A 142,532-nucleotide genomic window follows, 5' to 3' on the forward strand; every position below is an offset into this window, starting at 1 on the left:
TTTGATGAAGATTGGACCTGTGCCTTTTTTTACTTACAATTTGTAACTCAAACCTAAGGAGAAAACTGCTGTGTGATTAATTCAAACAGTACCTTCAATCCCTATGTTTGTTTTTGAATATAATATTTCAAGGAACACTCCTGAATTCTTTTGTTCTAAACCTGAAGCCAGCTAGCATTGTTTGAGGGTCTATAAATCATGGCTGTATATTTGCTTACAACAACAGTGGCAGTTTTGTTCTAGCTGGGTTGGGAGCTGCTGTGTACAGTAGCCCGCATGATGTGACATCATCAGCATGCTGGACTAGTAGTACAATGGTCTGCATAAGCAGAAGCCGGTGAGTTCATACAGATCAAACATAAATGAAAGAACACTCACCCTGTGGCAAAGGCTGGAGGTGTGACAGCTGTCTGCTTTCTTCTCCAACCTCAAGGCAGCTTTGAACAGAAAAGGACAGTGTCTTGGCTGTGGCCAAACTCGGGAAAAATCCATCAGCATACAGCAGTGTGTCTGTCTCACCTGGAGTCTGTCTCACCTGCGCTCGGAATCATGGGAAACGTGCATCTCATCCACAGCCTCAGAGCCACCGATTTCAGTTTCAAAGCTAAAATGTGAGAGAGGCTAATTGCCTAGCAGGAAAAACAACAGTAAATGGAGAAAGAAAATTATGAAGTGAGGCATTCTACTCCCCTGAAACCCCATCAGTACACAGAAGTGCCAAAGAATGGCAGAAACGTTTGTGGATAAATGGCACAAACTTTTGCCACTATGTTTAATTTAATACAAGCTTTTTTAATGAGTTCAACATAAACTGAACGAGCTGCAGAACTGACGTGGTCATGTTTGCAAATGATGATCATTTCTAGTTCAGTGTTTGTCAGAGCCTCTGGCTATATTCTTTTCAAAGCCCTTCTGAATTGCATAGGTGCCGGAGGTTGTTATCTGTCAATAAAAATGTTCATGTCTCTAAAGTACGCGTGTAGCTCAAATGTACTACCATGTTGGAATACCTAGCTGTTGTCTAGTAAAAGTTGTCACTGCATATTAACTATTATCTTGTCTTTGGCTGCATATGTGCTGAGGTTGTTCTACGATTGAGATTAGACGAGGGATGAGATTCAACAAATTATATTGAACATATTTCTCTCAGTCTCCATATATTACAGTATGGAGTCCAACCGGAACAAGGATAATAGCCTAAGTAAGGTGGACAAAGTTCACTAGGCAACCTTAAAGAACATTTAATTGAAAACTGAACGGTTTACTCAGTTCCAAATACACTGCACACCCAACCATCTTCAAACACAAACAGCCACAAAAGAGGAGGGGGTATACATCTTCCGTCAATTTGAACATCGCATCACTTCAACATGAGGACAACTCAACTGTTTCAGATATTACCTTTCCATTCAAGAAATGTTACATTTTCTCTTTGGTGCTGTGAAAATGAGTGGAAGGGGGGCAATGCACAAGAGAGAGAAACAGATTAAAAATTAAAGCCAAAACAAATGTGAAAAATATCACACACGAGACGTTGCGGAAATCATCTGGTTCCCATTTGCTGCTCCGGTTAAGTAAATCACAGTGTGGCATCTCGGTGCCCAGTGAAGGATCAAATCAAACCGCGTCTGAGCGTTTCGAAAAACCCACCAAATCAGCTGGCATTTGAGACTGGCGCGGTATCTAAGTTGGAGAAGGCTGTCTGTGTAAAGACAGTGTCCAAATTGATTATTTACAGAAAAGGAAGTTGTGTGAAATCTGGGCCCCGGTCTCATACGTTGCCTTTCTGCACCTGTTTCAATTCACGGCCATCCTTTTTGGCTGCGGTAAGTATGATTGAGACGTCCTCCGCGGCCTAATCCCAACCACCAGATCCGGGGCTGAATCCTGTTAGGTTAACAGGAGGCCCTGACTGGTGCTGCGCGGGTGCGAGGGAGAGATAGCAATAACGAGCCCCCCCTTCTTCAAGGACGTTCTTCCCCCCGGCCTGCGCTGCCCACCCCGGCCAGATGTTGGGCCACTGGCAGCCGGCCGCCGCGGGCGCCCCCCGTTCCAGAAAGAGGCTAGCGTCCAGATGCCGCTACCTGCGAGGCCCGCGAATCGGCTGTCTCCCGTCCCGAGCGTCGACCGACCGGCGCACGACCCACCGGGCTCTCTCTCTCTCTCTCTCACTCTCTGTCTCTGTCTCTCTCTTTCTCTCTCTCTCTTTCTCACTCTCTGTCTCTGTCTCTCTCTTTCTCTCTCTCTCTTTCTCACTCTCTGTCTCTGTCTCTCTCTCTCTCTCTCTCTCTCTCTCCTCAAAGACAGTAAATCCAGAAAGCGTATAAATCAGGGTCATCGTAAATCAAATGGCCACACTCAAAACTGCTATTATAAGGCTTTAATTCTTGGACAAAGGCAACCAGGAAGTAACGGAAACTTTTCAGAATAGCCTTTATCAACCCCAGGTGGAGCCGGTGAGACAAGAAGGTCTATGGTATTGGGTGACATGGTCCTTTCCTTTGTTTTAATATTTGTCCTGAAGTCAAATGACCAAAGCAGCAGACTGTATCCACAGAAAGCAGTGGTCATTTTCAATGATTTCCATGATTCTAATGTAATTATACGGTTAAGATATAATTGTTAAAATGTTAAAATTCAACCATTAATGTGGCGGCAACTAAACTGGCACCATTTACGGGGCTGGAAACATCGAGTTCAGAGGACTTTTCATCTTATTGAGAGATCTCAGTGGGTTTCATTGGACACCTTTTCATCCCACTGTTTCATTGGATACTTTTCAAAAAGTAGCATATTACCTGGCAGGCATTTTCTTCACCCTTTCAGTGCTTTTAGGCATATTATCTGAGCATCTGCATGTGGATGAATGGCATATGTCGTCTGATAGTTTCTCACTGATGTTTGTAATATAAAACATCATCAAATCACAAACATTTTTGTTGAAATTTATGAGAATTAAAGCAACCCAAATTGTGTGGGATTACATTGAATTACCTATGGTGTTTCTAAACAATATTTTATTGAGCCAGTTCTATTTTGGCAAAATATCGTACAGAGCAGGCAAAAAACATACACACTCAGACTAACAGTGTATGCCAAATTTGCAGTACATGGCGCAGCTTTTTTTAAATAAAAGAACAAACCGTGGATATACTGATGACGAATGGTGTCTGCTTTTGTATTATGTACAGAAGACACTCTTATCCACAGCTTACTGTCTTTACATGCTGTTCAATTCTGCCTTTGAATGATGGCTAATGCGGTTCAGGTTAAGCGCCTTGCTACAAGCACAGCTGTAGTGTTCCACAGGGAAAATGAGCCTGAAGCCTCTAAATCACCGGGCAACTTTACTGACCATCATACTACACTGCTACCACATTGTATGCTGCGGATTGATCAGAGAGCACAATATAGTCTCTGGCCTGACCCAACCAATCGTCCCAATCTTAAAAATTGCTGCAACCCAGCTAGACCAAATGATTTGTACCAAGCTGGGAGCTCCCTGTAATTATGGTATTTTTTCAACAAAATTCATTTTTTCATTTGCTTTGCACTTGGTAGTAGCATTCTAAAAAACGTTTTTCCATTTTATATTACAAATTAGCATGTATAATGAATATGTGCAAATGAAATCTATTTATCGGTGCCAAGTAGGCAAATCATATGGGGTAACATGTGAGAAGCTTGTGGTAGTGTCACACTTGAAATTATCCACAGTAAGTATATCTAAGGTGTGCAGTTTCTAAATCATGTTTCTTTTTACAGTTTTATTGTTTCACAATTGCTCAATCATTTCAAAATGTTTAAGGCAAATTTCTCTTTGAACAAAAAGAATTACACATTCGCACATTGTAAACATTCTAAAGAATACATTCAGGACTATATGCAATGCCAATTGCATGTTTTCAATGGTGTTCCTTATAATTTGTTTTGAATAACAATTTGCATGTTCTGAAAAAACAGGCAGATATTACTGGCCATTCTTTGTTCATCAACGTCATACACAATTATGTTTCAGTTTGGAGGATTTATAAAAAGCAACATCTTCATTTGTAATGTGTAGTTTAGTGGCCAATCTTTGTTTGTTTCCTTCTACCATGAATTAAACTGTTGTACATTTGGTTCGCCGTTGTCCATTTTGGTTCTCAGGATGTATACCTTCTAATGGAAGTATCCTTGGTGCACAGGGTAAGTCCTATAACCGTGGCACTGCATGATATACTGTGAAAATATCATTGCCATTGAAAAGTAAAAATCATTCTCTTGTAGGTGCGTTTATGTGCTGAAAATTGGGTATACATTTTGGCTTAAAAATTAAACATCAGTGGGATGTTTTGGTCAAAATAAAGTTAGTAACATAAAATTGAAGAAAAAAAAATCAAAGTGAAACAGAATGAACAAGAAGCTTCAAACTGAAAGTTTTAAAACCCTCCAGAAACTGGTTTTTTCTGGAATGCAGCTCATCCTGGAGACCTGTCTGGTGCCTCTTATGGAAGGTCTCTAGTCATTACGAATGGTGTGCAGGTTTTCCAAACACACAACGAAGATTAAAGCTTTTATTTTCTTTGAAGTTTCTGCGCAGCACTGTTTTTCCTCTTAGCAATATAGTTGTTTGTCTTCTGTCAGAAAAAGAATAACTGCCAAATTTAACTTGAGGTCATCTTCTCGTCTTTGAATCCACCACAATAACTAGGTGTAATAGCAAAATGGGGCTGCTTCCTTCTTATGTCTAAGGACAGCAAAACAGCTATTACTGAAAATCACACAAAAAAAAGGGACTCGGGCAGATTTCCCAGCTACATGATGTGTACACAGCTGATGATCACAGAAATATATTCCATAAATATTTATGGGAAAAAATTGTTAAATATGGCATTCCTCAGTTTCTCTCCTCCAGGTTTTAATCCACTCTTGACACATAAACCACATTAAGGAAAGCAGCCAGTGTAAGTGAAATCCATCAAAACTCGGCAGCAAATACAGCATATTTCTTCTGTATTATGCATCTATTTGCTATCACAATGAAATGAATTACACTTTACCGTATGTACTGTGTTTGTTACAAAACTGTCTTTTTCTTGCAAAGTTATAGCTAATCTTTTTTGGTCATATGGACACTTATTTTTCAATTTGTATGATTTTTTAAGCTGTATTTTTTTTTTCCTCCGTTACATGGGTACTAGTCTGTATTTTGGGTGACGTTCGAATTCTAGCTGCTTCCATTATTTTTCCAACATTCTCCAGAGAGACACATTGCCATCTAGTGGCCAATAGGATCACTGCGACTTGAGACGAGATTGATCATAGAAACAGTATGCTGACAATGCCTTGGTATGCTGCCAGCAGCACAATAGGAGATCCTTCACTCTGCATAAGATGTGAGACAATAGATTTCACTGATTGGAGTGCACTCCTTGCAGATCGACGGCAGCTCACTGCTTGGTATTGAGTGATTTTTTTTTCTCCCAGGGCATGAGCCCCTGATTAATTAAGCAGTAAATAATATTCATTTCTGCACAGCCATTCCTCTGGGTTGCAAAGTAAATTTAAAGGAGTTCTCCTCATAGGAGTGAGCTATGAATACACAGCTCTCAGGCAATCAGTAAAATATCTCCACCAGTATTATTATTTTATCATTACATTTTTAAATATAATTACCCGAATTGCTATCTCGGTATAATCTAGGACCCATTTGTGCGTAGACAGAATCTAACTATAACTCTTTATTACTCAAATGATCACGCATACATAAATCTCATGTGTTTAAGGTTCAAATCCCTGAAAATTTGAGCTATACAGTATATGAGTTATATTGTTTATCAGAGACACAAGACAGAAATGACAATACTCGATCTCTTTCGAAATAAGCTATGAAGTAATACCGTTCCATGTTTTAAAGTGGTTCTGAAATCACAAAGCCCGAAGAACAGACACGCAGTAAGAGAGATGAAAAGTAATGGACCCGGTGAGATTTTCGATAGATCACTCGGAGGCATTCTGAGCCACGGTAAATGTAAATTTATGCACAGCCACTTCATCATTCTCTACATTCCCCATGAGGTAACAGTAAAAGATTTTTCTCTGTGGGCAATATTCCTTCTCAGTAATTACATCAAAAACACACCGGCTAATTATCATACAGGATGCACGCGGGGAATTTACGAGAGCTTTTCGTCTTGGTCATTTACGGACGTCGTCTACTCCTTTGAAAAGAATTCTATAACACCATCAATATACATCAAACATGAGTCACCCGTATTCCAGCACATGCATTTGTTCCATACAAATTGGAGGGGTGCTTGGCGTGCCCACACATCACATGTAAAGCACACGAGCAGAGAGTGTCTCCTGTTTGTATCTGTGAAATGAGGTTAGGAATACAAAGAGGCTGGCGTGCTTGTGTTAACAAACCGGAGTCATTATGGAGAGACATTCACACAAGGGTGACACCAGACAGAGCCTGAGGGCTGCTTTGCTGCCCCCGGCCCCAACATCTGGTCCCTGGAATAATGTGCATTCGATGGTAATTTTTTTTTTCTTTTTTCGGTAGTACAAATGTGAAGTACTACCCCCCACTTTTCAAAGACAAAAGGTTATTTGATCAGATGCTCGGACATTTCCGATCTGTCCCAGAATCAGAATCGTTCAACCATACACGGACACACGATGAATTCCACGGGTGACTCAGTCTAACCGGTCAAACCCAGAAGTGTTTACCTGAAAAGGACTGACAACTTCACCAAAAACAATTAGGCCAGAATGTATGCTGTAATTCTGTTTTGTGCCATTGAGAGTGTTTTTCTCTCTCCCTTTATGAAAAATAGCTTCAAAGGCAAGCCAAATTGGTTTACAAAGGCAAATGAATTAGCAAGAAATAAAATACAATGCATTTCCCTTAGGCCCTCTCCTGCTTGAGTTTTTTGGAGACCATTATTTAAATGTAACATTATGTAATCCACTAGGATCACTAAAATATGGTTCTATGTTCTATGTATAACTGATTTTCCGTGTAATCCATCCCTAAATACCTGTAGATGGGAAAATAAGCCTAAGGAATGTGCCCACTCATTAAATGCCACAGAAGTTCTCTAAACATCTCAAAGCATATTGAAAGCAGTAACAACTCCATGTGTATAGCTACAAACCTCTGGAACAGAAATAGTTTAATCCCCCTCATGCGATAAATTTTTGAAATACATTTATGAAAACAAATCTATAGCACGCATGCATACACGCACGCACGCACGTACGCACGCACACACACACACACACACGCACACATACATCTGAGCTCCATAATGTTCGGAACATATTTTTCCTTTAATGGGCAATTTTAGATTAGTAAGCAGACTATTTAAATGTGGTCAAAGTAATGTTCTCTGATTTTAAGAGTATTTTTATACACTCTGATTTCCCTATGTAGAAATCACAGAAGTTTATTTTTAGATAGCAAGCTCCATAATGTTTGGGACAAAAACATAATTACACCATCTAGAAATTACAGCACTTTACATATGCACTGGCAACTGTAATCTCGCACAAGAAAAGACTTGGAATTCTATATCATAACTGCGTAACAGCAGAGATATTCAGTAATGAGTTCCTGTCACATGACAAACAGGCTGTGCCAGGAGAATAAACACATGCCTCATTTTTCCATTTAACTCATCACCAGACTGGGATTTCTCATATTGTGGACATGTATTGTTTGTTGTTGGCAGAGCATATGCTCATTCCATCTCAACTGAGATGAACAGTTGTACCTTTATGAAACATCAATTGGTTAATATAAGGTTCGTAACTGAGAAATTGTTACAGATTGCTTCCGAGTCCATTTTATTACAAATATTACAAGTTGTATCAGGTGTCATGAATTATATGGAAAAAGAAATGACTGAATAGAAATATTCTGCATGTTCTTTATGAATTCAATCAACGCTTATTTTCAAAACAAAGGGATTATCAAATTGGTATATCTTCCAGTTTAGAATGTTGACATACTGCATTAAAGATTTCCTGTAGAGGGGAAAAAATAAAACAGAATGTGGTAGAGCAAAGTAGATGGCAGATATACTGCAGTCTATTGAATACTTGATACAGTAAATGGGAGGGGCCCAGAGAGTTGAGGGGGTGACTCCCTGATGATCTCACTCTCTCATACTGTAATTAATGTATCTTAACTTTTTGAATATTGCTGTGTGGTATATTTGAGTTTGCAGTATTGTAGGTGTATGGAGGTGTTCTATACTCGTGATGGAATGGATCTGAAGCAAAAACTCAATTTTACTTCTCACTTATCCACATAAGTTACTTATCTTGCTTTGCTTCAGTGAGTTATCTTTGTTTTGTACGGATTGTGTGTGTGGGTGAACTGTAGTAACACAGAAACCGTTGAGCAGCTAGGCACAGCACATGGAAAATCACATTCCCCGGCTCAGCAATGCAGTAGCCATCCACAGCTGAACCTAGCGCAGTCCTGTGGGCTGTTTGTGGGCAGCCTACAGCCTGCAAGTCTCTAAGAAAATGTATAATAATGGATTGCATGGAGGTGGGGTACTGTGGCTAATGTATTCCTATTGATAACATGAGCACTGTAGAGCGGCATTATTACTATTATTATTGTAGCACACCCAAACATACAAACAAACAAATGCTTGCAGATTGTGGAAGACAATACCCACGAAAGCCAATGTTCACTGTTGGCTATAAGGCTGTGGCTGTATTCAGGGGACCTCACTATGCCACACTTTGTTCAAACCACTCAAATAAAGGCCCTGCTTTTACGTGAGGTTCTTTTTTGACTGGACTTCTCCACTGACATTAGTTTGCTAAGTGCACTTTCCTGGCACTCCTGGATTGATTGAAACAAAATGTCACAATTATGCCCCGTAGCGCAAGCTTTAATTATTCATCAATTAGCGTTTTTTTTTTCTTTTTTTTTTCTTTAAACTGATTTTTCATTCAGTTTGCAGAGATGTACGGTTCCCCCTGCTGTTAACCAGTCCAATGTCATTAGTTTCTGGGTTTGCAATTAAACCTAATGCATAATTCATCAACCCTGAGTCTTTAGACACTGCAATGAGCTCTTGAGGACTAGATGGGAAATTAATTCTGGGAAATGACGTACTTCTTGGGAGCGAGCAGATGCCATTGGTCTGGGCAGGAAAACGGGAAAAATTAACTGTCATATCATCTATTTAAGCCTAAGAGAGGCCAAGTCTCAGAATAAGGACAGTAGAACATCGTGAACTTTTCCATTTGCCTCCTGCCTCTTTGAAATTCTGATTTGGAAAAATATACTGTATACAGTAAACATAGTTTGAGACTCATGACCTTTAACTTGTGCCCCCTTTGCACAAATAAAATTCACAAAACACATCACATTGGATGTTTTATATACTGTTTTTATATGAAAAGAAATTAGCCAGAAGGCTAAGTACAGGACCAAGAAGAGCCGAATGACAAGTTCTCAGCATTATACAGACTTTTTCCCCAGCTACAGCAACCTTTCAATATTTAACAGAGTACGTTTTTCAGAACTCATTCTGGCTAGAACAGGGAGTATGGAAATGTGGTGATATGCCTAAATTAAGCTGAAGATAGCCAAATACTTCATGCATGTTCAAATGTACTAGAATTTATGTTTGACATTTATATAAAAACACAATTGCATATCTGCACAAAGACATCAGGCCATCATTCTGTACTACTGTTGTCACCTAGTGGAGGACTTGTGCCACAGCATTTAGCAAATACCAGTAAGACTCGGGATATAAAATGCAATTGCTTAGAGACTGAAAAATATTAAATTTTGAATAATATGTTCTTTTCTTTTGGTATATTTAATGTTGTAATGTAATTAATTTTTTTCTCAGATGTAAATTTGAGTGTATTTTAAATGATGTCATGGAGAAAAGCACAAGATGGACTGACTTTATTTGGAACATTAGATGTTTACAGCAGTAGAACACATCTATTTATAGCTGAAGAACTTTTGCATCTGCTTTTAGATGTGAATTAGCAAAGTAGTATTGAACATATGTGCAGGCTATTTTTTGTTTAAAAATGCGTGTATACATACACACACACACACACATACACACATACACACATATATATATATATATATATATATATATATATATATATACGTGTGTGTGTGTACATATATATATATATACCGTGTGTGTGTGTGTATATATATATATATAAATATAAATGTATCTTTTTTTTTTCTTGCCATGTAAAATGGAGCACATCACACCACAGACTTGTGTATAAAGATTTAGCCACAGTAGCTTTTAACCAAAGGTCATTCTAAAGAAAGCCATTCAGAGGCATATAAACAGACTTACACCTTTTTTTCTATACAGATGCAACTCCGTAGTACATGTGACCGCTCTGGTTGAAGCAGCTGTAGGAACAGAGCTGGACTCTCACTGGGACGGACTGCGAGCTTCTCAACTTCATGTCCTGAAGGCAGAAATGGGCAGGAGTCATCCTCCATGTCAATTATACCCGGTTTTCCCATTATATTCTAATAATTTATGCTTGTCATATTATTATTATTATTATTATTATTATTATTATTATTATTATTATTAATAACAATATTATTATTGTTCTAAATACAGCATTGCCAGTCGCACAAGGGTCATAGTACTGTATCCATTGAGAATAGGCAAACACAGCAGAACAACATTAGAATACACGGACATAAGAGATCATAAGAATATATTGATGGGAATATGGTCATGGTCCAGCTCCACTCCACAACCTGTGCTCTATGCTCTGCTGCCACCAGGTGGAATGACCTTCAGTCTGCTTCATTCAGGACACCAGAGCCCTTCCCTACCTTTCAGCATAATTTGAAGACCTTATCCTCTATTTCCCTACCAAAAAAACCCTCTCTACCTTCCCTTCCACATGTTAATTCCAGTGACAAATGATTCTCTATTACTGGTGTGTTACGGCCCAACGACTGCACCCTCATTAATTGCTACTTGGGATGCTGGTGATTTACAAATCTAGGCCTTTTCTTTGTGCACTAACTAAGTCGTTATGGATAAGACTCTCAACTAAATGCCTAAAATGTAAATGTAAAATGTCCTGCCCATCTAGGCTGACCAGTCACCTACAAATTAGAGTATTTAGCACTGTGTCAAGCCAGGATTTGAACACCCCTAGGGTCTCTGCCTCTACTACATGAATATTAGATGAAGATAAAGGATGTTAAGGATGTTAAAATGGATTTATCAAGCTCTGACTGGTTAGTCACTTCTTGTATCACCAGTATGCTAACAATACATCCATCCATTATCTATACCCGCTTATCCTGGGCAGGGTCGCGGGGGGTGCTGGTGCCTATCCCAGCGTGCATTGGACGAGAGGCAAGAACACACCCTGGACAGGCTGCCAATCTATCGCAGAGCACACACACCATTCACTCACTCATACCTATGGGCGATTTAGAGTCTCCAATTAGCCTACCTGCATGGACCATGGACCATGGGAGGAAACCGAAGGAAACCCGTGTCGACACGGGGAGAACATGCAAACTCCACAGAGAAAGGCCTGATTCGAACCCAGGACCTTCTTCTGTGAGGCGACAATGCTGCTCACTGCACCACCGTGCCACCCTCATATGCTAACGACCCTAATCAAAATCAAAAAGTATAGTGTATTGCATGACCCCTCTGACATATTGGACTTAATGTATCTGGTGACTGCACTGTACTGTGATTTTTTTCTCAAGTGTTAACCTGTTCTGATTCGCTCATTCATTATGAATATTCAAAATGAGAGTGGCTGAAGGCTGAACATCTATAGTTTGCAGTGCAGCAGACAGCATAGAAATCTCCCGTTAACCTTAATTTTTTCAAAAACAAGGAAGTAAGGGGTATTGGAAGGAATTTTAGAACTGTATATCCATTCTACATATCAAATATCAGTGTCCATACTTTGTGGTGCTGTGATCATATCTCTAGCAGGTGTAGTGCTTTGGCAAGATGAGCAGTTTGCCAGCCCTGGCATCATTCCTATAAATGTAGCTGTACGGACTATGACTGGGACAGGTGCTGCCATAAAGTGCAGAGCCATACCTTCCTGAGGTTAACAAACCGCACGCACTCCAGCCAGGTGGTGAGGAAGGCCTGGGAGCAGAGGGCACACCTGCCCGCCAGAGACAGCGCGTCCGCCACGGCCGGGTGGAGCGCCAGGGCCCGGCGCAGGACAGAGCGCTCCCTCCTGCACTCCATCAGGATCAGCCTGGCCGCCTGCTCCTGGCCAAGAAGAGACGGCAACAGGCATGACTAATTGAGCCCCGCACGTCAACCTGCTGCAGAGAGGCCGCCGCTCTCCTCCCGGGCAGTCTCGTCTTGAGTGGTTTTCATAAAAGCACAAATTATTCACACGTTCCCATGACCAGAGGGAATATAGTTGGTTTTTTAATTTACGAAGTGCGGGATACATGACCTGCTCAAAGGTGTTCAAACCATGAAAAAAAAAAGCCTGACAAGCTATCTTCTAGTCCTGCTTGTCCAAAGCAACAACTTGTTTAATATATGGTAATATAGATTAAGTCTGAGCTCCTTTACTTCAGGAATGCGTACATTTTTCTGTGAACAAAGAAAATCTCTCTTTCATTCAACATGGATGGCTTAGAGAGCACTTGGGTTGTATAGCTGTGTTTCCTTCCAATGGGTTGTTGGGCATACGGGTATGGTTTGTTAGTTCAGACATTTTTATCAACATTTAGTTATGTATGCGCTGAATCTGCCAAAGAAAACCTATGTCAGTTGCTGGATCTGGAGCAGTTTTCACAGATTATAAAGACAAGGCCATCTCCAAATGTATGTACAAAACATTGCAACATATGTTTCCATTTACATCTCTTTTCCAAATTATTTGACACTAATTGCAACATTAATATGTGGAATTGCAAGAAAAATGAATAAATACCGCACATGGATGGCACTTAACCTAATACAATGCATTCAGCAGTGCTCCCCAGCAATAAGAAAAGTACTAAGAGTAGTAAGAAAAGCACTCAAATCTAAACACATTACCTTTAAAGACAGCACCTCTGTCTCTTGAATGGATTCCACCAATTTGTGCTGGACGAAAGCATTTCCTTCGCAGTACAGCTCCTCCACCCTGACAAGGTGGAACTAGCATACCAGTATCATACAAACCACTTAACTGCTGAACGAAAGTAAATTCAGGAATTTACAACTGGTGAACAGTAAATAAGTATTTATGTAGCACAAACTGTATTTTACCACATCTTCTTCGTCTTGACAGTTATTTGCCTTTCCTCAGCATAGAATTGATTTGTTTTGAAGAACGAATAATAGATTCAGATCCAATATACTTATTGGATATTGGTATTATTTATTTCCTCAGTATGTTGTCTCATTAAAATAAGCCAGCACCTCTAGACATTTTAAAATGACATACATACATCCACTGGAAACATGGTCAGACAATTTCCTGCAACATCTAGGACTTTGAGCTTCGACAGTCTGAATATCCCCTGTGGAAAAGGATGAAGACTTGACTTAGTAAAGTAGGTATTTTATATAAAATTATAATTTGGAAAAAATATCGCATATTAAATTGAACAGCAGGCCTATGGACTGAATTTTGTGCTTTAGGTTTGTTAGTTCCTTTACCAAATCTTCAGTTTCAGGTCATGCCACAATAAGAGTCACATAAAAGTTTAACACTGTCATTCACAGATATTTTCTTCATACCTGCAGCAGCACAGACATGTATAGATACAGTATAAGCTGTCCTGACTGAGTAAGAATTAATTATTATTCAATAATATATTTGCAGAGCTTGCACTAGAATGAAAGGATCTTACCTCAGGTAGTTCTTTCAGACAGTTTCTTGCAATATAGAGCTTTGACAGTTGTGGCAAGAAGCAGAGTTGTGGTGGCAAAGTGACAAGGTTGTTGTTAGTTAAGTTGAGCTCAGTCAGCTTATTAAGCAAAGCTATTTCAGCAGGAATAACTTCCAGTTGGTTGTGAGTTAGACTCAAAATTTCCAAGTGAGTAAGACTGTGGATAAATGAGACCTTATGCTTTAGTTGGATCCTCCACCTTGCACTATTCGTTCAAAAAAATCTTGTTAGGCACTGAGATGTGAAGCATTCAGAAATATAACTGAAATCATGCACTGGAAGGCTAAACTTTGCAATGGTTATCTCAAATAGCCTTTTTATATACCAATGGCATACATGAACAAGTATATTCTTACAGCAATGACATGACTTTTGCACAAATAAAAACATGTTTTAAGTTACCCTTTTATCTCTGGTGGAAGGACTCTAATTTTGTTGTGATTCAAATTCAGAAGGACAAGTTTTGAGAGCGCACCTGCGGAGGACAGCTTTGGTAAGGTTCAGTACTCATTGTAATAGCTGATAAAACATTCCATTAGCAAATCGGGTGTATGTAATGTTTATCAGAATGGACGTACCAAAAATGTCTTCAGGCAAATTTTCGATTTGGTTTCCAAATACATACAGTTTTCTTAGCGATGGAAGATACTTCAGAACAGGTGGAATCTCTTCGAGAAGATTGTTTCCCAGGTTCAGCTCTGTCAACTTTCGATAGGTAAAACTGGTTTAATCGATCATGATTAATTCATTATATGTGGAAATTTAGCAAATGCTGCTGGTTGCGATAAAGTCGTTTTAAAATGATTACGTTATGTACTTACGTGGCACAAAGACTGCAATTCAATGGGCAGAGTTGAAAGGCAATTGTTATTTAACTGTAGTTTCAAAAGACTCGTAAGATTTGCAACTGTGCTAGGAATCTGGTTTATATTCTTAGAACTCAAACTAAACGATTTTGCATTTCCCCTTAAAGCTCTGATGACAAGATTGTTTGCCATTTGAAGTCACTCTCCTTGAACCTCCGCATTCAAGGTACAGCGTTTCTATGGAAATAAGACGCATCAAGAGAAAATGCTGTTGGCCACAGAACAACAGCGACCTCTACCGCTGTATCTGTATTCCGGTGTTAAAACTACTGCCATAATTTTGGTTATTGTATGAAAAAGCACCTTTTAAAATTATATTGCATTATGAAAATGATCACCATTTGAGCAGAATTATTGCCAGAACTACGTGAACCACTTGAAAATGTATACATCATACAGGTTGGTGGCAATTCATTCAGATCATGTTCATTGCTTTGTGGTAAGACTTGCATTCCGCCTGATCGACACATTGCTGATGTCTTCAGCAGAAACACTAACATAGCACCATATTTTGTCAACCAGAAAAGTTTTAACCCATTTCAAATTCCAGTTCCTGGTGACCAAACAAAACTTGTTTGGATACAAATGCTGTATTTTTCATCATTAAAAAATGAGTATTAAAAACAAGATGGAAAAACTGTGAAGGAGACAAAAAAATTCAAAAATATTTTGAAACTGTTATATTTCCTTTCGCCTTACACACCTTCCAAAGTACCAGCTTGAATTTTCCTATTGCTGTTATAATACATTTATTTATGACAAATTCCAGAGGAAAACCCCCACCCCCCAATGTTGCCAATAATAAAAAGGCAATATATTCAACAGTGGAGATTGTATTTTATTGAGCCAGAAAAGGTATGCCACTTAATCCAGTATTTTGAATGTTTGTGAGTATATGAAAAGTGCCAATACAGTTTGGTGTTCTATCCTGTAACATTGATATCGAAGAACTGCGTCTCCCAATCTAATCAGCTATAAAGTGAGATACCTGTGATTATAGCACTGTGCTTCCGCAGTAGACAGAATCACATTGGTTCTTAATGGTCACAGAAGCTACAAAGCAGCAGTCTAATTATAAATGGTACATGATGAAATTCCCTCAGGCACAGCCTCTGTCTTTGGGCATTGCCCATGTCCTGCAGTTTCTACACTCAGCTTTACGGTATAGGTTCTTCTTTCCCGCAGGAAGGTGCAATTAACTCAAGTAAAACTTAAATAAGCGGTGTCCTTTATGACTTTAATTGCAAGATGCAATGTTGTCATAAGCATACACACAGTCCACTACCCGTTTCAGAATATACCAGTCAAAGAATAAAATGGCACACAACTGAAACTACACTGAATTACACACTTCCACGACGTGACTATTCTCTGACAAGAACGGACACACTTAACCCACTACTGAACCCTCTCTATGGTTCATTTCAACAGCACACTGCTGTATTTGCCGTCTCTGACGTTTTAGGCTAAAGCATGATCCAACAGTCACTTCATTCCTCTCTCGCATCCCAAGAATGTCTTGAGAGACACGTCTAGTTACATCCTACAGAATCCTTAAAATGATATGGGGGGTTAGCATCCTTTGAATGATAATTTCAGCTCTCCTCTTCCTTAGGCGCTTCGTTCAAAGGCTCCACAGAGTTGTAGTGCTCTCCCAGTCCATACGCATGATGCATGTATCTGAAACAGAACACGTACAGTATAGGGTGTGAGGAAGGTATTCCTCAGAAGAGGGAAGACAGGCCTATTACCTGTGGACACATCTTATATCACTCATTTCTGCTAATTTGCCTAACAACAGCAACAATTAAGAGCACGTTTCACCATTCTACTTTCGTTTCTATTGTGAAATTACATTGTATTACAGGCATTCATACAGCCAGATATATACTGAAGCAATGTAGGTTAAATACCTTGCAGGGTACAATGGCAGTTTACTACCCGGGAATCGAACTGGATAAAGACCAGTTCCTTATACCTTATACTACACTGCCCTCACAAACTCATACCCAAACAAACAGACTGCTGTAAAAAGTACTAGACAATTGAAAACAAGAAAAACAGAATACAAGCAGACTCCACCGTGTACTATTTTACCGTTTAGTTAACGGTTTTACATTATTCTAATGTTTTTCATTGTATCAGATAATACAAGCCAATAAGAGTATTGCAAGAGTGTGGCATTTCAGAACTGAACTGAAAAACTGAAAATCTAAACAGGGCATCCTTTTAATAATAATAATCACTTTATTTATATAGTACTTTTCATACGATGGTTTGCAGCCCAAAGTGCTTCACAGAAGAGCATTTGCACAATTTTTACCCTTAAGTAGAGACTGCTTAACTGCATGCTAATTCATAACTTTCAAAACATGAGAACCAAATGGAACCCTACATCCAAACTTCAGAAAAACGGACACGTGTTACAGACAGGGGGGCAGGAAATGGAACCCCATAACCAAACTTGTGTAAAATGGACCACAGAGATCATGGGAGGTCTGTACTCACATAAGCGTGATTGGTGCGCTCTTGTACTCTTCCCCAATCACTATTGTGGGAGAGTCGGCCTGGATGACTTCAATGGGCATCTGGAGGACCTGAGTCAGAGCCCGCAACTGTAAAACAAATGACAACCATTATCAAAACAGGACATCCTTTGCTAATTTCATTAAGATAACTAGCTGCATTTTTACATTTCACCTGTATTATTTTGGATGAAATCCAGCTGAACAAATAGGAGATATTTGTAAATTCCAAAAGTTTCACCCAAAATATCATCAGAGAAGCCAGATAAACCACAGTGAGATCCGAACACAACTCCCAAAATCAGCATTACCAGAGAGAATCACAGGCTCATTACATACTTCAGCAGTGCAGGGGGCAGTGTGGTGAGCCAGTGAGAGTGTCCTTACCTCCAGCTGTCCACCCCAGGCAGCAGTACTCTCCACATCGCTGCAGTACTTCTCAAATTCACCTGAGAACACACATCACACACTCTTAATGACAGGGAACAAAACATGAGTCCAGCTTCACACCAGTGCAACTATTCTGCACAACTGTGTAAAATGTGGAGATCAATTGTTCCCTGTAATAAAACATCTATGTACAGTCCCGACTAAGCATGGGGGGGAAGCTTTTAAAAAGGGTCTGAGTATCAATATTTAGTGAGAGAATTATTCATTGTGATGGCTAATCTGTTCTTGGATATTGGGAGTGGGGGGTGGTGGATTCACTTTTAGCGAAACAGCCAGCCAGTGTATGAAGCGGATGGCTGCAGATATAATTACACATCACTGGACTGAAGTCATCCGGTGCAGCAATGCGATCTGAAAAAGTAATGCTGGTCCCATGGGACCTTACTTTGTTCCACAGAGCTGTTGGCTAGCACTACAGTTTAATGCATTTTTTTAAATGGTCATCAGTGTGCTTAATTACCTGAACAGGAAAACATGACCAATGCATTTCCCCAGTGTTCAATAGCCAATCGCTTACTCAGTGTCCGAAAAGAGGCTGGACCAAGCCCAGATACACACACTGGCCCTTCGCTGGGTCTAAACAACAGCCATCCTTGCAGGGTGTTTTAATGGCTGAGTATCACACATAAAATTTAATGGAAGGAACGCTCGGCAGATGGGTGCCACGCCGGATGGTCCGACAGCGAGTCCTGACGGCGCCAGAGCCAACAGTGGCTGCCAGGCGAACAGTGGGCAGCGCAATGGGCTAAAGCAGGAGCCCGATGAGACCGTTTCACAAGGCTACTTATCACACAGCAACAACTGCCCCGCTCAAACAGGTGACTGCAGGCCTCCTGCAGCAGCTGCGTTAAGACGCGCAGGCCTCTGCTGCAGTGACATCACAGCTCAGACGGACTACGGCGTGAAAGGAAGAAGCAGCGGCTGACGGCTTGTGCCTCAGAGCGTTTTGACAAAATTGACAAAGGCCGCAGTTGCGCCTACAAACACAAAGGGGCAGTCCAATGGGGGATAGAAAGAAAAACACGGGTATAAAATGAAATGAAAGCCGACTCAACTAAACAACTGTACCCTTTGTATGAATCTCACTTTACAGTACGAACACGCATTTATGTAGATTACCGGCAGGGAAAGGGGTCTTCTGACCAGAACGTCATGGGCTGCATACAGACGTCATCTTGGATAAGAGAGTTATTTATGTACTCAATAAAAGGCACTCTAATGAACCACTAAAATAGGTCGTTTCCCAGCTTTTATTCAACAGTATGGCCACGCTTCCAGCCCTCACCTGCGGTGTACATGTCCCCAGTGTTGGGGTTGGTGAGGAAGGGCAGGAAGTCGTCGGCGTGGCTCCTCATGTGCTGGGCGGTCAGGGTGCGGAGCTGCGCCAGGTCCAGGGCGTGCCCGCGCGCCCCCAGCTGGTCCTCCACGGCGCGGTACATGCAGTGCCCGTCCGAGGAGATCTCCCTGATTTGCAGCTGCCGCTCGGCCAACTTCTCAGACACCTTCAGCTTCTCCTGGTGCCTGAAGCCCGACAGGTTCATGACCTCAGCCTCAGCAATCCTGCTCTCCCTCTCCTTCTCAAGGGCTGCCTTCTTATCCTGGGAGGGGGGAGAGGGGGGTTATCCATTTTATATATATACATACACACAAATATACAGTGCCCTCCATAATGACTGGGACTGAGACGTGTTTCTTTCCTTGATTTGGCTCTGTATACACTATTTTAGTCTTGTAATTAAACAATTCAGAAGTTGTTTAAGTGCAAATTCTCCGCCTTTATTGAAGGGTATTTTCATACTTTTTAGTTTCACCATGTAGAACTCACAGCACTCTTTTATACATAGCAGCCCCTCTCGCCTATTTCAGGGCACCATGATATTTGGGACACATTCATGTCATGAAAGTAGTCATGTTTAGTCATTTGTAACATTTCCTTTGCATGGAATGGCTGCTTGAAGTCTGAGGCCCATAAACATAGTCAGGTGCGGAGTATCTTGTCTAATGGTGCTCTGCTAGGCCTGTACTGCAGCCCTCTTCAGCTCCTGCTTGTTTCAGGGACTCCTTGCCTTTTTTTCTTTTTCTTCAGCATATAAACACATGTTCAATTGGATTCATACCAGGTGACTGATGTGTTAAGTCAAGAATTTTCCAGTTTTTGGCTTTGTAAAACTCCTTTGTTGCCACAGCAGAATGTTTGGGATCATTGTCTTACTGAAGTGATGAAGTGCCATCCAATGGGCATGCAGGCATTTGCTTGAACTTGAGCAGATGTTTCTGTACACTTCGAAATTCATTCTGCTGCTGCTATCAGCAGTTACATCATCATGTTACACAGATGAGGCAGTATTCTTTGGATGTTGGGCAGTCGCTTTTGGCCTCCACATTTTGCTCCACATCTCTGATACAAATCAACCTTGGTCTCATCTGTCCACAAGACATTTTTCCAGAACTCCGCAGGCTCTTTTAGGTACATCTTAGCAAACTGTAACCTGGCCATCCTGTGCTTGCAGCTAAGTAGTGTTCTGGCTGTTGTAGTGTCACCACTGTAGTTCTGTATGTGAACTCTTGTGTGGACAGTAGACACTAACATAGGCCTGAAGAGTGTTCCTGATCGGTCAGACAGGGGTTTGGGGGTTTGTCTTCATTATGGAGCAAATTATTCGGTCATAAACTTGTAGAGGTCCTCCTTGGCCTACTAAGCCCTTTGTGAATACTGAGCTCTCTTTCTTCTTAATGATGTTCCAAACAGTTGATTTTGGTAAGACTAAAGTCTGGCCTATGTCTATGGCAGTTTTTTCTTATTTGTCAACCTCATATTGGCTGCCTTGGCTTTCATTGGCACAACTCTTGTCCTCATATAGACAAACACCAATAACAGACTTTGAAGGAAATCAAAAGCCTAGAATCAAGACTAGATACTGAAAGCTCTCTTATAGCAGCACTAAGGAAGCAACTGAAACACCTGGCTAATCAGAAACACCTGTGAAGCCATTCGTCCCAAACATTTTGGCACCCTTGAAGTGTATATAAAGTGCTGTAATGCAATGGTGAAACAGAAATACAAAAATATACCTTGAATTTATTTGTTTGATACTAATCTAATATTGTACAGTACAGAGCCAAATCAAGAAAAAAATGTTTTAGTCCCAAATTTATTATGGAGAGCACTGTGTGTGTGTGTGTGAGAGAGAGAGAGAAAGTGTGAGTGTGAGTGCATATATATATATATATATACAGACAGACAGACAGACAAAACTAATATGCACAAGCCCGACAGAGGTCCAAAGGCAAATGATATGGAACTTAGTGGCTCTTGCACAGACTCATTCGCTATGAGAGAAACAGGAATGTGAAGTTTTATGATCAGAAAACACTGAAGTTCTATCAGATCCCTGAGAGGCTTTTCTCACCCGCCTCTTCTGAGCCTTGGAAGTACGACTTTGCTTGGTTTCTTTCGGTTCTTCAACGTCCAAATCCAGTTTCTCTACCCCATTTGCAATGGTGTCAACCTTAAAAAACAATTTTTTTTAAAGAGTTAACCACAAATTAAAGAAACACTTCAGATGTGAAACCAATTAATACCAAATATAGCCTTTCATGAGAATACCTTTTAATTTATGCAATGCACACACATATATATATATATATATATATATATATATATACTCAAACAAATACATTGTAAAAACTGCATACCTTATCTCCATCTTGGTTATCGTTTAGCTGCTTAAGTTCTTCCTCATGTTTTTGATTGAGTTCAGCCTCCAGCTTGGCAATGTCTTCTACAAGTTGCTTTCTCCTCTTTTTATCGTTTTTGGGGACAGCATTTTTCATGCTTTGAATTTTGGCTGCAAAATATCGAATATATATTTAGGTATGTGTTGTTTGAAATGAACTGGTTTGTTACCGCTATTCTCTTTTGCTTTCATCCAGTTAGTTGCCGTGTCATCATATGAGAGATAAACTACCAAGATACAATGACAATACATAACATCAATACTAGCAATTATTTCATTGTTGTTAGTTAGCGTTAGTGGTTAGAGCAGGTTCACTAATAGCAGACATGAAATCGGTATTTTAAATATTCTTACGACACGTTCAAGTCCATATTAGGCTGAATGGCGTGCCAGTCTTGTTGATTCACTTAAGATTTTTGGCAAGCTAGCTAGCAACAACACATTTGTCCCCATTCAAAGGATTTGCTGTGCAAGCGAGCTGGTGTTAATGTTCATGCAGAAAATGACAATGGTAACAATCACTGCATTTCGCTTGTGAACCCCCCGGCTAAGATGAAATCGTCTGGTTTGTATGGGCGTGCTAGGCTAGTTGCTAGTCAGCTAGCACTAGCAAGCTGGTTCACTATCCCGAGCCCACACATACCCTGCAAATCCTTTTTCTCTTTCCGATGTTGTTTGCTTACGAGTTCCTCCGGTGTCTCAGCTACTTCCATTGTTGTTGATAGGGTGTTAAATATAAGTGAATATCTAATCAGAAAAATATCAAACACAGTAGCATGCTTCTCCCTGCCATGACCAGCAGACAGAAGGGCCGAGTGATCTACATGGCGCACTGTCAATGACGTTTGGTTTCCGGATGCTTGCATTTTATTGGCCACTCGAAAGCATAGCTGCCGTCGACGCGAGTGGGGTTGCCAGATCACAGAAAACACAGTATTTCAACAGGATTTAGAGAAAAAGAAATCGAGAATATTGGGAGAAATGTTTGTGTGGAGAAATTGATTGGGAGCGTACAGCGTAGTGTTCGTTTAATTAGATTCGGATACTTAGTTCTGCAAGTCCCTGCTTCTTCTTTTGAACAGGAGAAAAAATAAAAATGTAAAATATGTGAAAATACCTTCAAATTAGTATTTTTGACTTTACTGTATTTTTGTATTACAATGGAAATTTGCAGCACTTCAGATGACCACAGTGACTGCAGTGAATAACTACATTGAGATATTATCTGTGGTTTGACATACTCCAGCACACCCACAGAGCTGATATAATGTAATGTGACCATAAAGGAAAAGAGGCAGTCTGGCCCAGAGGAAAAAGAGAAATGGCAGAAGTAGACAAACAGAACAATTAAATCAAAGCAACTGACACTGATAGATGTAGCACTGCCTGTCTCGCCCAGTGAAAATACGGTGTCCCAAAGACAAAGAAAGAAAATGACCTCATAAGCAAAGAGCAACTGGTTTCCCACTGTTTTCTAACGTTAGTGAGCATCATTTTAATTATGTGTTTTTATTATTAACAGGTTAAACATGTGGGCAGGATTTGGCATGACCTTGGGAGCCATGGACCTCATCCTTCAGTAAACAACAGAGCATTTAGCCCAAGACTTGAGACATCCTAGCCAGCAAAGAAAGCTAGCTATTGATTGGTTTTTTTTTTTTTTTTTTTTTTTTTTTTTTTTTTGCAGTATGTCATAATATGCCCATAAGGAACAAAGGGAGTCATATTTCCTTTTGTTCATTTCATAATTTGGCATTATGGCTGACAAGTCAACAGCTCATCTACAGGATTAGCAGGCAATACAACAACATTTGACCTTCAATAGTATTAACCCACAATATAAAGTAAACTGATTGTTAAGAGAGGTTTTAGATCACCAATATGTTTTATAGTAACCTCAAGGGAAACTACTGTATCAAAACTCTTCCTTTCTTATATCTGCATTTAGTTTTCTGAATAACTATAGCATAGAGTGCATGTTGTTGTCTGAGAAAGTGCAGTATATGCATCTAGTGAGTGAAGTACTGAACTCACTGCCAATGACTGTGTGCAGCCCATTGTTTAAATTATATTATGCAGTATGGAATGACTGTGTCCAGTTAAGAGTCTGAGTTGTGACATTGTGCTTCACACTTGAAAATTAAATTATAACATTAAACCTCTCATGTAAAACAAAGCATGTGTATTTAAAAACCAGGTTCCCCTGGTCTGAATCTTGGAAACCTGAAAAAGGCGGAAGAAATCACAGAACATTAATTTATAAAATGTATTCAATTTATTAAATGACTTAATAGATATCATGCCCAGCACCTGGAAACAACTGAGATAACATGACCCACTGTAGCAATAGTAACAAGCGCTTGAAGCTTAAAAAAAAAAAAAAACTGGCAGTTGCTGGCTGTTTTGCAATTACTTGCTTAATTTGGTCCATCACAGAATGAAAGAGCAAGCTTTTTGCCTTTAATTTAACAAAACGTTGTTAGAAATAAAGCATTGTAAAATTGCATTATTAAAGTAAACATGGATACCGTGTGTCAGGTTTTATATCTTTAAATATGTTGGACATTGCAAGGTTTGAGTCTTCGACTGATGGGCTTCAACACTGTTGACAGGGGCCATCAATCATCTGATTGCAACAACTGACAAGGACAAGAATCTTGATCCCAGTGCATTCCAGAATGTGCATAGTAGCATATGCATTGTTTTGCTATGTTTCTCCCAGCATTTGGCAATAGGCTATTGTTAAAATACATGGGTCTATAGTAACAACACCAGAGGCTACCTTAAGATTGACAGTTACCATCCTGAACTGGCAACAAAAAAAATCACAGAAAGCACAAAAAACAGAGGGAATGGCAAAATATATGGAAAGTCATAGAATCTGTGGCACTAGTGACTCCCATAACAAAAAATGGATATGATCCAGCAGCAAATGTTAAAACCAAGCCAGAAACAACCAAAATGCTTCCGTTTAATACCACCAAGTTCCGCTATGCCGAATGCTTAATGTTACTGTTGCGCTCAGTGTTTTCGTATTGCATTCCCTTGCTCTGCCCTCCCCGTTTACGTTTTTAGCCCCGCCTCCAGAAGGCTGCCCTCTCCGAAGCCGGAGGAGCATTTCTCACGAGTCACTGGTCTTTTCCCAAAGAACAGACCGAGGGAACCCGACGGAGCTGTTGTTGTTTTGCTGTCGCTGCCAACCGCTGCAAACGCCGGTGTTACCGCTGCAGACATGGCCTCCGATGGCATGGATGAACGATCCCCTCTGTTGTCAGCACCAAACTCTGGGAATGTCACACCCACGGCACCACCGTACCTGCAGGACACCAGTCCAAGAGGTAGGCTTATACGTAAGACGGCGATATGACAGACTGAGCGTGCTGATTCATTTTGGGCGTATCTTCTTGTGCAATGTTTTGTGTTGTGGTGCAAGTGAATTCATAGAACGGACAAGGGCATCTGCAACGGATCACTGGACCAGTGTAAATGAAAAAGGTGGAGCTTTGGACAGTAATGGCAGTAAACGTAGGCCTTCGGTCTTGCACAGTACTGAACAATTCTACCAATGCAGCAATTTCGTTTTCACTACGGTCTCAAATTTTTTTTTAATTTTTTTTTTTAATGGTTTTGAAAATCTGCTCAAATGAACAGCCGTTGCTTTTATTTATTTATTTTACCAGAAATAGTGTGCCATATGTGACCCGATGGATGTATAATTTCTTGAGTCGAGATGTGTTGTGATAACCTAGCTTATAAAATTTTATAGGGTGGGGTGTCTTAGTATGGGTTGTAACAAGTACTTAATTACTAAAGTACACAGTAAATTGTAGCCTACTAATGTATAATAATGCTATTGTATAAATTTCGAAAATGTAAAACATTTGCACTATTATATAAATATATGGAGGTTTGAATTCCGTAGTTAGCTAGCTTAAAAGTATGATCTTTTATCATTTTAAGATAGCTAACATGAGAATATTTCATTAATAATTTATAGCTTAATGTATGCTGATGCCGTGAAATGTGTTAGAGACAAAAACATCAAATTCTGAAAGAATTGTACACCATTCAATTTTATTTGAATTGACTTTGTAATTGATGAGCCTGGACATCCCCTAGAATTTCAGTGGTGACTGTAATCTCAGCTCATATCTGTCGAAGCAAGCAAGCACTTTTCTGAAAGTGAAGAGCTTTGTTTTGTCCTCAGAAGTCTGAAATAAACTGTAGTAGGCTTGAACGTGTTGTTGTTTGTCAATTTATCAGTGCACCATTTGTATTTTAAAATGCAATACTTTCAAATGTGCGAATGTTTGTTGTTCGGTATCTGTCTAATCATGGCCAGACAAGTATGGGATGGGACAATGTGCTGTCTTTATTTAGCCAACAGGCGAGCTGTCTTTAAAGTATCTATAGGTGATAGTGTATATACAGTGAGATCCATAAATGTTTGGGACATTAGTATTGCTTGGTTTGACTCTGTACTCCACAATTTTAGATTTGTAATCAATTAATAATTCACATATGGTTATAGTACAGATTCTAAGCTCCCCCCACCCCTCAAGACATAATAATAATATTTGGTACACATTAATGTCATGAAAATACTAGTCAAGTCATGTTTAGTATTTTGTTGCATTTCCTTGTCATGCAATGACTGCTTGAAGTCTGTGACTCATAAACATTGACTGATGCTGAGTATCTTCTCTGGCGATGCTCTGCCAGGCCTGAGCTGCAGCAGTCTTCAGCTCCTGCTTGTTTCAGGGGCGAGTTGCCTTACATTTTCTCTTCAGCATATGACACGCGTGTTCATTTGGATTCAGATCGGGTGACTGACTTTGGCAGTCAAGAATTTTCCAGTTTTTGGCTTTGAAAATCTCATGGGTTACTTTAGCTGTGTGTTTGGGATCATTGTCCTGCTGCATGTTGCAGCACCGTCTAATGAGTTTGGAGGCATTTGGTGGAACTTGAGCACATAAGATGCTTCTGTACACTTCAGAATTCATACTGCTGCTGCTATCAGCAGTTGTCTCATCAATGAATACAAGTAAACCAGTACCTGTGGCAACCATACATGCCAAAACCATAACACCGCCACCACCGTATTTCACAGATGGGGGGTGGGGGGAGGTGCTTTGGATCCAGGGCAGGCCCTTTTGGCTTCCACACTTAGCTCTCACTCTGATGTAAGTAAATCGTGGTGTCATCTGTCCACAAGGCCTTTTTCCAGAACTCCGCAGGCTCTTTTGGGTACTTCTTAGCAAACTGTAACCTGGCCATCCTGTTCTTGCAGTGAAGTAGTGTTCTGGATGTTGTAGTGTTGCCACTGTAGTTCTGTATGTGAACTCTTGTGCTGACAATAAGTAGTCACTAACACATGCCTCCTGAAGAGTGTTTCTCATCTGTCAGACAGAACTAACCAGATAGCCTAAACAAATGAGCCCTATAGCGTCGACACCAATAGTGTTTGGGCTTTGTTACTAGTCAACTGTGATGAAGGGTCTGTGGTGGTTGTCCTGTTGTCTCCTCTTTTTATAAGGTGGCCTTATATCGGCATGCATGCCTTAGGTCGCTACTGCTGAAGGGCCTTCTAGATTCTCATCATCTAGCACCTATGTATACTATGGACCAATGATTGGTCATGGTATTTGTTTTGCACCAATAATTGGTTGTGTTATTATTTTTGCGTGTGCTAAAAGGTTTTGCATATGCTAAAGGTCCTATGTGGCTTGTATGTGTGTGTTTTGGAAAAGTGCATGAGGTTCAGGTGCAGTGCTCACTGTGTGGCTGTGGGTGGCATAATGGTCACAGCGGAGCATACTGCAACAGGAGATTCCAAAAGTGTGTTAAAAGAAGGAACCCCCTCCCCCAATAAAAAGAAAATAGATATGGACAACCCCCTTCACATGAACATAAATATCCGACATGGCTACTGCATGAGAACTTGGAGACACTCCCAAGAGTCTTCAGCACAAGCAGCATGCCTTTGGCAGCCCTTTCTTACAGATCCTACACATAAGATGGCCAGATTGAATCTCTAAGTACAAGTAAAAAGCAAAGGGAAAGTTACTGTGATGTACACCCTGCAGAAAATCCTACTTTACAATGCTGTGGGTTATCAATGTTATACCTCCAAAATATTATCATATTTTATTGGGTGGGGGTAGCTGGGTAGCTCATTCCATAAAAGCACCACTTGTGGCATAGGAGTGAGCACCGCTATCTCAGATCAAATCTGGCTCATGCCAGCAGAGACTGTGGTCGGCAGCCTAGCAGAGGCGGCACACAATTGGCTTTTGTGTCACCCAAAGGATATTTTGGAGGGATACAGTCATCAGGATAGTTGTGCTCATTGCTTGAGCGACCCCTGTTGGCCATCTGGGTGCCCATGGCTTCCTCTCTGCGCACAGGTATGATTTGGTCTCCTCTGCCCCAGCTCTGCATGTGCATGGCTTGTGGCTGCTTTGTGAAAAGAAGCAGCTGACTAACATGGCATGTTTTGGAGGAGAACCGCGAGGTGTCATACGCTGTGCTGGTGGGAATGTATTGTATCAATTCCTTACCACACAGGAGCATGCTCACTCAACCACAATCTGAGTTTATTTTCTGAGAGATCATCTCATTGAAGTGCTTTAATGAAAAAGAATGAGATGGGCAAGCCCTCAAGCCTTGGCACAGACAGTGGATGTTGAGCTCAAGGTCATCCACATGACCAGCAGGGTTTGAGCTAAACAACCCATCCTAGTTGGAAACAAATACAGGACCATTGTGTTCAATCGTGGAGACTCTCATGTCATGCAGTTTGCTTTACGGCAATAGGAAAACTAGATTTATGGGGAAAGCAGATTTACTGACAAACTAAGGCCTTTAGAAATGTTACTTTTGACAGATAGAAGTTATGTCTTTTGTGGGTAATCCATCAGTCATTTCACTGTTATATTTGTATCACAATTAAGTCTATATTGTAAGGGACATCTGTCGGTTTGTTTTGCTACCATTCAAAGAATCTGAGGCACTGTAGCAGTATGTATATTAAACATCATTTTGGAATAGTTTGTTGAGCCTTAGATTATTACTGGTTCTTTTCCTTTTGGAATATCTGATTACAAGTCTTAGATTCTTTGTGTATGAAGGGGATTAGCTGTGAGCAGTGACCACAGCACAAATCTGCTGAGTTGGGCTGCAGAGTTCTGTGAACTGGGAGTACAGTTCTAGGATGTGTGGCCACTGCGCTCTGGAGAGCGCCATGAAACTTTAAACCGCTCTGACAGGCCCGTGGATCAGGGCCACAGGAGGCCTAAGAATAAACTGGCCCAGCGCCCTTAATTTGTCCAGGGTTTGTCAGTGAGGAGCATCCAGTGGGACGCTGTAACTCAGCTAAACTCAGCGAAACTCGGCGCAGTAAACATGAGCAAAATATTTACCGAGTTTCTTGGGTCATGTCTGACGCAGACATGGAACTAACAGCCACTATTCTGCATTTTGACCTGTTGAGATTACTGAGCCTTTATCTTAGACCTTATCCAGACCAGATCAGCACCATACAGAGAAAAGTGTTGTGAAAATAGAGCTTTATTTCACAAACTGACTCAATCAGCAATATGTGTATTTCAAGATCAGCTCTAGTTTGCCTATTGCAATAGAGGTTTGCTTTCTGAAAAGGAATACTGACTGACACAGTACTCATCCTCGGTGAATGGCTTATCTGCAAATTCTTAGTTGTCTTATAGTAGTTCCCAGGTATATCATTTCAGGTATATCCTCAGAATGAAAAAAAATCTAATTAGTAAAGGTAATAACCAAAATGGCTGTGGGCGTGACGGACGCTATTAGGGCTTTTCAGCTTCTCATTTGTGGCTGGAGCAGTGAGTTTGAAAACAGACGGATGCCACAGTTTGGGGGAAATGGTTCCTGTAATGATCTGGCATTCTGTGTCCTTTCAAGCAAATACATCCTCTCCATCATCTAAGGAAGCCACAGTCTTTATGGGTCTCAGTGGGATCCTATCACTGTATTATTGAGTCAAAGTAGTTTTTACCTTCAGTGATACACTCAAATCAGCAGATAATAGATTTAGAGAAGATGCAATCAGGAGGATGACTAGAAAGAGTCCTTTTTTTCCATTTTTCTCCCCAATTTAGTCGTTATACCAATTTCCCATGTGTATCACGGTCCTGGTTGATGCGCTATCCTTCTGTTGGTCTGGGGAGGGTGTAGACTACCACATGCCTCCTTCGATACTTGTGGAGTCGCCAGCCGCTTCTTTTCACCTGACAGCGAGGAGATTCACTGGGAGAGTCTAACGCGTGCGGAGGTTAACGCTATCTCCCCCAGATCCCCTCCCTGCTGAACAGGCACCCCGACCAACCAATAGAAGTCGCTAATGCAACGATCAGGACTCATACCCTCACCGGCTTCCCACCCGCGAACAATGTTAACGAGTGCTTTTACCTCTACACTACCCAGACGGCCCAGAAAAAGTCCTTTTAACGCTGAGACACTACATATTTTTTTGTGTGTGTGTTTTGTTGTTGCCACTAGTAACTGTGTGCCATTTAAAGTTCTTGTGTGCTTCCTCGTGTGTGGTGCCTGTATGGTTTGTTAGTAACTTATACTTTCACTTTGAACTTTTTCCTACAAAGACAACATGTGCATTTCCAGATCCTAAAAAATCTGAAATCAGGTTAGGTTTTAGTGTGGGAAAATAAGAAATTAATTTATATGGCAGTTGAATGGCCATACATAGGAGATGCAGAGGTATCTATGTCTTTTTCTCATTGTTCAGCTCACCCAAGCATACACACTGTATATGGCTGTTCAACTGGGATGTGAGAAATGAGCAGGGCAGTGCTACACAATTACAGATGGCTGTGTGCAGTGTTCTGTGCAAGAATGTCTGTTCTGTCTGAATTTCTGCCCATTTCCCCAAATCCTCTGCTCAACGAGGAGCTGGTTATATAGAAATCTTGCGCAACTCTTTCAAGAAAACATTCTGAAGGGAAAGTCAATTTGTTACCGTTAATTAACTGCATTAATTGGCCCAAAATATGGATGTACGTGATGTCTGGACCTGTGATGAAAGCCACTGTTTAAAGCAACATGGCTTCCACAACCTAATGAGCTCATTGTAATTTTAGCACCGACAACGGCTATAAACACTGAACAACCATACATTCTCACAAACATTTGATAGGATTTCTGAAGCATATACAGCATGTAGTATTATCTATGTAAAAATAGTGTTATGAGTGCCTCAGTTTCAGTGTTTCAGAATTGATTTGAGTCTTTTTAACATTTTTTCTGTACTTTTTTGTACAATACTGGACATTATGTTTTTGGGGAGCTCCAGAAATATCAGTCCTCTTGTCAGATTAAAAATAATAATTGCATGATGTGTAACGAGTAGAGACCGTTGATTGATATGCAGTCTTTTCCTCATTTCTGTGATGTTTTGCAGAAGCATTTTACATTGTCCTTGGCTTGACCTTTGCGAAAGGAAACCAAAGTGGTCGTCATGAGTTGTAGCAAGAAACGGAACCGCGATATTTCAAGAACGTCGGAAGCACGTGAATTGCGTCACAATTTGGCAGAGTCACATGGTTGGCAGGTTCAGCGTCTTGAATTAAGGCTCACAATAGTAGTAGACTGTTGCAGTAAAAAAAAAGCCGTCTGTATTTTAACACTGCCGTCACTGTTGCTGCTTCTACAGCCAAAATGTCTTGCCTTTCGGTTTCCCCGGTTACTGATTCAGAAACAATCGGCTCTCTGTGTCACAGATTTCCCTGTGTTAATGCTGAGGTCTGCACGCGCGCATAGACACTTTCTGAACCCAAACAATAAGCTGGTGATTTGGATGTTTAAACCTGCAGAAATATTGGTGGGGATTTACAGTCAGAGTTTTAGGATTCAGAGGGGCTGTACGCAAGCAAAGAAGCACAGTCAGTGTTCTGTATGGACTGCAGCTTTTGCAATGGCAAAGAGCGAGCCTTTCCCCCATAGCCCAGCTCCCCATGTTATCTTCTTAACCACTGTCACTCTCCAAGGGCGAATAGTGGGCCACAAAGACATCGTTGTTTTGACTCGAGCACCCTGAGCAATGGCCAGTGAAATTAAGACCCCTGTATCCATTTACTGCAACAGCTGTGATGGCTTAATGCAGTTGCAGAAGAAGAACATACACCCATCCATAGGACTGCACAGGTGCAGGGCATTGCATTTGAAAATCATCCCAGAAAGGAATGCAACCCAGCATACTGCTGCTTTGAAAAGTGTATTCAACTCAGGCCTACATTTTGACAATTGTCTTCAGCTTCCCAATTAACTGAATAGCCCTTGAAGTGTTTTCTTGTCTGTTGTTTTTTCTATTACTATATTGGCACAATTGACAAATGCCACTCTCACAATCAACATTTAAAGCCAGTGAAAATACCTCCTCACAGTAGTATTTGGCAAAAATTATCATTCAAGCTTTCATCCACAAGTAGAAATTAATATTCAATCAATGTAGCCTACCCTTTTCCCTTCACATACCCCAGTTATTATGCAAAATTAATTTGAGAATCTTTACATCTGAGCTGGAAGAAGGGAATCATTGCGAATCATTTTCAATTGTGAATATTCATATCCCAGAATGCACCTGATTGTGGGTGCTGAAAAGCAAATAAATAAGACAGTGAAGAATGAAAGAAAATCCAGTATTAATAATCAGTGTTATTGTCAGCGTCATCAATGAAATGCTGCCTCTGTCTGTGCTTACCCAGCAAGCCAGTCTCTCACTCGGTAGGCTGAACACCAAATCCCAGGAGACCCTCTAATGGCAGAACAGCGGTATCAAGTGAAGCCGCCTCCAGACTGTAGGTCTGTTGTTTCCGAAGGCCTCTCCTCTTTCAGTCACCTCTGTGCAATGTTGAGGAAACCAGAGCACGCCAGCATTTCGGTGGTACATCAGGAGAGACCGATATCCGATTGGCGTGGCGGGTATGAAGCAAATGTAAATGTCAGCCTGTGCAGCCTGAGGTGTAACACCCTTCCTGTTAACTGCATTATAAATGGGCCTTTTGTGCCTACTTACTAAGTATATGTATACTTCAACTGATTAAGTAGCCTATTTGTACAAGTATTAATCAGTTGAAGTCACGTATACTTAACAATATTGTATGCAAACGCTCCGTAATTTTAAATAAATCCAGCAATTCATTTTTTTGAGCGTGTAAAATGTATGGCACGCCCAGATTTGATTTTATCTGGACAGGACATTTTACATAGTTCACATGTAGATATTATCCATTTATACACCAGATATTTATGTGATCAATGCAGGATACTGGCCTTGCACATGGTTACAAAATGGCAAATGAACCTCTCATGTAGCAGCTTAATTTTGGCAGCTGCTACAAGTTACAGTTTTTAATATTTTGCAGGTAGTTAATTTCTCAAGAATAGTGGATAACACAGTAGCATTGAAAGTGGGCCATAGTTTCACTTCATAGTGTTTTAGTGTGACATGCTGTGGCACAATGGGATGTACTGTAAGCCTTTGGCCTCTTCCTTCCTGGAAAGCCACTGACGATGCACTGTATCACAACAGATTACAGCTCCATCTGTCACCACTAGGTTGAAAAGGCTTACCTGCCATCACGGTCACTCACCCATTGTGACCCATGTTATTACTGTTTTGTACCTACTGTAAGCTCCTGAGGCTGGCTCCAGTGCTCAAATGCAAGAGTGATCAAGACCCTGATTCAATCTAACCACAAAGACCATTGTGCTTAACTTTGCATTCCTCATCTGGAGATAAAAAAAATATACACATGTATCACCTGAACAAAGGAATGGTATTATATAGGAGACTGAATCTCATTTGAGTTCATGTGATTGCCAGCTATGGCTAAGTAGACATTGTATTCATGTCTATTCTCACTGGCCTGGTTTCAGTCTAAAGTCCAACCAACCTTCAGTTGTTGAGCTTTATATTTAATATCATTCATGGCATTCAGTAGCCATGTGTTGTGTAAGTGTATACAAATGACAAGAAGTGATTGCTTCTAATGATATTGCAAAACTGAACTGAATAAGCACAAAACCGTCCAGACCCATGGCGCAGCTGTACTAACTATATAGCTAGCTAGCTATGGCATGTCCTCACCTTTGTAACATTATTTGTTGTCCTCCGTGTGTCCATACATCTGTATCAGTGGTTGTAACTGTGTGTCCTTAGCTCCTACTCGTGCGTGCAGGATAGCATCTGTACACGCTAACTAGGTTAACTAAAGTAGGTGAAACGCTAACATGTTAGGGTTAGCGAAAGTAACGTTCAGCGATAAAGCTGTGCTTAAACATCTCGTGCCGTACCACCTGCGCATGCGTCCTACTAAACGAAGCACCACCTACGCATGTGTCCTACAAAACGACCCTCTCAGGTCGCCCATGAGTGAGTGAGTGACTACAATTTGCCACGCATAGCCCACGGCGACAGTCCTGCCTGTGCGCCGTGGGGAAAAAGATCAAATCAAATTGTATTAAGTGAACAAAAGCACATCTACACCAGCACATTGAACCCAGCATATATCGTTGAATGTTTGAATAGCCTACAAATGCAGTTGTGCATGATGGGGGATGAGGTCCAGCATTGGGTACTGAGTCTGTGCATGTGATGTTGCTCAGCAGCTTGTAAGGTCACGCTACTGTCACCGTTTTTCTCATCAGCATTAAAATATTTCCCTTTCTTAGTCACTTAATCACTGCTGACTTCTATTTACTGTAGACGTCATTCTTAAGAGAAAGAAGGAAGTGGCAACGTGGGGGGTAGAGGTTGTGCACTTTTCAAATGCTGCGGTTGCAGTTTTTGGAGAGAGAGAGAGAAATGATATCATGATTGGACAGTTGTCCAAAGGCATAAAAGTATATTATGAAAGCATAAGAGCCGTAATCATCTGTGGAGCCACAGTACGTGTTTCTGAATGAGTTTTGCTTTAACTGCAAATCAGTATAAGTCAATTATAGTCTTGTAAATTGCAGGGAGTCCAATTTGCTTACCCTTCCCTACTGCCCCCTTTTTATGCTTGTTACTGCATATTTTTATTTACATCTTTACAGGTCTCTCGGTTGCTTCTAATGTGCTGCGCTTTGATTGGTGCTTTTCTCTGCGCAGCTGAGCTACCTCCTCCGTACACGGCCATCGCCAGTCCGGACGCCGGGGGAGTGCCTGTGATAAACTGCCGCGTGTGCCAGTCTCTCATCAACTTGGACGGCAAGCTCCACCAGCATGTGGTCAAATGCACCGTCTGCAACGAGGCCACGGTGAGGCCGCCGCCCCCTCATCTCCCCAGCGCACTGGGTCACTCCCATGTCTTCAGAGTGGAAAGCCACCATTTTGGCCTTCATTTCATATCTTTTTTTTTTCTTGACAGAAGTCACTGGACAGCTGGTTTTCCTGAGGGGAAATTGAGTCTTTTCTGCACATTAACTCGCATTTCCCAGCATTTTAGAGTAATAAATATATAGTTTTCATGGTAGTTTCTGGTTAGCTTTGAAAATAAAAATGAATAGTGACTTGTATACAAATGGCCTGAGGTTGCTCTTAACTGTCAAGCTGTTCACTGAGCTTTGCTGCTATACAGGCTCCTGCAAGGCTGTCCTTTCTGTCTCAGTTCATTATCTTCACTATTTTTAGCAGTTCTTTCTGTCAGTGACCCATCAAACCTCTCCCTATCACTGACCTCACAGTGCTGTCCAAAGGCTTGTCACATTCAAGTCCGTTTTAACCAGCTGGAGCAGTTCATTTTGCAGAGGGCTGTCTGTGGTGCTGTCAGCTTGGTGGCATGATTCAGCTGTTGAGCACACCCCCATCTTGTGTCACGAGAACCGTCTTAAATGCACAAAAAGCAAGCATGACCCATGTCGGCCATCAGTGTTTTTGTGACTTGTGGCCTCTATAGCCGCGTTTCCACCAAAATTACCCGGAACTTTCAGTCCCAGGAACTACTTTACCAGGAACTAAAAGGTTCCTTCAGCCAATGGTTGTCTGCGTTTCCACCGGGATCTAAAGTACCGCGAAGATTAGGCAAATTAGCCCACTGACGTTGTCGTCAGTCCATCTGTCATATGATTTCTTCTGTAACCCCATACTACCACCGAAGTAGCCTACATTATTTTCTAATAACCGGGACAGCCCGGAGGGGTTTATTCCACTTATATACAACGGGTTACCAACAATGACTATATATGGTTACTTTTGTATTTATTGATTTTCATATATCCTCTCAAACACATTCATTAACAGCAGAAAACATGCACACGTTGTAAACAATTTGCTGTTTTATTACTTTCTCGTCGTCAATTCCATATAGGCTAATCGCAAAATGACAAGAATAGAACGAAAACTCGGACTTGCGTGAAAATGTAAATTAGTAGTGGTACAGCCACCGTTTGCTTTCCTTCGAAGTTACTGCTAGCCGAGCAGCGAAGTGTGCCCTCCAGATGCGAACCATGCACCATAAATGAGTCCATAGTCTTCCTGGTCTTTTCGTGGAATTGAAAAATGGCAGTAAAATTGAGTAAAATTACGGCAGTCTGAAAAAGCTAAAGGGAAGATTACTAGAATTAACCTGTTATTTTACCCGGATAAAAAGTGCGGAAGGTGATTTCCAGTTTGCTTGTACTGTATCACCAATGTTAATTATGCAGAACTACCGCATACCTCACATAACTGTATCAAACGTTTTGAGTCAATTACAACGGGCTAACAAAGAAAATCTGGAAGAAAATATTCAGCAACCGAATTAATCCGTTTCAATGTTTTGGTAGCCTACGTAATATGCTGTCCCAGCACGAATGCTTAGCATTTTATAAAACGAATACTAAAGCAAGAAAAGAACAGAAGAGCACACGTTATAATTCCAAGACGTTGACAGGCTATAACCAAAAGTAGGCTACTGCGCCGCATAACATACAAGTTTGATTTGAAGTTATTATGAAAATAAATTGGTTTGCCGCTGCATATTTTCAAACATGGCGGGTAATGGCGGAAAATAAATACAACACAAATGCTACGAGTACTCGACCAATCAGAAATGTTCAGCGCTGCAAGCTCCACCCAAAAGGTTCCTGTACTTTCGGAAAGTACTACCCCCCGAGCAGGAACGTTTTGGGGGTAAAACAAAGCCCCCAGAACTAAATTTAGACCCTAGTTCCTGCGGTGGAAACGCACTGAGTTCCTCAAAAGGTTCCTAGTTCCGGGGTATAGTTCCTGCGGTGGAAACGCGGCTTATGAGGCTCTTGCCCATTGACTGGTGGGGGTATAACGAGCAGGGCAGTAAGCAGTGTAAGGGGTAGACAGCACTGTCTATGTCAGTGTGGACCTGGATGAGCTATGGCCCATCAAACACTGGGAAATATTGCAGTGTGGTCCTTCTTCAGTACGGGAGGCTATGTAAATCCATTACCCTAAAACTCTAGGCCTGCCAAGGTATGGTTATGAAGGGGTGTTCTGCTAGTCAGAGGTCCTCTTAGCAGCTTTTGATGCTCCAAGAATCTGCCAAGCCATAGATCTCCCAAGTGCTGAAGTGCCCATAATGCTAATCCTGAGTCAGGGCACACAGCAGTATTTCAAACCAGCCCACGAATATAAGTGTAGGGTGCTATCCGTTTATGATCAGACTAGGCACACCTGCATTAAGGAGGCAAAATAAATCCTAGCTGACAAGCCTGCTATCTTAATGGCGTACCGTTCCCTTCTCTCTCAGCCTATCAAAAACCCGCCGGCCGGTAAGAAGTATGTGCGCTGTCCGTGCAACTGCCTTTTAATCTGCAAAGACACGTCTCGGAGGATAGGATGCCCAAGGCCCAACTGGTAAGTGTAAAATACTGGGGTGATGGCATCTGCCCTTTTAGATGTCGAGACTGCATGTCCAATGATATGGCAGTTGTGGTGGGATCATAAGACGGGTCTCCTTGAGCATGTTAAGGCATGTATAGTACCCAGTATGGGGGATTTTGTGCTCTGGAGTGAAAGAGTGAAGATAAAAGGATGTGGCATCTGTGTTTTGACTATACAGAAAAAGGGATGAGTGGTTTCTTTTCATATTTTCTGAACAATTTCTAATCACATTATTCTGCAAATACTAACTGACAGGGGAAAAGCTCAATGAGGCTGTTGACATAATGCATAGTGACACCGAATCTGTTGTTTATTTGGGGATACAAAAGTTAGCTTTGGCAGACTACATTCTATAAAATCATTGAGTGATGAATTGAGAGAATTTTATCAAAGCATTTCAATGTCCTCCAGCTGCAATGCCCAACAATGTTTTTTTTTTTTGTGCTATGTTTTTCTAAATTAACTGGCACCCATTGTGACATCATCATGCCATCATGTCTCCTCCCACAGCAGACGCATCATCAACCTGAGCCCAGTGATGGTCATTCCTGAGGAACAGCCCAGTCAGCCGGCCCTGCCCGTCCAGCCCGAGGGTATGCGTGTGGTGTGTGGGCACTGCGGCAACACATTCCTCGTATGTACCCATTACAGCGCCCATCTCCACGCAGCCATGCACTGCACGCCACGTAAAATATGTACAGTAGGCTTGCTGAGTCTTTTTTTAGTCACTTGCGTGTACATGTAATGGTGTAATGGTAGCTTTTTTTTTTACATGTATGTCTATGTCATGCAGAATAGTTGTGTTGGCAGTAGACGTAGCTTTCATGTTTACCGTCTGCCCGTTATGCCTCTGGCATCTAGGGCGGCGAAGACGCCTTGCCACCCCAGCCTGTGTCTGGCCTTCCTCTTGATGGAGTCTCAGCTGTATTCAAGGTCCACAAGCTCGGCATCTTGTCCCTGAGCCTTGCACTTTTAGTGACTGATAGAATTAACACCAGCATAACACTACCTCAGAAACTGAAATTAACTTTACTTGAATACTAAACTCAATGCAGAATGAGTGTTGAAGCTGCAACTCTGTAACTCCTTTCAAATCATTATAATGCCCCCTCCCCAAATAATACAGGCCTTTTCCACTGTATTATAGTAGAACAGAGAGATATGTAACTCTAAGGAGTAAATTTGTTTTCCTTGTTTAACACTGAAGGAAAGCCTCTCCATCACCCCTGCCCTCCCAAAACAAGTGTGATTCATTCAAGATTTTCTTCCTTCCAGGGACTTAGCAGAGCCCGTGGTGCAAAGCAGGGTTTATGGAGCCCCAGGACTCTGTGATCACTAAGCTTTGCTCTAGATTTTTGGGTTCCCTCTCCTGAAACCCTTTCATTCAGAGAGGGAACGCATTGACCTGTCTTCAGTGCGTCCCATCAAAAGAGCAGGCGTGTGTTGTTACTGTATTTCAGTCTGAACGTCAGTGAACTGAAAGTAAAATGTCCCTCTGTTTGTGTTCACAGTGGATGGAACTGCGGTTTAACACACTGGCCAAGTGCCCACACTGCAAAAAAATGTAAGTTTGTGTTGCTGCTGTAAGTTCTGAGAGGTGCACTTACACCAGACTTGCTTCACAGAAGATTCTGGATGCTTCAGAGGTTTTGTTGGCCACCCCATTAATGATGCATAGATTTTGTGTCATCGTCTGATTTGTAAACCTCTCTAGGCCATAGTGGTTAACAGGAGCGTGTGACAGGCATTATGACCAGAGGCAAGCTGTAGTTTTAAATAGATAATCCTGGTGCTGGGAAAAAAAACAAACAATTGGGCAGCCAGTGTGGTCAGAGCAGTGAGGAGGATTCGTAAGAAAGCTTCAGTGACGCAAGTACTGGGACCTTCCCCTGATATGTGGACAGTCAGGGCACAGCCAGGGAAACAGACACTGCCCCACTGCAGGAGACCGGGAATAAATCACTCTCTGATGTAACAGAGACTCTGCGCATGCAGCAAAAGTTATGGAAGTCAAACTGCTACAGGACTTGTTTTCCTTTTCAGTTCTGTTCAGAACCAGACAGACCTGTTCTGTAGTTGGAGCTTCTAATGCTGTTTTTTTTTTTTTTTTAAAGAAGCTGTTGGTTCAGTTTTTTTTTCCATCTAACCCGTATACTCTTGCTTTGTGGACTATAACAGTGATTATCCTAATGTGCGTAACTGTTTTTAAGTTCTGACTGCATGGCTCAGACTCAGCCTCCCTAGTGAAAAGGAGAAGTATGTCATTGGGGTAAATAGGGAATAGCCCCAGTAACTGCAATGAGTGAGATTAGGTTGTCTTAAGCCAGCTGATTTGCTACAAGCTCAAAAGCACGTTTCCCAATCCGGTCACATGAGAAACGCATGGGTAGTAACTGTGAGGCCTAATGAGATGTCACCGGGAGCCGGGCAGGTCATGTGATCCACACTAGGCACTGTAAGACCGCTATGCGTTTGATGCTATCAAATTGTCTTCATTGCTTGACTAATTGTCCAATGAACTATGGCTTTTTAATAAGGGCTCTTACACAAAGCCATTGTCATCTTGCCGCATTAATTCAAAGCATGCTTGAAAGCTAGCCTGTCTGTGAACTCCTGGTGATGTTTGTAGGGGATAGGAGTAGTTGGTAAAAGTTGGATTTTGCTTCCTTTTTTTTCTAACTAATTTTTAACCCATGATTTTTCTTTCTTTTAGACAGCAGCTCTCAGGACTAATGCTAGGAGTTATCCCATGGGAAATTGAACTTATTTTCATAGTTATTTCCATTTTGGAACAATCTGGGATGATGCATACATATGATAAATGCCACAGTAGTTTCTTTTACTACTTTGTAAAGATAAAAAAACAGTTAATTATCAGGACACTGCAGGAAACTGTTTCTAAATCTACTGACAAAATTGGCAATACTGCTATTGGGACACAGGAAAAATGAGAAGGTAAAAGAAGTTTGACACCATTGAAAACTGCCTGATTAGCAAGTACAGTTTTCTGTATAGCATTTTCACAAGCGTTAAGCATGATCATGGACAAAAAACACTTAGTTTCTCAAAAAATCTTTTTACCAGTTTATTCCCCATTTTAGAACTGTGGACACTGCAGTGTTCTCCTCTGAGGAGTATGCAGTCAGCCATCACTTCTTTCCCTCCCTCCCTGCACAACACTATGTACAATAATGCCCCACGGAAGTTTCCAGGCTACTCAGTAATCACACAGCTTAGATTTCATCAGCACTGCAGGACCTATCACTGTAATGAACATTGAACACACCATCGAAGCCATGGTCCACTTTAACCATTTTAAATGTTTGTTCCTCATTTGAAAAAAAATATTATTGAAATCGAGTTTGATATGGGAAGACCAGTTTTTAGTAGTAATACTCTACTGTAACTTCCAAATTGTTTCCGCAGTATGTACACCATTTATCCTAAGTGGCTTATGACTGAGCAAGTTTTCTGGCTCTCAGCCATTGTGCTTCATGCCTGGCTGGGTCATAGCCACAAAAAGCACAAAAAATCTAAATGGGTATAATAAAATCAATGTCTAATTGGATGTGAATATTGGCTTGCTGCCAAATGCTGTCCTGTTATCTCCATTCTCTATTTTTACAGTTCTGTATCAGTAATCCTTTAAAACATTCAAAGTTTTAAATCATGGAATAGTTTTCTTTGCTAGCCTCCCATGAATACTTTCCCCTTTCGAGATGATATTCAAAGTAACTGATACTCATTAATATTCAGATGCGTGTTCATTATTGGAACAGAGAAATCTAAAGCTATTAAAAACCCACTTTCTATGAAGCCCACACATGTAATACATTATAAATGCCCTCAGGCATTATTCATAATAAACATTTTGGATAATGAGCTACACAGCAATTATAAGGCAATATAATCTTTGTTATGATATCAGATTATAAACCACTATGAGTGATTGGCCTTTGATTGCTTGAAGTGATGAAATGCCTGTGGCACAGACAGATATTACTCTTAACGACTATAAAGTACTGTAAATTGTAATTATCTGCTTTACGTAAAGAAAAACCTTTTTTACTTTAATCTATGCGAGAAAAACGCACAACTTGGGACTGCATTGTTAGTTCTGCGGCTCTGGAGGATAATACACAGGCTTCTCTTACACAGCCGTTGGCAGTATCTGCTGCGTGGAATGAGCTCGGATGGCACGGTCAGGGACTCTTTCCCAGCAGACGGCCATGTGTTGATTAGTGTCAGGCATGGCCCTGACTGTGTGTTGAGTAGTGGTGGGTGTGGCCTGACCGTTGTTGAAGGTGTACGTGTGTTGAGTATGTCGTTGTAGGCCTGGACGTGTGTTGAGTAGTGTCGGGCATGGCCTGACCGTGTGTTGAGTAGTGGTGGGCGTGGCCTGACCGTGTGTTGAGTAGTGCTGGGCGTGGCTTGACCGTGTGTTGAGTAGTGCTGGGCGTGGCCTGGCTGTGTGTTGAGTAGTGTCGGTTGTGGCCTGACCGTGTGTTGAGTAGTGTCGGTTGTGGCCTGACCGTGTGTTGAGTAGTGTCGGTTGTGGCCTGGATGTGTGTTGAGTAGTGTCGAGCGTGGCCTGACCGTGTGTTGAGTAGTGTCGAGCGTGGCCTGACCGTGTGTTGAGTAGTGTTGGGCGTGGCCCTGACTGTGTGTTGAGTAGTGTCGGGCGTGGCCCTGACTGTGTGTTGAGTAGTGTCCGTTCTGGCCTGACCGTGTGTTGAGTAGTGTCCGTTCTGGCCTGACCGTGTGTTGAGTAGTGTCAGTTCTGGCCTTACTATGTGTTGAGTAGTATCGGGCGTGGCCCTGACTGTGTGTTGAGTAGTGTCAGTTCTGGCCTGACTTTGTGTTGAGTAGTGTCGGTTGTGGCCCTGACTGTGTGTTGAGTAGTGTCGGTTCTGGCCTGACCGTGTGTTGAGTAGTGTCGGTTCTGGCCTGACCGTGTGTTGAGTAGTGTCGGTTCTGCTGACCGGTGTTGAATGTCGGGCGTGGCCGACTGTGTGTGAGTGTGTCGGTTTGGCCTGACCGGTTTGATAGTGTCGTTCTGCCTGACCGTGTTGAGTAGCGGTTCTGGCTGACCGTGTGTGAGTAGTGTCGTTCGGCCTGACCGTGTGTATATGTCGTTTGGCTGACCGTGTGTTGAGTAGTGTCGGTTGTGGCCTGACCTCGCTGCCGCCCTTTTCCCCAGATCCTCCGTGGGCAGCGCTCTCCCGCGAAGGCGCTGCTGCGCCTACATCACCGTGGGAATGATCTGCATCTTCATCGGGGTCGGGCTGACTGTGAGTACACGCCCCCCGGCAGTCCTGTCACACATCACCCCCACGTGCTGAACGGCCATCTTTATTATTATTAGACTATTAGTAGTAGTAGTAGTATCATTATTATTAATATTATTATTTTTGTTGTTATTGTTGTTGTTGCTAGTAGTAGCAGTAGTATTGTGGGAGGGTACATGCTTGGTTGGCTTATTTTAATTTTTCTAGTTTTTTAAGTTTTGAACATATTGCTTTGTGTTCTTGTTATAACTTTCAAGACACGGTTCTGTATGAGTATTTCATTGTTATAGCAACTACGCATAACTTCAAAGGCACCCTTTTGATTGGCGCTCTGTTGCTTCCCTCCAGGTGGGGACCCAGGACTTCGCTAGCCGCTATCATGCCACGTACGTGTCCTGGGCTTTGGCGTACCTGCTGGGCCTGATATGCCTGGTGCGGGCGTGCTACTGGGGAGCCATTAAAGTGAGCTATCCAGAGAACAGCTTTGCGTAGGCCTGTGCCCGCTGAATAAAGAGCCCGTCTACTGTTTGTTTCGTTTGGACGCAGCCAGTTCCCGGCCAGCCATCCCTTGTCCTCGAGAACCCAGATCTAGTCCAGGTAATATGGAGTTCACCCCTCAAATCCTGCAATCGGCCACCTGTGTTATCGCAAATGATTCATTTTATTTATTTTATTCTTTCGAATGTCTGATTGGACCTACAAGGAAAAGTTACACGTATTTTAATGAAGTTGCTTGGTCTTAATAAATGTGATGTATCTGAACACCTTATTGGATATTTGGGCTATTCAGGACCAATGTTGGCCACCACTGGTTGGGCACTGTACATGTTTAATTACTGAACTTGCTACCAACTAGACCAAATGAGGTTACCTTTTAAGAAATACTGCCCATTGCACTACATTTTTATGCAATTATTCTGTTGTGTTGCTGCTAGATTATCCAGCCATTGACAGCTGGGATGCCGTATTTCATGTGTCAGAATCCTGCCTGTACACAACGTCTATTTATGTTTTTTTTTTTTTTTCATATACTGAACAAATTTACATTTGAAATAAATCGTTGTTAAATCCGTCTGTGCCATTATCAACAAAGTTGCCGTGTAAGTATGTGTTGACAAAATGCCTTTCAAAAAAAATTTGGCTGTTCTGGTGTTTTGAAGTTACGCTTGCATTCAGTTTGAGCAATAAACATTTTGTTTGTCACTTTCCTTATGCACTGTATATTTTCTCTTAAATGGCCTTCTCATTAGCCGATTGAAAGCGAAATGTAACGACAGACTCATGCATGCTTTCCATTTTCACTGCGCTCTTTTGTCCAGTCAGCCTCAGCAGGCCAAGCATTCAGCTTCACACTCTGTTGTGGCTTGTGCGTAAATCCTTCCTGCTTACAGCCTGTTGCCTGGATTGGCTAACTTTGATAGCATTACCATAGTTGAGCATTCTGTTGAGAAAATGGGCACAGCTAATCTCGTTCTGAATGTGAGGAAACAGAAACCCTTTGTACAGAATGAATTCAGCGAGCTGAAATGGTAGCTTGAGTTCGAATACGGCTTGGATCTTTTTAAGGATAATTTATCAATAAAACCGTAAAACATTTATTGCAATCTTGTATGCTTTTTCATTGTTATTATTCTCTGAAAAACGTCAATTGTGTACTTTCTGTGTATTATTTGAACATGGCATATTTTGTTGTTGCTAGAAATAAATATGCTTTCTGTACATGCACATGCTGTGCAGAATCTCAGTGGTGAATCACCTGAGTATATCTAACTTATCACTATATCTAACAATAGGGATGAGATGTAATAGATATTATCCCTATTGGACTCATAAACTGATAAATTAACTATCTGATTGACATGACACTGAACATTTTGCTATGGTTGAAACTATATCATTGGAAGTGTTTTGTTGGGCTAATTAATGTAAGGTGTTTTTCCACACATACACTGGGTTTAATTTCATATCAGAGCTATAAAATATGCCTTTTAACTGAGAACACTTTAAAATGTTACACTGCAACCACAATATTCAGGCAGAAGCCTTTCATTTTTAAAAACTGAGTGAAAAATAGGATGGAAATTTTGTAGAGCTGTGAATCTCCAGAGGAAGTCAAAAAACTATGCTAGCGTTCTTATTGGGATTTCTAGCTGTGCCTCTTGAGCTGGGCCACACACATCCACACCAAGAGTGCTGCAGCTGAAGCACATGCACTCCAACCCCCTCACCCATGAGCCAGTGATTATTTACAATACAGGTCATGCAGAGCAGAGCCACTACCATAGAGCTCAGATCTGAATCATAACTGGTGGCTTGTGGTCACCAGCTGCATTTTTGCGATGACCTAATGTAGACAGCTTTTTCAGTTTGTAGTTTTGTTCATAACCTTTTAGAACTTTTAATTCTCATTATTTAAAAGACAAAGACATTTTGTGCAAAAGAATAATTTCAAAAGTATGTCCAAATGAACAAAGCATTTTTCCCATTTTGCTCTTGAGTTTTCGAGTGAGTGGCTACATCTTATTTTCAAAAAATTTTAAGACCACATCTTAAATGGGTGGATATACAGTTGCTTATTTTAATAATTATATTTATGTAACTAGGAACTGTGGGAATTAAAACACCAGGAAAAAATAAAGCATGGTGCAATACAAACTTTTGTCCTTTTGGTGGCACTGTTGATCTAATACTGAATTATATAGCAAATCTAGATGGGATGTTAGCGACCAAGCTGAACATCTGTAATACCTTGCCTGTGACCAGGGGCGTCGTAGTGGGGGGAAAAGTGGGACTGACTACCCAGGGCCCGAATGGGGGGGAGGGCCCTCGAAAAGCCTGGAATGATGCGCGAGAGACATGGATCAAGAGAGGAAGGGGGCCCACAGAGACTGCTCGTGTATAGGGCCCAGTATTTTGTGCTACACCCCTGCCTGTGACTATATATTCTACTGATGCTGGGCACACTGTCAACATCACCCGATAACATATTTTTGGCACTAAGACTGTCATACAGATTCAGTGAACCACCTTTAAGAACATGTGCTGCTTTGAGGATAATTGTTGGTGCTTTGATGGTTCAGACTAGGCATTAACCAAGCCTAGACCAACACAAAGATCTAGTCTGCAGCCAAGAAATGACAGCAGAGTGGTGTGGCTTCAGGCCAACCTCAGCAAGGTTGCCAATCAACAATGATACAAAGCCAGCTTTCAGAGTGTAAGTAAATAGCAATTCATATGTAGCACCAGTTCAAATGAACATACCCAGCTACAGCTATCAGGTTAAATGATTTAGCATTCTGAAATCATTTTGAAGACTGAAATGTAAATGCTTATTTTGCTATTCTGGACCTACAGTAACCAACTGCACATCCAAAAATCCAAAAATGAATGTGTTGTATCCTCAGACACGAATCAGAATTAAAACCATCTTGCAACAGATGTATGTTGCAGTATTGGCGTACCAAAAGTAAAGATTCCGTGGGGGTGGGAAAAAAAACAACTACAGAATCCTTCATAAATTATATCTTTAACAGATTTCAATAAAGTTTCCAGCTACTTGTATATATTCTATTCTTGTGTACTGATGACCATTTCAACAAGCACAAATATGTAACTGGAGGACCATGTCTTATTGTTTTAAAATGGGGAACAGCAGATTGCCTCTCATTGATCTCCTGCTGAGGGACAGACAGAATCCCCCAATTCTCTTTCCCCAGCACCTCAGGCATCTGCAAATCCTTTTCCAAAATGCTATCAGCGATCATCGCCTTGCACCTTTTGGTACTTCAGCGTCTGAGTCGCATTGCGCCTTAACAGCAGTAATGTCCACACACTGGCCTGCTTCTCACTTATAGGAGATGGATGTAGCCGCCATCTTGTATCTTTCCCCCTGTTCATTCATTAAAGTGGCTCTTGGGTTATGTATTACAGGCACTTCCCCTTTCTCAATTACTGCTGCTTCGGCTCCGTCCCTCACAGATTATTCTTTCTCCATTAAGGCTGCCTCCTCTTCATCTATAACCGTTGCTTCCACTGTGTCCATTACAGCCACTTTCAATTTGTCCATTGTAAGTGCTTGTTCTTTATCCATTATAGCTGCCTCCTTTTCATCTTCAGCTACACCCTGCTCATAGTTCACTGCGGCCGTTTGTTCCTTTGTAGTCCTCGTCTCTTCAGCAGCCACAGTTTCTTCAGTCTCTAGGTTTCTCAGAACTCCCTCTTTTCAAACTCGTATGCCGATTTGGTCTTTTGGGAATCCACAGATCAGACCTCTCTCCATTTCTTCCACTGTCGACATCTCTGGCTGGTACTGTTGCCTCTTCATCAGTGACAGCAGCTGCCATTGGTTCTTCTGCGCAAATACTGTAGTTTTCCATTCCTCAATAGCTGCACATGTGAAGCAGCTCTCGCCAGGTTCAGTACAGTGCTATCAGGCCTCCTGTTGTGCTGCAGATTGTCAGTGTTCTCCAACATATTCATTAATATTGTCATTTTAGAAATATAATTACAATTTTATCATTTAATAGCCACTTTTAGACAAAACAACTTACGTAAGTGTCTTTTACGTGGTACGAAAACACCACTACAGCAAGAAATATAAATTTGCCTAGTTATAAATTGACTGGTTTTGAGTTGCCTAACTTTCTTATCAATCTGGAGCATTAGTCCACGCACATGTTTGTTAAGGTAATCTTATCCACTTCTGAAAACATGAAGCGTTTTCTCAGGTAACTGTATTGTATAAGTTTGTTAAAGATGACTATATTAACAATTTCCCCATCTTTTTCTAGGAATTTTCTATGGTGTAATAAAGATGGCCACTGTTTGAAAAAGATAATGTCACATAGGTCTCATCAGTTCAGCAACAGTATGCAACAGTTAGACAGCTGTGTTCACTACTGTCCTATAGCTAAGCACACGTCAGCTGTGTCTATTCAGCCTGACCAGATCATAAGAAAGCTGAATGAAAAAAATAATGAATTATACATCTAATGTGTCTATTGTGCTAGCTGTTGCTGTTTTCACTCCCTATTTTTATAGCACCAACATGACCCATGCCACAACGTGCGTTGGACCTGAAGTGCACAAAACATGAACTTATAGATAAATCAGAAAAACATATGCAAACTGAAAAAAAATCTAAGTTACAAGAAAACCTCATTGGAACACGCCATACTTCTGTAAGGCACCTCCTGGACTCCCTTTATGCATATGTGGCAGTATAGTTAGCTAACATGGGAAATATGCCGCTAGGCTAGTATGCCTAGGACAAATTGTTCAGTGGCATTCTATATAAATTAAGCTTATTATTTTTAAGATACCAAATTTAATTATAATTTACCATTCACATGAGCAAAACATCAAATTGTAAGGTAGTTTTTCTTGTTGAAGGTAAAGACCAAATCCAAAAACAATGGATATTAGATTTGAGAAGTCCATTAGATGGCAGTAATGTGTAAATACCTTTTCCTCTCCCTCAACTGCCATGGCTCCACTGTCACAATTAATGAACAATTTTCTTAATCATCTCCCACGACAACCATCAAATGAGGATTTTGCTGATTTATGAAGTCCTCACAACTAAAAGAGTTCTGTGTTTGTCCAAGTTAATGTTTGAAACAAAATTAATTTCCAGCAGAACCAGCTCAAGGGATAAATAAAATTCTTACGAAGATTACCAGGAGCGTGATGCACAAATTAAGGCACAGCATCAACATCTAAACCAAACTGGGGAGGTGGGAACACCACAGATTACATGAACACAGGTTAAAGTACAGGAGGAGCTCTGAAACTGTGTTTACCTTACAGACAAAGAACATACAGTGTGGAGCTTAGCAGAGACTGCTAAAAAATACATGACTGAAACATAGGGTGGTTAAATGGTAAGCTACTGGCATATTCCATAGTGATATTATGCAATACAATGCAATGAATGTGTATAATTTAAAGAAGAGTATTTATACTGTGATGCAATTTACAATGCATATATCCGATGTGTTGACAATATGTTGTAAGTACATGCCCATTGGTTTGGGTCAACAGTTATTACCTGGAGGTATACAATATAAAGTACAGTATTATATCTGATCATTCCTAATCACAATGGATCTTGTGAATGTCTGTGCTAATGTACTTGTATAGTAGAATAGGTTCAGAGAAGGCAATACACAAAAAAACATATTATTGTTGTTACTGGATTATTTTCACAGGATATTGTTATAACAGTTAATATTATGTCTGTCTATGGCCATCCTCACCTTGAATAGAACTACCTGGGAATGGCCTGATGTCTCAGGTTCCCTCCAGCAGAACTCATCAAAGCACTCCTTTTCCGTTATCTCATCACAACCGAGAAACACACTTCTGACTGACAGCTTATTGCAATGGTGTTCAGATAATTAGTGCACCTATTCATGACCATTTCAACCTTATTGGCTCATTATACTCATTTCCATTGAGCCCATGTTTAAGGAGGTCAAAACCATCAAGTATTCAGTCACTCAACATGAAGAAGTTGACAATAAAATATTTTTTTATTTATGATAAAATTCATCTACAAACTTAAAAGACTGAAGACTATGACTATACTAACTGTACACAGTAACTTGTATGGTTTGCTACAAAGTACAAATCCATGTTATGGTGGGCAGATGATATTTAGGTAGTTTATCTCAAAAGCACCGCCACAAATGGTTTCAACAAGTACTGTTACATATACATCCAACACAATGTGTACTATATCAGACCATATGATGAGAATTTCAGATCTTCAACTGATAACAAAAGGTCATTCCTCAAAACACCCCTGCTTGAGCAGAGCCTTTATCTGAATGTAACATCTAGTGGTACAAGTGATCTCAAGGAAACAAAAGATGAGACATGTCCGATGTGTCCACCATGTTTCACAGTAAACATCAGGTGCAGTTCCAAGAGCCTAATCGTTTCTGACAGAAAACTACAACTATGACTACAGGCCCCTGACTAACTCTGGCATCCCAAAGCACCCACATCTAGTTATTGTTCAGCACCCACCATGAAGCTGCAAAAAAAGAAACCTGTGTTAAAATCACATGGTAACATTTCACTTAGGGGGGAGGGTTTTGTGAATATGCATACATTTTCTTATTAAGTGCCTCACAGTACTGCATGAAACCATTTATAATGCTCTTAACACCACTCAGTGTCATTAAAGGCAGTTCAAGAACATTGGCAGGCACAGATATCCAAGGTCAGGAAGCACGACATTATTCAAAGCAACCTGTCATATTGTAAGACAGCTGCAATCAAAAGTTCTGAAAGATCACAAGCCATTATGAAATCATTATCGTGGGATGATTATTCTCAGAAGTATTTATACAGATGCTACTTCTACAGTACATTCATTTTGAAATCAATCCTCTTTGAAATCAAAGTTAATAGCTTGATACTTCTTGATACTTCTGTTAGAGTGCCAGGGGGCTATTTTTAAATGTGCACTGCTGTGAAAAAGTGCTTTGCACTCTGATGCAATAGAAAACTAAGCTTTGTATTCAATTATGAAAAATTCACATAAAATCAAATTATACACTTTGGTTTCATTGTGCATCTATTTAGAAAATGTATAATGTCTAGGTTTCCATAGCAGTGTATAATGTAATAAATAGACTGCAAAACATACATTTAAAATTAATTGAGTTGTAGGGGTATTCACAATGGAATAGGTTTTCACAACTCAATTAAACATAAGAAAAACTAGTTTCACTCCAAAGTTAAAGACCAGTAAATGCTTGAATAGAGTAAGCTTCCCTGGTTGAAGACCATTGGTTTTCTCAAACCATCTGAGTAGACTGAACTTTAACAGTGTGGGTTCCCCTTGATTCAGATATGGATTTGAGTGTCACACTGTACCTGGAACCAGCATTGTGGTCATGATCTCTGGTGTCTCCAGAAAATCAACATTGCCTCTCTGGAAGGTTTTGCTGTAGTTTGTCTGAAGATGACTGCAAAGACAAACCAGACACCAAAAAAGATTCTATTCATGTTCTGCTTTATTATTTATGCTTCCTGGTAATACAAGACAGATACAGTATGTATATACACACACATAGGCGGGTGACAAATTAAAGGAAAAACTTGAATAAATGAGTAGATAACGAATGCAGATTTATAAGTGGTATTAAAATGTATTTGAAATCTATCACTTATTCTGATCATAACTGATGCAAGCAGTTGTCATGAGTAGGTGTAATTGGCAAACATACGTACTTCTTCCATACATTGCTGTGCTCCCAGAACTCATACAGCATGAAGCGGGATTCGTTGGAGAGCTTCTGGACAGCAACACTGCCAAAGGAAAAGCAATTTGTTACGTTTTTTATTAACAACACATAAACTGGCTAGGGGGCAGGGGGGGGGGGGGGGGCGGTGTTCAAGCCAACTGCTATCTAGTTTCCTGAATATATAACAACTATAGAAATAAGCAATATTTTTTTATTTATTCAAGAAATGGAACAATGGAACATATGACATGTAAGAATAAAATAGTTAAGTGTCCGTTGCTTATTTGAATGTAAGGACACAACCGCACAGTAACTAGAATTAAATACTTCACTCAGTGTAAAGCATTTTTTCATCAATGTAAAGACCTTTCCTTTAAAATGAACCAGTTCTGCAGAAGCACAAATTCTCAGAATAAAATCCTTATTAGCAGGAAATTCTAATGCTTCAACATACTACACTCATTCATGGAAAACAAAATGAATTTCCAAAAGCCATTTGAGCAAAAGAAAAAGGATTATTAAGATTATGCAAACACATTTTTAGAATGCCAGACAGGACTTCAGCGACCCCACACTGCAGGGACCCCAGGCCTGAGCAAACGTGCATGTCTGAGATTGGGGTCAGTGCAGACAGGGCAGTACGCTTCTCTGGTGCCACTGTGCACAACGCATTCAGTCAGGAAAAAGGCGGGCACTGTGGAGCTGAATGGCCTGTTCTTGTCATTATGTAATGTTATGCTACGTTATGTAACGCTCCAAACACACTGCTTTGCAGATTCCCACAGCGGAAGGGGAGAGTTTAACAAGAGACTATTATCAAGATATGATATTACCCAAGAAACCGTAGTAAAACATTCTTCAAACTAATGGCAGAAACATCACAGCTTATTTTTTCACCCTTAGCTCTCAGGACGTGTCACTTTCATCTCTCCAACTGGAGTTTGTGCCTGTGGTGTATCTCAAGGTGTCAAAGCTAATTTGTTAGTCATATTCTGCTAATATTATATCTTCTTGTACCCCATAAAAGTAAAACAGATTTTACAACAAAAATTTGAACGGATTCTTTACACTGCATGCTTTCTGTGCTCACTTCATCGCAAGATTATAATTAAAATGTCCTTCATTTTTTAGTTCAAGATCTAGGCACAGTCTAAAAAATATTACACAAACTTTTTAATGAAGTGCCAAGGCCAACACTATAAACCCTGTACACAGACTCACACCTTGTCAAAAGAAATCTACCCAATGAACAGGAGCGGTTTCCTCCCTAGGCAGAACAGGAAGGAACTCTGGGGCACTAAACACCAGAACAGACAAGGTCAACGGTGCAAATAATGAAAGCCCATCACATGCTACACAGTCTGCCTTCGCCAGGCCCTTTGTGCGGCTGCAGCGCGCGATCAGAAAGGCACACGGGAGCTGAGCTGAGGAGGCGCGCTCCCACACAGGAGCTGAGGAGGCGCGCTCCCACACAGGAGCTGAGCTGAGGAGGCGCGCTCCCACACAGGAGCTGAGGAGGCGCGCTCGCACACAGGAGCTGAGGAGGCGCGCTCCCGCGTGTGAACTCACTGCAGGCAGCCGGTCTGGGTGCTGGAGCACTCGATGTACTGGCGGAGCGCCAGGCGGAACTCCTCCAGCTCCTCCTCCAGCACGGAGAGCTGCCGCTGCACTATCAGGATGTGCTGCTCGGGGACAGGCAAACAAAGCACAGGGCAAACGGGCTTCAGGTCAGGCTGGGGATTCACACACAGCGCCTCAGAGCAGCAGCGCTGATCTAGGATCAGTTCCGCCCGTGAGCCCATGGTGGAAAATGCCAGCATTTCGTCAGGGGGAAAACTGATCAGAGATCGCTCTTGCTTTGAGACGAGCAAACCGAGCACGCGAGCACAGGCGCTTCCTCCACTCTAAAAGTCTAAAACCCCAGTCGTTTAAACGGGGCTGTACGAGCTGTCAGTCTGTGTAAGCGGTGACATAACGATAGTTGATACATATCACAGCGCGACACTGAGCACAGTGACAGAGACGCCCGAGTGTCAAAGCATGGGAAGTGAAAGCTCTGTCCCCAGGGACACCACTGACCTCTCCACAAGCTAGCGCACATGTGATGTAAGCGTGATGTAAGCGCTCAAAGTAGCTCTGTCATGTGATCCCGATAAAATCGTGATTTGCGACTGCAAAGCAGTTTTTTCGGCTTTGCTGAAACCGCAGTGCAATTTGTCCTCTATACTGAGTAAAGAACTGACAGGTTTTATTAATTAATTACAGTAGCCGTCATATGATAATTCTGCATCAGTAATAAATTAAATTATTTATTTAGGCTTGCCAGTTTATTGCCTCTGTGCCAGTGCGCTGGAGTATTCATAATGAACCATAATGACATGTCAATCAGGCTCACCTTGCCCTGCTTATTTGTGGTGAGCTGCTGTTACAGTAACAGTGTGTTTCTGATGAAGCGATCGCGTCTGTGCGTCGTTGCTCAGCTGTAGAGTTTATGAAGAGCTGTCATTCACTTGATGATGGGTTCGTGATGCAGCGACTGGCGCTTGCAATAAGCCATTTGTTACGGTGAGTTTGCGATGCAGCGTCTGCGATAATGAGTTTCTCACTCCGCGCTGTCCTGACTGTCAATCAAAGGCAATCTCTGCCTTTCATTTGTTTCTTCAACCATGAAATAAAGTAATATATTACTGGGCTTGTTAAAGTATGCCTGCCTTTTCTCTTTCTTGCTCTCCATCCCTTCTCCCCCACCCGCAAAACGCATGTCTATTACTAACGATATCATTCCCTTTTTTTTAAGAAAAAGCCAGACATTGTTCATTATTCTTGCTCTGATACATTATGCTCTCATACAAAATTACATGGACTTGAGGTTTGAATACTAGCCTTCTAGAATCTTCTCAACAAGTGACAATTTATCACCCTTAATGACAGTCCTTCATACGTCCTGGAGTTCTTTGCAGGCTGACAGGACTAGTTGAAGAAACCAGACAGCCATTTCTGTGGCCAGTGTACTACAGCAGAATGGACAGGACACTGAGCTACCATAGAATGAACAGTGAGCTACATAAGCTCTGTAAAAACAACCAGTCAAATGACTTTGCTGGGAGAAGTCATCTCCAGGTCTTTTGACTGTCATCCCCGTATTAGGAGTCCATATGTTCTTTGACACAGACCCCCTAATTCACCACAGCTGTCATAAAATTCAATACAGTCTTTCAGTTTCATTTCAGTCACTTGAGTTATTTTCTCTATCAACATCAAAACACATTTAAAAATGGAGCATTTGATATAATGAACATACAGTCATCATTTGGTGACTCCTCCCTGTATTAGTCCAGCCATTTTGTGTCCTCCTAACTCTCCTGTCTTTGTACACAATTTATCTTCTATTCTCTGCATCCTGTTCTTCAGCTTCTTGAGTTATCATTCATCATTCATCCTCATTTGACACACAATCACACAGTAAAATGTTCAGCGTAAAATCAACTCCGATATCAACTCTGAGTATTTTTAATTGCAATAGGAGTAATGAGCTGATTTAACACCAGTAATGTTTTCTGCGTACAGTAGGACATTGATGTTTTTTAAATGAAGACATCTACTCAATATATGAAGATCAGGAGATAAAACTGATAAAATTTCTGTGTTTATTTATCCTCCTGAGACTCAGCAGAAATTAAAATTAATGAACTGTCTTGGATGACAAAAAAAATGAAATAATTTTATTTTTATTGAATGTTCCTAGTAGTGTGAATTTCAACGTAGCAAAATATATGGCTCTTGAGATGAAGACCAGATACTTTTGTCCCTTACAGGGGACAAAAATAAATTGCAGTCCTAGGAGGTTATAGCATTCTCCACTGTGGTTAATTATAAACTGAGCTAGGGTGAATACTGTAGTAAATATTTGTCTGGAATAGTTACCGCTTTTGTGGTGCCCTCCAAGACCTCTTCTTCAACAGGTTCAATTCGAAGCTCCTGTGAAAATTTAGTATTCAGGTCATGACAAATGAATGGCTCGGAAATATACAGCAATGTATGCTTTCAGATCCATCAGTAGGAAGAACAGGACACTCTATGCACCTTGTATACCTATGTATCTGAGAGAGAGAAAGTGGGAAAGAGAGACAGAGAGAGTGAAAGAGAGAAAGAGTGAGTTAGAGAGAGAGAGACAGAGAGAGGGGTGGGTAGGATAACTGGCAAGAAATTGACAAATAGCATAACTTTTACAATGTCTTCTGCCCACACACTGGTCTACAACTCAAGTAGTTCGGGCAACTGAAGAAAAACTGCATTTTCTTTTCTTTCCCTGCTGTATTTGAAACAACTAATGGAGTTTCCCCCAATGGTCAATTACAGCAATCATTACCCAGTGAGAGTGTGAGATGGAGGAGGGGGGAGAAACAGAGAGAGAGGGATAGAGATGGGTAGGGTAACTGGCAGGGAAAAGGAAATCTAGTACACATTTAAAAATCTGCTCTGCCCAGACACTGGTCTGCAATCACAAGTAGACTGGACAACTCAACAAATCAAAATATTTAATTTTAAATTTGATTACACATGCACTACATGAAAAAAGGTATCTGGACACCCCTTAGTCTGGGGCTGTTTTTCATGGTTTGGGCTAAGCCCCTTAGTTCCAGTGAAGGCAAATTTTAATGCTACAGCATAAAATCACATTCTAGATGATTCTGCACTTCTACAAGTTTGGGGAAGGCACTTTCCTGTTTCAGCATGACAATGCCCCCGGGCACACAGCGAGGTCCATATATAAATAGTTTTGTCGAGAACAGTGTGGAAGAACTTGACAGGCCTCCATAGAGCCCGGACCTCAGCCCCATCCAAAGCATTTGGGATCAGGTGGAAAGCCAACTGCAAGCCAGGCCTCATAGCCCAATTAGTGCCCAACTAATGCTCTTCTGTCTAAATGGAAGCAAATCCCTGCAGCAATGCTTCAAAATATAGTATAAAGCCTTCCCAGAACAGCCATATTAATGCCCATAATTTTGGATGAGATGTTGGATGTCAGGTGTCCACATACATTTGGCCATGTGCTGTAAATTTGATTAAATATGTAATCAATGCACTGGACCACACAGTTAATTCAACCTCCACTGTTAATTAATCTCTAAATATTTCACTATGCATCAGTCACTCATTAATATAATTTAAAATAAATATGGATATAATCCCTTTAAATTAAAAAAAAACTATATAGGTCTGTATACCTTCTTTTCTAAGCGGTCAATCAGTTTCTGGAGTCTGTTGATCTGGGTCATCCATTGATTGTCTTCGTCATAAAGACCTGGCAAAATAAATATGTCAGAGGAAAAAAAAAAACATCTGCACACAAACAACTATGCCAGATGAGGACTGAGTCATTTTTGGTTCCAATAGCACAGTGGTTCTCAAACTCGGTCCTGGGGGACCCCTGTGTATGCTGGTTTTCATTCCAACCCCATCAGCGATTCCAGAATTTTAACAAGCTGTTATTTTTTCTTAATTAGGTGATTTTCATGTTTTAGAGCTGGGGTTCCAGAAAGGGCCAGTGTGGGTGCACACACCTGATTCTACTAATCAATCACTAGAGTCATTGCTAAGCCCCTTGATTAGTAGAATCAGGATCAGGTGTGTGAACCCACACTGGCCCTTTCTGGATAAAACTGTGGACCCCAGCTCTAAAACACGAAAAGCACCTAATTAAGAAAAATTAACAGCTTGTTAAAATTCTGGGATTGCTGTTGAGGTTGGAATGAGAACCAGCATACACAGGGGTACCCCAGGACCGAGTTTGAGAACCACTGCAATAGCACACCCCAAACACACTGCTGCTTGTCTTCTGTTTCAGTGAGATTGAATATGTGTGAACCAATCAGAGAAGCAAGATGTATTTGATATAAGGGCCATACGACACTGACGTTCTGCTGACCCTGTCTTTCCTTCTCAAACATTTTCAGAAACCAAACACCTAGGTCTAGACATTAAAGTGTAATGAGAACATTACAGACTCTTCTGTAAAACTAAAAATGGCTGCTGGGACTGCCTCCAGTGTAATTATAGCGTGGTCGGGGAGACAGGTAAAGTTACAGCAGCAGCGTGACTGGGTGAAATATTTTATAGGTCCTACCTAAAAATATATCAACAAAAGAACTGCACATCCATGTTAATGAAAAACCGTTCAGGGGAGGCAGTGCAACTTAATGGCTGAGGAACTGGGCCTGCAAGGCCAACGTAGGTTCAGTTGCCAAGTGGAGCACTGCCATTGTACCCCTGAGCAAGGCACTTAACTTGAATTGCTTCGGTATACGCAATGTGTAAATATATTTATATATGGATCGTATCGAACGATTAAGAATCTAAGTTTGCATAAGGGCATTTTCTAAATGCCCCTAAAGTGCACAAAAATATATTCAGGGAAAGGAAAAAAGAGGTATGTATAGCATATACATGGCAAGAAGAGGCAGTCTACAGGCTCTGCTGTATTACAGATACTGTATTTTCCGGGGCCTAAGCAGAGAACTGGCCCTTTTGAGGCAGGCAGGGAAGCCGAAGGACCAGCCGACCTGAATTGGTGAGGCTGAGGAGCGGGTTGTTAGGAGACAGGCTGTTATTCCTCTGAAGCCTCCGATTCGACCGCCTTCCTGGCCACTGAACCGGCAGCATCTCAGGCTTCACCGGCCCTTGTCTGCAAGTGAAATACAGCAGGCGGCTAGACATGCGTAAATTACACCCCTTATTTCTTCCAGCCCGTATACCGCCCCCCCCCCCCCGCCACCCCCACCCCCCGCTCCCCACACACACACAGCCATCAGAGAAATGAAAGGGCTTTGCATGCTGTACCCTACGGCTGCTCCAATTTAAGCTGGAGGAATGACTCACCAGGAAAGAAAAAGGCAGGAGTGCGGTGCTAAGTACATTCTTACGGAAAAATGAGGCAGTACTTTGAGCTGGGTCTCTTTTTTGGTATATATAAAGGCGAGAAAAAAAAGATGGGAGTGCTGATATGGGTGGATATTCAATCACTGAAAATATGAGCACAAAAATAACTGCTCGGTATGGTATCTGAGGTCTAACAGCTCATTGCAAAAGTAGCTCATTTTTCACGTATTTAATGGGTCCTTTTGATGGATTCCTGTTCGGGTCTGCAATATCACAATTTTAAGAGAGACGCCTTCAGATTGAGGACGCCTTTAGGTTGTCTTTTAAGTTGTTTTCTCAAATATTTCTCAGTTTTACAGAACATCACTTCGATACTACTTCAGTTAGTGTGAGAACATCTGCTTCAGGATTCAGAAAACAACACAAGTTCCGTTGCTTGGCAAGTGCTATACATAGTCACAGCCTCCAGAAAAGAGTGTGATCTTTCAAATACACCAACAACTGTTGTCATTTTATAGGCATCATATTGGATCCCCTTAGGGTTTGCAGCCTTCTTTCGAAGTGAGGTGATAACTACAGCCGATATTCAGCACTGCACAACAAGCAACTACAGGTCAACTTGCGGTCCATTACAGGCAGAAATCTCCAGTGACATTTCCCCATGGCAACGCACCCTCTGTCACAGGCACTCATATTAACTAATGTTAATATTTTAAAAAATTTAAATAATAAATTGATTTACTTTCAAGTGCGCAAAAGGTTTACATAGTGCTCAGCCTGAGTAGTACTTTTCTTTACATTTAATATGGCTATATTGTATAATGAAATGGCACCAATAGCTGATATATGTACGTTGGCAATATCCCCCTCACCACTATACAGATTAGATTATTCATGAGTTTCTTGCGTAATCCTGTCTCACTGGCATAAATCGGACTGAGCTATTCAATAAAAAAAGAATTCCGCAGTGGCTTCTTAACATAGACTTCTTAAGATAAAAGGAAGCTGGCTCAGCCTCACCCCAGGCTTATTCTCTACCTGTGTGGCGTATGCTCCCCTCTCTATCAGCAGTGTAAACCTCAGGCTTCACCACCATAGGATTCCATACGATTTCTACTCTTCAGGCAATGGTTCCTTATTTAATTTGGCTGCAATATGATCCAAAATGATCTGATATCATTTGAAACAATCAATATATTTGATCCAGCAAACACAGTACTATTACATAGTACGCATGCAATAAAAATAAGGTGTCATTAAGATCTTGCACTCTCTGCAAAATCTTATCGACATCACGTGTATCGGAAGGAAAGACAGCACTTGTACGAGCGATGATGAGCTTCAGTCGGAAACGTTAACAGTAATGTTGGCCGTGTTGGTAGAGACCGCCACAAGATTATGGACATTTAAATGAATATTTTGCTATGATTTTGAAACGGTTGGATCCTATTGTTGCCCTTTGAACTGGTATGTCGATCTGGACCGATGTGTCGCTATACTCCTACTTTCTATTTTGTGGTCTTTGGGTGGTCTCATAACAAAATAAAACCCAGTGGAGGTGTTTGGTTGGGCATACCATGTGCTAATTGTTAAGCCCTGCAGGGGTCAACGATTTGGCGTTTACATGGCATGTTCCATCTGAATATTTTCCCTGGGGTCCATTATCAAAAAAGCAGATATTTCTGAAAACGTTTCTTATATATTCTTAATTCTCAGAATGACAGAGTTTGTAGGTCTGTTGACATGTTTAAAAAGAGATTGCTTCCAAGGTGAGGAGCTTATATTTCAAAAAACAATGCTCTTCCATTAAGGAGTCCAGGGGCATGAGTCTTAATCCGGAAGGGTGAGTTGCGTTCCGCGTATCGCATCGTGAATGTAAAATGTCACTATAGGGCAGGCTTCGCCATGGATACCGGAAACACGCAGCTTCAGAAAGAGCTAAATGCATCAGACAGAATAGAGAATGGATTCCACCGTTTCAGTCTGTTCTGGGCTCAACTTTAGACCCATCGGATGCAGAGCATATACCAAGAGCGGACCACGAGACTGAAAAAATGAGCACTACTGTTTAGTGTTGTTTTGCCCAAAATTGCCTCTTTTTTTCAAAACACACATCTGAGATGGAATTGCACAATATTTCTCCTGTAGACCTTCCAATTTGCAGTTGGTCACTTTTAATACCATCAGAAAGGCAGAAACCTAAAACCTAACCATAAAAATGAAAACTAAATTTTTTTTTAAACATTATATTTTGTGGTATAAATATACACTTTATTAATATTATTATTATTGAATGTAAAGCAGTGATCATTTGTTGAATTCATATAACTTCAATGTATCTAAATGATTTTTAACAAATACATTCTGTGGAACAACAAGCGGAAGTTGGTTCATTGTCCAGATTCTCCAGACAATATCTGTTATGTAATGAACACAGTATGAATGATACACCAGTACAAACACAATGAGAGTCCTGAAGGTCCTGATCCAGACTGGCCACCATGACTATGTCTTAAAAACTTTGGGCAATGAATTTAACAGGGTATTACATGGGCATGCAAACAATAGCTTTCAATGAACAATAGTTTTTTAGTGAAAGCATAACTCATATAACACATTGTATTGTGCTGACACTGCAAAAAATGCAACACTGGCATAAATCCATGACTGTACGTTGAGAGGCATGGTGCATCAGGATTGTGACATATTTTAAAAAGCGTTCTGATCCCAGAGAGAGCTGGAATGAAAGCTTCGGGGGCTGACCCCTGAGGGGAGCCCATAAACAAGCTGCAGAGCTCAAATGACTTGTGAAAGTGGGAAAACGAGTCATTTAAAGTGCTTTACGGTTGAGAAGTCAGACGCGCTAACGTCGCTGCTCTCTGGACCTTACAGGATGACTTCAGACAAGTCCCAAAGCACAGGCTCTCCCTTTTTTCATTACTCATGTTGCTGTTTCACACATTCTTTGTAAATTTATGCTTCATGCAGATGCACACAAATCTGTTGTTGCGTCAAATACCATACCCCTATTTATGCCGTTTTATATGCTAAATTTGACAACCAATTCTAGATACTGCACGTACAGCATATTGGATACTTAATGAATACGGCTGTAGATAGTGAACACTTTATGCAGTCTGGGATTTGCCGCCCACAAAAAAATAAATTGCGCGAGCTTCATTCATGGTGGAAAATAACGATGAGGGCTGTGGGCCTCAGCTGTGCCAGATGGCCAGGCAGCCCACAGGCGCTGCGAGCCGATTCGTCCGCTCCTTGCCCCGAAACGCGATCCTCCAGGTGCCAGAAGAAACGCCCCGTTCCTCAGCCGCAGCCGCCGATGCTAATTTCCAGACCCGGGAACAGGCGCCGCGCGGTACGGCGGCTCGCGCGCGCGCGTCTCATCCTGCGCCCGGTGAGTCACAGCTAACGTTGGCGGCTCGGCCGCCGTCGCGGAAGAGAGGGCCCGCATCAACCCGCGGGAACGGCGCCCACTGTAACAGCTTGTTTTCCCGCGAGGGGATTCGGAAATTCAGATGCTCGGCATCAGGATTCGCGAGTGGGCGAAGTAAACAGCTACAGTTGACTCATTACACGCGGAGCGGCGGTGGGGACGTTCGGTAATTACACATTTTCTAAATGCTCATTAGCGAATAATGCGCGCGTATCGCGGACCTCCTCGTGTGTGCGCGCCACGTGCGCGCCCGCTTCCCGAAACGAGTGTTGGCGGCTGATGCTAATGCCATATTTAGCGGCTAGAAAGCACTGCCAGTTCCCTCGAGGCTATGTGCTTCGCCTCGCTTCCTCCATGTCATTTGCTAACTGTATAAAAACAGAGGTACACCTCGTATGGCGGTCCTTAATCAGGTCTTCAGTGTCACGTACAGGCTTAATCCTGAGCCATTACGCGATTAGATGCAGCCATTTTGATCGGCAGGGTTGCACAGGCACATCGCAATGAAATGAAAGGCACGTGGATCAGCCTTTGGAGGCAGCACATTTGATTGACAGATAAATGATGGGCCTTTCTATAACCTGAGTCAACAGTCTGTTATTGTGGGCACACACAAAAAACTGGCCTCTATCCCATATGGCTTCCAAGCTAGTGTACATTCATCAATCGCTAAAGTAAGCAGCATTCTCGTAATTGCGTAACTACGGGTCACTTGCCTGTCCTGGCGGGTCTGCTCAGCAGTGGTCTCTATAGCACAGTCCAGAGAACTCTGGAGGGACTGAAGCTGATTGGTTGTCTCCTTCAGCAGGAAGCGAGTCACAAACTGCTCAAGATGGGTCGACTCCTCGTAATCCTGTGGAGGAGACATTGGCATAGCGCAGCATTAACAGACACCATCTTGCAACGGGTGTTGAGGTTTCTGTCGCTCAGAAGCCACAGGCTACATCAACAAAAAACTTTGCTCTTTATATTAATTCACAAAGTCACAAGATCACAAAATGTACATAAAATCAAATTAAATATATCCCCTAAAGAGCTACCCACAGTACCTCCCTCCCACCCCAGGTTCAACACCCTTGAATGAAATCACATAGTATCAACAGAGCATACATAGAGCAACTAAACTTACTTTAGACTATCAATAGTGAATAATGTGAAAAATGTGGGGGGAAAAAAACATTTCACCATAACGTTTTTTATTTTTTTCGAGAAGGGATGAACATAACATCCAGGCAATTTGAGAAAGCACCACCTTGAATTTTATCCACTTTGTTAAAGCTTTATACCTTTTATTAAGAATTTCTGAGAAAAGCAGTCGTAACATCCAGAGGCCACAAATAATATTTGCATCCCTTATGAAAGCCACTGTAACTTCACTGAAGGACACACAAGATTCGATTCCATGCCGTTACAGAGGACAGAAGTGTAGCATTAGCAAACTCACCTGCTGACTTTCCTTAAAGCACATATGTCATTATATGGTATATACTCTTAATAAGGCCTCTGCTGACAGAGCCAGTAGAATTCAGTGTGGATATTAGAATGTCAAAAAAAACAATGAAGAAGATGACAGCATTACCAAGCTACTTGCTGCATATTTGTGCATGGACAAAAAATTACTTTTGTACAGATTTCTCACCTTTAATAAGTATATCATTCTTGTTTTACTGCACTCCCCAAGCAAAGATCAAGCCATGCATTTGTTATCGGCAGCTTTTCCTGCAGTCATTATTTCTCAATGCACAGGCGTGGAGCATCCAATTAAATCCTAAAGTGTAGAGGAGTATACGAAGGAAGTGTCGAGGAATACGGCTCTCATGCCTAAAACTGTCACAGGCGATGACCATCATTAGAACGATGCAAATCCACCACCTCACAGAATGAATTCCGAGTAAAAGTGCACTGAATAATTTCCAGTAAATCCATGTGAGAGCTGCACCTAGTGATTAATTCCTTTTTAGCACAATGGAGATGGGCCAGTTTTGAGTAGAGGCTGTTATTCATGTGTTTTTTTAAATACAAATATCTTTTGTTTGTTTTTTTTTCAAAAGGGATTTGAAATAAATTTCAGAATGGATGTGAATACATAAAAAAAGATTAAAGGAGGTCACATGTGTTTGATGAGTTATAACTCATGACCCTCCAGATCAAATAGGCATGTTGTCAAGCAACAATCATAACGTCCTGAGGCACACCAGAATCAGATTGGCATTCACATTCGTGCAACCACACCACCCAGGCAATACAGTCCATACCCATCGAACCCTATATGCAACGAGCAGGTGCGTAACTTTATACAGAATCGAAACCTCATCTTTCCTGGCAGGAGTAGGGAATCAAGATCTGGATTAAACCAAACCTTTCACCACACAGACATTAATCTTTCAGTGTCTCACCAGCGAGTCTCTTCAAGCAACAGATCAGTGGCAGAGAGAACTTCTGACTAAGACCTATGGGAAACCTATAGAAGACCTATGGGAGACCTATGGAGACCGAAGGGCATGTGTGTTGTGAAGAAAGGAGAAAGGACCTCAGAATGCTGGAAGCAAGGACCCCAGTATGCTGGAAGCAAAGGACCCCAGTATGCTGGTGAGACGTGGTCTGAGGCACTGAGCATGCTCCACACGCTCCAGCAGCATCCGCCGCTCCCACACACACACACAAAACGCCACGACCGCGACACGGAACAGTCCGCACCGCGATTCCCCCGGCTGTGGGGTTATGGCACACGATCAACGTCCGATTCCTTTTAGCGCACACTGAAAATCATTCAGAAAAATATTACCCTCAGAACTGAATACCCCACCCCCCACCCCTCCCTCACCTTCCCACTCCCCAACACCCATTTAACAATCTTCCGGTTCCCTGGATTTTACACAGCGCATGTCTGGGTCACTGAGAAGGCGACATTTTAAACAACAAACTGAAAAGAAAAATAGTCTGAGCCTGACGGAAAAAGTATGTACACTGGTTAACAGTTTTCTTTATTATCCTATGAATTTGTATGTTTGGGTTATTGCTTTCATTTGCTATTCTAATCTCATCCCATCTCCCTTTTGCAAAGTGCTCTTATTATTCTGCTTTTATCATTCTATTTGCACTTTTCAGACTGATGTCTTTTTTATCTCTTTGTTTTATGGATTTTATGCAAAACATTTTCCCACGCAGCCACACATCCACAACCCCTTACTCCCTAAAACACCCCCCGCCCCCACCACCACCCACAAATCAGCTATCCACCACCAACTGACACCTCCTACCTCCCAGTCCCTCCTCTTCAGGGGGAACATTTTTCAAATAAAGTTAACCAATATAAGATATAATGGTAAAAAGTAAATGAGAGAACAAAAAAGAAAAAAGAAGGACTCTTAAGAAGCAACAAGCACTGTGCCGTTGATACAAATGCTCTTAGCTGTGTCAGCAGACCATGTCGAGGAGTATTGGATTCTGTTTAATTTAAGATACCGCATTAAGTCTTTTATCAAATGGTAAAGAAAGGGTGACGCAGCTCTCCTCCAGTTCAATAGCACTCGGCAACAGACCAACGATAAGGCAATAGCCAGAGAGTGCTTTTTTTATTATTCTACAGTATGCTCCACAAAACCGAACTACGCAGATCATACTGTAGCATCGGCAATAGAAAAACTTGCTCCAGTTGGGAAAATCCCCCAAAAAAAATCAAATAGTTTTGAGCTGAATGTAGACAAGGAGCTACCTTGTTCCAATGCCAGTTGTGAAATACATATACATATTTTTAATATACATAGAACAGGGTGGTGATAAAACAGTTTACTGTGCAAACTTTCTCTAGTCTGAAATGCACTACTCAGCAAAATGTCCAGTGTTAATTCAACTCTAAAAGATTACATATGAGTCCAACAGGGACCTGTAAGAGTTGATTTAACACTGTACATTTTGTAGTGCAGTCATCATGTTAGTGACTTGTTTCAGAAGCAATTTCGGCATTACTTTTGCATTTGCGGTGTTTGGGTTGTTCACCCCACTCCTGAGATGAGGGCTTTGGAGAATTTCATTTACTCCACGTCACTCTATCCAAAATGGGTGCCACGTAAGTAATTTATTTTTGAAGTACATGTAAGTCAGGTCACTTCACACAGGGCTTCCATCCACAGCTCTGAATTACTGGTTACCCAATATTTCACATATCAAGAGGCCTCTTTTAGGTGCCACCTAAATTTCACATTCACTTAAAATACGGTTCATTTGATTGTTATAACATTTATGATTACTGTAGGTGAGTATTTGAAGTATCCTTTCACATAGATTGAATAAATATTTTATAAGAATGTTACCTATTTCTGCACATAAAACTCTTTTCATCATTTCTCTTCACTGAATTCATCCCAGCCAAAAAAAAAATGATAAAATATGCAGATTTTCTGTTCCCTGCATTGATTTCATGCAATCTGTCAGTTGAATGAACGAATAAATGAATTTATTTGACAATTTAAAAATGAGATTTCATAAGACTGCCTAGCAGACAGTAAACCTTTCAAAACTGCTGAGGATAGAAACACAAGAAAGCCAGCAGGCTTATTTCCATTGTGGTCCTCTAACATTCAAACATAGACATGACAAAACATCCATTACACTACAGTTAATGCAATACAAACAGATGTGACCGAACAATACATTCACCACAGGACAGACAGCATACTGGCAGATTGGCAGATTATATTATAAAAACAATGATGGTTACACAGTATTTAACAGCCATTTTATTAGCTTAAAATTATTCTCTAATGCACATTATTTCAGTTCAAAGGGAAGTCTATTCCACTGAACCACAGCCACAGTGAACCACAGTGAAATGCACTTTTGTACGTCGCTTTGGATAAAAGCGTCTGCCAAATAGTAATGTATGTAATGTTATACAAAAAGGCATTTTTCCCCATTAGGCTCTTGAATGTACAGGAGACAAAATCAGTGGGATTGCCGCCGGCTCCATAATTACGGATGTCTCTGATGCGAGTAAAATAATTTACCAAATAGCTTGGTACGGAGTTATTTACAATTTTGTATGTAAGCCTCATAGTAATCTCCATGGCCCTTTTGTCTACTGTAAGCCATTTAAGTTCCTTAAAATGAGAAGCAACTAGATTAAGTACAAGGATGGAGCTTTAAAATAACTCTGATCAATTTACTTCGTGCTGTTTGAAATTTATGTTTGATGTGCTGAGGTAGACCATAATACCACGAGCAAGCAGCATAATCAAATTGGCTTTGTATCAAAGCTCCTACTCACATTTGTAGTGTTGCGTTATCCAAAAATGAAGCTTTTTTGAGCAAGAAATTTAGTCTTCTAGTTTATTTTAGTAATGGCTTTTAAAGTCATACTTTCCCCAAAAAGGTGATTGTCTAAGACACATCCCAGATAATTGACAGATGTTTTAGCAACAATCTGAGAGTCCCCCACTTTGACACTGAATCCTGGTGATTTCCCAAGCTTCATTTTGGAACCAGATAATATGATTTCCGTTTTTCCGACATCACGATTCCATCTACCTACATTTTGCAATTCCACACTTAGCGCTTTTTCGATCAGCTTTAGTTATGGTCATAATTAAAACAATGGCTGCCAAGCTCCATTAGCAAAGTCAAGAGCTTTCAGTTCCTGTCGAGCTAAAACATTAATTGCTTAATATTAAACATAATTTACAAAGTAGGGACGCATCTACGGACACCCAGGCTTTTATGCATACACGTGTATGGGCCCTTAAAAGTCACCGTCAGACAGGGCCACGGCCAACAAACCCCAAACAGCAGCTCTGATTACGCACCTCCCAATAGCACCTCATCTCTCACAATTTCTATTATGAATAATTCAAGTACACTACGTCTGATGAAACAAACTCCAATTTAACTGATTGATAGTCTTCAGAGCTTTACATTTCCAAGCTAACAGCAGCTGAATGTTAATGCATTTTGACACAAACATGTGAGCTGGGAATCAATCCAAAATGGTGTCATATGAATTCAAATTGAATAGTGATAGTAACCATAGTGTCCTGGACAGCTTCCTCAACTGGCCTTCCACAGGTGGCCACTCTCTCCCCTTAAAGATAACTAATTAATAATCTTGAATTGGTATATGGGTCTATGTCATTATTGTACAAATGTAAAAAGCACAAAGCACACTCATTATAAATCTGTAAAAAATAAAAATAAAAAGAACTCAAGAAATATGTAAGAAAAGTTAAAAATATGCCTGTGTGCCAAATTAATGATATCAAAATGACAGTTACAATTATGTTACCCATAGAAAACATATAGCAGGATTACACTTGAATGTTTATGATGCTATAAATGGTTGTTGTGTACGTAATGACATTCCTGTAGCACCACTAAATGTGTTCAGTGTTCCAGTTCAAAATTTCCATTCAGTAGCCTGAAGCTGTCCATGAAATATATCACTGCGTGAGGTTTTACGGTCGTTGTCAGCTGGAAAAATGTTTCCTTACGAATAATTAATAAAGACCCATCAAGGCAGGGCTGAACATTTTTTCTTAGGGTACTTTCACTGTCAGATCATTATTCGTGTGCTTGTTTAAACGTCACAATTCACTGCACCAGTGCAGATCACTGTCGTCATCACTTGATGTCGGCAGCATTTAACTTAAAATGGAGGACAAGAGTAGTGACGGTATTCTGTGGTGAGACAAGTCGATTATTCAATAGATATTTGGGGAGATGCTTCCATTCAAGCTGTACTCGAGAGAACGTATCGCAATGTTTTTTTGTTGTTAACGCACGCATACGGGTTCTTTCAGGACAGAGGCCCGTTCACACACGTCAGATACGCGTCACTCACAATCACAAACACGAATGCGGACAGTCAATGCAAAAAGAACGGATCCGAGCAAACAATCTGAATTGAGCGTTAAGGCCTGTAATGTGAACTTAGCCTTAAAAATATCTGAACGATCCGCAAATTGGCTGTTCTCAGGGCCTTCATGTGTGACCAGTGGCCAGGCAGGCACACATGGCTGAACCGCTCCTCTGCAATCACACTCCCGCTCACGCGGCGCAGAAAATGCCGGGGGCGGAAAAATCATTCTCATTTTCGCAGCGCTCTCATAAATCCAAAAGTCCCGGGCCTCAGAAATCAGCGGCAGCGCACGCTCTCAGCACGGAGCAAAAGTCCGCGCGGTTTTCAGTCTCGCACCTCACTGTGTCGCTCTGCAATTCTGAAGATTCGGTCAGGTCGGGCTACTCTTTCGTGGAAAAAACGCCGTGCCCAGACTATCTATATCATTTTCAACAACCACTGTAATCAGTCCGCCAGACAGAGATATTATGCACATTGGGTGTGTAATTAAATTCCTGGAGAGCCGTGCGGCCTGTATTTCATCTGAAGGACTTAGGTTACGAATTAAAAATTAATTTAAATTATTATCTGTGTTAGCGGGTCTATCCCTTCCCCTTGTACATTGGATATATCTGGGAAATCATTAGTGCTGGGACAAAGAGGATTCATGAACCCCCAAACGGGAGGTAGTTATTATGTGTTTTTAATGATTCACTCACTCGATCCAGACCCACTGCTTGAGTAGCTATTTTGGGGTTCAAATTCAAATCTCCTGTTGCTGGGAATTATGAGTAGGCCGTAGCCACTGGAGGCAGGAGCTGTGCACCCCAGGTTAATCCACAATATACGGGGTAAGACACTCTGTGTAGCCAATACAGGCTATATTTGTAGTTGCATAGAGTCTACAGAAATTCTGTAGGAGTACTACCCCAATCTTCCAAAAGAAACTCCATGAACTCACACTTAGCTGAGGAAGTGGAAACATTGTCTGGATCGTCATTCCAGGGTATTCTTAAAACTTTTGCTTGGGTTCAGATCAGGTGACTGAGAAACCCATGAAAATTTGATAACTTCAATGCCTTTACCCCACAAGCCACTGGGCAGCCTCACAGTTTGCGGACGTGTGTCTGTAGAAAAGTTGCCTGAGTGCCTAATCGACTACAGCACAATAAAGGTGATGAAATGATAACAGAAAATAGGAAAAGATTACTCTTGACTTGACCATTCAGCCTAAATACGGCTGAACAGCAAGACAGTAAGCGCCTCATCGCTGATTGCCCATGCAGAGTGAGCCTAACATATGCAAATCCACCCAATGGCAATCATATTTCATTGTAAATTCCTTGGCAATGCTGAAGAGAGCTGTTACGGTAACATAGTCTCTCGAATTCTCCCAATGTGTCTCCATCTTTGACGTGTTCCCAATGCTGTAACGTAAATATGTCAATTCCACTGGATGAGATTGATCCTTTACTTCAAGGTCCAGGAAACTGAAACCTGGGAATTATTTGCCAATGTACTTTTTTGCAATCGGCTCAGAAATATTTTTAAATGATTCTTGCGAAAAACTGTAGAAAAGCCTGTGCCGAAATGGGCTTGCTTTCCCCCTTCTCTGGATGCAGAGAAAGCAATATGCCTTCTTTTTTCCCAAAAATTAAGAGACCCTCAAGAAACAGGTTTTTTTTGGAGCCCACAGGCACTGAAATATTGCAACAACCCTTACAGTTAGTATTTGCAGAGTCCACTTTCATCGAGAACAGATGACTGGTGGATTGGTAAATAGGCCTACCATAATCTTGCTAGCTAATTTAATAGCTTTCAAACTTAGACATGCAGAATCAAAGCCTTTCTTAGTTAAGGTGTTCAGGCTGCTGTAGAGTCTAATGTACAGTAGTTCAGTGATAACCTCATTACACATTGAATGATCTTCAGGTTTAACTCTACAATGTTAAAGCTTATGTTGCTGTCTTTCGTTATGTCTAGTATTGCAATGTTACTGCAAGGGACAATCTTCTCTAACCGGCTCTAATCTAGCAACGAGAAATAGTTTACATATGATGGTGTCTTACGGATATGAATGTTAATGAGCAAAGGACACACGCCAACCCTGTCCTTGTCTGCCAAACGGATCACGATAATCTAATAGTGTTTATTCCAAATCAATGGTTATAACTGGGTTAAAAACTTTAAGTAAATATTAAGAAGACAATCAATTTCACTTCTGGGGAATATAATCACAATTTGAATCCAGTGTCCTGGACCAGTAAAAATTTCCTGGGGAAAAAAATTGAGAACACAATAGGTTGTCCGACAGAAAAAGTCAAGTTAATTGGCATTTAAGGCATCACCTCAAGCATTCATCTCTCGCTTCTCCCATAAGGAGAAGGAAAACCATCAAATTTGGCTGAAAGGTCACTGGACACATGAAGCTTGCTATCAGACAGACTCCACCCAGCAATAAAACAAAGATTGTTTCTCCCTACTGCTGAACCCTCCCCCATTGCACATACACACACTCTCTCTCAGATTGTTTCTCCATACTGCTGAACCCTCCCGCATTGCACACACGCACTCTCTCTCTCTCACTCTCTCTCTCTCTGTATGCGAGAGTGGCATTTTAATATGACTGTCTGCAAATTGCACATCTCACGCGTACACTGGGGACAAGGGAACGGCAGAGGGAGATTAGGAAATACTGCCACCAGACTGAGGGTGGGATCGGAATACCAATATCTCATATCTCAAATCTCATCCACATCCTACAAACACGACAGTGACCACAGGAGAGCTCGCCTTTAATGGTGTCGCGCCTCACAGATCTGTGCTCTCAATCCCGCGCCACACAGCTAACTACCTGTACACCCGAATCCCACCTCTTCCCACAGAGCACATCTAATGGACATCGATCAATGACAGCGCTAATGTACTGTTCCACTAACGCTAGGCTAAGCTATAACAAAGCTAAATCAGACAGGCCATTAGACATGTGCATACGCAATGCGGCTTACTCAGTTACGTGCTCAAAGTTGATTATTATGCTCCAGGATCTAACGCCGTATTATATCTTCACGGTAATGGAGGCAACATGCAAAAATTTTGTCCCACTCTCAAAGCTCAGATAAATGAACAGTTTTAACATATTTTAACATAACAAGCGACAGCTGCGTGAGCAGAGATATACCCTTTTGGTTTTGTCCATGGCCTTCAGTATTGAGGTGTTCAGGTCCTCCAAGGCTGCAAGGACATTTTCATATTCACCAAGGTGCTGAGAGAAGTACTCTTTAAAAAGAAGAGGGAAAGCAATGTTTTGTTAGGGAAAGAACAGTTTACAGATTTAAGATAAAGGATGCAATCTCACATTGAGGCAGAAAATCTGTAATGTGATAGAAAATATAGGACGACAACCAACAAGAAAATGTTGACTTACCACACAATTCGTCAGTGTCCACATTACTGTAAAAGAACATCAAAAAAAGGTTAGATTTAAAAATACAGCATGCATCTAATAACCTTTGGAATTATTTAGATTTTCCATGCTGCAGTACAGTTCAGACAGCACAACACCAAACAAAGTTTGGAAACGCATCGACGAAGTAAACGCTGTATTTGATATCAACCAGATCTGACAACGCACGATTTTTAGCTGCGGCTTCAGGGCATGGGGTCCGCAGAATGGACTGCAGGGAGGCCGTCCGGAACGAGCAGGCACTCGAACCCACTGACTGACAGACCAAGTGTTGACAAGGAAACGTACAGATCTTCGTTTGTGGTGAACTCAGGGACAAGCGGGCCGCACGCCGCCCTTCCCGCGAGAGAGGAGGACGGTCTCCGCGCGAGTCCGCATACGTCCACCTGCACGCGCGTGTGCTTCCCAGGCCCGACACTCTCCATCTGCGACAGGCTTTCATTACGAATACCCAGCTGACCGAGCTCCTCATTTAGGGCCTTCACATGAGAGGAGCGACGGGCTTTGAGGACGGCAACGTCATTCAGCTCCGCATCTCACATCTGCGGAGACATTCGCTTCAGGGGAGACAGTAAAGCTGCCTTTAATCCTCCGATCAACATTGGCGAGAAGAGAAATCCACCCAGTCTGACAGCCGGCAATATTCTCCTCAGCCGCTCCATCTCCAGAGCACCTGCCGCCCCGGCCTGCTCCGCTGACATTTTAAACACATGTTCTGATGCGAGGAGCAAACCCCGGAGTGTTCGCTCCTTGTATTTATCGAGCGTCGCATCGCTAATAGTGTCTTTTCAGGTTATATCCTGCAAAAGCAAGTTACCTCAGTGGGTAGCAGGATATCGCATTACTGTTGCGATAATGAATGTACAATTTTTTTCAGACACCCGAGGCAGTGGTTGTCATGAATAATACAACGATAAATCAAACGTGTTATTAAAAAAAACATTCTCTACTTTCGGATAAAAATGAATTATTAACATCTGATAGGTGTGTGTGGTTATGGTGTGTGTGTGTGTGTGTGTGTGTGTGCGTGTGTCCTCTGGGCAAAAAGTGTCAAAAGCAAGACACCTAACTCTCAATTGCTCCCAACAAACTGGTCGGCACCTTGCATGGCTGCCTTTCACCGCTGGTGTGTGTGAGTGTGTGAACGGTTCAATGAGAGCTATTCATTGTAAAGCCGTATCTATAGCTTCTGAAAGTGCTATATAAATGCAGTCATTGTATCATGTGTTTCTGTACATGCAGTTTATGTGAGTGTAATAATTTCTAAGAAAAAAAGCATTGATTAATACTAGTTCACAACTATGCCTCCAAACTTGGACTTGTAGAATTTCCAGTCCTCACTAATTGACATGCAAATTCCACTGTCTGTGCATGCAGATTGCACTGGCTTCATTTCAGTTTGGATAAAGGCCAAACAGGCTTGAAAAGAACTTCTGGTCATTCCCACAGGCACCCTGCTCCTCACTTCTTCACAAATGTCATAGCACACATTTAATCAAGGCACAATCTTCACGGAAGCTACATAATTAAAGGTGGGTTAGGAAAAATGGCACTGAAGCTTGGAATTCTCAAATGATACTGTGTCCATATTTATTTCCTGCTGAGACTTGAGTCTGTAAAAAGACAGCACAGAAATTTTTTTATTGATTGTGATGTTTGGTTTCACAGTCTCCTTCAAGAACCTTACAGTTTCAATGTATATTTTTTACAAGCCTTATATAAAAAATTAAATAGAAGTACCTAGTCAGGTGCAATTAATCATGTGCACTTAGCTTGACACACAGAATAACAATCACCACTCTAAAGTTATAAAATAGGACATATGTGCAATCAGGTTGCTCTTTTCAAAACACAGATCCCCACATTAGATCCCTGTTCAGAACACTCAAATGACAATAAACTTCCACAGTGAACCGCACATAAAAATCCATAATACAGTCTGCACCCATTCTTTTTCAGGTTTAAGACCGATTCCATCTCCTCAAGGCAGCTCAGTGTCTGTCCCTTTCTTGTTAATACCAGAAACAGACTGTTGCCAAACAACACTGATTGAGATACCTTTCCTACAAGAGGTGGAGTTAATTGGGTCAATAAGAGTGGTGTTTATGAGCCATGGCTGCGTGGATCTCCACAGCGGAGCTCAATATTGCAATTTCAGGAACACAGTCACACCGGGATGATTCTCCCAGCAGCAAAGACAAATTCAACAAAAGACAGACAACAAAGAAAAACACCACCCAGCGCTAACAAATTAAGGCCCTGTCAATTGCATGTTTTTGTAAAATCATTTAAGATGTGTAAAAATAAATGTAATGGAGAGATGTTTCTGATGACGTGTCTAGATGTGCTCAAGTTGATGACTGAACACAAGCCTTTTTTTGTGGGAAGAGATTTTGGTACCTTTTCACAAACTCTGTCTTTCAAGCCACATCTTTCAAGTGTGTACAGAAAACCTTTTTCATGAGCCAATCTTTCATCCATCTTTCATTGTCCATCTGCTTTCCAGAGACTGGGTTTCACTTTCATTTCTGAGTTCAGAGAAAATGCTCCTTCGACATATAGGCCTCTCCTGCAGGTCGTACAGTATTAAAAAGATGAGAAGCTATTATTAGATTTCCGAGCCACATGAAACACACGAGAACATCAGCACATACTACAAAGGGCCCAGAGTATCTGCTTGGGAAACCTGCTGCCATGGAAACCGGGATGACTTGAGTGACTTCGTATCATCGGCCTACACTTAAGTAAGATATTCGCCGAAATGTGCAGCACATGGTAAGTGCGTGCTTAGGATTCCCCAGTGTGCATCAAGACATCTTTGAAGCGTGACATTCTTTTACACTGAGCTCAAAGGCAAAGTTTTTCTTGATTTGGCTCTGTACTTCACTATTTTAGATTTGTAATCGAACAATTCACATTTAGTTAAAGTGCACATTCTCTGCTTTTTTAAATGGTATTTTTATACACTTTGGTCTCACCATGTAGAAATTAGAGCACTTTTTTAGTCCCCCCATTTCAGGGCACCATAACGTTTGGGACATATTAATATTATGTAAATTAACTTAGTCATGTTTAGTACTTTGTCACATATCCTTTGCATGCAATGACTGCTTGTCTGCGACCCATAGACATCACCAGGTGCTGAGCATCTTCCCTGGGGACAGCTGTACAGCAGGAATCTTCAGCTCCTGCTCGTTTTGGGGGCTAGTTGCCTTACGTTTTCTCTGAAGCATAAAACACATGTTCAATTGGATTCAGTTTAGGTGAATGACTTGGCCAGTCAGAACTTTCCAGTTTGAGGCCCTGAAAAACTCCTTTGTTGCTTTAGCAGGATGTTTGGGATCAGAGTCTTGTTGTAGAATGAAGTGCTGCCCAATGAATTTGGAGGCCTTTGGTTTAACATGGGCAGATAAGATGCTCCTGTACACTTCAGAATTCATTCTGCTGCTATCAGCAGTTACATCATCAATGAAAACAAAAGAGCCAGTACCTGTGGCAGCCATACATGCCCAAACCATAACACCCCCATCACCATGTTTCACAGATGACAGTGGATCTTGGGCAGTTCCTTTTGGCCTCCACACTTTGCTCTTGTCATCACTCTGATACAAGTGAATATTGGTCTCGTTTGTCCACAATACCTTTTTCCCGAACTCCGCAGGGTCTTTTTGGTACTTTTTAGCCGACCGTAGCCAGACCATCCTGTTTTTGCAGCTAACTAGTGGTTTGCATCTTGCAGTGCAGCCTCCGTTCATGAAGTCTTCTGCAGACAGTCACTGACACATCCACGTCTGTGTCCTGAAGAGTGTTTTCTTCACGTCTGCCCCCTGAAGAGTGTCGGACAGGTGTTTGAGGGTTTTTCTTCATTATGGTGAGAATTCTTCAGTCATCAACTGTAGAGACTTCCTTGGCCTACCAGGCCCTTTGCGATAAAGTGAATTCACCAGTACTCTCTCTCTCTTCTTAATGATATTCCCATTTTATTGTCCAATGTTTCTCAGCCTCATAATGGCTTCCTTGAGCCATTGGCACAATTCTCATCTTTCTATTTATAAACACCAATAACAGACAAAAGAAATCAAAAGGCTAGAATCAAGACTAAATACAGAAACCTCTCTTACACAAGCACTAAGGAAGCAATTTAACACAACTGACTCATCAAAAACACCTATGAAGCCATCTATGCCAAATATTATGGTGTCCTGAAATAGGGGGACTATGTATAAAATGTACTTTATTTTCTACATAGTGAAACCAAACCAAAATGTAAAAAATGCCCTGTAATAAAAGCTGAGAACCTGTACAACCATAATTGTTAAACTACAAACCTAAAAAATTTGGGGTAGAGAGCCAAATGAAGAAAAATACATGTTTGTCCCAAATATTATGGAGCTCACTGAATATCAAACTTCAGTAGCTTAAGTGTTCAAGACAAGCAAGAAGAAAAAAAAACATTTGTTTGTCCCTTTTCTTCATCAGTGCCAGTTTACATCAGTGAAATTGCTATTTTAAGTTTTTATATTTCTGCAAGCAATATTGCCACCTTCAATTTATGTTAAATTCCTATTGGTAAGGGAGGGAGTGAAGTTCCTAATTACACCCTTTCACAGAAATACAGAGTTTTTTTTTTTGTTTTGTCCCACATGCTATTATGCTCTCGTAATATATAAAACTCCTCAAAATAATAACACTTGTCTGGTATATTTTAAGCATTTTTCAGTGCTAGGCAGGGACCCTTCTCCTCCTACGCACTACCAATTTCCATTTCAGCCATCTTGGCAGGTAATAAAGACAGGCTCTACTGTTTATAGTAGTCCACCAGGCATCTCTTACTGGGGCTACTTCACGAACTGAATAACCATTTGAACTTTAGCAGAAGAATCAATCACTTTCTTTTCTTTGATCATCTCCGAGTTAAAATGGAAATCCTCTGATCTTGGAAGACATAAACTATTTATGAGCTCCCATACACTGTGGCAGTACTGTAGTGCTCAGTAGGTAACGTAAGTCTCCTGTAGGTCTTTCTTTGATACGTGGCCTAATTTCTGAAATAAAATTATCAGCGATGTATTCCCTCCCACAATTGATGGTATCATATTGAAGTTGAAGATATCGACACTGATTTAGCTGTAAATGATTTTAATATTCACGATGATCCTGACAAGGTTATGGTGCTGATGATGTAGATGTGAACGTTTTAACAAACGACAATGATGTTTATAACGAAATTGATAAAAATTATGACGGGATGTTTATGATGATATTAATGAAGACGTTGATGATGGCGAAGGTATTTATGAATATATTAATTCATTAAGATGATGAGGATGATGGTGGTGGTGATGATGATGATGGTGATGCTGTTCATGATGATATCAATTTGGTGAGGATGAGGGTGATGACACTGCTGCAGATGAAGACAATGATTGAATAAAAAGAGGACAGACAAGGAGGAGACTGCTGGAATCCGCACACTCCCCTGTCGGCTGTGTGGGCCGCATGTCCTCGTTTGTACCTGTCCCAGTGTTCTAAGGTGAAAGCTCGCTGTGGACCTGACTCACTCAGAGCAGAGCCTGTTGTCATGACATTATTTCTATGACTGGGCGATAATTTGTGAAGCAGCTCAATGCAAAGTCCACCAGCCATGAAACCAAACAGCTCGAGCCTGCAGTGCAAACAAGAAAAACCCATTCCAGCTCTACAGAGAATGATCAAATGGTTAGAGATAATTAAAAATTCTACACTATAAAACCATCTTTGTTTTGAAATTCTTCAGATTTATTCAAAATGGTTTCCATACAAACCCAATTCATACTTATTTATATATAATGTACAAATATGAAATAATAATGTTCCATGCAATAACCTGGCTAAGAGCAAAATACATCAGCAAAGACAAATAACCTCCTACCACACAGTTTCCCCATCACTATAGTACTCCATTCATTTCTACATGGATCAGTGAGGAAATACTGCCATCCAGCCCACCTTAACTTACTGCTGAATAACATGAATATTGTGGAAGGTCACATATCCTACAATGAACCAAATACAGCTATGTTAACTTTAGCCATTTGTTGTGAAAAGGCTATGGACTGGTACAAATCCAACAACATTTATGACCACAAAAACTTTTTCTCATCAGTCAGTGATTTCTCACCACTGTACTATTCAATCTGCCAGATTGTTTTCAAAAATACAGTGACTGGTAGGGTTCCTTAGGACATTATTTTAAAATGTGCCACATACATACTGTGCAATGACCCTGTCGTTAAACCACCAAAAGCTGTTAGCAGCTTACAGTACATTGCATGGCTTGTCTGTAGAGGTCAGAAATCATTAGCACTGAAAATTGTGACTGGGTTGGAAATCATGGGAAAGCGGGACAATAAGGAGTCGTCATTTAAGTAGAGAGAGATGCAGAAGCATACAGTGTAAAAAGAGGCTCACATTTAAGTTGAAAAGTACTGTACATAATGACCACAGAAGTATTTTTGTACTTGTAAATAATTTTGAAGTACAAACGCATATAATGTGAAGTATACAATGTACTCATATATGTTTTTGCAATTTAGTAATTATTCATGCAGACAATTACTATACTGGTTGCCAATTAAGATATATATAATCTTAATTTACATAATTAACAGTATTAACAAGGTGACAGTATAGAATTATTCACAGCCACCCACTTTGCTTTGACAAACATAAAAAAACGTTGCAGAATTCTAAACTGTGTACCTTGTTTGGAAGGCTCAGCATGGTGTGTGAACTATTATTAAAAAGTGTCCCCGCTGCCCTCTATTGTAACTCTGTTTCATTCAACCGAGCTGTTTGAAACGCCTTGAAATGAGACAACAATCTATATGTCTTGTTTTGAAAAGCACAGCTGTTCAATTTTTCTGTGAAAGGAAAACACACTGGGTTTAAAAACAGTCTAAAAATGGTCTGTAAAGCCATTTGTACAATGTGTCCGTGTTTAATTGAATGTACCGTAGTTTAAGGTTACTTCAGTGCAGTGGATAAAGTCACCATAGGAGAGCAACACATTTATAAACAATTCAGTAAAAAGCAAGGTGTTGTGACCTTCTCAACTGCATTCATATGATGAGATGGAAGAGCTCATTTAGAACTGTATTTTCTAGAAGGTAGTGAACCATGTAATATAGTTGTTAGTATTGCATTTTTATTTCAAAACCATCTTTTCTTCCACTAAATGAGTGAGGTACAATGAAAACTGTGATGTTTCCCAAGTTATGCAAATAGACAATCACTACAAAATGGTAGTTGTATTGTGACATGCAAGGCACATTAAGAAAAAAAGGGAGGTATCCTGTCACATACATTACTTCCAAAACAGGCAACCAAACAGAATAATAGCGTTAACTGGTCTTACTCTGTGTTGTGAGTGTCAATGGTGTGGAAGAGCTCCTGCAGTTCATCTCCACTCAGCACTCCGTCCGAGAAGTAGGCCTTGAACTCATCAAAGGACAACTTACCATCATCTGAAAAGAGCACAGAGCTTTTGATGGCATCAAAAGAGAAACGGAGGGAAAAACTCATCTCCTTCAATAAGGGACCCAAACTACCACAATAATACCACATTTTGCAATCTGACATGTACATCCCAAAGAAAACAAAAACAGATGGGGAGAGAGAGAGAGCAAGAGAGTGAAAGAGGCCTGTTATGTTTCATACTTTGTTGGGGCAGCGCTGTCCAGACCTTCCGCGGTGTTTGGCTTCAGGCGGTGTAGAGAAGCAGCTCATGCTTATGTATGCGAGAGAGCCGGAGCAAGGCTGTGCCCTGTTGCCATATTCTAGCCTCAGGCTCCCCGCGATGACATCACCAAGTCTGGGTGAGTCATGCATGAGGTTCAAAATGTGACTGCAGTGGAAACCGACATTTTGAACAATCCGCCGATATGAGAACCTGCGTCACTGATGCACTAACGAGGTGGCTCACACCCCAGCGCCTCCGCTGTTCACAAATATCTCTGAACATGTGGGTACGCATATGTGATGTACTGAACGTGTTGGGCATAAATGCGTGAGCGGTGTCCTTAAACTGCACACTGGGCATTTAAAAAAACTGACACTGACTGATACTCTGGCGAAGCACACCTAAGGAATCAGGGAGGAAAAATCCGCCATGTTTTGGCTGGGAAACAGCATGTGTAGAGATGAAAGGCAAAATGGCTAAAGATGACTTTGATCTGAATATGGAGAGGTCAGCTGAATGGCCACTCACATGCGGACTGAGCCGAAAGACATCTGCCTCAAGCTTTGATGCCTGCGTACGTAGGATCTTTCTAATTACAGCATTCAGACAATGCTCTTCCAAGGCGGGGGAATAATTCACACTTGTGCAAGTTAGGGAAATAGTGAAGAAATGTGTTATGGCAAAGCTAGCCACGGGATGCTCTAAAATAGAATCCCAGCTTTGCAATGTTACTTTCTGAAGCCAAGCTGGGGAAGACATACTAAATATTATCCTGCCGGATTTAATGTGAAACATCCATTTCACTCTTATTATTTGCCTACTGCACAGTACTTCATTTTGCAGCACAATTTCTGCTCTTCCTTTAATACTAAACGTGTCATCAAGTTAGCCGAGTATGTTCACACTAAACATGAACACATCCTAAAAGTACAGTCGAGTCTGGCACCCTTGATACACTGTTATGGCTAGGAGCTTTAATTATAATTTTTTGTAGTGCTGCTACCCTCGTTAATATTTTCACAACACTTGTGTATGTCCTTTATAAGTGGCTTGGGAAAAGAGAGTCTCAATAATGATTGCACAGCTTAAAGACATGTGTGGATCACCACCAGGAGAAGCATGAATTAAAATGGATGCATCGGTTGGCATGCCATCAACACACAGTGTCAACGTTACACGTTTAGGCTAAAATGTATCTTTTCTCCTAATAAGGAGAAAATTGGTTATTTCATGATAATGAGTGAATAAATAGTTTGGTAATGATGTCTTCTTTTCTGTCAAAGACAAAATAACTATTAACTGTATTTCGTAATATTAAACTTATTTAACTATAAGATATTCTCATAAGGTAAAAATATCGACATAGCAGCATTGTGCTTCCATACTATTAATACACAAAGGTAAGAAATTAGCAGAAAGACAGTGATCACCAAATATTGAGTCCAATGTTAAACTATTTTAACATTTATTATCACAATGTTAGGGATAATAAAATATGGATAAAACAGCTACTTTGTCTAGTTATCTTAACATGTTATCTTACTTGTGGAAAACATAGAGGAGCTCCACCCATCTGGGGCTACATTGATAAAAACCAATAGAATAACATTGAAGGTAAACGAAGAAAAAAAAAAACTTTTTGGCTACATGCTAGTAATTCTCACAAGAATTTCAGAAGTATAGTGTACACAGTCAGCCTTATTACTAATATACTCTATGATTGATGGTGCTCCTCTTTCATGTCTATGAGTAAGTTGGCATCACATCCCTGTCTCTATTACATATTTTCTGAACAATGTGAGGAAGTAACATGGGAAAATCAGGCAGAATACTGACAAAATATGTTCAGTATATAGAATTGCTGTAGTATATGAATACCTCATCAATATTACTTATTTTCCTTGCTATGAAAAATTCCATGAATTTGCACACAAATAAAAAATGTGAACCATGACCGTCACAAGCACTGTGAAATATTATTCTGCAAACTAACGAATGGTAACCAATAACCTGAAATCAGTCACACTTTCTGCAAGCTACAGTTTAAAATGTACATTTGCTTGGCTTTACCTTTGTCTATCATTTGCATTTCACAAAGGGAAATGTGTTTGTGGAAACAAAGGGTGTTTCAACTTGTCGCTATACCTGCCAGTCTAACAATATTAACGTATCAATCATCTGTCATTGCAGCACAGAGGTATAGCCAATCCAGAGTTTCCATGACAACAGTGAAACAGCGTTCATTATTTTTAACCGTGGTTAATTGAGAGGTCGTGTCTGCCCAAGGAATCCTTTCACTCCAGCCGGCCCTATGGTCTTGGTGGCCCTAAAAAAGAATGTTGTTGTGGCCCCAAAGTGCTTTAACAGAAATCATACCCACCACTGAAAACTTGAATTGTGTGGCACAGGGATGGTTGCGGTCCTAAATGTCACCACAGAGTGTTTATGCCAGTGGCCAGCTCAACCTTTCGCCCCAGGAAACGTCACAGCAAGCTAAGCTAGCGTAGCGCACAGTGGTGGCAAGAATCAGACCAGTTAGCACCTAGCATGATGCTGTGCGGCGGTGACCTTACCGTTTTTATCAGCTCTTCTTAATATCTGAAAAAGACAGGAGAAAAAGGGCTGTCATGGAATTTGCACATCTTCAAAGAACAAAACACCACCTTGGTTACATTCAAAGGCACTACAGAGCTGAGTTATTTATATCGGACAACAGAGATGAAAGAGAGAACGATGGCCTCAGCGCCTTTGAAAACCCTGGTCCTTCGGGCCACCAGCTCTGTGTCACCCTCCTGAAAGGGAATCGATTACTCTTGCCAGGGTTAATGCTCAATAATTAAAGACAACATGTTTAGACGGACAACACTTTAAGCTGCTCTTCACGTCACAGGACGGTACGATGTAATCACACGGTGTAATTTCGGCAGCAAGGTGAAAAAAAGTGCCGGATTTTTGGACGACTTGTTAGGATGGCCCTGATAATTTCTAAGGATGGAATCAGAGCCACTTATGTGTTTCCGGAACAATCCGTTCATCTCACACGTCTGCTGTTGGCCACCGGGTGAAAAAAAGCAGGGCTTTTTGTGCGCAGCGCTTGGGGGCGAGGAAGCGTGATTGACTTGCGTGTTCCTGCGGCAGCGGCTGATCGATGCCGCTCTTTCAGACCGCCCCTGCTCTTTACAGACATGACCCCGCGGTGCCGGGCGCGAGAAGAAAGGGACGGCCGAGGAAGAGGCTCGGGCACCTCCTCCCGCCAATGGGATTATCAGCTTTCCATCAAACTGGCACCGCTGGCCAATCCCCTCACCCGCGAGGACAGCGACAGCTGGACTGAAACGTCCCGCGCTGCGTCCGCTCTGCAGCGCCGCCCGTTTCGGAGGCCGTACCGCGGCTCGGCCGCTGCACTTCAGCGGTCGTCGTCTACAGACAGACGCCGTCCTCCGGCGCTCTGACGTCTGTGACATGAAAGATTCCCAGCTGTGATACATCGACCACACATGCCGTGGCGAACCGGGCCCAAAAGACGACGCGCGAGCTACGGCCAGGGCTTCGGTAAAAACTAAAACACGACACCCTCCGCAGTCACCACGTCAGGACCGGGGTTCGATTTTCGCAGCCACTTTACAAGTCATTGTATGCAACGACGACAACAAAAAAAAATATCATATTTTGCCTGGCTGTGATGGTTCCAGTGCTTCCCACAAAATGACATGTTTCTCATCACCAGCAGCTGTCTGCACTCAGTAGACAAAAAAAGCTTCCAGGCTATGAATACCAGAGGACCCACAGCTCATATTCTGTATGCAAATAGAAGCAGGAGATGGGCGGCGTACGCTGACGTACGTTCTTGCTATAACTGAACCCTCCCGGTTGGAGTGTAGCGCTCTTCCTTTCAGTCTGAGGCTTTCCATCCCTCCGTACGCACGACGAAGCATGCAGGTGCTTTCCCTATAGGGAACGACAGCAGCAGAGAGGACGCGCTGACTGCAAATTCACCACGCAGGTCAGTGGAGCGGGAAAACAGGTGACGGTCGAGGAAAACAGCAATGTCTCATTTATCTGCCATCCAAACACAGTCTGTATACAAATTCACCCGTTGGAAGGGGTCACTCCGTTTACAGTTAGTCAAATACCGAGGTGTTTTTCACAGCACACAATCATCTGTTCTCGCTTGACCAACAGAAGCCCAATGTGCACACATGATAAACCACAATTGTGGGCACACTTCACCGCTCCCGTTCCCCACAAGAACAAAGGCCTGGGCTACATCCACAGATGAAAAGTTGTCAATGATTAGATAGTGGCAGGGGGCATCCGATGAGGTCATCCTAAACACTGCCAGGTGTGCTGAGAAAACATGAGAAAGCACATACACCGAAGCGCCATGACTAAGGTCCAAACATTATAATTATGATAGGATTGCCATTCTCAAACCAGTGGCTATCCAACTATTAGACTAATATAGGGGAGCGATAGTGCCAGCATGCATTAAATCTCATTAAAAAAAATACCCCTATTCCCAAAGAAGAGAGAACACAGCAACTACATTTCCATATCAGCAGTGCATTTTGATATTTTTAAAAGGCTGAAAATAGCCAATAATGTAACCCACATTGGCCTGATATTCACACATTTGCTGGTAATAAATATAATTTGGATGTTTATGTTGGACAGGGGTTAAGATATGAATAGGGGATTTGAGATGTACGACAATCAATGAAGATTTCTCTCGAGAATGCTGGTTTATTGCATTCATATATCATAGTAATGTCAGAAGACCAATATTTGCGCGTAACTGGTTCAGCAAATAGGCTACACATGTTAAAAGTGCAATCTACATTGAATTCCATATCAGCGATCAAAGCAACTAAAACATTAAAAGCACTATTAACCAAAATGTTCACAAAGTAATACCTGACGCACAATTGTAAGTGTTGCCATTATATTATTATTCTAGTTAACAACATTATCATAGAGTATTCGCTGTTTATATGCAATCGTACATGTGTATAGGCGGGAAATGACTGCGTTAAGTTCGAAGTATCATTTCCGAGGAGGTGAAACGGATAGTATTCAGAGTAGTCAAATAGCAGGCAGAAATGAAAGGTCAGTACTGTCAAATTAAGTCAGCATTCCAAGAGCGTGAATGATTGAGCGGAATCGCCTCATTTCTTAATTTCACGTTTTCCAAAATTTTCACCAGCCAGAAGGCTACATTCTCAGATTTTTAACTAGATTGAATCTATTTCGCGGTTTGTTTGTTTGCGTCTTGCATATTCATGTCAATTGCAGATATCCATGAAAATCAAATCGACGGTCCGTTTCTTATAAATAATATCACGGTCTCGCGCAGCCCATCTGTTGCTCTCTGTGCTTCAGTAAAAGCCCGTTTGCAATGAAATTTGCGACATTAGCGATAAAGCTGAAACAGTTACGCATTTCCGAAATAGTAAAGCCAATCACAACTACTACAATTATAGGTAGTCTACATACCCTATACTAAAACGGAATTTAGACTACACTTAAGTTATTACTTAATCCTCCCCAATGTCTATCGAAATTAATAGATAATGCGGTAGCCTACTATAACGTGTTTCGTTAATTAAATACAACAATTTTCTAAAGTAGGCAACGGTATGTATTGTAATGCCTCAAAGTTCCTGAAACTGAATTCGCTACAGCAATTGTGTACAAGTTCTATTTAATTTATTTGAAAACATAATGTTACTTCCATGCGAGCGCAACCCATCAGAAACAGTTAAATATGTAATTTTACACAGCATTCGTGTATTAACCGAATTTTCCATAAATTTCACTTACATCCAGAAATATTGACATTCCTTTCTTTAACTCCATTGGGGATCTTGCTTCGTCTGAGGGAGATTGTACTTCTTCCGAGCAATCCATGTCTTCCTCGAACAAACTAATGCGAATGTGTTTAATCTTAATTCCGTGCACTGAGCTAAAAGGGCTATTTAATAAAATGGCATAAAACGTGAGTGCTGCGCAGTGGGGCGCGTCTTAACTCGTTCGATACAACTATATGCGAAGCGCGCCCCTTGTGACAAAAACGGGTAGGACACTTGTTTAAAACAAGTCGTCAAACGGTCCTGCAATTTTTTGTCTGAACCTCACCAGCATGGTTGTCTTTTTCACCACATGTTATGGTCACTCAGGCCGCGAAACGAAGTCTTAAGTCTTGGACCAAGCGATGTCCTTGGCATTAAGATAAGGGAAATTAAATATCGAAAGCAGCACAGTTATTTCCACGGAGACCAATTAGTGAAACAAGGGAAAAGAAACTTGTTTCATAAAACGTATGTCGTGTGTGAGTCAGTAGGCAACATGTTTCCATGCTAGTCTTACTCAGAGAGGGAATTCTAATCAGGGAATATATTATCACAAACATATGGTGGCGATCAAGAACAGACATGAAAAGAAATTGCAGTTTTTTCAAATTTACAGATCACACGATTAATTTGACTAATTGAATCTAACGGAATTATTATAACAATTTGTATAAATGTGTATTATTATGCAGCACTGAGGCAGTAATTAATGTCGCAGAGCGCTATTAATAAGTTTCGATTGATCTGTTTCTGCATGGCAAATGATTATCTTTGGAGTTGGGCCCAAAGGGTTCTTTGATGATAAGGAGTGATATTGTTTCACAATGCACGGCAGTGAAATTGCAGTGGTGTAGTATTAGAGAACTGGCATCGCAACTGAATAGTAGCAGGTTTGATTCCCTGTTAGCTGCCATTGCAGACCCTCTGGATACGAGCAATTGCTGGATATCAAAATGCAAATTGATGGATTTGTTACAGATCAAACGTAATTCAAAGTGACTTTAGCCATCACTTCATGTTATGAAAATGCTCAATGACTTGCTTTATTATGTCAGTTATTTAGTTATTTATAAGATTGTCCCAGTGGGTTCATACACAGTAAAATGTTGTTTGTTAAATAAACTCTTACAGAGTGCATATGGTCCCAATTGGACTCATATGCACTCTGTTAGAGTTGAATTAACACTGGGCATTTTGCAGTGTGTGTTTAGATAATATAGATCTATAAATTAGATTTTCATTATTAAAATTATATCAAATGAATGTAATTTATGAGCCATTCATTAACACCTTTTTATATGTATATACATAATTTTCAATTTATGTCATCTCAGACATAAAGCTGTTTCTGGGTATGTATTTTAACATTATCCTTGCTATTTTTTTATTTTGTTTTATATGCTTGTTTGGGGAAAGATTACAAATTAAAGTTAAACACTGACGTAATACATCAGACACACAACGGACAATAAATGAATGAATAAATAAGTAAATAAATAATAAATAAAATCTACAATCTAAAGGTAAATTTAAAGAGATACACTTATTAATTAAATCATTACTGTGCAATTAAATTAATAACGGTATAAATCAATCAGTTGTTGGATAATTCATACTATTTTATTGTTGGGAAATCCAGACACCTTACTTGTCTTTTCAGAGAAATAAATTGAGATGTTGCGCCATCTAGTGGAGACAAGGGGCAATAGCAAAACCAAGCATCAATCAATCACGCATGCGAACGCGATAACAAGGTACAGACTGGTGACAAATCAAAGGAAACCCTGAATAAATTAGTGGAAAAACATAATACATGATACAATTCAGCAATTAACTTCCTATCATGCTCTGTGGCATATACAGAAATGTTGAGCAGGGCAACAGGCCCAGATGACCTTGATTTTGGATTGAAATGGCAAGAGGAAAATATTTAAGTGACTTTGAAACAGGGTTTCAATAGGAACAGTGCCTAAGTGACATCTGCATTTAGATCTACGGGAAAGACATCAGTAAATGTTGTAAATTGTGTAGCGTGCATTTAATGACTGTGATGCTCAAGCGTTAGTGCAATATGTAAGGAAAAACAGAAGGAAATTGAGAATTTCAATGCAGGACCTGATCACACTGTCAGCAAGAACAGTCCATTGACAACTACATAGTAAGAAATGTTATAGTGGGGCTGCAGTGCATAAAACTCTCATTACATGTGAGAGTTCAGTGGTGCAAAAAGCATAGGCACTGATCTACAGAGATGTGGAAAATACTGATATGGTCAGAGAAGTCATCCTACACCATATTCTCGACAAGTGGGCGAATGCATGTGTGGCATACACCAAGAGAACGGTACAAGCCTGAATACTTGCCCCTACAGTGAGGGAGTCCGGTGGCTCTGTTATGTTGTGGGGGGGATTCTCCTGACATGGTTTGGGTCCACCTAGAGCAGTGGTCTCCAACCCTGGTCACTGGAGAGCTACAGGGTCTGCTGGTTTTTGTTTTCACCTGAAAATCAGCACCCAATTGAGACCCAAGACACCAGGTGAGTTGAGTGAACTGTGTAATCAACTGCTCTAATTGATTCATGAAGTGCAGAGTCACTATGAAAACCAACAGACCCTGTAGCTCTCCAGGACCAGGGTTGGAGACCACTGACTTAGAGGGAAGGGTCCCTGCAAATCAATACAAAATTATTGTGATCACCTTTATCCTATGATTAAACATTTCTATCCTGATGGGACTGGTCTCTTCCAGGATGACAATGCCCCCATCCACGGGGCACGAGGGGTCACTGAACAGTTTGATGAGTATGAAAATGATGTGAATCATATGCTATGGCCTTCAGTCACCAGATCTCAACCCAATTGAGCACCTATGGGAGATTTTGAACCAACGTTTTAGACAGTGCTCTCCACCACCATCATCAAACCACCAAATGAGGGAATATCTTTTGTAAGAATGGTGTTCCATCCTTTCAGTAGAGTTCCAACTTGTAGAATCTATGCCAAGGTGCATTGTTCTGGCAGCTCGTGGTGGCCCAACACCGTACTAAGACACTTTATGTTGGTTTTTCCTTTAATTTGTCACCTGTCTGTATATAATATAACATTAAATTACAGGCATTTGGCAGACACTCTTATCCAGAGTGACGTACAACAAAGTGTATAACCATAACCAGGAACGAAGTGTGTTGAAAACCCTAGAGGGAAGTACAGTTCCAAGTGTGGGGAACGACCGCGTAGTTTAACTTGGACCCTATAGGTTCATCTGATTAACACAAACAAAAAACAAAAACAGCAACAAAGGTATATAAGGTATATTTAGAGTAAATTATTTAAAATTTAGAACTAATATAAACACGTATTGATTCATTTATTTAATGTTACATGCAATTATTTCATTTTACTTTAAAAGACTGAATGGCAGTGACTGAATTTATTCTGTGTACCCTTTCCATCAATCTTACTTTAGTCTGATAGGCAATAAATAGCAATTTCTCAACTTTATTTCACATAGTAAGCTCTGATAACATGCATTGCATGATTAGAAAGTGTAATCTTGTCCATTTTCTTCTGATTTGTCAGAGAACAATCTGATAATGTGTGACACATGATAAACTTTCATGTAATCAGTTGTGAAGATTGGCATGTAGGAACACAAAGTGTTTGCGTGATCAGAGTAGAATGAGTGGGATAGTAAGCTAACTCAAGGACGCGTGCTCCATGCTCCCAGAATGGTCACGTATGATCTGACTACAGTTCCACATGTCACTATGGATTAAACTGAGTGACACATCTGACTTAATGCTCAAGGAAAGCAGGCCACCTTACTAGCAGTGTAAAAACTGGAAGATACCCTTTTCTTTTCTTTTTTTAGTCTAAATGTAACGTCTCACAGTTTAATAGTTACCCTGCATCCAAGGAGGAGTAATGCTTTATCAAGTAATGAGGGGGTCCCCACTTACCCACCAGCCCAGATCCTGACTTAGGGGTATTAGCAGATTTCCCTGTTTTCTACATTAAAGGAAAAGGCTCCATTGTCCAGCCCTGGTATTGTTTTCACAGTTACATAGTTCTTCCTTTTTTTTTTACATGGGACCCTGTTCATTCACCAGAGAGATGACACAGCATTCAAGATAAGAACATGTGAAGACCACATGTGCAAGGTGCATCACGTCCAGTGCTCTAACCTGCAGACTGGACTTTCTGACACCCCCATCGCCCAGATGGAGGTGATTAAGCTGAGGTACACCAGCTGCAAGGGACTCCGGAACATTCCCCCCCCAAGAAAGGGTAAGCAATGAGCAACTGGTCCCATGCGGATAGTAAATATCTTGTGATGACTTTCCCCGCCCTGGCTGGCTTAGACACATGACTCATTCCCCATTTTCCCTCAGCAGCTGTGCTTCAAACAGAAGGCAGCAGCAGGAAGCATGTCCGCTGAAGGTGTGTGTTTAATAAGAGCAAGCGCACAAATACATTCCATATCGTGCTCCTAAACGCCATCTCTTCACACACTCATTATTGATTACTCCCAGGCATTATCATCATCATCTAATTACCTCATCATTAGGTGGTGACCTCTATTTGATGGATGTCAGTGTGCACTACAGTATACAACATCATTCCAGTGCTGATCAGGGAAACTGAGAGTGAATTTACTATACTACATACAGGGCTCTCCCAGGACAGTAATGCCAAAGAACACCATGTACTCTTTGCAAGCCGCAAACTACTACCCTGGGAGCAGAGGCATGCAGGGGCAATATTAAATTCAATTACACGGTGTTTAACTTTTATAACACTTCGTACAATTTTGCTACAAATATTTTTGACGTGCTGGGTACCTCCAGTCAGACTCTCTTATCATAATCTGCATGTTTTTACCTCATCTTTAGATAGGGCTTGATTATAGTTCTATGCAAAACCACAAAACCAACGGCTGAGGGATGCAAACTGGAAAACGTTTTCTTTTTTTTTACCTTACATCATGCCTGTCCTACTGCTTCTGTTCCTGGACATGCAAATGGTGATGATTTGACGAAGATTCTCTTTTGAATGGCATGTTTTCACACCTGGTATTAAAATGAATCAATTAGAACACATACACACTAACCCAAACAGAAATATAAATGACACCGTATGCGGTTACATTGAGTTCACCAACACTTAAGGAGCAAATCAGTTAAAGAAATTATTCTGGACAAGGGACAGCTGTTATGGTTCAGATGGAGCCCAGTGGTCCATATGTTCAATTTCAATATATTACTTTCAACTCAGGTCAGATGTCTGTTGCAATTGACAAAACACCACGGATGTCTTTTGATTCCAATCAGCGCACAATAAGATCAAATATGTACAATTTTCTGTGACATAATTGTACTAACAGTACAAATTACTGTATGCTATATGAGAATAGTGTTTAATTGCCAACTCCACTTTGCCACTGCTGGTAGCCTTACTGTTGACAAGTTACCCGTTTTCACTGAATATGTAAATTAGCAAATGTCCTCCCTAACTTATCATCGTCTTTATGGAGGCCTGGTGTGTTCCTTATTAAATTGTTAACTGTTAATACATTTTATTGCAATAATATATGTGGACAGACTGACATAAATACCTCAATCTATGAAATGTAATGTGGTCAATCTCGCGATGCACACCATCGCGTGAATTTAAGCTGTCGTCACATGGGTTGTGCACTTGGCATTCTGGGAAAATAAACACTGCTTTCAATAACAGCATCGACAGCATTTGCTTCAGTTGGCGAAGTGAGAATTAGAGCTCCGTTAGGTAGCTGGTTTAAAAACCAAGCATACAAACTTCAGTGCAGAGTCATTCTTCTTGAACCGATGAAATCGCAGTAGTTAGTTAGCTAGCTAGCTAGCTCGTGCAATGACAGAAACGCTAAATTGGATAGCACGACTTGCAGCAGGCGGGTGAAGAGTGGAGAGCACAGCAATGATTTAGCTGGGTAGCTAGCTAATGCAACACGGCCAGGAACCGTAAAAGTTACAGCATTGCTTTGATTCGTTGTCAGCTATTGTAGATTAATCACTGGCAATATATAGATCCTTAAACATAACTAGCGTTAGCTGTCAATTCGTGTTGACCAACTAGTAAACGGCTTCCGATGATACCAGTGCTTTCTATTGCGATGTTAACTGAGAATATGGCATTTTTTTCAACGTCGGATAACAAGCCAGCAAATCAATACCACAAATCCTTGAACTGGCATGATTCTAGACTGGTGTACCCAAGATAAATTCAACCATTTCATATTCAGGATGAATCCCTGTGATTGAAACAGGGAGCGGGTCAATATATTGAGAATTGATTTTGTTGACTAAGCTATCTGGATAATCGTCTCGTTGTGCGGCGATTAGCTAGCTAGTGTTTTTCTTGGATTGCTAGTTGGCTAAGAATGAAACATTTTGCAATCTCATAATCTTATAGATTTTTATTTAGACAAGGCAACTTGAATTATTTTGAAATCTCTGTTATCATTTTTGTCATGATTCCAGCCAGTGCGGCGTCAGATGGAAGCTAGCTTGAATCGTGGCTGGCTAGCCGGTAGTTATACAAATGCAACGAATGAAGGAAAATAAATAACTGCATACTGAACATTCAGATAAAGGACCGTTTGATACGTAACTTGATTTAAAAAATTGTTTAAAAAAAAAAAACTTGCCCGACGTCAGGACCTCCTGAAAGGGCAATTATGTGGAACTCGGGATCTACAACGCTGCAATTCTTTGTCAAAGTCCTGAAACATACGGCTGGAAGAGGGCACATTCAGCTGAGTCGCTGGCTACAGAGATCATCCCAGGAATCCATGGACTGTGATAAAATTGATATACTAATTTGCAACGCGTTTGATGAGCGAGGCGCAGGTGGAAAGTTGGATGTGGACCTGGAGAGTGACATCAACAACGAAACGGGGATCTCTTTCCTCGGGGACGTAAGACATCCGTGCTGTATCACCACCTGTTGTTTCAAAAGTGCTGTACTGGTGTGCATTTTGACGGCGGTCTGCTTCTCGTCGGTGGCCCTTGTCCGCCAGTACCTCAAGGACCTTCTTATTTGGGTAGAGAGTTTGGACAGCCTGGTCGGAGCTCTGCTCTTTATCGTTGGGCTGATTTTAGTATCCTTTCCTTGCGGGTGGGGATATATAGTACTCAACGTGGCTGCTGGATACCTGTATGGGTTCGTATTGGGCATGGGACTGGTGATGGTTGGGGTACTGATTGGGACCTTCATCGCTCATGAGGTCTGCAAGCGGGTATTGACTGACTGGGTTTTAACCAAGATTGGAAACAGCGAACAGCTGAGTGCTGTCATAAGGGTTGTGGAGGGAGGAAGTGGACTTAAAATTGTGGCCTTAGCAAGACTCACACCAATACCCTTTGGACTCCAAAACGCAGTGTTTTCGGTGAGTAGCAAGTCCAATAAGTGGAACTATTAACACTTTGTTCATAGTTGAATATTCCACATTGTAATTGTCATATGTTTTGCCAGATCAAGATCTTTATTCAAAAATCTTTAAATTTTTGAATGACATCCAGATGATTGACCTTGACTTTCTTAGGTTGAGCAAGGGGGCATGGAGTCAGTTTGGAACAAGATTTGACTGTATCAGGTTACAAGTCTGGTATAAGCGCTTCCTGTATTGCCCATGACCTGGGCAGGGTTTTTCCTTTCACATAATGTCTGCTGACATAGGCTCCAGCCCCCCCCCCCCCCCACACCTCCCCGATCCTGACCTGGAGCAAGCAGTTTATGAAAATAGATGGATGAATTCACATATTGCCCGTCCCAAGTGGAAATTGCCACACATCTTTTCTAGCCATTACGTAGCTTTAAAAATGGTTTTACTTCAAACCCCCCTGCACAACTGTAGATGAAGTAGATGGGACAATGCAGTATGTGTAATAATTGAGCACTAATCAGTAAAACATTGGCCTTGCAGGATTCATTTTGGATTAGCTGTGGCCATGTGACCAGTCATGTAATCACCACACCTGTAACTGCGTACCTTCTTTGATTTATGTTTATGATAAATATTTACATTTCCACGCAATGCATAGGAAACACATTTGACGTGCTGCCATGGCTGTAAATTAAGTGAATGTCATGCTCAAACGCAGCCTAATCATAGTCATCTGAACGGTTTATTATTTTTAATTTACACCAGCCAAACTCACAAGCACAACTATTGAGACTCTGTATGTATCTAGACTCCTCTAGACTCATGCTCGCTGCTGAGTAATCAAGTCAGCCAGTTGAAATATTTTAATATACAAATAAAATCTGACACTTTTTTCCATCGTGTGCTGAGCTGCATGTTCCATGAATGTGAAAATGTGGTTTTGCTGTTTGCATTTATGCTGTAATGTAGGGAGGTATCAGCATTGGTGTCGACCAATATGCCCAGGCAAATATTGGTTACTGGTAATAGCCCCAGAATCACCATATCCTGCATACCTACCTTAAAGGCGTACAGAACATTTTTTTAACTGGAGCATGTTCAGTAAACTGCAGTTGGTATGAGCACCTTAGTTGGTTAAAATATTGCATATTTTGAATATCATAAATATTGACTATTTCTTTTCACAATAAACTGGAGTATTAAATCCAGACAGATCTCATCAACAAGAAACTGTAGATTTTGTCTTGGATAAAATGTGCCCAATAGTGTAACCATATAAAACCTGGCTGATAATGGGATTGGCAGTTCGCCGATATAGTGGGAGAGTTATCTCTCCAAGGTGTGTGCTGCTTACCTCAGAAAATAACGTTCTACCTTTGAGATTTGAACCTCATGTCATCTCTCTTATCCCTTATCGTAAATGTAATAGTGGGCACCTGTCCATTATCTCACGCTATGTGGAAGGGGCGTGCCTGTTTTTCTGTGGTGTCACTCTCAATGCCCTTTCCGTCTTCATTCAGGTAACTCTTATCTCCCGTTGCTCTGTTGCAGCAAGTTGAAAACGTGGGCAAGAGTTAAGTTCCCCAAACCGGGTAATAGAAGTTATGTAATGCAGTGGCGCCGTCTACTCTGAGAGACACTGTTGGGCTGAAGAGTGTACTTTAGTAATTGGGCACCATTTGGTACATGCCTACAGGCCTCGTTCTCCCAGGACTAGGAGGATCAGCTGTCCGCTTTGTGTTCGTGCTGCACTTTCTAGGAAGGGTGACGAGAGATCCACGTACAGATCACTACATTTCCCATGACCGCACCCTGTAATTAAGCTGGAAAGGGCAGGTATCACTTCGACTGGTTGCGTGTTCAAGCTGCTTATGTACAGTTTTTCGGAGGGACTGCCACCTAGTCATAACACCTGCGAGTTACATGTCATTGTCATGCCGTCATAGTCATGCTGTCTGTCATTGCGGACATCTTCATGACAGGCTAATATATAGTGTCCGTGTTGCTAATGTATGGCAGTTAGCCTCTTTTAGTCTAGTAGGTGCAGGTCAGTACTTAGAATTTTATAATTTTGTTTTTCAGTAGACAAATGTCTGTGATAGATTGTCGGCTTGTCCAATACATACTGGGATAGGCTCCAGCACCGCCCACGACTCTGCCCAGGATAAGCAGCTATAGATAATGGATGGATGGAGCAGACAAATGTAATATTTTCAAAAAGCCAGACCTTAATATCGCCTAAATAGCTAGCAAGCTCTCTAGACGTCTTAATTAAATAAGTAATGGTATATTTTTCCTCAAAAGATCAGTTCCTCAAATGTGGAATAACGGGGTGTGGAATACTTGTAAAGATACTGTAGTCCTGAAAGACTAGTACAAACTAACCCTGCAGGCACCACCCTATGTCTTCAAAGCAGCAGATTAGTTTACCATATACTGAAAGAAAATGCCAAAAGATGCCTTGAGACCTTTCAGGGAAAAGTTGGGTTTCTTCTGCTTGTGTTCATTTTGTGATGAATACTGTGTCTGTGTGCCATCGCTGGAAGGAATCTGCATGATATCAGCAATCTTCTGGGTCACAAGAATTTTGTGGAAAATAAGAGATTTAAAACATTGCTTTCATATCAAATGTAGAGAGATACGGAGAGAGGAGAGAGAGAGAAGGAGAGAGTGAGAGAACTGTAATATAAGACAACTCCTTTATCCTTGTTTATTCCGTGTCCCTACAAAATTTCATCAATTAAATCTTAAGTGTAGGAATAAAATTCAAAATAAATATATGAATAAAATGGCAATATGCCCCCTCAAACTCACTTTCATGTTGTCAAATCAGCCGTGTTCCTTATGCATGCATGCGAAAGGACCTTTAAGTCCTCCAAAGGGGAAAATTCCCCTTTTATGGCAAAGGTATGCCTTTAACTCTGAACTATTTGCCTGATGTTTTCACTATGAAGCCTTATGCTCCAGGGGGAACTGAGATGTCAACATTGCCCTCAGAAGCGAGGGGGGCGTTTTGTCTGGCTGTCCGGTGGTAAATTGGCGGCGCTTTGCTTTTGGGGCTCCGTTGGAGCGCGGCGCACTAAGGAACGAGCCGATCCTAAGCGCGACGCTGGAATCCCAATGTCGCTGATGACAGCGGGGAACGGGATCAGCTGCACCGTCACTCGTCATACCAGTTCACAGCGCTGACGCGCTGCTCCCAGAGACCAGAACATTCTGTCACTAACAGTCACAGCAGCGTTCCATCGTCGTGGGATGGCACAGTAATTTCAACGTTGAGGGAAAACTGGTTGCTCATTAGATACTAAAGCATATTTTTGTCTGCATCTGTGAGAAGAGCGGGAATATAGGCTGTCTGCTGTCATTGCTATGAATTGTGTAACGCACCAAAACGTTTAAAAAAAAAAAAAAGTCGTTTCCGATGGCAACATTAACGTTTTGTGAAGATGTGTTACGGATCGATAATGACAACTGTTTTTTCAGCCTTCGTGTTTAGCAAAAACAAGCTGAGCAAGAAAAGCTTGCGACGTGCCATTGAATAATTCGCGGTTCCATGGGCCGCGTTTTTTTCCAGGAAAACCTGACACGGGGCCCAGCCCATGTGCAGTTGCGGTGCGTATGACTGTCTCTGGTGTACAGCCACGCACAGAATCCGCCCGCTAAGGCTGTCAAAAGTGCCATGAAATTGAGTTTGAATATTAGTTTTTGTAATTAGTAAGAGTTTGAATATATTCGAATATCATTTGCCTATAATTCACAAAAATAAGCTGCTTATTGTCGGGCGCAATATGCACGTGACGCTCCCTCTAAAGTGGCCTACGCGTTATTTTCCACGAGCGGGCAGTAGAATAGAGGACATCGGTGAATTTGAATACGAGGTTACTACATCTGGGGCCTCATTTATAAAACGTATTCTAGATCAACTGTGTGGCGCGTGTGTAGAAAATCACGTCAAAGTGGTGATTTATAAAATTTCAACATGACTCGATTTGACCGTGGAAACGGTCGTGGCTCTACATCTGGGCTTCACTTGACGTACGCACGCAAGTTCATTTTATAAATGAGCCCCCTGCAGTTTCTATAGCCTAATGCGCAAATTAATAAAGCACTTTCTCGTAGATGTGATTTGCCAAAAATCGGCATTTATTAATCATAGGGAAATGACTGTTTATAGGAAATCCCTGTTTATTTCTTAACACAAAAACTATTCAACGCATACGAGCCTAAACAACAAATTACCTCTAGTTAACTTTCATACCCATTATCAAGATTTCAGAAAAGAGGAAACATAGCCTGCCATGGGAACATTATTTAGCCTAATTTGTTAGCTGACCAGATCTGTTGAAAAAAATGAAACAAGAGACTGGCTCGCGAGGCTAGCTGACCAGTAACGTTAGGTGTCCATGGAGCTGAAAGTATCACCAGAGGTTATTGGCAAGGAAAACGAGACGATCAACTTGCCCTGGGTCCAGGGCAGAACGTTTTTTGTTGACAGAGGAAGTAACGTTAGCACAGGAAATGAACTTTGCGTGCCTGAACATGATTCGCCGCATGACATTAAAGCCTGCATGTTAATTACAATACGCGGGATCCAATACGAATATTCGAATGCTCACATTTAGGTTCGAACTTTAAAAAAAGAAAGATATTCGAATAGTTTTCGAACTTCGAATATTTTTTTGACAGCCCTACCGCCCGCATATACAGTACACTCACAATTAAAATTCTACTGAGAAGTGTCAGACTGTACGACACGCGTGAAGCGACTCCCAGGGGGAAACGGAGCTGTGCCCTGGCCTCTCGTGCGATTCCTCGGCCTCAAGGCGCCGGCCCTCCAGCAGGCTTGAGCATTTTCGCGAGGCCTAAGGACAAATTGCAGATTTGTTGAAGCGAGAACATTAGCGCCATCGGTCCAGGATCGCATTTGTGCCGTTGCCGTTGTTTGATAACGGAGGCCGGTGGCTCTGACAGCCCGCGTATGGCTCCAGCGTGATTACTCTTACCGTCACGCTGTTTGCATAATGGATTCGCTGCACTTTCAGCAGGTGAAGTACGCCCCAGCGAAGTGCACCCTCTGGCATTTGGAGAGGACACCGCCTTCGTCAACCGGCACCTTTCTGAACGATGAGAGGGACGCGATACGAAAGCCTCGTCGCCGAGCCCCTGAAATGTTTTGTGTCAGGCCCACGTTTTTACGTTTTTAGCGTACTGTAAACGTTTTGCTGCATTATGCAATCTCTGTTTGTGGTTTACCTTGTGCCATTTTCCCAGCTAGATTTTTTTGCTGCAGTTTCATTAAAATGCACAGCGGCTTACAACCCACTTTTACCTTCTTGCGTGTTTTTTTAGCCAGCACGTTGACATCAGCCAGCTTTACCTCAGTTTGCGTAGGCTGCTACTTGGAACACAAGCACCAGATTGAAACCTTCCAGAAAGTACAAAATAAGGATTAAAGAAGTTATTTTGACAACTGGCAAGTTGGAAATCTTTTGGTATTTCATTGTCAAGTTTCTAAAATGTCGATATATTATATTTGAAAGCCTAGTACATGGGCTCTCTGTCAGACCAGGGAGTCTCCCTCGTTGTGTTGGGTTAGTTACCACAAACATCAAACAATTTGACGGCATTGCCTTTGACAGTATTTGACGATGGCTTTTCTTTCCACTGGCAGAAAAGAGACGGGATTAACAGTCCTGAGAGTCATCGCTAGCATCTCCACAGATTCTCATTCTTCTCATGAAGCCAGTTAATAATAATAAGCGAGGTTCTCTCTCATTCTCTCCGAGTTTCGGTTTCAGCCCTGGGGCAATTTTCAGGCAAAGCCCGTTTTTGTGCTTCCACGTTTACAGCCTACCCGATAGCATAAAACGTGCTGGTAATCTCACCTTTGTATCTCCGTTTTTATAACCAGCACGAAGGTGTGACCCGTGGGCACGACAGCCACGTCGGTGGGTAATGTCCAGACTGCTTTCAGTAAGCACATTCTGTGTGAGTACCTACATTTTACTGTAGCCTGAACTTATTTCAGCTGAAGCAGAAATAATGGATAATGAAGCACTGCGGTATCTTTTATTAAGGATAACCCAAAATGCTTGGACTGCAAAATGGGGCTGGTCCTATATCCTGTAATACTGTATACCACACTCTATAAAAGTACCAGTGGTGTTATTTCAATAGCATCCAAGCCAGTTTTTAGTGCACCATTTTATAATTTTATCACCATTTTAGAAGCGTTCCTTTAAATCGCATTTGTTTGTAAAGCACTACCACCATTTACAAATATAACATTGTGATGCATACGGGTGATGACGTGGCATCTAATTACTATTAATATGTTAGAAGTGATCCTGTTGGCTAGCGGATTAGACAGGAGTAATGCGACAAAATGGAGGCCCAAGATTTGGTTGCTTAAAAAAAGGGACGGCTTCAGTGTGGCAGAAAATTTGCTGTACGCCACATAAAGAAAAGCCCCAAGAACCTGCTGACTTCTGCGACAGCAGAAGAAGGATACACGTTAAACTTCTGAGTGTGTCTTCCTGCTCATTCCGAAGAGCAGAAAAATAAAATGTCAGGAAAATAGAGTTTTAAAAGGAACAAACCTGCGGCTCAGCGTAACTGGGATTGGGATATGTACCGTGGGCCAAGCTTGCGTGAAGTCTGCCAGGCAGTGAGCAGAACAAACCCAACTCGACTTGCCAGGAAGGGGAATGCAGTTTGAAGCAACATGTCAGCAGCGAGTCTCACCGTGAAGCTGTCTCGCCCATTAAATACATTCAAATTCCGAGCACCGGTAGGAACTTTTGTGCTTGCAGGCAGGTAGGCCGCGTGCCTGCTCTGTACACAGCTGGGTGTGCCGCTGCTTGCTGCGGGTTTTCAGATGTGCCCATTCAAACACTCTGGGGCATGCATGATTAAATCCAGACCATGCCAGTGCTGGCTTTGGCCAATGCCCCAGAGGGTGACGCGTGACTCGCGATTGCGTCACCCAGGTTTCGGGAGGGTTCAGTCAGTTGGAGGCCCACGTTTCATGGTTGTCTAGCGACCCCCCCACCCCCCCTCCCCTGCTGGTTGATCGGGAGCCCTCCACTGCATGCCAGTGCTGCATATGAGATGTCTTCCTCTGACTCATCACTGTGTGAGCTTGGCTCTGGGCTGCGGTGTGAAAAGAAGCATCTGGTTACGCCACGTGTTTCGTCGGAGAACTGCAGATGTCTTCACTCTGCCGAATCAGCCACAAATAGTTAATAGGATATTACAAATTAGGATGGGAATTGGACACGCTCACCCCATATTATTATTTTTTAAAGATTTATAGCTTAATAGCACAGTATTTATCACTGATGATGGTGTGAAAATCTGGATAGCGCCCAACACTACTGCAAGGCTAGCAGAACGATCTCTTGGCAGCCGTTGACGGGCAAAGCACATAATTGTGACCTGGACGACATAAAGTGTCATTATATACTAAATGAATATTCCTGTCCCCTCCCCGTCTTCGGAGAACTGTGTAATGAAACAGAAGTGGGTCATGAATCTTTTGACTAGAGAATCAACATTTAAACGTGCAGCGTTTTGGTTTAATAATTAGCTAGTAAAATCTGTTTTGTTTCCACCTTGCCCCCCCCCCCCCCCCCAGGTCATGAGCCCTTCGTTCCAAAGTAAAACGTGGCGGTACACCGTAGCAGGCATGCGTTACATCTCCAAGGAAAAAAAGAGATACCCTTAGGTGCACAGCGCTGAATGCTCCCAAACATGTTTACAAGTGCAATCGTTGCCGACTTCAGCTGTGCGATCGCACAGTGGTTCTTTTCTTTAGGCTTTCAGTAAAATGTTGCTTGTAGTGTTTAACCAGCTTTTCCACATCAGGCTGCTTCAGACCCCCCAGCACCTGTCAAATTTTTTGAGATATGTGCCGCCTTCTCTGTCCTGTCACCCCAGAGGAACCAAGATGAGCTTTAAAAATCAGCACAGCCTGTACGTCCCGTGGCGCAGAGTAGCGTCAGCTTCTGGAATGCTGCGGAAGGAACAGGACACCGCTCCATCAGTCAGGTCACGCTTGGAGCCGGTGCAGATGTAATGAAAGCCGGAACGCGCGGCCTCGGGCATCGTTCCAGAATATTCCATAAACGCTCCATTAGGTTCAGAGGGTGACTGAGAATGAGAATTATTTGCTGCAGGAATAATGCCCGTTCCCTGCTCCGTGGACCATTGGCTGGATACCCCTGTGCTGTGGATGCATTAAATAACAGAAGATACCTGCCTTGCATTCCAAGGGGGTATACACCATGCCAGAAAAATGCGTCCCAGAACATTATGCAGCTGTTGGACCGGTATTTGCTTCTTTCCTGTTCCCTTCCCGTAGTCCACCCCCCACCCCCCCCCCCCCCCCCCCCCGCCCTCACTCCACTTTTTAAAAAATCTAGTTGCATATAAGCACATATTTCCAATTGGATCCACGGGAATTATAATTTGTAAAGCTCTTTACACTACTTTGAGTTTCTTTGAAATTATGTAAACTGATGGATTTTTCCCCGGTTAGTAAACAACACGTGGGGCTGCAGTATCTATAGTATGAACCGTAATGTTGCTAATCTGTGCCTGGTATGAGTTAAACATTTACCAAAAGAGATGTAGACATGCATTTTGCACTTGGTAGTGAGTGAGAGACTTTTGCAACACCACACAATTCTCACCCACACAAAAAAAAGGGCCATTTTTTCAAAGGCTGACGAGAATTCAACGCGTGGAAAAACATACAGACAGATAACCCTGTGGGGGATGTTAGCGTTCGTCAGCCTCGCTGAGAACATCCGCATTGCTGAAGTGTTTTTGCCCTAAATGCTGGATTGCGCTCTCGGGCCTGCGCACCCGACGGGTGACATCCTGCCTCCGTTCTCTGAGAAACATCGCCTGCCACGTGCTGTGCTAACACCTCTAGCGCCTGCTCGCTTTGTCTGTAGCCCGTCGTCTTCAGCACGACTCCCGGCTAAATAGATTTCCCTCCGCCCCAAAAGATTTTTCAGTATTTGGTTGATTATTCCTATAAGCAACACACTATACTTTTGTATTCGTTGTTTTTTCTTTTAAATGTCGAAGTGACATACAGCCGACTCTCGTTTCGCCTCGGGAGCTGGCCCTCCCCCCCTCCCCCGCATAGCCTGTGTATGTAGAGCAGAGCAGGGAGGACAGTGCCTGAACGAGAACATAATTAGGACAGTCATGCAAATGTATCTGTGCCAGGTAACAAAATATTTTACGTTTTTCAAAATCTTTAAAATTTTGCCATTGCTATGCATTGTTTCTTCAAAAGAACGTTTCCTCTACCCTAACCAAGACTGCAAAGTTGTCAACATTATTTGGATTAATGTAAGCTAGCATTTAGGAAGCATTCACCCAGCTAACGTTAGCCTAGATAGTTAATGAAAACGTGAACTTTTCACTTTTGGCAGAGATGCATATAGAAAAATTCTTGTATAAAAACAGAAGGCTAGAAGAGGAGGAGGGAAAAACTGCACCACAGATAGGTTGCTATTAAAATTACTGTTACAGTTAACAGTTAGGCCTACTTACTTTAATTGATATTGATGAAAATGAGGGCATTTTGGATATCAGGCACCAATGACTTTAAAGGGGAATTTCACTTTGTAGCACTTCTGGGGTCATTTTCACACCTACCCGGGCTAGGTTTGTGTGCACCCCAGACTGTTTTTAGGTTGCTTGCTTCAATATTTAGATATACCCGTGTAAGCAACCCCCCCACCCCCCCCTTGGCTTCTCATGACTGATATTGTCCTTCTAACAAATGTGTCACCCTTCATTCTTCGATTAGTTGTTTCATTATGTTAATATTTTACGCTGTTTTGTTGCTTTCCTTTACAAATGCAGGAAGCAGACCCAGGCAGTTTAGTGTCGAACTCGAGGATGCATATCATTGTGCGACTTCTTATGTGGGCGTACCTGCAGACAATAACATTAGGTTGGTCGTACAAATAGTGATGTATTACTACTAGCTAGCGAAACCGAAAATGTCCGAGGACTAAATAAATGGATAGTGGCAACCCTATAACAATAACCAGCAAGCTGTCTAACTGTTACCGTAGACATCCTATGTATCACAGACAGACGCGATAGCGTTAGCCAGACCGCTTAGTACCTACCTCGAGCGGTTTGACCAACGATGGGAAAATGGTGGGTACAGCTCCAGGCTTCAGATGGTCACCTTGGTAGTCGGTGGCTTCAAAGAGGTCGCTGCATGCCCTTAGTCCTCGTTTGCGAACTTCTTCGGCTGTTATGTTGGGGTGTCTGATTACATCCAGCCATGTCTTTCAAGGCAAGTTTAATGGGGGAATTATAACAACCGGGTACAATGCACCTCATTATTACACCGATATCGCATCAAACAAAAGCTAGCAGATGATTCGATTTCAATTTCAACGCTAAGTTGACCGAATGTTTCGCTTCGCTTCTTCTTACCGTGAAACGAAATCGAAGAAGAAGAAATAACCGGAAACCGTACTACTATGTGGACTTGCGCTAAAAAAATAGGTATTTGTTTCTAACGTTAGACATTTAAAATAAAATAACTAATCAAGAAATGAAGGGCGACACATTCATTAGAAGGACAATATCAGTCATGAGAAGCAGGGATGTGTGTTTACAATGAGTCCAACGTGGAGTTTGATGTTGAATGGGCTTCTATTGGATGGGGGTTTGCTTACACAGGTATATCTAAATATCTAAATATTGAAGCAAGCAACCTAAAAACGATCTGGGGTGCACACAAAAGCCCGGGTAGGTGTGAAAATGACCCCAGAAGTGTTATAAAGTGAAATTCCCCTTTAAAGCCCCTGACTTATGTTTAGAATTTGTATCCTCCCCTAGGCCATTACTGCGAAAATAGTTTGGGTTCCTTTTGCATTCTGTTCATTCTCGCCAGTTCAACTAGATGCCAAAAGTGCCGTACAGATTTCATTTTCATCTGGAGATATGGCCAAAGTAAAAATAAATACATAAATAAAATTGCACTCACGCGAAATATAAAGTGCCCGAACACAAAATGTGAACCTTGTCTGCACCATGAAATTTAATAACCTCTCCGTAGTTACAATACAATTTAATAAAAACAAACAAGATGTGTTCTGACAGATTGTTCCCCATGCTAGGAATCGATTTGGAATCGAGCACGTTGTGCGATCACTCGATCTTTGAAGTAATTGAAAATCACGATTCCTAGTTCTTTTTTTTTTGTGCACCTGAGAGTTTGCCAACCGATTGGTCCTTTCACGCAGATCACAGACGTGTCCTTGCCAAATTACCTTGTGGCTTCGTCGGTGGGTCTGCTGCCGACGCAGCTCCTCAACTCGTACCTGGGCACGACGCTCCGAACGATGGAGGACGTCATCGCAGAGCAGAGCGTCAGCGGCTACTTCGTGTTCAGCCTGCAGGTACGTTCCAGGTGGTCTCAACACAACCGGCCTTGGAAAGAACGTTCCAGAAAACTGGATGCTGGTCCTAGAATACCGTTGGCTGGACTCAGTCAACATTCATGCTTCGGTCTGAGTTTGAATAAATGCAAATCCTACTTTTAAAAATTCAACAGTGCGGCGAGTACATTTTTTTGTGATCACCAAACTCCTCAGACTAGATTTGTGAGGGAAAACATGCATACAAGCTTACTGAGTCAAACAAATTTTAAGAACAAATGTTGACTGAATCCAGACCTTCATCCTCTCCCTTTTCAACTTATTTTGGCTTGATCTCCTTCTTTGGCTGTTCTGTCCTTCTGGTGATTGCAGTGCTCTGTACATGCTTAAGAATTCAAAGAATATGGTTTTAAACAGAATTTGTTGTTCACCAGTGACGTATTCCAGCTTCATAATGTCTCTGGTCAGCTTGGCTTTGTGCTTCTTTGTACCACAAGGAGCATCAGTTTTAGAATGTGAGTCTTTGAGTCTTTGTGTGCCTAGCTAAAAAAGGGGAAACTTTTTTTTCAGGACTAAAAATATATCTTCTTGGTGTCTTTGTAGGTATTAAAAACATTTTGCTACCAGTGACAGTAGGCTTGGCAGTTTGGAAGGAATTTAATGTGGTTAAAGACTGGAATGTTCAGTTAGGAGGTGGACTGGTAAGATGAAAACCAGAGAAGTTAAATCCATCTGATCTCAACTGTAATTTCACAGTTACACACTACATGGTAGCTGTGGCATTTCAAAAGGCACTAACAGTGGTTTTCTGGGCGGGGATTACGCGAAGAAAGTGTTTGTTTGGGCACATCTTGTGCTTACAGAACATCCGAGTAAAGTCTAGTGCCTCGTTCCCAGGTTCTGTGACCTGGGAACGAGGAAATGGCGAGGCCACCATAGTGAGCAAATACTTATGGGGACGGGGTAGTGGGGCATTTTTCCACAGCTGCTGCCTGTGAGCCAGAGACTATTTTCCACATTATTGGCCACACTGTTCCACAGGAACGCGATGCGTATCTCTTGCTGATAGCCACTGATAGCCTGTGGCGTTTGGTGTGTTATTAGGAGGAAGTAATGCTGAGGCAAACCCAGTAAACCTGGCTGATTTAAAACCCGCCCCCACCCCTGGGAGGACGAGGCCTGTTGTGTCCCGGCTTCTCTGACACTTCATCATGTTAAGCTGAAGTCATAGATCATAGACTCGAGTCTGTAGCGTCTTGGCTTCAGCACCAAGCCCGTACTTGTGGTGAAACGCTGCGTTCTTAACACGAGCCAATGTTTTGTCTGCGTAACCTTTGGCAGCTAGCACCACGCTAAAAACCTTTCTCCCGCCCTCCCTCTGCAGATCGTCATCAGCATAGGCCTGATGTTCTACGTGGTCCACCGAGCGCAAGTGGAGCTGAACGCCGCCATCGCCGCCTGCCAGATGGAGCTGAAGACCTCGTACATGAACGGGAGCACCGCCAGCCACGGCGGCTCCACCTACTGCAGCAAGCGGACGGCGGCGGGGGGCGGGGTCAACGTGGTTTAGACCCTCCTGCTAAAATATACCGTTTTTTTTTGTCTCTCTCTCTCTCTCTTTTTCCCCCCTGGTCTTTTCCGTTTGCGGTCGTGTGGCACTGAACCGAGCTGCGCGCCGAGGCAGCGACATGCCAAACTCCCGAACGTGCGGAAGGGCTCTCTGGCAGTCCTGCGTGCCGTCGGCGCCCCGGCCGGTTCCACAGCCTCGGGGCAGGGGGGAGATTCGGCCGCTGATGCGCAGCCCCCCGCGAACTCTGACCCCTGACCCCGGCCGAGGCCCGTGCGTGGGAACACTGAGCCAGTACTTTATTAGGAATCTATTGGGAACCTTTTTAAAAACTGGTTTTGCGGTACATTTAACTGGGCTTTTTATTGCTTTGTACGTTTTTTTCCCCCCCTTGTAAGCGGTACTAATTATGATTTTTTATTTTGGTATGTCTGAAGTTCACAGCGGGCTGACAGGGTGTTTTCACGTCACAAACGCAAACCTGTACAGTTCAGGAGATGGAGTTCATCTTCGCCATAAAAAACGTCATCGCCTCATCGTGAGATAGCTCAGAATGCGTTTGAAGGGACAAAAGTGCTGTTCTCGGTACGCCAGGTCAATACAGTGGTAGTAATGCACAGAGGTACACTTTACCACAATTCACAAGCATCTTACTATATTTCTACAGTTTTTTCCCCTTTTGGAAAAAGCAAAGGAAATAAGGGCATTCTTTTTTTTAAAACACAAGGTACAGATACACTCGTGTTTAAGATGTTTTTTGAATTGGTTTGTTTTGAATAAGCTATTGGCGAGCGCAGCTGGACAGCTGTTCCAGCCGTGGGCGGGGCGCGATTGGCCGGTTCGAGTGGACGCGCCTCTGAGGAGATGGCGGCGGGGCCTCTGCGTTTCCTCTGGGGGGGGGCGCGCGTCCTTTAACTCGGTCGCCCGTCTTTTCGCTCTCGGCCGCCGTGACAACAGATGGAGGCAGACGGCAAACATTGTGCATGACACCCCCCCCCTCCCCCCTCCCCCTGCCAACATTCTGCCGGGAACCTTTAGTAAAATGTGATTAAATCCGGTGAAGAATTAGGGTCTTTATTGCTCACGCAATCTAAAATATCACTACTGACAGAGCAGATCGTCGTGGCCCAGCAATCAGTCTTTTTTATACGCGATCAATTTTCCCTCCCTCCCTAAAAAGAAAGACAGGGAATGATCTATCTTATTATGTTCTGAACGGTTATAATCGCGTTGTCATTTTTTTATTATTACGCTATCTTTCATTGTCCCATTTAGATGTGCTCTGAGTTGACTCCTAAGTGGCCTAGTTTCTGGAATGACTCCAAGCTGTTTACACTTGATTCCTAACCCTGATGTAACACAAATACCGTATAAAATCATTTTGTGGGAAGATATTTGAAAAGTACAGACTTCCTGTGAGCCAAAAATGGAATCCCATGTAGTTCTCATGTGAACACTACAGCATACTTTAACAGCTGGGTCATGCTGCTTGGACTGCACACGATAGGTGATAAGTACTGCTGAAACGGTGAACACATGTACTTTGTGCCAATGCAGAGTGATGCTGGTCATATAAAACCATCTTCACCTTTTCTGCTGGAAAGTGTTTGACTTCCTCCGATTATGCACTCGGGTTCTTGAGTTTCCAAAATGCTGGTCGTAACCCAGGTGACGCGGGTGTTCGGACGGTGATGTAAAAGCACACTGTGTTTAGGGGGCGCGGTCAGCCCAGGGGTCCGCCCCGTCCTCAGCCTTGACTGGTTTAAGGCGGCTCCTGCTGGAATTCTGCCGCTGGGCGGGGCTGTGGGGGTCTCCTGCGCTGCCCCGCCCAGTAGCCCTGCCTATCGCAGTGCATAGCAAGAGACCCTTCCCAGGTCTCCGAAGCCCGCTGCGTCTGAAGGGTTTCATTCCACCCCAAAACACACTGACCGTTCAGCTTACCTCAGTGCGCAGTCCTCATTTTGACCGGATTGCAGAGAGCGCTGGAAGTGTCAAACCTGCTGGATAGTCTTCCTTCAGAACCGGCGTCGCGTGGCGTCGCTGTACAGAACGGATAAGAGGTCACCAATGGCGATACGGCCACGCCCGAGTTCATATTAACACGAACGCGAATACAGAAAAGTGATATCACCACTGCTTTGGATTTAAACAGCCAGTTAGCCATTTGCTATTTTTGCTAGGGAAGAAACATTTTGACCATTTACGTCTGAAAAGGCATTCAATCCCACCCTTACAGCCTCGATAAAATTCGGCGAAAGGTTCGGCTTTCGGATCGGAGTTCTTGAGGTTTTAACAATGTGGCCCCTGGGTTTACACAAGGGAGAGGCTTTGTGTGCGCAGTAAACGGTACAGCCGTTTGTATGGCTTGACACAACTTCGTATCATGTTGATTATGTGTTTAAATATTGACAATCAGATGCGATGTGGTCACTGATGATGAGTTGGCTGTACAGTTTTTTGTACACATGTCTGCCGTATATATATATATATATATTCCTGTCTGCTGCTCTTCAGGTTTCTGTTTAAGGTTTGAATGATCAGTGCTGACACTGTTGACAAAGGGCTCCCATGAGAAATACTTTTTTTTTTCTTTTTGATGTTGATGAGATTTACATTTTAGTCAAAACTGACCAATTATTTTGCTGTGGTTTTATAAGCTAAAAAGCCAAGTAAAACGATTCTCTTAGAAAATATTAGGTAGTTTGAAACATTCCTTTTTTTGGGGGGGGTGGGGAGTATTTTTCCATGCCAACGTGTACCCTGAATCTGTTTTCTGTTACGGAAAGTAGATAGACCCAGAGAGTTCTGAATATAGCAATAATGTTTGAAAAACGAGAAAGATGACAAAAAAAACAACAACTGGATAATGTTTGAGCGTCCAACATTCCCTGGCTTTTTGATACAGTATTAACCTGCCTTCTTACCTCCAGCTGCCTCTGATATGTTGACAAAAGGACTACATACTGAACTGCTCTGTTCTTATTCTGGGCAGGCGTGACTTTGCAGTTACGATGAAGACGGGGAAGATCACTACGCTCTGCCGAGTTATGTCAGATGCAAAACAAATGTAATGAAAAGGGGGTATGAAAGGACGGATCATATAGACTTACTCATGATGTTGCTTTGAAAATGTAATAAGTTTTAAATAAAGGTCTGCACACCTTCTGTGGGTCCACACATCAAATGGCATTGCTCTCTATCTACAGACTCTACTTAACATAGACATATAGTTATGCAACTATGGAATTCAACTATGAAATCTGAGGGGAGAAGACGGGGGGGAGGGGTTTCACGAGTTTTGGATTAGTCCTGGCCTATGAAAAAAGAAAATCAACACATTCAGATCAAGATCACTGTTTATATATCTAGTTCAGGACGAGCCAGGGTCTGTGAAATCCTCTCCCTGGTCATATCAAGTGCATTATACATATACTGTATTTTGTAATACAGAGAATTTTACAGTGTGTAAATGAATATTTATCGCTGTAATATGCTTGTTCCGTGTTATTTATGGGAGAAAAAAAACATTGTCTTAAATGTAAAAGTTGTTAATTCCGCTCTGGGATGCAAAACAATTGTTAGGATGTAATAAAATTTTAAAAAGTGTAAACAAGTGCAAAACGATGGCTCTTTTTTACTGTACTGGACAAACGCAATGCTGGACCCTTGGGACAGTTTACACTTTGTTCAGCTGCAAGTCCCTTGTGCAACAATTGATTAAAAAAAAAAAGTTGGGCAAAACTGATCAGTACTGTAATGAGAGTCCAAGTTTCTCTATGGACATGGCCACATGTAGAAAATGATAATGTGAACTTAGTGAACTATTAACATGATCTGGCAGTGTTCTGAGAGCATTGTAGATTTGCCTTATGGCTGGATTTCTTCCAAGATGGGCTCGGAGATGTGTTTCCATTTCAGTGTGCTATTTAAAAAGCTCTGCCTGACATTTTTAAACCACATTTTTAAAATGTCAGTCCCACTGTGGCAACTTGGTATGACGTGGTAGGATGGTAGGATTATTCTTTCCCCCGTGGAGTCCGGTTAATGACTGCCGCAGCGTTACTGTATACGAAGTCACTGCAAGTCCCCGAAACCTTCGGATCGTCCCTCCCTCAGAAAAATATTTCTTCTAGAGCCGTTTGTCAAAGCGGTTTTGAGCCACGGCGCAAACGGCACGGGGTCAAAGTCGGCCGGACGCACTTCCCTTCCTCGTGACCGATTTCTGCCCGAGTGCGCTAGTTTCTGCTAAGATTTTGAGTTGTACCGCGCGAGAATAACCCAGTTTTCCTGGCGACACGCAAGGCTCTGCCTGAAGCCGCCAAGGAGAAATAAAATGGCGGTAACCACGACCGTAAGTAAAAATAAAACTAACGGAATGTAATTAGCCGGATGCCCAGCTGCCGGGGACTGGCAAGAGGCACCACGCCAATGGGAGACCGAGTTAACGTGTTCACACAGCTGGGTGCGTTCAGGACTGCAGAATAAATCATTCATTTTAAACGGTAAGGAGGGAAAATGCACGTATAGACATGTCTGTGCACACGAATATATCATTTTAATCTGCATGGTACGGTTGTAAGGTTTACGGATTTAAATTTGCTAAATGTTTACAGGTTTGGGTGTCTCATGTCCACCTTGCCCAGACAGCTATTGCTTCCATCCGCATGGCTTCAGGCCTGCTCAGTAGCTCCTCTTCAAATCTTTAATCCACAGCTGGAACAAGGATATAAAAAAAATGCAGAACCTCTGGAGACATCAGCCCTGCTTTACTGATGTCAGTGTGCTTAACCGGAGCGATCACTGCCATTTTTAGCTGTCAAAACTGCTCATAACAAGGGCCCACCGAGGCTTCCAAAAAAATCAAGATGGCACCTCCTGCGCGACATCATACTTTGTTTTCAACTAATGAATGCGGACGGTTGCCCCATTTTGTAAAGGGATGAAAAGAGAGAACAGGGTATTATGGAACAGGATATTATAAATCCTTTGACAGCGATCTGTGTTGAAAGACAAGATGACAAGGGAGTGGGGTTATGTCAGGTACTGTCATACTTAGTTTACTGCTGCTATATTGAGGGTCGTGATGTCTTGAAAGACTCCTTCAGTAGGAGGCAAGTCAACCACTGCGGAGAGAAACCAGAAGCCCCTTGTGGTGCTGACTTGAACTCTGTAATTCTGTAAAGCCGGGCTTTGTGAGTAACTGGAGACTTGCCACGACTTACATCAGTCTTCTTTCAGATTAATGTTTGTGTTATTTTATTATGGGTAAGGGGAAAACCACAGCAGCAGCAGGAAATTTCAACTGAATTTCAACAGCAATTCTGCTGTCAAGGCGGTCTATTTCAGTGCAAGTTTCCAAGAGGAGGAATTCTGCAGGATGGGTATGAGTTACTTATTTGGTTTCAAAATAAGATGTGAAAAGGCTGGCCCTGAGAGTGGAGGGAGGCGGGGTTAGGAACAGAGCAGTGATAAGCAGAGAGAGATTCTGTGGCTTATTTGCAGAGGCTTTGATTTGACTTGATAGTAGGAAGCCCTATCAGACGAGACAAGAGGAAAACGCAGAGCAGTGGTGCTGGTGAGCAGCCAGGCCAGTACTGGGTAGTCTGTCTGCAGATTGCGGTTTGAACCTATAATAAAAAGCCACGGACAGGAAGCAGATGGCTTCGCAGGACAGCAGCTGGGAGGGCGGAGTCAGAAACGAGGGTGCCACCAAGCGTGAATAGCATGGAGGCAGAAGCAGCATTAGAAGGTACTTATGAAGAAGGCCTCTATGGGAGGTAGGGAAGATATCGCTTCCCCTTAGAAGAGGAACTGTGAGAGGTTGTGCAGTTCCAGCAAAAAGTCACCATTGGTTTGGACAGCAGACTGGTCACATAGCGAAAGAGAGAAGTAGCGGTCTGAAAAGTGGAGTGATGTCTCGTCAATGCAACTTCTACAACAATTTCTTGTGAATACAAGGTTGAGTTGGACCCCAGCTTTGTGTGTTGGAGAGGGCTAGCAATGAGCCATTTGTGTTCTCTCATTTTGAATCCCAAGTTTAAAATGATTGACTATTCTCTTCAAGTACAACAAAAAACTGTTTTTTTTATATCCAAAAAGCGTACCTTGAATTCCACTGATATTGTCAGGTATCATGTTGGATATCCTCAAAAACTTTCAAAGTTATTAGTCATTTTATTACAACTATAAAAATGTAATCATGATGGTACAGGGTGTGTTGAGAATATCAGCCCATTTCAAATCTGTAAAAACAGCTGGGGGGTACTTCTGGTTGATTAACCTGATGGTATGAAGTAGAGGGCAGAACCATAAAGTGCTCACACTACAGTGACCATACTGCCCTCTGGTGGTTAGTCCAAGAAAGCACTTGCATTGCAGTCCTTCAAGATCATGTCTCAAGTTTCATACTGCATCCTGACACCTGTGCCATTTTTTTTTTTCCATCTGTATTTGGCCAATAGTTGGCCAAATGTAACTGGAAAAACTCAGTCAATTCAGTCAGTCAACACCCCTACACAGTAACACGGTGTGATATTTACCTGAACAAACTGCACACTTAAAAACTACCGTCATGCACTCCTGCTTTTGACCATTATCATATATTCTGACCTCTTAATGTTGCATCCCAACAAATCAAGTCTTTCAACACTGTAATAATTTATTTTATTAATTTTGCAAGACTTAAAACATTAAGTAAAGGGCAATCATTGGTTATCAACAAGCAAGATCCCAGTACACAGCCATCACCAAATAAACAGTAGTAACTCCCCCATAAAAGGGAACATCCCAGCCAATGACAAGGGCAGAAACGTTTATGAGAAAGCTCTGGGGAACACTGTAGTGGAACATCAGTAGCAATGAATGCACTGAGCAGAATGAAATAAGGCAGGCAATGTGCTCACCCCACTATCCCCCATTATTAAAATACTTAAGCTCAGCTAGGAACTGTAAACCATCAAACCACTTACAGACAGGCTGCATCTCACTTGCTTTTACCTACTTCATCACGTACTCCTGTAGCAGCAGCATTATTTATTAAAAGGAGGACTGGGAACTTTATTTTCTCTTAAGAACATGATGAAACATGATGCAACCAAACATTTTTTTTAAAACTTACGATACATCAGAGGAGTCTGACTGAGGAGCGTTGCATGTTCTCCAGACAACAGAAGGCAGTTGGACCGGCCCCACTGCCAAGGACAGTTTATTACCTGAAATTTGGTTGAGACGTGCCCTTCTGAATTTAGAATGCAGCACATATTCCATTCCACGGGTCGATTTTTACCCAGCCAATTTGGAGTTTGTGCCTTGCTCAAGAGCACAACAGCAGTGCTTCTCCCAGGGCCATCATGCAGGCCTCTGGTGGTGAGGCCACACCCCCACCTACACCCCGGCCTTAGTCACGTGACCCCAGGCTGAAGCCGCAGTAGATGCCCCAGTGGTCGCTGGTGTAGCGGCCGCAGTCCAGCTTCTCCAGGCCCACCAGGGTCATGTGCTCGGGGGCCACGCGGGGCCCCTCCCGGGCCGGACGCAGGTACACGCGGTCGAAGCGGCACCGGCTGACGTAGCGGACGCCCTTGTTGCTGTTGGCCTTGGTGTCCCAGGTGTACCTGCAGTGCTCCTGCTCGCCCAGGCACTCCCAAACGTCGCAGACGCCGGCGGGGAGGCCGCCCACCTTGGTTACCTGCAACGACGACGCGTGCAGGGTCAGTCACGTAAGACTCCACCAAGACGAGCATAAGACTCCATCTGCTTCTACTAATATATACATTTCCTTAATACTGAGTCAGAAAATCCCCTTTCAGCTCCCTCCCAGTGACTGTCCAAGTGTTTCTGGGCAGGGCCATGGATTGCATCTCCACACACATCACCCTTTCAACCAAAAGGGAAAGCATCTTACTCATTAGTGTGGACTTACAAGCAATAAACGCCATGGTCATATTCTCACAGCGTGCACATACCAGAGACTGTAAAAAATATGGACAAAGCTACTGTGACGTCACCCATTGCCTCTCCGTGGGTCTGTAAAACACGTTTTGAAGCTCAATGGCGGGCGCGGCCATGTTCTCGATTTGGAGCCAAAACCATAGAGTTAAGCGGTCTTGTGATTTTTACAATGTGATTGACAGTCCGGTGCGGAAAAGCCCATCAACCTGAACGAACTTGAGGCTAGCTGACTGTCTGCCGTTGTTTTGAAATATATTATCACGTTTACGGAGTTTAATTTCCATCCGTGACTGTACTGTGTCATGTAATCACGTTATATGTATGGCATTAATAATACAATTATGTTCAGTTATCTTCAATTTATGTTTCTCAGCAAAACGAATATGCTTAGCTAGCGTATCAGCTTGCCAGTGAGCTAGGTAGGCTATCCGTGGTTAGCTCACGCATTAGCAATATGAACCACAGGGGAAGAACATCGACCACACTGATGATGGTCAATCAATCAGAGATGTGTAGGCTACTGGTGATTTGACTAGGCTAATTTTCGTATAACTGTCTGGTAGACCTGCTGTTAACCGAGCAAGTTATCGTCGTAGGTTTTCGCCACAGACAGTTAATGAGCCAGTAACTGCTACTAGCTACTCCATCGTCGTTTGTGGTGTTCACTTGCTGGGTGACGCTAGCTGACCGATCGTTCGCAAGTCACTTTCTACCGAATAAAAATTAACACTGTCAGCGGTGTTTAACAAATCTACCAAGTATTTTAATAACTGATCTACAGGCGTGTAAATATGACAACGCACTTTGCACCTGTTGCATAGAGACAAAAATAATGTACATTGAATTTCTAATTAATATTATTTTCTTGCTAGCTTCTAGCTTTGTCACATTCGTGCAGCCTAGCCCAGGTAGACATTTACGTAATGTACACGACTGACAAGCCGTCAAACACGTTTGACAGATGGAATATTTTCCGGTTAGGGTTAGCTAGCTAGTCAAATGGCTTGGTAGCCGAAGTTGCGAACTGTTTTAGCATAGGCTACTGGACTACCACATATAGCAAATAAGCGTTAGCTGATTACGCTTTCTGCCAACGAATTATTTGGTTAAGTGGGCTAAAGGAAATAGTAAAAATGACTCGGCTACCGCAAAACTTCAGAGGAGGATTATTTTATGGTCGTCTAGTGCAGCTGTAAATAGCACACGCTATAATGAAGCCACTACAAAATGGGATGCCTGCATTTTCTGACTTCGCACAGGTGGACCGTGGTCGGAGCCGCAATGTCAAGGCCAAGAGACGCCACCTCCCACCCCAGTGACCACAGATTGTAGCCCTTACTGTAGCTCAGTCCTCCGCAGTAATCCGGAAGTGACGCAAGCTGTACCTCATTGGTCCAGAACAAATATTGGCACTGTGTCCAAATGACGCAATAAATCATGAAATCGACCCATGGTCAGTCATAAGACGAATAAAATACACCTATTATGACTATTTGTTATTGTGAGAAAAAATTATTGACTTTGTATTTTGATCACATTTGTACCGTAGACTTACATGGAAACCGGATATGAAAACACCTATACTGGAGCCATCCGTAGTGGCGCTAGTGAGCAACCAGGAACTACAACACCAGGAAATGAGCTTCAAAAACGAAGTCTGGTTTTGGCCGCTTGGCACATACACAGTATCTGTAGCCATGTACATTAGCTACGGCCATCCTCTCGCTTGTTCCGTCTGATATCCAGTCCACCTTCAGCTTGCTAATGCTACCTCTGTTCACTGCAGAATCTTCAGACTGTTATACTGTGGGTACGTCTGCCACAGCTGGCTTTTCCTCCCTAACGCAACTCTCCCGATTCCAACAACTCTGCAGCGGCCTTACCTCAGCATCCCGAAGGTTGGTGTCTCCCCCAAATAAGACGGTGACATTGTCAGGGGCCTCGCTCATTCTCTTCAGGACCGTCTTCAGCTGGGTCATCCTCTCCTTGGCCTGCTCTTTACAGCTCTCCAAGTGTGATGTCATCAGACACAGCTCTTGGCCAGAGAAGCTCACCTGAGTCCAACGTACACATATATGTATGCACACATAAAAGCGTATGCACACGCGTTGCATACAAAACACACACGCACATGGGCGTGTTTTTTTTTTTATTCACTCACTGCAGAGTCCATGGCCAGAACACTTCACACCTCAACTACTAAACAGTCACCAGAATCCCTTAGCATGGACAGCGAAGAGGGGACTCATAATATCTCCCTGGTTAACAGCATCTGCAATAGTTTCTCGATGCAGCGTTTCCCCTGTAAGGCCCAAGTATCCCGTGTGAACCAGCATGCTCCAGCACAGACCTTAAAACTTTTCTTTGCCCTCAGAAGAGAAAAGTCAGAAAAGACCTTGCCACCACAAGGAATACAAGAGGGGCTCGCCCCTAAGAGTACCATATGAGGAGGGTCTCTGTGTACCATATATGGACTGTATGCATCACACCAGTCTTTCGGTGCCTACAGAAATGCTTCATGATTATGAAATTCATGAAAATATTTGACTGAGTAGAAATGGCTCGACACTACCCACCTAGACCAGGTTATCAGCATGAATGACTGTTAATAGCAGTTCTCCATCTTGGAAATCATCTACCTGTGACAGCATGACTGGGTTTAAGAAGCAGCTAACCTGAGCCACAAGCAGATTCCTCAGCATCCGTGTCGTCGGGTAACTGATGATCTCACTCTTCAAGAGTTTGACTCGAGACTTTTTCAACATAATGCCAGTGAAGTACCCGTCCTCATTTCCTGCAAGAGGAAACAATGATGAATAAATATATCAAAATATCACGAAATAAATGAAAAGTCAACAAAACGGCTAGACACTCCTTCAGTCATTAACAAGTAGAGAGATCATACCAACCCTCAATGATGGTGTAGCTGACTGCACGTTTCTTCAGGTACTGCACGTAGGATGGAATGAGCTCTTGCAAAAACACCACATCTGGTGTGTACCTGAAACAAATGCTCTGTTTATTGGAATTAAACCGGCATTCTTTCTGTTGAAAGTAACACCACTCTCTGCCAACATCCATCCAGTCCCACAAACTCATGATTTTATAAATGAGATCTAAAGAAATATGCAAATATTTTGAGGGATAAAGAAACACTTAAATTGAAAGACTGCCAGATATTTTCCGTAGCAATTTATTTAAAAATACTGACAGTTCTGCGCGGATGAGAGCCAATTCCACAGCAGTGGTTTTCATACTTGATCAGTGTGTATGTTGTTTTTTTACACAGCCAACCTTTTGATCAATTTTGTTTGCCGGAAAAGTTCTGTATTTTTCACATTGACTTATTCCAACATAACACAAGTTTGGCTGACTGCCATTTGTTCTCATTGAACTCTTCATTTTTCAGTTTAGTCTCAGTGTTCAAATGACCACAAACAATCATTCTGCCAGTCATTCTACAATTGAATCTATTCCAAAATGCAACCGCTTTCTAAAAGAATCATTTGTCAAAATTTGAATATTAAAATATTTAATATTCTAATATAAAATATACAGAATGTTAAAAGGAAGAGTTGATCTGCCTGATTAAAAGTCCTGGAATGTGAATGTGGTATAGTTCATAGCACGCAGCCATTTCAGACATAATGTGATCTTAAGAGGGTATATAATCCTTCAGTAGAGAAATAACTACTAACAGCACATTGCAATTCAGTGGTTGCATTTATGGAAGGAGTGAAAAAATATACTGGGTCACCAGGATCACGTTTGAAAACCCCTGCTGTTGAGGGCAATCTGGTAGCTCTTGCTAATAAGATAACACACCATCGGCTAACCATCTCCCTATAGGCTATGCAATTGTGGGACAAATGTGTTCACTTACAAGACCAAGTATGAACACAGTCCTCGAGCGCGTTCCCCAAGGTTGACAGTATCCAAGCCGTCAACGTTCCACGTGAGAAGAGACAGCTTCCCCGCATCGTCTCCCCCTTGGCCTTGTGCAGTTGGTCCTTCCGTGACCTCTGGTACTGTTGTGCTACTTGAGCAGGGAGTATCGTCACCAGTCAGGTCAATGCTGTAAGGACGAAAGGGAAAGCTGAAGATGGGGCCAAAGAAATAATCATACTTCATACATACAATAATACTTAACATAGACTACAGTGCTCACCAGTCCACGTTCTCGGTCAGCGACGACTGCTTGCTACTCATTTTAGAAGTGGCACTGTTGTCTGGCAAATCTTCAAATTCATCAGATACAGCTTTCGTGTCTGCCTCGAAAAAAGAGTTTAAAGCCCTCTGGAGAAATAGGAAAAAACGACAGTTTAACGGTAGGCAGCCATAGTACTGTCATGGCAATCCTGCAATGAACATTGTTAAAGATCATACTAAAATATGAAGGCAAGTGCCGACCCAATGCGCCAGTAAATACTATACAGCAGGGTTGGCCAACCCTGGTCCTGGGAAGCCGCAGGGTCTGCTGGTTTTTGTTTTCTTCTTAAATACAGCAACCACTTAGACTGAAGCAACTAGTTTAGGTGAGTTAACTGCGTAATCAACTGCTATAATCGATCAATTAAGTTCAGAGTAAAAACAAAACCAGCAGACCCTGTGGCCTCCAGGACCTGGGTTGGCCACCCCTGCTATACAGTACTGATTCTAGTATTTTAAAACTCACATACTTCCACATCCCAGTCATTTTCGGCAAGGTAACACTGAGCCACTGCCGTGTCCGCACCAGTGATTGAAGCGAACTCATCGCAAAGACGAATTCTCACTTCTTCCAAGCCTGCATCCGAATGTTGTGACACTGTAGTGTTATCCATAATACAGCAACCTACTTAACTCGTGTGTAGTTTTAATAATTTGTTAAATGTTAGATTATCTCGCCACCGACGCATTACGTTTTTTTTTGCATTTAACAGAAACCGGTTTCAGCCTTCCCCGCCATTACTTCGGTGGACAGGACAGGTGCTTCTACAACAGTGGTCCGTCTAATAACGCATCACGCCACAACAAAGATATTAGGTCATTCACGTCTTGGTATTACAATATATGTTATACGATTATTATCGTATAATACCGTTTTTAAAAAACTACATAGATATATCGGAGTAGGCTTGTCCTATATTTTGAAACAAACGTATTTCAATGCGGAACAAAATATTTTTCGGTGTTGCCGTGGGGGACGAATTGCATAATTAGTCCTTGGTTCGTTCAGTACTTGAAAACTGAACTTGCAGAGTTGACATTGAACTCGTACTCTTTAAAGTAAAACAATGAGTTCTCTGTCTTTAAATACGTTAAAACAGATAATGCGGGCTATGGTGGATAGCCCTGGCTTTGATCGTGTCTTAAGTAAGGTAAGTTTTTTCAGTCGCATCTATATTTTAGCCGAAGCTAACGTTGCATGAATGATAATTGGCTCTATGCACAAACAACTACCGTACATCCCCATACCATAATGCCAATGGCATTTAACTTCTCCGCCGTTCGTCGTTTATACCGTGTGGTGTGTCTCGTGGATCTTCAGGTGAATATTCTTTCTGCAAGTCCCGGTAAAGTAGTGTGCGAGATGAAGGTCGAGGAAGAGCATACAAACCGAGCTGGTACTCTGCACGGAGGGCTGACTGCCACATTGGTCGATATCATTTCCACAACTGCTTTAATGTATACGGAAAGAGGACTGCCTGGTGTGAGCGTGGACATGAACATCACGTGAGTTATCTATTGTTTTTGTGAACGCGCGATTCAGTTAATTTAACAATCGCTTCAAACCACGTGTTTGGGTAAAGTCACTTTATTCAAAGCCAGATAGAACCTCCTGGTTGTTGCTTTACAACAAGATTGCTTACTGTTGAGATTGCCTGTAAAACGTAGGCGTCCACCAACTCTATTTGTCTATATTTTCTCTCTCTGGCCGACCATCAGGTACATGAATGCTGCTAAGGTGGGAGAAGATGTCGTCATTACTGCCCAAGTCTTGAAACAAGGAAGAACCTTGGCATTTGCCACCGTAGATCTCACTTCTAAAGCAACAGGCAAGCTTCTTGCACAAGGAAGACACACAAAGCACCTGGGTAGCTAAACCTAGCCCAGCTGAAGTAATGGGGGATCGTGTTACCACAGTCAAGAGAACCTGCAGTACTGTTCAAATGTATATAGAGTTGTACCTGTTATAAATGAATTCAAATATCTGTTTAACAGTATTGATTTTCACGTATGTTTCCAAACAAAACAAAGAAACCAGAACTTTCACCTTTATTTACACTAATAAAAAGGTTTTGTGCCAATTTGTGTTGTGCTGTAGAATGAGTAAATAACTTATATTGCTTTGGGGTTGTTAGTGACACAAATAAGATTTTCCTTATTGTTCAGTCGTGTATGATTATTTCTAGTGCGTTGCAGTGAGCTGTGAATCTATAGAACAATTTAATCCCTGCCCAGTGCAAAAGTATATTCGTATTTAAGCACTGCATAAACACATGTTTTGTTTTTCTGTTATACTGTTATATTATCTAGTTCACTGGTCTTACCAAGAGTGTTCCAAGCATAGACTTGCTCATATCAAGTTCTGACAAAACAAAATTCATGATGTGGTGTTAAGGTGGAATTTGTAGCAGAAGAATAAAATATCCAGTGAAACACAAAATACACCAGCTTGTAGAAAATAATGCAGTCATCAAATTATTATTTATAAGGATTGGTTACCTTTTCTCTGCCTTTTCAGGGATTGTTGTATATCCTCTTACAGATACCCTGACACTTAAGTGCTATTGTTTTTTGTGTAAAATAAGAGGCATGTTAACAGTCATTAATGATAGGCATGCTGAATAAAATCAACGTTACTGCCAAATTGGCATTTGTTTGCAATTTGCATTACAAGTGCTCCTTTGGTCACTGATGTCATTGACTACATACGCCTGAGGGAAACTACCACTCCGATAAACCCCAGAGGGTCACTTTATTTTGTGTGGTGGTCCACAAGCCGCAAAAAGTCACTGCAACCTTTGTTTTTGGAGAAGATTAAGAAATGAATGGAATTAAGCCTTCCACAGTTAGAAGTCTATGAGCTTATCAAATGCACATTTGGATAGGTTATTCCCAAAGTGAACATTGAAACATATTGATGTCCAGTATTTGTTTTTAGTTGAAGTCCTCACAACATTTCAGTGCTAATAGTACTATGTGCAATGATAGTCGACCTCTCAATCGGCTTAATTCTAAGTGTCAGGTATGAATACATGATCACTTAGGAAGTAGGTGCTTCGAGAAAAAAATAAGTGTTTCAAGGAAGATACGTCTACATACTGTATCTTGCAGAAACTATTAAACAAAAAAATCTTTGTCTGTCAACCTTCTATTAATTCCCCTCTTTAAAGGAGCAACCCATACAAATAACACATTATTTGTTTGACTGTGACCACAATTTACAAGTTGTGATTATAATGTACCCGTAAGTGCTGTCATACCCACTCCAGCACTGTCCTTCCAGCTCACTGCCTGAGAAATAATTATTGTCATCGAGATTAAATTCATACACTTACAGGGCACAAATTATTTTAGAAAAACATCTCCCTGGAAACGTATAATAAGTACAGTCACCAATGCTGTTTGTATCGTGAATTTTTAAAGCACAAAGAACTGTTCATGAATTTAACTTTTTTGATAATTGTGCAATGTATAAATGCTTCCCTTCTGTGGCACGACTGTTTTAAAGCACATCTTCACCCGAATGAAACTGGATTATCTTTCCCTTTTCCTAGAAAACAAAGAGAGGCTATCTTTTATATATCGTTGTGAGGCCAAAGGATGAAGTCCGTTTCCCGGGTGCATTCTATGACATCCAACAATAAAATGTAATGGCGGGAAATGGGCGGGAGAGGGCTGTTGTCAAACGGGTGTTTAACCCCCATGTCACAGTAACCGTATGACTTACAGGTTGCTTGAAACCCAAATAGAGAGACCAGAATGGCACCCATGTATAAATGACTTATGATTGAACTGGATCTGATTTATGCAATTAAGTCAGGTTGTTAGCAACCACATTTTGAGTACTCCTCCTTTCAAGTACAAGTTAAATATTTTTGTAACGTAATAAATGTTATGTTCGAAATTCAACCAAGATTAATATTTTAACTGAATTAATTTTGTGGCAATGTGACAAAGTGACCACTGGATGTCACTAGTCAGTTATGTTCAATACCTATCTTAATAATTACACATTTATAGTATGCACTCTGCAGTAGTTACGTGTTGTAATAAAATCAGCGGTAGGCTACGTTACAGTAAATGGTTCGTATCTAATACATATATTTGGCCAAATAAAGGGTAGTAATTAATTAATGTGATAACTAATTGAAAAATGACATTACAATCCCTACTTAAGGTAATATTTCCATGTATTCAAGTGACTTAGTTCCTTATTTATATTGGTAGTTTGCATTAGTATCCCATGACAATTTATACATAGCCTACGTAGTCCTCTGAGAATGTAGGCTGACTGTGTCAACCCTTAAGTTTGTCAAATTTAGCCAATTGTTATTTGATGGAATTCCATAGAGACCATCCATGTGAAAATCTGAATGAAACAGGAGAAGTATACTGTGTTCTATGATTACGCCTTTCACGACGGCCTCTTCACGTAATTTCAACACGATGTAAGAAACTTAAATCTAATTAAATCTAGCCTGAAAACCTTATATATATATTTGCCATCAATCTTTTTTGTAATTTTTCCTTTGTTGTTGCTGGTTTTTAATGCTATCGTTTTATCATTTCATTCTGCTGTTTTTTATTACTGTGCTGTGCTTATTTCGTGTCTTAATTTGTGTTTTAATTTTGCTGTTCTGTATATTTGTTTTTATTTGCTGTCCTTTATTTTCTTCTATGCTGCTGTTTTATTGTGTCCTTTGCATTGCAATTTGTAACTTTTGTGTCTAAAGCATTTTGAGCTCAATGCTTACAAGGTGTTAGGTAATAAGAACAACAACAACAACAACAATAATAATAATAATAATAATAATAATAATAATAATAAGCGTGTCATTAAATAAGTTTTGTCATTATTCTCAGCGCCAGATCTGGCCCTAAACAAGAATGTTGCTGTAGCTACAACATAAATCACTACATCACCTTTAATTATGTGGCCTAGGGATAATTGTGGCTCTAATGAAGATCAGGGTTTATGACAGCAACCGGCTCTGCTCAGCGCGCTTTCAAGGTTAGCGTTTGAAGTGGTTCGCAGATTTACAGCCCTCTTAACTGCCGAAAATATAAATTGCCTGACGTAAAACTGTCCGAACGCAGGCTATGGTGGATGGCAGATTTGTTACGCGGGTACTCCCACCCCACTTCTAGCACTCAGGACCTACAACCCCTTCTTCAAGTGGCTTCTGATAAACATGCCGCACATAGCCAATCAATTAGTCAATCGATCAGAACCTCATAGCAAGGTAAATATGTGTTGTAGCCTACTGTGCTATTAAATTTTCGGACATCAATAACTGAACAAAAGAGACCAAAATGAACAAAGCACCTGTTTAATTTCGTAAAAACTGAGAACACGGCACAAACAATAATTTTGATATTTCATAGTTAGTTCATTTTAATTGTAGGTCAGATATCGTCAGGAACTGTGAAATTAATATCGTCATGAATTTCAGAACAACTAGGCCTACATTGTGATGAGTAGCCGTACAACACCTCGATCCTTTGATGTTTAATCATTTTGAATCTTTAATCATTTTGAAAACAGTAGTAGATTTTCCATGATAATTGTTAATTGTTGGAATTTTCAGTTAAGAAATTGGCGCGATATTATGTAGGAAATTGTAATCTGAAATACAGTTTTCAAAAATTCTTGAAGTTATTTTCCAACAGTAAATCTAGCCGAAGATATATATACATAGATAACTCGAAAATGTATTATTCAAAGCTTCCACATGGCCAGTGCAGTAGCCGCCAGCAGCCCGCGGTTGTAGCAATACTCTGAGCGCGTGCAACAACCGGGTAGGATGGGCCTTTAGAACACGTGATCAAAAGGGCTATTTAATCCTATGGCGGCAGTAAAGACATTGCACATTGTTCGACAGACGCTTTGGTGGACTAGCGTTTTCTGACTGCTGAACACCGTAAGTATTGTAATACTAATTTAATACTAAATATCATTCTGCAAATAACTACTGAAATGTTCTGTAGAAATATCTAAAACATATGACAGAAAATACTGGAGAGTCATGCGAGCTAGCGCTGGCTGGTTGTCTTGCTGGCAGTAGACTGGTCTAAGTTGGTTAACTGAAGCTAGTCTAGTTGATTGTTTACTTAACTCTTCCAATGTGGCTGTTCGCTTCTTAACGTTCGCTAGGTAGATGGTTATATACGCTTTTCATGAGTGAAAACCGTATGAAATCTTCGGATAACGTTAACGTTCTTGTCTTCAGCAGGACAAAATGCTGTCTAATACAAATTGGCTAGACGGGCTGACCACTTTAAATTACGGAATTTTCTTTAGCTACGAAGTTGTAACGGATCAAAGGTTATTAAACGGATTTTCATTTTGCTTCTTTGCTAGCTTTGTTAAATTTAAGATTATTAGAAAGGAGGGTGGCGTTTGCTGGCTGGGCAGAAGTGTTTTCTTCCTCCCTAACGTTACCGTCTTAAGTTTGGCGGCTTTTTTCTGGCGCCAGAGGAAATCGCACATCTGTTGTTTAACGCTGCAAACGTTGACCAAGATGAGCTCGCTAAATTTTAACGGTTCTCGTCGAATTCGGTTTTTAAGTAGTCGTATGCTAGTTGTCGAGTAAGAATCCTTACCTCTTGCACAAAAGTGTAGTTGTTACTAAGCAAATGTTGGCCTGCGAACTGTCGGCGGTTTCTTGTTATAGCGTTTTCTAAGACTGGCCTCGTCGGGACAGTCTTACTAAAAACGAAAACATTGTTTTTAAACGAATTGTTTGATGCGCTGTTCAGAAACATCTAAATTTCGGTCCCGGGTGGGACACTGCCGTTGTACCCTTGAGCAAGGTACTTAACCTGCACTGCTTCTGTATATATCCAATTGTATAAATTGATGAACTGTAAAATGTTGTGCAAGTCGCTCTGGATCAAAGCGTCTGCTAAATGCCTGTAAAGTAAATTAAATTAACGTTTGCTGCCTGGTCGTCGCCTTCTAGGCTCCCGTGATTGAAGATGACCACCAACAGGAAAATGAAACGCACAGATGTGGCTTCAGAGAACATAATGGTAAGCTTGGCCATTGTCTTTTTTCTTTTTTTTTCTTCCACATCGGAAGTGGAATTAACATTGAATAGGTCAGTGTTCAAAGTGTGATCACTGACTGACTGCTTGAAGTTGCCAATGATTAACGTTACCCCTGAGAGTGTCGAGTGATAGTTCTGATCTGGTTAGTAAAATCTGTTTTCAGTTTAGTTGAATTGCAATGAAAAGTATCTGTTGTGGTCACGTGATGTCACTTTGAACAGGAGAGATGGCGAATTTCATACTCTACACGTACTTCAACTTCATATTGCAGCGTGTTCCATTGCTGAATGAACCAGTTTAATGGAATCTAATGTGTATGGTCAGGAGTTCTGCCCAATTTCCTGTCCAGTACTTCCTGACATTAAATTTTGCACCAGTGAACCCAAAATCTTAATATAATTAGGTCACGTGTGCAGTACATTTACGTGAACTAGAATTTAAGTTCAAAAGTGTTTCATTCCCGAATTATTTTTAAGGAAAAATGATTAAATTGACCCACTTAAGTCAACCTTCGATAGTACTCTGTTGGCAAATGAGCCTGAATTCATAAGCTTTATATTCGACTTGTTTTATTCATTTTACCCAATCTGTCTGCTGTAAAGGGGAAATGTCTGTTCTCGGCCTTGCTGGTCAGCAAGGGTCAGCCTTGCTTGTGCTTGCTGGCATATCCCAGGCCCTTGCTTCTATGCTGCAGCTTGCTTTTAGCAGACCAGTCACGCGTCCGCATCGCACCTTAATGCACCGTGAATTGCACTTCTGCACATGGCTGACTTCTGTCAGTCCTGCAGCAAATGCACGGTTCAGGTAATCCTGCACCTGCTGCACCTGTGCCACTGCAGCGAAGGGGCACTCTTCCTTCAGTGCTTTTGCGACGGGCAAGCGTGGCAGCCAATCCCAGCCAGCGCAGTTCAGCAATAGGGGGTGTGGGTGCATGTAACCTGAAGATTACAGGTTCCTAGAGCGGGGGTTGTAAATTGCTGCTGTTCCTTTGATTGTGGATATACTTGTATTGCAGCAGTAAATGTCCAACTGTATAAACAATGGTTATTTCCTTGCCTGAATTCATTTTGAGTAGATTTCAGAATGGTGCTTTCCAAAGTATTGGACAAGTTGAGATTGATTTATATATTGTACTTGAACTCAATTTTTGATGATGATGATATCTAATTTTGTTTTCAGGAATTGTGTATGTGCATGCATTGTACTGATCTGTAAATATTGAATAAATTGACAGTATTCAGAATGTTTTGCTGTTTTAGGGGTGGGAGTTCCCTGTGCTTTAAACCATACAGAAGTTGCTCTCAGAGGTGGTTAACCAGAGACCTTGGATACACATTTCATAAATTATTGGCCACTCTGGCAGCTTTTCAGAAGAATCTCATACTGCCGCTTGTAATTTGATAACTGTACCTCTCGCTGTCACCATTGTTCCCTGTTGAAAAACATTAACTAACCTCTAGCTCTCGCCTGCTCTTAATCATCATTTCTGAGCCGGTTCCCACGGTAATTATTTGTTCAAGAATGTTGCAGTAAGATAATAACCTGTGGAAACAACTGGCTGCCCGTGGGAACTGAGTGCAGTTGCCCATGGTGCTGGAGCTAAACCGGCTCCTTTCCCACGCCTGCAATGCCGTCGGACACGCAGGGTCGGTCAGCCAGTTCTCTACTCATTTGCTACCCCGCGATGACAGTGTAACCACGGGGGGGGAGGAGGAGGAGGAGGAGGAGGCGGAGGTCTCAGAGCCTGGGTTAATGCACCCTGTGTGTGTGAGTTGTGAACTGGGTTGTTTTTTCCCCACCAAGTCTTTGCTGAGTTTTGGCTTTTTAAAAACCGGTTTCGTGACTTTCCCTCGTATTCTCATTTAAAACCCCTCGCGTGCAGATTTGTTACGGGGGTACTCCCACCCCACTTCTAGCACTCTGTACCTTTTTAAGAATTAAATTGGTCTATTGTGGGTCCCACAAGTTCTTAATTTGGTTGGGTTTGTTTGGCGTTTGGGTTTATTTGGTCATGACCTTTTCCAGAAGTCAGGTCATTAATTTTAACATTAACTTGGAAAAATTACTTTATCAATTAAACATTGTAGGAACCCTGGTTGTTACCCATGTTCATATTTTTATTTTATTTTTTTCCCCCCTCAGAGCTTTTTCCCTGGAACGACTGCAGGAGGAAAATCAGAACGTAGAACACTCCAAGTCCTGCAGCCCTCTGCAGTGAACGGGAATCTTGGAAGAGTGCGAGAGGTATGTCCGTGCGTGCTTTTGAAAGAGAACCTGTGAGATTTGGACCCAAATCAGACCAGGCCTAACTCCAAGCAGGCTTTAACTGTACCTTTTGGTTTGTTTCGTAGATTGGAAAGACCGTTCCTAAGAGGAAACTGTGGGGCGCGGAACATGCGAAGGCTTCGAAGAGGAGTAAAGCTGAGGTTGCCGTGCTAAAGGAGGACGCCGAGAACGAGAACCAGTCTGAGGGGATGACAAAGCAGGCTTACGAGCTGTTGGTCAAAGGTAACCGCCCCCTTGACTGGCTGCCAGCTCCAAATGGCCTATTCTGTTTCATGCGTATCATCCCATGCATTGAAAAATGCCAACCGTAAGCAGTTTTTGGAGGCTTTGAAGGAGAGCCTGCCATTAGAAGGGCACACGGAGTGGTTGGTCCCTGTAACATGAGATTAAATAACAACATTCATCCATGTAGTCCAAACTAGACGAATCCAGATTTTTTGGTACTCCTGCATGTGCAGTTTGTGTTTTCCCCTCCCCCTTACTCATCCTTTGCTTTGTTTAATTTCAGAAACCCCGCCGTCCACATACTGGAAGGAGGTGGCAGAGGAGAGGCGGAAAGCCTTGTATAACGTCCTGCAGGAGAACGAGAAGGTGAGTCTTGGGTTTCCTCTGCAAATGCATGCACACCTTTACGTAAGATTGGTTTGGGGCTGAGGGTCTGAGCCCTGAAATGCAGACCCTTATCCTACTGAACCCTCCCATACCCTGGTCACCAATTGCACATTGTTCTATGGAGCCTACAGGCCACAGTCTGTACTGGCACATTCTGGGTTTGATCTGAGATGAGATGCTCATCGTAGCACCTAAACCAAACAAGCTGCCCAGTAGCCCTTTTGTGAATGGGGTTGGGGTTTTTTTTTTCTTTTTTGGACAGAACATTGACTTCATTTGGCTTTCGTCATTCTGGGAAGGGGTGATTAGCTGCCTGTGTTTGGTGCTGAATGCTGCCGTTAATGTCTGGATGCACAGTCGTTAAGCGTTTTCCAATGTTTCCCCCCCACCAGTTGCACAAAGCCATCGAAGCAAAAGACGAAGAGATCTCCAAGCTGCGGAGCGAGAACGAGGAGCTGCAGGAGCTGGCCCAGCACGTCCAGCACATGGCGGACATGATCGAGGTGAGGGAGACCCTTTAGAACGAGCGCTCGCTTTAAGCCATATTATTATTATTATTAATAACTATTTATATAGCACCTTTCGTACAGACTTCACAAAGCGTCTCCGTTTGCATCGCGTCTTAATGTGTCCCTTTTGCCGCCTCCTTGCAGAGGCTAACCGGGAAGGGTCCTGACAGCTTGGAAGACGTGCGAGACCTCTCCTTTCTGGCAAAGGAGGATGATGATGAGGAGGAGGAGGAAGAGGAGAGTGAAGATGAGTTCAGCAGTGGTGAAGAGGGTTACTCTGAATCAGAGGAGGAAGATGAAGATGACTGCGACAGAGATGGTGCAGATGATCAATAAGCTGACTGCTTGTCCCAGGGTTGAGGACTCAATGGAGACTAACTTTAAACATTTTGGAGGTCCACTGAGCCTTTTGGCTTTGTACTGCCTTGAAGCTTGTTCCTGCTTTGTACAGTGAATTTTTTTTTTTTTTTGTATTTATTTTTTAAAAGTTTGCCCATCACTGCCATGGGCAAAGTGATGCCATGTTAGTTCCATAGTTTTCTGATGGTTTAAATTCCACGACTGCCTTTTTACATGGTTAGGATTTTTCCCTTGGTCTTATTTTCTGAACTAAAATTTGGATGCTATAATTTTAACATAAGGGCATTTAAGTGTCATGTGAGTTTACCGATTATTGCAGTGTGACTACTGTTCAATACAAGGATTGATCAGTCAAACTTCAACTGTGCAGTTTTAATGCATGCTACCTGTACATATGTAATCTAGCGGACTGTACTGTAATTAAACTCCCTTATTTTTACAAATCTGACTGTTTTCCTGAGATTCACTTTTGGTGTCTGCAGTGACCACTTTATTTTGATTGTGTGGAGGAGGGGGTCTTTAAACGTCACCATGTTGGTTTGTCTTTTGTTCACATCAACCTAGCTTGTCCCAAGATGGCTGCACTGTAGTGCTAATGGCTGCAAAAAAGATAACCAGTTTATTTTTTGGCAAATAAGTCAATTAAGATATAGCCTTACATACAAATCTTTATCTGAGGTAAAAAAAAAAGAACCAGAGTTGTGTTACCACTTGTTCCTGCTTTACCCTCTGGGTCAGATGTTGCAGTCCAGGGCATATGCTGTACAATTCAATCTGTCCTCATGGTAGACCATTCCGAGTACGGTCTGTACTTTAGGTAGCGGTTGTGTACTGCAGCTCTGGTTTGGCCCTAATGCTACATGTGCAGTGGATCAGAGTCTTTGCTGGTGGTGGATGTGGAAAATCTCAGCAAGGCTGTAGTATCACCAAGAGGTGGTCACTTGGGATGCCGGTCTTGTGCTCTGCAATTTATGAGGACCTGATGGGGAGGACAGCAATAACTGGTTTGGGGCCAACATTAAAAATGTTGTGTACCAATTTAAATGGTGTTTAGGTATTTCAGATTTGGATTCTTATGAGGACCTGGCCTTTAGAAAAGGCTTGAAGCCTCTGGACATGGATGGGCTTGAAAGCCCATGTGTGGTTCTTTCTTCAAAACCAGCAATTTGAGGGTTCCAGTTTTGTTCCAGAACATGTTCAAAATAGTTCTTTGCTAAATCAGACTGGTACTGCTCATTCTGAAATTAGTTGCACATCAGATTCAAATGGGATTCCCAAGAGCACAGGGATTCAAAATGCCCAAATGAATACGAAACAAATGCCACATTCAGGTTAGACATTCCGTTATTTTAGTGTTTTACGAGGGGTTAAGAAATTTCTGCCTTCAATGCTGAATAAATGAAAGCCTTCATGAAAGGGGGGTTGTGAATTTAACGGCCCCCCAAGGCCATCGCTGTTAGCCGTCCCTGCTCTCTGCTCAGAACAGCTCTGGGGCTTTTTGCCCCTAACCCCATGTGCAGACAAGTGACACGACCACGGCTGTGGGCAAGGAGCAGGGCTCTTTGAAACAAGCTCTTCAAAAGGCAGGAGCGCGTAGGGGCCCTCTGGGTATTGCAGAAGCCGGTGCGGGTACGAGTCCTGATCGTTGCATTAGCGACTCCTACTGGTTGGTTGGAGCGCCTGTTCAGCAGGGAGGGGATCTGGGGGAGATAGCGTGAACCTCCGCACGCGCTACACTCTCCCAGTGAAACTCCTCGCTGTCAGGTGAAAAGAAGCGGCTGGCGACTCCACATGTATCAGAGGCTGGAATGTGGTAGTCTCCCCACACCCCAGACTGACAAAGGATAGCGCATCGACCAGGACTGTGTGATACACACGGGGAATTGGTATAACGACTAAATTGGGGAGAAAATGGCAACAACAAAAAAAAGGCAGGAGCGCGGAGCCATCGGCCAGGAACCAGAGCGAAGGCGCAACGGCTGTCATTGAGCAATGCGGCTCGCTCTTGATAAGTAATCTCTGGCTATGCAAACCGCAAGGAAGTCGGAGAGAGAAACACGCCGATAGCTGGAGGTCACATCAGTTAAGACAGGTCATACGCTTTCCCACAGCCTCTTAACATTCCAGCCTCACAGGCCCCCGTCTGTCCCGCAATTTGCCTCAGAACAGGTCGACAATGGAATGCCTTTGTTTCGCGTGTCTCTCTCACCTTGTTTTTGGAAGTTCCCACGGGTGGCAGAGAGGGAAGAGCTGCAGGTTTTTTTTTTTAGTCTGAAAAAGGCGCCAACTCCAAACGCAACAGGCATAGCTGAGAAACGCCTAACGCGAGTTAATAAAAAGACACGTTTCTTTACATGGAATTATGCAAAAATAAACTTTATTGCCACTTTTAATGAGCTGAACGAATACTAAATCGTGAACCCAAAGGAGAAAACGACAGTAATCAGTGCGGCGAAAATCATTCGGACCTCCACAATAAATCTACCAGATTTACTCCATGTCTGACAGATTTAAATAGTCAATACTGTAGTGAGTGGACTTGAATTTCAATTGATATGTATTACTGGCATAGAAAATGAATGTTTTTTTGCAGCTGTAGAGACACTGTTTAGACACTGGAGATGTTCAAAGGGTCAATAGACATGACACTCCATTTTGTATTGTGACTTTGAATTTAGGTTCATGCTGTGAGACTTGGATATAAATATGGTATATAAAAATTGTAACAGGCCTCTTTATACCTCTGTGAAAGACAGTGTTACCTTCAGAAGTAGCAACAGAGAAACAATATTAACCAAAATATTTCCATATTAAATAGAATTCACAGTACAAAGAGGGAAAAAAAATTGCAGCTCTGTTAAAGAGAGTACGAGGTCTGTTCAACTTATCCGCAAAAATGAAAATTCCTAAAGTTATCTTTCATCTCGCACACATAATGTACACATTTCTATTCAAGGTTTATATAAAACTACATGGTTTTGTTACAACATAAATACTGCTTTAAATTATTTTTTTTCCCCAGGTAATGCTATGGCTTTTTGTCTTATTGTTATATTCACATCTAAATTGCAGTTGCAACATAAATTTTTTTTTCATCTCATTTCCTTTTCAACAATGTTACAGTTGAATTAATTCATAGCCATTTCAGGATCTGCCCTTGAGATTTCATGATGACATCCTTTGGTCTTTCGCCTATGTAACTAACAGAGAAACATATCCACAATGGTTGGGCAAAACAAAACAGAAATGTACTTCAATCTATTCAAGAAACAAAATCTACAAACCAGCATGTTGTATTCCCATAACAATAGTTAATTTACAAATAAGGTGCTGGTGAAGTCCTTAAATTAATTACGTTAACTGAAGTCTCATCTCGGGATGAAAGTTTAAAATTCATCTAGGGAAAAACGACATGGTCTGCGTACAGAAAAAAATCAAGGCGGAACTACTGATGAGTCCTGTTTTCTCACAGGGAAACAGAGGACATTTTGTTCCTGATAATAAACAGTGTATAATTATGGACAGGAACGTGCGTTAATATAAATGCGCAGCTCGTAGGCAGCTCAAATTTCACGTGTACCCTGAAGCTTTTTTCTTTCTTTTTTTTTTGTAAAAAGGGTTAAAGTATCGAAATACTCGAGCGTAAAAAAAAAAAAAAAAGACAGTAGAGAAAGACTGGTCGCGGTGAACGTCTCAGCGGTACGGTTACAGTAGGCACACGAGCTGAATGGATCACGCAGCTTTCTGACTTCAGTCTCTCCTGCGTCTCTTCCCCCCGCCCCTGTGCTGAAAGCCCCCCTGGTTCCAGACAGGCTCCGGAGACGAGCTGTGCACAGGCCTCAGTGCGCCGGGCGAGACAGGAGCTGTAAATCACTGGGCTGCCTGAGCGGTAGCATTTCGAACCCCTCCCGCTCTGCTCCGAGCGCTCTGACAGGCGCCCAGCACCCCGACGCCGGCCGGCCAGCCCTCCCTTTCCGCCGAGGGAGACTGGGCGAGCGACGCTCACGGGCGGAGGGAGGGGGGCGTACCCATCAGAGGAGAGGCCGGGGTCTGTGTTCCACACCGTCTCAGAGCAGGCAGACAGGCGCAGGGTCTTGCAGACAGCAGGTAAGCTACATCCTTTCGAACCCCCCCACCCTCTCCCCCCCCCCCCCAAAATGAGTCTCTGAGACACCACAAGCAGAGGCCGTGAAAACCCACAATACATGTTGACAAAAGCAAATAAGAGTCCATAAAAATCCCTGAAACTGAACGTTACGTACCGGAGAAAACAAGGTCAAGTACCGTTCCCCACATCATACAAACCACTGTATAATGTCACTGTATTTACAGGCCTCTGGTAACAGCAGTGCAATTTTCAAAGCGCACAAAAATAAGTAAAATTCAAGAATATGAGCCGCTGAAATGAATAATTAATAACCGCAGTAATAATAATAACAATGAGGACAACCATAATTATAGTAATAATTAATAATAAAATTCTTTGTGCAGACAGAAATGGCTTAATAGTGGTCAGAATGAACACCAAATCATGTAGTCCAGTCTGTGAATGAAAGGAGCCTTGGGCATGTCCTAGACCCCCCTGCTAGGCCCCCCCGGGTCAGTCCAGCCGTAGCCTCTCCAGGCCTAGGACACTGGAGAGGGCGGCGGGGGGAAGGCAGGAGGGGTCCATGCGATCCTGGAACGGGCCATCTCAAAAGGCAGTGGTGACGGCGTTCCCTCGCCGCGTGCCCAGTCGCACCATCTCCCTGGGGACGGTGTCCAGCTGCTCGTACGCCAGCCGGCCCTCCTCGCCTGCGGGAACACCAGCGGGCACACGGCTTAACCACACTGTGCGAAAAGCCCTGCGTGAACAGTGCTTCCTATCATTACATACAGATATACATGTGTGTGCGCATGTTCGCACACACACACATAGCACAATAATGCACACACAAAAAAAATACAACAGAATACACATAACACACACATACACATACAAGCATACAAGCACACACACACACACACACACCTACATGGTGGGCAACAAATGCACACATACACCCTCGTGTTTGCCACACTCATACGCCTTTTGAACTGTGTAAATACAGAAACTTGGACTAATTAAATTCTTCCAATACCAGTCTTCTGAACTAACTCTAAATGAATGCTTATTACCAATCTATTTTGACTGTGGGCTTAGTTATCTTCCTTATTACGCAAAGCCAGCATGCTAGATAAAGGAGTTCCACACATTTAAAGAAAGGCTTGCATTTGCAAATGATATAAGGCTGTGTATTTCTGAAGAATCAAATATACAATTATAAATGACAAGTACAACAAGTTGTGTAAGTCGCTCTGAATAAGAGCATCTGCTAAACGCCTGTAATGTAATGTAATGTATAAACAGAACACTGAACGGAGGCTAATTTTACTGTTTATATCAAGCAACCCCAAGTTTGAAAAGCAGCCCCTTGAGGAGAGACGGGGGCGGCTCCATCATCACGGGGAGTTCACAGGCTCTTAAATAAGGGCGCTGGGGGCAGAGCCGGGGGCCAAACGGGACCGCATTCCTCCACAGGCACTCGCCCGACCTCTCTGCTATTCACGTGTGCACCTGTCAGAGCCGGAGCGTGGGAAACGGCCCCGAGAGAGAGAGCGCTGAGCACCTGCGCCCCCCCCGCCCGCCCACCCGCCCCCCCGCGGCACAATGGCCGCTTCCTTCCACGGAACCCGGGTTCCCCTGAGCGACAGCGGCTCGCGGAGCGGACCCGCCAATCCTGGGGCGAGCGCAAACGTGACGGAGCAGGAAGGAGAGAGGCTGCCGTCTAAGCCTCAGACCCACGTCATATACAATTACGTATTTGTATTTGAAAATGTAGTTAAATACATATCTGAAGTACTTTCAAATACACTTACACATGAAATCCTGTGTATTTGATTTATTTACGCTTTCCTGGGAAACCCACTCCCGGGAATACTTTTTCAAATTGTATTTGACTTCTAAAAATACATTAAAATACAAATACAATTTTAAAATATTTTTAAACATTTCTGTGATAGACAACAGAAATGACTGAGCCAGCAACAATGTAGGCTTCATACTGAAGGGGGTATCCCAGAGTTCTTTGTACAATCTTTGTGAGTGGCCCTCAATGTGGTGTCAGTGAGTTATAATACTGAGGGCACTCCAGGGGAACTACTAGGGGCTAGGGGTCGGTTTTTGATTGTGAGCAAGGGTAGCCTACGTTGGCAATTTTAAACAACCCTTGCGCTGCCTCTAACAGAAGTAGCCTAAATGCCCATACGTGTCTTTGCATATTTAGAAGTAATTAAAATACTTTAAATATGTATTTGACCCAGGCCTGCTAAAGCTAATATCCTGCACGTCCAGCTATTGTTCTGTCGGCGCTCACCGAGGGTGAGGAGGGTTTCTATGGCGACGTGGCGGAGCTCTTCATCGGCCGAGTCGCACAGCGACACCACTGCCTCGACACTTTCATGGGCCTGTGAGAGAGAGAGAGAGAGACAGAGAGAGAGAGAGAGAGATGTCAGAACGGTACTGCGTGCCTTAACAGCTCAACACAATTGAACAGACAGAAGTCCTCCAATTTTACAGCTAAAATGTTTTGCTTTTTATAGTTTTTTTCCCCAGTCACAACCAGTAGGATCACCACTTCCTCTGTGACAGTACATATTAACATAATTTCTTCACAGCAGGACAGTTCACACAGACACAGGGCAGGCGGATTTATCTGACCACAGTTAACTGGGCCAAGACCATTGATCCAGGTTGAGCAATTACAAAAACAGAAATATACTACGGTAATTCCTTTAAAACACCTCAAGCAAGACCAGCATATCCTACAAAATAAGGGTCCAACATGACAGGATATCCAACAGATAAAAATAAGTACATAAACATTAATTATACAGAAAATTAATACAAAAATAACAAGCATTTATGGTACTGTTGTCTTTGATAGACCACCAGTCCTTCAGGGTACATGTATATAGTATTATTAGACTGTAAAATTCCTATCTTATGTAAATCAATACTCATATTTTTGTGCTGCTCACACGACTTAGACAGCAGACAAAATGTATGCCGTTTACATGAGTTTCCACCTCCCCACACTGACCTGTAAGCAGCTGAGAGCGGCGCACGCTCCTCTCTGCGCCTCCACCCCTTCCTCCGACAGGGCCTGAGTGTAGCACTCCACCGCCTGCACAAGCACACGCAGCGATTACTTCTGTCCACAGGGGGGCGATCAAGTGAACTCTCTAATCTACCGTCTACTTTGACTCAATCGAGAAAAACTAAATTCAAAGCCCAACATAGGAAGTACCACATCAGTTGTGCTTGCATGTACAAAGGGGGCGGGGCCCAGCTTACCTTAGACCTGAACGGGAGGTGGGCGGAGGCGGAGGAGAGGAAGGCGGCCGCGGCCTTGCTGAGCTGGGGCGTGTCGGCGGTCAGGAGCGCGCCCAGGGCCCTCAGGGTCTCCGGCTGGGGCTTCAGACTGGACGCCGTCACCTCCGCCAGCTCCCTTAGGGCCCAATCCGGGTCACCGGAACACAGGCTCTCCACGAACACAGCTGAACAGGGGACAGCACCACAGCACAGAGTCAAATACTCACTTATCTAGAGCACTACATTTGGCCTCAAAAAGTCTCAACCCAATGACAGATTCTGGTTACTGTATAATCATAATAGGGCACCCTCAAAAGTGCCAAACTCTCTGTGCTGTATAGGTATGGGGCATGCTGCCATAACTGCCATAACTTGGCGGGATGGCTTACCTGCCATCCCAATAAACTCTACTTATAACATCTACTTATACATTACCTTGACCTTTATTTGAGTAACAAAATAATGCATCAAACTGTATACAGAATATACACAGCATGTACACAATATTCTCAATAAGGACGCATCAAACCCAGAACTCTGGGACTGCCCGCTGCAGCGTTTAATGCGACGGGCCCGCACCGCTACCTTCGCGCGCCACCTGCAGGAGGTGCTCCGCCATGTCCGTCACGCCGTGCGCGGAGGCGTAGCTGTGGAACTGGAACACCGTCAGGACGTCCTGGGACACGGCGGGGGGCGAGCCGCAGGGGGAGGGGGAGGGGCCCGGCTCGGTCCTGTCCATCATCTCATTCACCAACCGCCGGATTACTGCAGGACAGAGACACAGAGAACTCAGGATCAGCATCTCCAAATATCAATACAGACACAAACTACAAATCTCACACTATAATCACTGATAACAACACATCTGAAATATTTTCACTTTCAACACTTGTAGGCCCTTTCAATGGAAACACTATAAAATCTGTGTTTGACATACAGCTCTCATCTACTCAAGAGAGGAACGGTTTAAAACTCTCAGCCAAAGAATGACCCTGTTACACAGTGGTCTGACTGCTTTACCACAGACAGCCCTGAGACCCCTATAGCATACATGTCTGTGAGACATGCCCAACATTAGCTTCAGTGTGCAGTAACCTCAGGATCGGCTCATACTAGCTTACAGGTTCAGAACAGGTATCTCAGTGGTACAGTTTACTTCAGCGGTACAGCGCAAGGGGGGAATTTGGGGAGAGAAGCTAGTGCATTCCTACCTGAGTCGGTGGTGTGCGCGCGGCTGGCCAGCAGGGCGGCGCTGAAGCTGCGGTCCATGTGCTTGACCGCCCGGTCCGCCGGGGTGTGGAACAGGCCCCCGGAGCCACTGCAGGCCGTCCACAGGGAGAGCAGCGCGGGCTTCTCTGCCAGTCCCACGACCACTGAGGGGAGCAGGGCGACACACACAGGGGGCACACAAGTCACACGCTCGCCCGGGCTCAGCGTTTCGATTTCAGCCCTCTCTCCAGCACGCCGGGGCACCCTACCGTCAGCTGCCGAGACCGCGCCCCCCAGACGCTCCGTGCTGATCTCGCCCACCTCCTCCAGCAGCTGGGTCTGAGTGGAGATCTTGTGCAGCCAGGCTTTGCGTTGCGAGGGGCTCCCCCCGGTGGACAAGAGCTGCAAGCACACACAGTCAAAGAGTCAAAGAGTCAAAGAGTGAAGACTGTTGTAAGACTCAAATCCTAATTATAAGGCCTTGAAGACAAGGTGAAAAGTTTTATAAGCTTAATCAGGGTTTTTCCTGCATTGAAATGTCTTAGATGGACCGATTATGTGTTTTTTCAAACCGCTTAAGGCGTTCATAGGAGAAATTTGGCAAAGAAAAAACTATTAGTTAAACTAGAAATGGTCCTTGAATTTACGGGTACAATTTGGTCGTGAATGATACTGCATTTTAAGTTGTTAAAGTTTTTACTGCATTCAAGTTTACGTACAACATTAGACATGCTAAATTAACAACGTTAGAATCCGCTTTATTGCATAAAAGAATTAAACACAACCAAGTGTCCGCTAGTAACGTTATTTTCAACAGAAACCGCCCACCCACGTAGCGGTTTATGTATTTATTGGTTAATTGTACGTTTTTTACGCCAGATCTGCCGACTTTTAATGTATATTTAGAAGTTACTATCCGATATAGTTGGACATAATTCCATGAAAATATCCAGAAATGCGGAAACGGTTTATGCAAATATGCGATCTCTTTACAATTGAATGCATGAGAAACGGTTCGTTGCTAATTCTATGCAAATACCCAAATTATGCGATTCATTGAGCAATTAAGTGGAATCTACAGTCGGCCTGGTTACACAGACTGTTTTTGCCTATCTGTGCAGATAGAACAGAGAAATAAAATTTTAAGCTTTTAACGTTGTGTAGGGTGCCAGTAACACTAGTTAACTAAAAGGATGGTGCAAGCATTCTTTGAGTGACGAAAATAAATGCATTTCAAGACACTGCACTTCCAAATACCATGATTCTTGTAGACACCCTCACAATGTGTAAATATTTCAGTATAGGCTATATTTTACCCCCAACTCTGGCACTTACAATATGTAACCCTTCAATAAATATTTAAATTGTTTCAATTTTTTATTTTTGTCACACGTTTCACTTTTTATAGCCTACCTCTCGATGCATTGTGGTCTCTTGAAGACCAGAACTTTACATTTTAAATGAACCGAAATATAAGAAGAGTTGATGGTGGCAGTAAAGCTGGACAGACGCTGTCACACAATGTCACCACCCTAAGCTCTGTTTGGAGCCAGGAAAAAACCCTCTTAACCCAACCTAAATAAAAGTATCAATGTCAGTTATAGTCATTGTACATTGTAATAATAGTTTCAAAGTTTTTTTTGAACTGTTACAACTATGCTTAACATAAATGTAGGCAACAAAATTTATTTTGGCCATTTGTTTTTCTTAAAACAAATTAAATATACACAAATGGATGAACTGTGAACACATAGGTATATAATAAATGCACGGTGTGAGTGTGTGTGTGTGTGTGTGATGTGTACACATCTTATGTACAGACCATATATATATATAGACACATAGCATATGCGTGTTTATGCATGGTGTGTACACATGGTATGCGTGTGTATGTATGGTATGCACATATGGTATATATGTGTGTATAGATGGTGAGGCATGTGTGTGTATGGTGTGTAAATATAGTATCAGTGTGTACCTGGACGAGGTGGCTGCAGTACTGCAGGTGAATGATGATGGCGGTGTCCAGGCTCTCGTTGCCCGTGGTGAGGGGCAGGGGGCTGCCGGCCACGCTGTTCCCCACCCCCGTGTCCTCTGTCAGGGCCTCGCTCAGGTGGCCCCTGGCCTCTGGATGCTGCCCTGGCCTGTTCCGTTACAGAATAGGACAGAACATGCGGTCACCACAAGGGGGCAGCAGAGCGCTTCTTCGTCTCTCTCACAGGGAACAATAAAACAGCACTGCAAGTGATATGAGCACAGTGCAGATGAACAGCTTGGGAAAATGAATAACACAGTGGTCAGTGAAGGTGTTGTGCATATGCTTAGGCTAGCTACAGTACATACAACTACAGTGAATTACATGCAGCTTTCATATCAGCTAATATCCTCAATGAATGACCAATTAAAAAGATGATTCTCACAAAAACAAGAGAAAGCATCATGCAAAACCCACTGCACTATGGTGATGCTTCCCACAACTGAATGCACTGAGTGGAGGGACAGAGAAGGAGAGATAGAGAGGAGAAACAGAAAGAGAGATTGAGAGACAGAGAGAGAAGGGGAGACGTGGACATCCACACAGAGGCCCAGAGAAATGGCTACAGCACAGGCACACACAGCCATGTCACAGTCCAGAAAGAACCTACGCCAGGCCGGCAGCCTGTGCCACACAGGGCCTGAGAGCCACACTCTGAGCCCACCGCACACACTACAGAGGAGACAGGGGGAACGGGGGGGACAGGGGGGAGAGAGACGGGGGGGGGTTTAGTCACAGACCGAATGCACAGACACACACACGCACAGGGACAGGGACACCCCCCACTGCGACCGCTCTTCCAGGCGGGCTGCCGGGGTTGCAAGCAGCGTTAAGTTAGAGGGTGAGGGAGGGGGGGGGGCTTGCCGGGAGGGGGCGGGGCACGCAGATCCTCACCCGATCCTCTCCGCCTCCATGTCAAAGAACACGGAGCGGGGGAGGGCGTCCTCGCCCATGTCGTCGTCGTCAAAGTCTGAGGTGTTGAGGAAGTCAAAGCTCTCGAGAGCGCTCTCAACCGTCAGACTGAGACTGGAGGACCGGCTCCTGTGGGCGGGCGCTCGGCACTGAGGGGAACACAAGATCCACCCGTTTAAGACCTGGGCCCCGGGGAGGGGGCGGGGCATCAGAGGGAGAGGACACGCCCACGCGTAGCACGCATCCTCAAAGCACAACTGGACCCTCGCTATGTCAAAAAGAAATTAAATCTGCCGGAATAAATTCCTTTTAAATGAAATACCTGATATAATATGGGCTGGAAGAGACACAATATCACAAGAGCCTGGAATGTATTACTTTTTATATTTACACAAATATAAAACTACATCCCTTTACCCATGTGCTTCCTAATAATACTACATTCCATATTTCCCCTTACACCTACAATGGTATCTCACTTCGTGCTGTAAGACCACATGTTGACTAGTGGCTTCGCATCAGCACTGTTAATTCTCAAAATCTGTATGTATGCACTATGCACCTATGGATACGGTCATCTGCTAAATGCCAATGTACGTCGACTTAAATCTCACATTTTACGTAATAAATGAAAGTATATACTTTAAAATGAAATAAAGTATAAGTTTATCTCTTTACACGAGGGGTGTAAAACATGGGAAATGGCCATCACAGCGGGAGGCTGACCTTCAGCAGGTCCTCCAGACGCATCACTTCCTGTTCCAGGTCCTGCAGCTCGCGGCACACCTCCCCCGGGCTCTCCAGTCTGAGGAGCAGGCTCTGAATGGCCTCCTCCAGGCTGGTCTCCAGCGGCCACCCGCGCCCCGCCTCCGGCCCCGCCTCCGGCCCCGCCCAGCTCACGCCGGCCTCGGGCAGCACGTCGGCCGAGGTCAGCCTCCGCACCAGCTGCTTGGTCAGGCTGCCCTCGTCCGTGTCCAGCTCCACGGGCTTCAGCTCCGAGCCCTCGTCCGGCAGCAGGGCGCCGGCCACGCCGTGGTCCAGGAACACGTCCTCCGGCGCCACGGCGGACAGCTGCTCCGAGCACAGCGACGGCGAGCCGCCCCGCTCCCACTCCGACTCCGCCTCCGTCTCGCTGGCCGTCTCCGCCCCCTCCCGGTCCGGCTCCTCCCCCTCCCCGGCCCGCCGGAGCGGTCGGGGCTGGCGGTCGCCCTCCAGGGGCGGGGGCGTGACCGTGATCTCGGGGGTGGACTGGCCCGGGCTGGGGCTGGACCGGGCCGAGTCGGTGAAGTTGAAGGAGAGGCGCTTGCACTCGGGGGCGCTGCTCTCGCCGTTCTCAAAAACGTCGTCGGGGAGGACCGACTGTCCGAGAGAGAAAGAGAGAGGGAGGGAGGAAGGAGGTAAGAGAGAGAGAGAGAGAGAGTCAATCAAGACAGGGAGGAGAGCTGAGGCCAGAGGTTCACTCCAAACATGCTGCTTTAATAACGAACCCCACCACAAGACCTGTCTGTCTTCCTGACTGGAGTTAAAGGGGGGAGCGAGGGGCACTCATTTCCCCCTGCCAATCACGGCCCTCCCTGCTGTTAGTGTCCACTGCACTCGTTCCTCATGCAGGCTAATTAGCACAGGCTAGGCTAGGCTAACGCCGCACAGCCTAACAGCAGCACAGAATGTGTCTGTACCTCTGTAGGCCGGAGCTGTGTATATACACACAATTTTCTCAATGACCCCAGAGGATTGTGGGGCCATTTTAAACAGGACTTCCGGAGCCACACCCATGCGAGGGAAGTCCACCGGCCGCGTCGGGCCGCACACGGCAAGCAGAGCACACGGATAGCGAGCGAGCGCGCGCGACGGGCGCGGTCCCAGCCCACCGCACTCACGTAGACCTCCAGGCTGGACTTGGGCCGCGGCCGCAGGGAGGCCAGGTCCCCGAAGGAGCGACTGCGGCCCAGCCGCTCCAGCACGGCGCTCCGCAGGGCGCGCAGGAACGAGGGCCGCTGCCGGGCCTCCGGGCGGGGCTGCCGCCGCTTCACACACAGACAGCCGGGGGGGCGGGGTCAGGGTTAGTGAGGCGGAGCCACAGGCGGGCGGACACGCACTCATACTTGAGTAATGTCCACACGCACGCACACACACTTTAGTAACGCCCACACACACACACACTTTAGTAACGCCCACCGCACACATACTTGAGTAACGTCCACACCACACACACTTTAGTAACGTCCACACACACACACACTTTAGTAACGTCCACACACACACACTTTAGTAACGCCCACACACACACACACACACTTTAGTAACGTCCACACACACACACACTTTAGTAACGTCCACACGCACACACACTTTAGTAACGTCCACACGCACACACACTTTAGTAACGCCCACACGCACACTTTAGTAACGCCCACACGCGCACACACTTTAGTAACGTCCACACACACACACACTTTAGTAACGTCCACACGCACACACACTTTAGTAACGCCCACAC

General features: G+C 42.5%; 9 protein-coding genes across 22 annotated transcripts in view; 4 read left to right on the forward strand and 5 right to left on the reverse strand.

The window, feature by feature from the left end:
* Nucleotides 1–10,168: 10,168 nt before the first annotated feature.
* lrrc69 (leucine rich repeat containing 69) lies at nucleotides 10,169–15,000 on the reverse strand. 5 transcript variants are annotated; one of them, XM_064348139.1, is made up of 8 exons: nucleotides 14,728–15,000; nucleotides 14,485–14,611; nucleotides 14,309–14,381; nucleotides 13,868–14,063; nucleotides 13,463–13,534; nucleotides 13,068–13,203; nucleotides 12,102–12,275; nucleotides 10,169–10,473 (listed from the first exon to the last, which is right to left on the reverse strand). In XM_064348139.1, exons 1-7 carry the CDS (start codon nucleotides 14,902–14,904, stop codon nucleotides 12,112–12,114), a joined length of 945 nt encoding a protein of 314 aa, XP_064204209.1. In that variant the 5' UTR covers nucleotides 14,905–15,000; the 3' UTR covers nucleotides 10,169–10,473; nucleotides 12,102–12,111. The 5 variants fall into 5 exon arrangements, with proteins under 5 accessions (XP_064204209.1, XP_064204206.1, XP_064204207.1 ...); XM_064348136.1 differs by having other exon boundaries at nucleotides 13,068–13,169; nucleotides 14,728–14,978; XM_064348137.1 differs by having other exon boundaries at nucleotides 12,102–12,281; nucleotides 14,728–14,978.
* A 589-nt stretch (nucleotides 15,001–15,589) lies between these two features.
* otud6b (OTU deubiquitinase 6B) lies at nucleotides 15,590–22,327 on the reverse strand. The gene is made up of 7 exons (XM_064348140.1): nucleotides 22,128–22,327; nucleotides 21,444–21,595; nucleotides 21,158–21,256; nucleotides 19,033–19,345; nucleotides 17,685–17,746; nucleotides 17,281–17,387; nucleotides 15,590–16,452 (listed from the first exon to the last, which is right to left on the reverse strand). The coding sequence occupies exons 1-7, from the start codon at nucleotides 22,195–22,197 to the stop codon at nucleotides 16,368–16,370; spliced, it is 888 nt and encodes a 295-aa protein (XP_064204210.1). The 5' UTR covers nucleotides 22,198–22,327; the 3' UTR covers nucleotides 15,590–16,367.
* Nucleotides 22,328–24,552: 2,225 nt separating this feature from the next.
* pip4p2 (phosphatidylinositol-4,5-bisphosphate 4-phosphatase 2) lies at nucleotides 24,553–44,242 on the forward strand. Of its 2 annotated transcripts, XM_064348141.1 has the most exons (7): nucleotides 24,558–24,822; nucleotides 34,632–34,780; nucleotides 37,225–37,331; nucleotides 37,869–37,992; nucleotides 38,870–38,922; nucleotides 42,559–42,649; nucleotides 42,995–44,242. In XM_064348141.1, the coding sequence occupies exons 1-7, from the start codon at nucleotides 24,717–24,719 to the stop codon at nucleotides 43,136–43,138; spliced, it is 774 nt and encodes a 257-aa protein (XP_064204211.1). In that variant the 5' UTR covers nucleotides 24,558–24,716; the 3' UTR covers nucleotides 43,139–44,242. The 2 variants fall into 2 exon arrangements, with proteins under 2 accessions (XP_064204212.1, XP_064204211.1); XM_064348142.1 differs by lacking the exons at nucleotides 38,870–38,922; nucleotides 42,559–42,649; nucleotides 42,995–44,242 and adding an exon at nucleotides 38,220–38,863 and having other exon boundaries at nucleotides 24,553–24,822.
* Nucleotides 44,243–49,160: 4,918 nt separating this feature from the next.
* On the reverse strand, nucleotides 49,161–85,306 carry necab1 (N-terminal EF-hand calcium binding protein 1). The gene is made up of 13 exons (XM_064348154.1): nucleotides 85,070–85,306; nucleotides 81,823–81,847; nucleotides 78,926–79,034; nucleotides 71,491–71,516; nucleotides 71,245–71,342; nucleotides 61,951–62,087; nucleotides 57,468–57,589; nucleotides 56,133–56,209; nucleotides 54,829–54,882; nucleotides 52,474–52,586; nucleotides 50,891–50,968; nucleotides 50,534–50,625; nucleotides 49,161–49,685 (listed from the first exon to the last, which is right to left on the reverse strand). Exons 1-13 carry the CDS (start codon nucleotides 85,154–85,156, stop codon nucleotides 49,657–49,659), a joined length of 1,047 nt encoding a protein of 348 aa, XP_064204224.1. The 5' UTR covers nucleotides 85,157–85,306; the 3' UTR covers nucleotides 49,161–49,656.
* A 5,480-nt stretch (nucleotides 85,307–90,786) lies between these two features.
* tmem64 (transmembrane protein 64) lies at nucleotides 90,787–109,123 on the forward strand. Of its 4 annotated transcripts, none has more exons than XM_064348153.1 (3): nucleotides 90,787–92,052; nucleotides 103,809–103,964; nucleotides 105,328–109,123. In XM_064348153.1, exons 1-3 carry the CDS (start codon nucleotides 91,813–91,815, stop codon nucleotides 105,511–105,513), a joined length of 582 nt encoding a protein of 193 aa, XP_064204223.1. In that variant the 5' UTR covers nucleotides 90,787–91,812; the 3' UTR covers nucleotides 105,514–109,123. The 4 variants fall into 4 exon arrangements, with proteins under 4 accessions (XP_064204223.1, XP_064204221.1, XP_064204222.1 ...); XM_064348150.1 differs by having other exon boundaries at nucleotides 90,788–92,523; XM_064348151.1 differs by lacking the exons at nucleotides 103,809–103,964; nucleotides 105,328–109,123 and adding an exon at nucleotides 97,563–100,869 and having other exon boundaries at nucleotides 90,787–92,523.
* Nucleotides 109,124–112,150: 3,027 nt separating this feature from the next.
* On the reverse strand, nucleotides 112,151–119,056 carry tdp2b (tyrosyl-DNA phosphodiesterase 2b). Of its 5 annotated transcripts, none has more exons than XM_064348148.1 (7): nucleotides 118,915–119,056; nucleotides 117,626–117,753; nucleotides 117,341–117,532; nucleotides 116,367–116,458; nucleotides 116,133–116,251; nucleotides 115,341–115,511; nucleotides 112,151–113,194 (listed from the first exon to the last, which is right to left on the reverse strand). In XM_064348148.1, exons 1-7 carry the CDS (start codon nucleotides 118,915–118,917, stop codon nucleotides 112,907–112,909), a joined length of 993 nt encoding a protein of 330 aa, XP_064204218.1. In that variant the 5' UTR covers nucleotides 118,918–119,056; the 3' UTR covers nucleotides 112,151–112,906. The 5 variants fall into 5 exon arrangements, with proteins under 5 accessions (XP_064204218.1, XP_064204217.1, XP_064204216.1 ...); XM_064348147.1 differs by having other exon boundaries at nucleotides 117,341–117,553; XM_064348146.1 differs by lacking the exon at nucleotides 118,915–119,056 and adding an exon at nucleotides 118,137–118,474.
* On the forward strand, nucleotides 118,630–119,747 carry acot13 (acyl-CoA thioesterase 13). Its single transcript, XM_064348156.1, has 3 exons — nucleotides 118,630–118,817; nucleotides 118,988–119,172; nucleotides 119,386–119,747. Exons 1-3 carry the CDS (start codon nucleotides 118,734–118,736, stop codon nucleotides 119,540–119,542), a joined length of 426 nt encoding a protein of 141 aa, XP_064204226.1. The 5' UTR covers nucleotides 118,630–118,733; the 3' UTR covers nucleotides 119,543–119,747.
* Nucleotides 119,748–123,438: 3,691 nt separating this feature from the next.
* On the forward strand, nucleotides 123,439–128,926 carry gmnn (geminin DNA replication inhibitor). The gene is made up of 7 exons (XM_064348155.1): nucleotides 123,439–123,587; nucleotides 124,629–124,698; nucleotides 126,859–126,960; nucleotides 127,068–127,224; nucleotides 127,511–127,593; nucleotides 128,007–128,117; nucleotides 128,268–128,926. The coding sequence occupies exons 2-7, from the start codon at nucleotides 124,645–124,647 to the stop codon at nucleotides 128,457–128,459; spliced, it is 699 nt and encodes a 232-aa protein (XP_064204225.1). The 5' UTR covers nucleotides 123,439–123,587; nucleotides 124,629–124,644; the 3' UTR covers nucleotides 128,460–128,926.
* A 1,917-nt stretch (nucleotides 128,927–130,843) lies between these two features.
* The window catches only part of ripor2 (RHO family interacting cell polarization regulator 2), a 47,752-nt gene continuing 36,063 nt past the window's right edge, over nucleotides 130,844–142,532 (reverse strand). For both annotated transcript variants that reach the window (XM_064348143.1, XM_064348144.1), the window contains exons 13-22: nucleotides 140,759–141,391; nucleotides 140,015–140,181; nucleotides 139,064–139,229; nucleotides 137,355–137,487; nucleotides 137,088–137,249; nucleotides 136,462–136,641; nucleotides 135,859–136,061; nucleotides 135,605–135,688; nucleotides 134,879–134,969; nucleotides 130,844–133,277 (exon numbers count right to left, since the gene is read on the reverse strand). In XM_064348143.1, the coding sequence (XP_064204213.1) occupies nucleotides 133,177–133,277; nucleotides 134,879–134,969; nucleotides 135,605–135,688; nucleotides 135,859–136,061; nucleotides 136,462–136,641; nucleotides 137,088–137,249; nucleotides 137,355–137,487; nucleotides 139,064–139,229; nucleotides 140,015–140,181; nucleotides 140,759–141,391 (1,920 nt within the window). In that variant the 3' untranslated portion in view covers nucleotides 130,844–133,176. The remainder of the gene's footprint in view (nucleotides 133,278–134,878; nucleotides 134,970–135,604; nucleotides 135,689–135,858; nucleotides 136,062–136,461; nucleotides 136,642–137,087; nucleotides 137,250–137,354; nucleotides 137,488–139,063; nucleotides 139,230–140,014; nucleotides 140,182–140,758; nucleotides 141,392–142,532) is intronic.

Source organism: Anguilla rostrata, chromosome 8 (assembly GCF_018555375.3).
Source record: "Anguilla rostrata isolate EN2019 chromosome 8, ASM1855537v3, whole genome shotgun sequence".
NCBI classification, from domain to species: domain Eukaryota; kingdom Metazoa; phylum Chordata; class Actinopteri; order Anguilliformes; family Anguillidae; genus Anguilla; species Anguilla rostrata.

Coding starts and splice junctions, on each gene's coding strand:
- lrrc69 (XM_064348135.1), bottom strand. CDS start 14,904: ATGGCAAACAATCTTGTCATCAGAGCTTTAAGGGGAAATGCAAAATCG. Junction 14,382..14,484: donor TTTGCCTGAAGACATTTTTG/GTACGTCCATTC, acceptor TGTCCTCCGCAG/GTGCGCTCTCAAAACTTGTC. Junction 14,064..14,308: donor CTTCCACCAGAGATAAAAGG/GTAACTTAAAAC, acceptor ATTTATCCACAG/TCTTACTCACTTGGAAATTT.
- acot13 (XM_064348156.1), top strand. CDS start 118,734: ATGAGTTCTCTGTCTTTAAATACGTTAAAACAGATAATGCGGGCTATG. Junction 118,818..118,987: donor TTGATCGTGTCTTAAGTAAG/GTAAGTTTTTTC, acceptor GTGGATCTTCAG/GTGAATATTCTTTCTGCAAG. Junction 119,173..119,385: donor AGCGTGGACATGAACATCAC/GTGAGTTATCTA, acceptor GCCGACCATCAG/GTACATGAATGCTGCTAAGG.
- otud6b (XM_064348140.1), bottom strand. CDS start 22,197: ATGGAAGTAGCTGAGACACCGGAGGAACTCGTAAGCAAACAACATCGG. Junction 17,747..19,032: donor TGGGGACATGTACACCGCAG/GTGAGGGCTGGA, acceptor GTGTGTTCTCAG/GTGAATTTGAGAAGTACTGC. Junction 16,453..17,280: donor AGCGCACCAATCACGCTTAT/GTGAGTACAGAC, acceptor GTTCTGTTTCAG/ATACATGCATCATGCGTATG.
- gmnn (XM_064348155.1), top strand. CDS start 124,645: ATGACCACCAACAGGAAAATGAAACGCACAGATGTGGCTTCAGAGAAC. Junction 126,961..127,067: donor ATCTTGGAAGAGTGCGAGAG/GTATGTCCGTGC, acceptor TTTGTTTCGTAG/ATTGGAAAGACCGTTCCTAA. Junction 127,225..127,510: donor TTACGAGCTGTTGGTCAAAG/GTAACCGCCCCC, acceptor GTTTAATTTCAG/AAACCCCGCCGTCCACATAC.
- tdp2b (XM_064348145.1), bottom strand. CDS start 118,280: ATGGATAACACTACAGTGTCACAACATTCGGATGCAGGCTTGGAAGAA. Junction 116,459..117,340: donor CTGTGTTCATACTTGGTCTT/GTAAGTGAACAC, acceptor CATTTGTTTCAG/GTACACACCAGATGTGGTGT. Junction 113,195..115,340: donor CCAACCTTCGGGATGCTGAG/GTAAGGCCGCTG, acceptor TCGTCGTTGCAG/GTAACCAAGGTGGGCGGCCT.
- tmem64 (XM_064348150.1), top strand. CDS start 91,813: ATGTGGAACTCGGGATCTACAACGCTGCAATTCTTTGTCAAAGTCCTG. Junction 92,524..103,808: donor TCCAAAACGCAGTGTTTTCG/GTGAGTAGCAAG, acceptor CCTTTCACGCAG/ATCACAGACGTGTCCTTGCC. Junction 103,965..105,327: donor ACTTCGTGTTCAGCCTGCAG/GTACGTTCCAGG, acceptor CTCCCTCTGCAG/ATCGTCATCAGCATAGGCCT.
- necab1 (XM_064348154.1), bottom strand. CDS start 85,156: ATGGATTGCTCGGAAGAAGTACAATCTCCCTCAGACGAAGCAAGATCC. Junction 79,035..81,822: donor AAGAAGAGCTGATAAAAACG/GTAAGGTCACCG, acceptor TGCTCTTTTCAG/ATGATGGTAAGTTGTCCTTT. Junction 71,517..78,925: donor ATTGACACTCACAACACAGA/GTAAGACCAGTT, acceptor GTTCTTTTACAG/TAATGTGGACACTGACGAAT.
- pip4p2 (XM_064348141.1), top strand. CDS start 24,717: ATGGCCTCCGATGGCATGGATGAACGATCCCCTCTGTTGTCAGCACCA. Junction 34,781..37,224: donor CCGTCTGCAACGAGGCCACG/GTGAGGCCGCCG, acceptor CTTCTCTCTCAG/CCTATCAAAAACCCGCCGGC. Junction 42,650..42,994: donor TCATCGGGGTCGGGCTGACT/GTGAGTACACGC, acceptor GCTTCCCTCCAG/GTGGGGACCCAGGACTTCGC.